The sequence below is a fragment of the Paroedura picta genome, chromosome 3 (assembly GCF_049243985.1).
Source record: "Paroedura picta isolate Pp20150507F chromosome 3, Ppicta_v3.0, whole genome shotgun sequence".
Classification (NCBI taxonomy): Eukaryota; Metazoa; Chordata; class Lepidosauria; order Squamata; family Gekkonidae; genus Paroedura; species Paroedura picta.
In genome coordinates this window covers 5,609,958-5,745,569 of record NC_135371.1, presented here as the reverse complement: position 1 = coordinate 5,745,569, position 135,612 = coordinate 5,609,958, and the positions used below count along the sequence as shown (strand labels likewise).

The window sequence follows — 135,612 nt, the reverse complement described above, 5'->3', positions numbered from 1 at the left end:
TTTTTTTAAAGGCCCGTGATTCCAAATGGTTGTAAAACACTTATTTATTGATTCCAAGTAAACCAACCATGCCAGAATTTATTACAAGCAACGGGGATGTTTGGCTCAACAAATAAAATATCATCATCATCATCATCTTAGCATGTATATCCCCCATCTACTAAGGACTATATAACTCAGGGGTGGGCAAACTGCGGCCCTCCAGATGTCCGTGGACTACAATTCCCAGGAGCCCCTGCCAGCGTTTGCTGGCAGGGGCTCCTGGGAATTGTAGTCCACGGACATCTGGAGGGCCGCAGTTTGCCCACCCCTGATATAGCTTCTCGTGTGGCCCTGATCCTGCACCTCGAGGCACAGGAAGGGTAAACTCAGGTGAAAGCTTTTCCCACCGGTCCCTGAATTGTTTTCTAACGGCATCTAGAACGCACTACGATCACAAACGTCTAAAAAAAACAAAAAAAATAAAATCAGCAGGCTCATAGTAAGTGATTTTTTTTTTTTTTTTAAGAAAAAGAAAATTTCCTAAGAAAAGGATAAAGGGGGAAGGAAGAGAGATCGCGGAGGGCGGAGAAATACTGAAGGGCATCAAGTTCCAAGAAGACGGGGAAAGTTTCAACTTGGGGTGGGGGGGGGGTTCCAGCTGACGGGAAAGGGGAAAAAGGTATTCCTTGGCCGGCTTTTGCGGTCGTGAGATGGCCGATGTTGTTTGCAGAACGGAAAGCAAGCTGTCCTGGCCTGAGACAATTACAGGAACGGGGAGACGGCTGATTGGAGACGGCAGATGGGGACGAGGAAAAGTCGTCGGCTCCCTAATTCCCTTGTAAGAAGGAAACAAATATGTGAAATACCTCTCGCTGGGGTGTGCCACAAGCTGCCCTAACACCACTGAGGCCTGTAGGACACCTGCAATGGGGTGGTTCATTCAACTCCCCTCCCTGCCATTTTTGTACAGTCAGCCTTTAATCCCTGTTGTAAACTCAGTGGACTGGAGTTCCCCCCCCCGGATTGGTGGAAAACTCTCAAAAGAACCCACATGGCTTGGGGGCGCAGGGTGGGTTGGTGTCTTATTGTGATCCATCAGCTCCCTCTCCCACATGGGATCCCGGGTGGGTCGTGGGCTGCTATTCCCACGCGTCCTGCCTCAGCCGAAACTCTCCTTTTTGAGAACAGGGAAAGATGCCCCTCCCATCCGGACCACCAGCAAGGCCCCAATGTCTGAGAAACCCTCCCCCTGGACCGAAGTGCTCCGGGGCACGGGGAAGCCAAATTCAGACAATGCGGATAGGGGCGTTCACTACAGCTGGCGAGACCAGAACTGAAGCAAAGGTCAAAGGCGTCTATCACCCGGGCACTCTCCCTCCCAGCAAAGGGGTAGTGATGACACTGAGGTAAACGTAAACAGCGGCGAACATTATCTCCCGAGCGGCCCACAAGGGCTCTGGCTTCCGCCAACCCAGGGCGCTTTCCCTTGCTCTCAGCTCAGCTGCCGAAGCGTTACAGGATCTTCAGGAATACTCCAACTTCTCAGAAGTCGAGACAAAACAAAAATAAAAAATACCCCCCAAAACCCTGTCAGCACACAAGACTCCGGGGGACAGACGAGACGGTGAGATTTCAGTAAGAAGAGAGTTTACCAAAAAAGAGCAGAGCGGGCAGCACTGCCGAAGTGCCGGATAGTTGGGAGAGGGGCAGGAGGGCCCGCCTGAGTTCGGAAGCCGACGGGACGCAGAGGCAGTTCGGACGACGCACGCGGACGTCTCCCTAGCTGGGACCCCGGCCTCTGGCTCCCCGGCGTTACTTCTTCCCTCGGTGGTTCTGCTGGTGCCTAACCCAACTCTCCTTCTGGCTAAAGCCCTGGCCGCACTCCTGGCACTCGTAGGGGTGCAGGTCCGCGTGGCTCTTCTGGTGCCGGAAGAGCTGCTCCCTCTCGCTGAACCGCCGGCCGCACTGCAAGCACTGGTAGGCGCAGGAGGAGCGGTGGGACTTGAGGTGGATGATCAAGCTGTCCTTCCGCAGGAAGGTTTTGGCGCACTCCGGGCAGGTGTAGGGCTTCACGCCGGAGTGGATTTTCCGGTGGCGGTACAGCTTGCCCTTGAAGGAGAAGGCCTTCCCGCAGTCGCTGCACACGTAGGGCTTGGCGCCCGAGTGGCTGTTCTCGTGGTCGACCAGGTAACACTTCATCGCAAACGATTTCTTGCACACTTTGCACTGGTGCTTCTTCGGGGCGGCGGGGGGCTTCCGCGGGGCCGCGAGGGCGGAAGGGTAGCGATACGCCGCCCCGCTTTTGGTATACCTGCCCGCCGGGGCCACCCCCTTCCCCGCGGCCAGCTTTTTCCCCGGCTGGTTCTTGGGCTTCCAGCGGCCGTCGTTGATCACGACCGTCACGGAAGCCACCCCGGGGGTGATTTCCGCCGAGGCGCTGCCCAATCTCCTCAGGGTGGCTCGGGCCTGCGGGGAGTTCTCCAACAGCATCTTGGTCGGCTTACTGCTGCCTGGGGGGGGGGAGAGGGACAGGGAGACATGATTGAGATGGGAGACGGCCTTTCCAGTGAAGGAACAAGCAGAAATGCAAAGAGGATGGTCAGCTTCGCCTCTAAGCCCTGGACAGCCCGCTAACGCCCCCTTCACGGTCTGCGGTTTTATTATTATTTATTCATTGGGCTTGTATACCGCCCCCTACCTCGGTCCATTCACGGCATCCAAAACAGTAAAAACTCCATAAAAGAAGAGCTGGTTTTTATACCCCGCTTTGCACAACCCGGAGAAGTCTCAAAGCGGCTTATGGCTGCCTCCCCTTCCTCTCCCCACAACAGACACCCTGCGAGGGAGGTGGGGCCGAGGGAGCTCTGAGAGAACCGCTGTGAGAATAGAACTATCGGGCCCGTGATTACCTCAAGGTCACCCAGCCGTCTGCATGCGGAGGAGCGGGGAAATCAAACCTGACGCTCCAGCCGTCCACGTTTGTGCAGGGAAGAAAAGTTCAAATGCGTTAGGGATCCATTTTCTGCACCCAGCAAGCCCCCCACCAACCCACCTGCATCCACGCCACCGATGGGCCTGTTGTGGAGCTTTCGGTGCCGGTAGAGGTTGGAGCTCCACGTGAAGCCCTGTCCGCACTCCCCGCACACAAAGGGCCTTTCCTTCTCCGGGCAGCTTCGCTTCCCTTTCGTGAGGCCGGCTAACTTCAGAGCCCTCTTCCTCCCTCTGGGGTTCTTCTCCCCTTTGCGGGCCGCCAGGTTCGCCCCGAGGCCTTTGCGGTCGCCGGCTCTGCCGATGTACAAGCACTTCCTCTGGTGAAAACGGAGCGCCGAGTTCTGCGCGAAGGCCTGGCCACACTCCTGGCACTTGTACGGCTTCTGCCGGGTGTGGATCGCCGTGTGCCGGAGCAAATCGGACAGGTAATAGGTCCTGTGTCCGCAGACGGTGCACTTGTGCTTCCGTTCTTTGGGCCGGTATTTGTTTTTCTTCAAGGCCGCGGCCGTCTTCAGGTGCTGAGGGGACACGCCCCGGGGCCGCCCGACACGCCCCCGACGCTGCCGTGGGGCGGCCCGGATCTCGCTGTTCTCGGAGCTGTCGGAGACGGCGTCTTGGGATTCTTCCGGCGGCGTCTCGATCGAGGCTTCCGATTTCGTCTCTCCCTTCTGGAAGTCCCTCTCCAGGATGTGGATCAACTCTTCTTCGTCTGCGAGGACATAAAGTTGGGGGGGGAAGAGAAATTCAGGGCTGCTGCATCTCCTCGTGCACATGCCTTGTGATTTACCCATAATCGTCTTAGGCAGGGGCAGTCAAACTGCGGCCCTCCAGATGTCCATGGACTTCAATTCCCATGAGCCCCTGCCAAATGCTGGCAGGGGCTCATGGGGAATTGTAGTCCATGGACATCTGGAGGGCCGCAGTTTGACTGCCCCTCGTCTTAGGCCAGCAAAGCAACGTAGCATAAAGATAAACATATACAGGAGTGATCAGCGATTATAAAGGCAACCTACTATAAATTAAAACAAAAACATTTATAGTTTAAATGCCCATTGTGTCCATCTGCTCCCACTCTCATCAGTAAGATAGTAAGACTGCCGGTCCTGGCTGGTCGAAGGGATAAACTAAATCAGTAGTTGCCGCCATCTTTAGCCTTAATAATTTTTAGTCATGTAATTCGGGTATTTATGGGACTTATTGTATTTTATTCTTTTATTGTGTCAACCGCTGTGAGCCCAATTGGGAACAGCGGTATATAAATCCAAACAATGAACGAACGAACGAACACTAAGTTGCCCATTGCCAACGTATTTTACAAGTGTCAGGGCAGCACTTAGTACCGTAAGTTGTGCGGAATCATTGGTGAGTAACTGACATATTCCAGATCTGGGATATTGCTGATAAGGGAGGAAACAGTCCTGGGAGGAACCGCTTGCCAGAAGGGGCAGCGGAGTAAAAGACGTGCTATGGACTCCATTTCCTCTGATCCACAGGGGGACACCCTTTCTGCGAGCACAATCTTTTTGTATCGGCTGTCGGGTGCTGCAGAGGGCAACGCCTGCCATCTAACCAGGGAGAAAACCTTGCAGTGAGGGAATGGGTATGTCCAGCCTGCGGAAACCAGAGGCAGGGGAGACATACAACCTGATTTGATCACGTGACAGGAAGTCTCACGCTCTCCCTAGCTCCGTCTGTCCCTCAATTCCATCGCTCTTTGCTTCAGGACCAATTTGGCCTGCCTTATTCTGAATCAGGCCCTTAAGGTCACCACCGGGCTTTCAGACCGGCAGAGGTCTTTCACATTGTGTCTACATCCGGATCTTTTGACTGTGAGACGCCGGGGATTGAACCTGCGACCTTCTCCATCCCGAACAGATGCCCTGCCACTGAGCCACAGCCCTTATTTCTCCTATTCACCTAACGCCCAGTCTTCTCAACTTTTTCTACCATTCAGAACCCCCAAAACATTCTTCAGGCTTTGAGAAATCTCAAAAGTGGTGCAAATGTGCAGAATAGGGCTGGGAAGCAGAGCAGCGGACACACCCACCCTGTGGCCCTCCCCTTCCCACCCACCCAAAAATCATGGTTGGCCGTTTGGGGGGGGGGGGGCACGTGTCAGTATATGGTCAAATCACCCAATAAATGTTTAACACAAAGTAACTCCCACCCATTTGGGACTCCCTTCCAGGGATGTCCAGAGAACCTGGTAGAGAAAACCCGCCCTAGATCCTTTTAACGGGAGATGCCAGGGATTGAACCTGGGACCTTCTGCACGCCAAGCAGAGGCTCTTCCACTAAGCTGCAGCCCCTTCTCCAAAGAGGGGCCCCAAACTCAAACCCAAGAAATGGCGGACAAACCAGCACGGACCCAGTTGCATGCAAGGAGAACTCAAACCTCAATCCTTGGCCCAAAATCCTTACGTTTCTACCTTCCGCGGTAATGATACAGACCGCCTACCCTCCCAAACTGGAGGGAAAGCCAGATTAGAGCTTCACCCAGTGGACTACCCGAGAACATCCCCACCTTCCAGAATCACGTCACATTCTGCCAAAACAGGGCTAGGCTCGGGTTCCTTTTTGCATCCGTGGCGGCTCTTCTGGTGCTCGGAAAGGTTCGATGCCCACCGGAAGGTCTTCCCGCAGCTCAAGCATTTGTAGGGTTTCTCCCCGGTGTGGACTCGCGTGTGGAGGAGCATGTTGGATAACCTCAGGAACTTGCGCCCGCATTCCAGGCATGGGTATCTCTTCTTTTTAGAGTAGCCTGTTGGTTTCCTGGTGGGCAAGACACCTTTGCTGGGGAAGGTGGGTGCCTCCTGTTCCCCGCCCTGATGCTCGCTGGGCTGCTCCGTCAACGGGGACGTAGCCTCAGAAGCCTCAGGGGAAGCAGCCTCTGGGTTTTCTCCGGGCCACACGCCATATTGATCTTCGGACTTGATGTCCTCCTCCTTCACGGGACAGAGCTGCTCGTCGCCTGCAGGGGAGGGGCAAAGGAGCAAATGACAACATGGCAAGCCTATCAGAGAAGGGACTGGGGGATGGCCCAGAAAGCTACTGGATGGGCTGTTAACATTCTATTGGCTGCCTTGGTACCTTATAATGCAGGGGCAGTCAACCTGTGGGTCCTCCAGATGTTCATGGACTACAATTCCCATGAATTGAGCAGGGGCTGATGGGAATTGTAGTCCGTGGACATCTGGAGGACGACTGGTTGATTACCCCTGCTTTAGGGTCTCGCAATGCCCCCGGAAGGGCTTCACCAACTGGGTGGGAGTTAACTAATTTTTAATATATTTCTAATTTAAACAATTATCAGCTGATATGGTCATGTCGACCCCCCTCAGAAAATGGCCAGTGATGGGCCTGGAGGGGGCTGGAAGGGGAGGAGACACACTTTGGATACACACTTTTCTTGGATGCTTTAGGATGCTTAGGGCTGATCCTGCGTAGAGCAGGGGGTTGGACTAGATGGCCTGTATGGCCCCTTCCAACTCTATGATTCTGATTCTACCCTGCCATACAAATCCTTGCTGGCCGTGGCTTGTCACCCGTGGTAGGGACAGAGATCCAGAGAGGGAAGTACTCTCTCATTCTAACTTGGTGGGGGAGAACAGAGGAGCACAGGACTGCCCTGATATTGGGGTGAGTACTGTGGCGACCGAGTGGCAGAGGCCTGTTCTGGCCCTGGGGAGGAAGGGGGAAGGTGATATAGCAGCTGAGGCCTGCTCCAGCCTCGGCAGGTGGACAGTGGAGTAGCTTAGACCTGCTCTGTCCTGGTTTCTGGCGTGGGGTATGTGAGGAGGTGAAGGAGAAGCGTAGGCCTGCCCAATGGAGTGGTATAGGCCTGCATCAACCGTGTTTCTGCAGGCCCCCTTTGGTGAAGAGAAAACTGGTAGCCAGCCCAGAGGGCAGGGATGGTTCTATTCGCAAATCATCAGAAAATATTTCCCGGATTAGAGGCCTCCAACTCTTAACCACTGCACCACGCTGCCCCTCGCCGCCCAGGAGGCCCCCGGGCAAGCATCAGGTCCCCAGAGGGCCCCACCGAGAAACCAAAACCAAGCCAGGGCAATGCGGAGAAACTTTGCTTCCCCCATTTGGCCGTCACACATCAGTGGCAAAAACAGGCCGAACTCACCCAACTCACCCCTTTTGATTCTTACTGCTTTCCAATCTGCTGCCCCGCAGAGGGAGGGAGGCCCTCAGCCGGTCTCTGACAAGACCAAAACCTCCCACAGGCCTAATCCGCTAGCTCTGGGACATGCGCCAGCCCCGCCTCACCCACCTGCCTGCGCGACCCGATCCTCTGCGAGAGGGGTGCTGGGAGCACATTTCTTCACGCGACACTTCCGCTGGTGCGCCAAGAAGTTCGACGACCACGTGAAAGCTTGGTCACAGTTCGGGCACTTGTAGGGCTTTTCGCCCGTGTGGATGCTCATGTGCTGGAGGACGTCTGCCAGCCTTATGTACCTCCGCCCACAATCCGGGCATTCGTGTTTCCTCCTATCTTGATTGGCCGATGGCTTCTGCTCGGACGCTTCTGGGACGCCCCCCGGCAGCTTCCTGGGCCGCAGCCTGGAGGCCGCCAGCGTTACCTTGCAAGCCCTGGGGGCCCGGGGAAAGGGGGCAGGAGGTTTCTCGAGCAATGATGTGAACCTGTCATTGGAGTCAGTCCTTCCTGGATGAGATTTGCGTCTGGCTTTTTCAAGGGCTGTGGAGGCAGATAATTGAAAGATGGGTTCATGGGGAGATCGGGGCCATGAGAAGCAAAGTAATTCTGAAACACAGTTCTGAAAGTAATTCTGAAACACCTCAGAGGAAGGTTTTTGGCCTCTGGTGCTCTTGGGAATTATAGTCCATGGGCATCTGGAGGGCCGCAGTTTGGAAAACTCTGGTGTAAGGTGATGCACAGCGGCACACACACAAAAAAATCACAGTCAAGGATAAGCTAATGGGGTCTGAATTTGCTTCCACTGTAAGGGGGGGGGGAATCTCACGGTTGTAATGGATAGTTCGATAAAAGTGTCATCAACCCAGGATGCTGTAGTGTTGGAAAAGGAAAATGGTCGATATTGTAATGCCCCTCTTTAGATCTAGGAAGGGTTCCAATAATCAGGATTTCGTGAAACTGGAGTTTTCTCAAGGCCCCGGGTTTCCTGAATAGGTGGGATTTAGTTAATCTGTACCTGTAACATAAATAAAGCGAGGCTGGGGTAGTGGGAGGAGTTGAGACCAACTCATCACCTACCTGATTGGCTGTCAGTCCAACAAACCGCCAATCAAGTAGGCTGTCCCGCCCCCACTCCAACTTCTGCCACCAGTAGAACAAAAGGAAATACTTCTCTGCACAGGGAGAGCTTCAAATGTGGGATCTGCTGCCAAAGGATATCATGAAGGCCATAGGAATAAACAGCATTCAAAGGGGATTTGATAGATTCATGGAGAAATCTATCCACAACTGCTACTCGTGGTGATGGAGGGGATCTTCCACATTCAGAGGCACTAATCCAATGAATCCTAGAGCCAAGAGGCATCCTCTGGGGAAAGCCTGGGTCTCTGTGCCCCGTTCTTGGTTGTCCACAGGAATGGGCTGGCCACTGAGTGAGACGAGATGCTGGATTTGGTGGACTACTGCTCCAATCCAGCAGGGCTCTCCTTCAGCACGGTTCGGCCACCTCGGCAATCACCGAAGCCCGAGGTGTCTAAATCCGCGGCATAGAGAGAGGGGCAGCGGTAGTGTGCCAGTCGGCAGAGCTGTGTGCAGCCACTGGCTATTGCAACGCTACCACCACCCCTCCACTCCGCGCCACTGGCCTCCTACGCGCCACTTTGGGCTTTGGTAAACCGTGGCCGAACCGAACCGCGGCCGAACCGCAATGAAGCGCTCAACCCTAATCCGGATGTTCTTAAGATGTAGCGAGTTTCCGCAAAACAGAATGAAAAGGGCCCCCCCAACCACTCCGACTTACCGCCACGCTTGAACTGACTGGGGGGATTCCTGCGGCAGCTGCGAATTCTCCAGTGCCTACACAGGCTCGACATCCACCGGAAGCTTTGGCCGCAATCCAAGCACTGGTAAGGTCTATCCTTGGAGTCGGCTTTCGCAGGCTTGGCAAGGGTAGGGGGCACAGCCCCCCTCTTCCCACGCTTGGGACCGCCACGGCCGGCCTGTTCCGGAGGACTCAAGGCTTTGCGCAGAGGCCGGAGCCGGGAGGAGGGTGTGTGGATCAACTGGTGGTTCTCGAGAGAGGACATGTCCTTGAACGTTTTCCCGCACTCCGCGCACCGGTGGGGCCTTTTACTGTTGTGGCTGTTCATGTGCCTCAGCATGTCCGACAAGTAACAGGTACGATGTCCGCAGTATTTGCACAAGTGTTTTTTCTCCTTCTGCTTTTTGGTTGTCACCGACGTGGGCGCCAGCGTGGTTTTCTCCCTGCGGAGATGCACGGTAGGTCTTTGCAGCACGGGGGCCTCCTGCTTCCGGCCTTGCGGGTCCCTCGGGCGCAGTTTCCGCTGGGGACTCTCTTCGTACGCCTCGGGGCTTGTGGAGGCTGCGTCTTGGGAGTCCTCCGTTGAGGCCTCGATCGAGCCTTCTGCCTCGGAAACGGCATCCTCGAAACTCTCGATTTTAATCTCGCTCAGAATGCGGCCCTCAGCTGAAAGGGGCAGGAAAAGATACAGAGTGTCACTTCACTACCAAGGTATAGACTTCTGGGCTGACCTCGCCTCCACCTGCCAATGCGTAGAAAGGGAAGGCGACTGAGACCCTTTTGGGTAGAGAAAAGTGGCATATAAGAACCAACTCTTCTTCTTCTTCAGTAATCTCAGGGCTCTCTCAGCCTCACCCACCTCACAGGGTGTCTGTTGTGGGGAGAGGAAAGGGAAGGTGACTGTAAGCCGCTTTGAGCCTCCTTCGGGTAGAGAAAAGCGGCATATAAGAACTAACTCTTCTTCTTCTTTAGTAATCTCGGGGCTCTCTCAGCCTCACCTCCCTCACAGGGTGTCTGTTGTAGGAAAAGGAAAGGTGACTGTAAGCCGCTTTGAGCCTCCTTCGGGTAGAGAAAAGCGGCATATAAGAACCAACTCTTCTTCTTCAGGAATCTCAGGGCTCTCTCAGCCTCACCTCCCTCACAGGGTGTCTGTTGTGGGGAGAGGAAAGGGAAGGCGATTGTAAGCCGCTTTGAGCCTCCTTTGGGTAGAGAAAAGTGGCATATGAGAACCCACTCTTCTTCTGTTGGCAGCAGTAATGGGTTTAAATTATGTGTAGAACGATATTCGCTAGATATCAGGAAATACAACTTTCAGTGAGGGTAGTTCAGCAGTGGAATGGGCTGCCTCAGGAGGTGGTGAGCTCCCCCTCACTGGCAGTCTTCAAGCAGCGGCTGGAGAGATCCTTATCCTGGATGCTTGAGGCTGATCCCGCATTGAACAGGGGGTGGGACTAGATGGCCTGTCTGGCCCCTCCCAACTCTATGGTTCTATTCTTCTTCCCACGGACGCTTGAGGCTGATCCTGCACCGAGTAGGGGGTGGGATTAGATGGCCTGTCTGGCCCCTTCCAGCTCTAGGATTCCAAGTTTCCTAATCTATTAGCCGTCGTAGCACTGAGGAAATTGGGAAGGCCGCCGTTGAGCAGGAAAGGGGCTTCTCACTCTCAATGGCAAACGCTTACCTGGAGCAATACTTGGAATAGTTTCGCCTGTCTCAGTAATGTGGGAGAAGGCCACTCCCTCCTGGTTAGGCTGAGGGGCAGCATCCGGCGTGGGAACCAAGAGCCCGTCTTGGGAACAGGAAAACAAAACAAAAAACACAATCAGGAGACGGGAGACGGGACCGTTCTTTCCTGACCTGGCTGGAAACATACTGATGGGCCCCAGCCTGAAAATTTAAGTGCCTTAAAAAACAAAGTGCAAGCAAGCTTTTGGGGGAAACGCCCATCCCGTCACAAATCCCAAAACTAGACCACTGCATGGATTGGAGCAGGAAGGCCATCTTTGAAGCTTGTACAGAAGCAAGAACAGGAAAAGGATCTCCTGCCTCTGAGAATGGGCCTCGGATCTCCTGGCTATGCTACCATTGTCCTGCATAGTGCAGGGGGTTGGACTAGATGACCCAGAAGGTCCCTCCCAACTCTATGATTCTAAGAACTTTTAATCTGAACATTGGTTCACTTATTTTGGGTTTTTTAGGCTGCCCCTCTCCAAATAGTCTTGGAGGAGCTTACAAATATTTTTAAAAATTAAAAACCAGTACAATATAGCAGCAATCGAAAAACGGGCCTTTCTAAAAATATGCACCTCCCACTCCCCCCCCCCGCCACAAACACAATATGACCCCTTTTTCCAAAGGAGAAAGAAGCTTACCTGAGCTGTTCACATTCCCACAGTTCCCTTGTGTGACTTCCCAGTGCAAGGAGGGCTTCTGATCAGCATTAACCGTAGTCCAGCCGCCCCTCTCTAAAGCTGCATTCCTATCCCTCAAATTTGCAAGCCCCTGGGGGGGAAAAAAAAGAACAGAAAACATGGCTGCTTAGACTCCACGGGCCCTGGAAGGTAAAGGTAAAGGTCTCCCCTGTGCAAGCACCGAGTCATGTCTGACCCTTGGGGTGACGCCCTCCAGCGTTTTCATGGCAGACTCAATACGGGGCGGTTTGCCAGTGCTTTCCCCAGTCAATACCGTTTACCCCCCAGCAAGCTGGGTACTCATTTTAGCGACCTTTGGAGGATGGAAGGCTGAGTCAACCTTGAGCCGGCTGCTGGGATCGAACTCCCAGCCTCATGGGCAAAGCTTTCAGACGGCTGCCTTACCACTCTGCGCCACAAGAGGCTCTTACGGGCCCTGGAAACAAGCCCCCAAATACGGATAATGTGTCTTCCGACCCATCAAACCCTATACAGTACCCTTGAGACCAGGGTACCTTAAGGACTGCCTATCCCCTTAGGAACCTACCTGACCATCACAGTCCTCTCCAGAGGCCGCGTTCTGGTTGCTATTAGAAGCTGGGGGGGGGGGCAGCAACTCAAGAAGGGAAACAGAAATGTCAACCCAACTGGTGCTGGAGCACCAAAAGAGGGAAATTCTACATTGGGGGACTAACAGGAAAGGAACTGAAAATAACAAAAAACTGGTGATACGCCCCTGCATGGAGTTACTCATTTATAGAAGGCGGCTCTAATCCACAGCAGGCAGCAAGTTAGCAAAAGAAAAATATTTGACTTCAAGTTCATATTCTGGTCTAAGCACCCTGTTTCCCCAAATGCCAGAGCACTGATCAACACGGAAACACACGCTTGTACAAACAGCCGGGGCATGTTCAGAAATTCTTATCTCAGGACAGAACCATGCACTGAGAACGGCCGGCAGAGAAACAAAAAATCTAACCTCTCTAACCTATGGCTAATTCTGCAAGTCTCTATCGCAGCCTTTCTCAACTTGTGGAGAAACCCCTGAAGCCCACTGGGGAGCAATTGGGCAGAATATGGTCAGGAAGCATAGCTGTGCACATGCTCACCCAGGGCCCCTTCTCCTTCCCACCCCCTCCAGGCCCATCAGTGGCCATTTTGGGAGGGGGGGGGCAGGTCAACATGAACAAATATGGTCATATGACCCAATATTTTTAATATATGTGGGTTTCCTAAATGAGTGGGAGTTATATATATACTAGCAACAAAGCCCGTTCTATCTAAAAATACAGCATGTGCTAGGTTCCCTGCCCCCGGGCAGGGCAGGCGATACTTTTCGGGGGCAGGGACACAGTTCCTCTCCAAGCTGCTCCAGGGAACTCTGCCAAGGCCTGGTGAGGCTGGGGCTGCTCAGAGGTGGGTGGGTGGGGGGTGAGCGCAGGCAGGGGCTCCTCCCTCCATCCCCACCCAAAGTCCCAGCCCCACTGCCTTCTCTCCCAGCCCCCTGCTGCCCTCGCTGGTTAAATGCTTAATGATATCGATACGGCTCACTCTGTCTGATCATCTGAATGCGCTGTCCTGTTTCATCCTCTCTAACACGTGTACCGATCAACGCTGTGAACTTCCGTGAGCCATACGGGAGGGGCGGCATTAAAACAAAATAAACCGAAGCAGTAAATGAACCTCACCGGCCATTCCCACATCTTGGCTGCCTGGCGGCCCATGAGGAAGTCTTCCGCCAGGGCTACCACCTCGATGCAGTCTTCCGGCGCGCTTTCCCGCACCCAGTTCTGGACGTCCGGGGGCAGCATGGCCAAGAGCTGCTCCTGGACGATCAGCTCCAGGATCTCTTCCTTGGTGCGCTGCTCCGGCTTCAGCCACTGGCGGCAGAGGTCCTGGAGTTGGCCGTAAATCCGCCGCGGCCCTTCCAGCTCCTGGGAGCAGCACTGGCGGAAGCGCTGCCGCTTGGACTCCGTCCGCACGGCGTCCCCTCGCAGGAGGGCGGACTTCACCTTCCCGTAGTCCGCCCTCTCCTGGGCGTCCAGCCGGCAATAGATCTGCTCCATCCCTCCCCTGAGCGCCGGCAGCAGCCGGCCCACCCATTCTTCCCGAGGCCACCGGCAAGCTTCGGCCACTTGCTCGAAGGCGGCCAGGAAAGCTTTGGTGTTGTCCCAGGGGGCCGTGTCCGCCAGCTGCGGGTTGCCCCATCCGGCGTGAGACTGCTGGACCGTCCTCAGAAACTGCTCCCACTGGGCCTCCCACACCTGCGGTAAACTCTGCTCCGGCTGCTGGTTGGCCGACGGCCGCGGGACTTCTTTGAAGTACATCACCTGGACGATGCGCGGGACTTTCCCGGAGGAGGCTTCAAGGCTCTTTTCCGTGTCTGTCTTCATCTCAGGACCACCGGCTAAGCAGATCCGGCTAAGCGCCTGCTGGTGCTCTGAAGTCTGCACGCTGGCCCTCGACGGGCGGGAATTTTTGTCGGCTGGCTAATCCTCCAAGCTGTGTTTCTCGGGAGGTTGGGAAAAATTAAGCCGGTGCTTTTCCCAAAAGCATCCCCACTGTCGAGGGGGTGGCTGTCCTAAAAGCTGGGATGTCCCCTGTGTGAAATGGAAAAAGGCGCATTAGAACGGAAACAGATGCAGGCATGGATTTTAAGGACTCCAATCCAAATATATAGGAATTGTCCAGGCTATTCCAAATCAATAATGGATCTTTTTGTTTCTTCTTTTTAAATCACCCGAAATCATAACAGAAATAAATCACAACCAAAACGGGTTTCTAAGTAAATAATATCCCGTTTCCCCAAACATCCGCAGTGATTGTGATCCTTCATAATATTTTTTTTAAATTTTAGGACCCCAAAGCACAATGAGCTGAGAGCCCATGTGATAATTAATATGGAGCAGCGAAAATATTAAGAAAATATTATGAAGGCTAAAAATCACTGAGGGAGTTTGGGAAAACGGGAGATTATTTACCTAGGAACCCGTTTTGGTTGTGATTTATTTCCGTTATGATTTTGGGTGATTTAAAAAGAAGAAATAAAAAGATTATTGATTTGGAATAGCCTGGACAATTCCTATATATTTTTGTTTGGACTGGAGTTACCCAAGGGAATTGATGGTTCGCTTGGGTGTTTACGAATTTTAAAGAAACAGTCCTCACGGATTTTTAACTTATTTATTTATACTTGGATTTATATCCCACCTCTCGCAACTTTTGCCGCCTCGAAGCGGCTAACAATGAAAAAACATAAACCATTACCCCATTAAAACAGTAACGGTACATATAAAGACCCACAAGATGGCGGAAACAAACTAGCCCAACACCACCTACTAAGTCCAGCCAAAAAAGTCAGCACTAGTTGTTATTATATTATAAGGATGCTCCCGCTAGGGTGGGACCCCTGACCGATCTCCGGTCAACCCACCACCACCCCGACCTCAACCAAAAGCCTGTGTAGATAAGTGTAGATTTGTACATATGTGGATGTGTAGATATGGTCCCAACAGCCCCACTATGAGCGACGGCTTTATTTACTTCTGCTCGTGTCTTGCCCTTCTTGCCGACATATTCGAATACCTTCAGGAACAGGCCTATGTGCAGAATTTCAGTGTGCTCAATTAAGCCCCACAACTTCCCTTGATGTGCCTGAAGGGTTTCACTTTTCACATTCCTCTATCTTGACTGATTTCGTGCAGTCTGCCAACATGGGGGCCTGTGAAAAGGGCCTGGCAGTTGCTATTTAGCTTTTTGTATTAAAAAAAAAACAGGTCTGTTTCTATGTTTTCCCTATAATTTATTTATTCAGTATGGGGAAATCGCTTTGCTCCTACCAATCCTGCTTTTAAAACACAAGAGCATTTGGCCAGTTCGAAAAGCTGGAGGCCAGCCTGTGATGTAGGCCGAAAAAATTTCCCAAAACTATATTTCTCCACGGGAGAAATTTCCACTCCGCACGTGAATAGATCAACAGCTACCAGGGCTATTGTGTGTTGTCTCCATCATGTTAGATGGGTTAAATAAAAGATATACACAGCCCCCCCCCCTCATGCTTGTATATTATGAAGGCTGGCGAAAATGATTTAAACTTAGAACTGAAAACCATTCCAATTTCCTGGGAAACCCGAATCGCTGACCGGCGTGTTTTTATCACTGGACTTATATGCCGCTTCTCCTGGCAAGCCAGCTCGGGGCGGCTAACAATGTAAAATGAAGTACAGGATAAAATAATTTTACAGTTATAATACATAACTTGGGGAGAAAAACAATCCCTTCACATTTTATCACCAACAGGATCTAGCAATCGATATTCATATCCAGGGGGAGATCGTAGCAGGTGGTGCGTTTCTAGTTTCTAGTCAACGGCTCCAACCGCTTGGTATGTTAAGGCAGGGGTAGTCAACCGGCGGTCCTCTAGATGTCCATGGACTACAATTCCCATGAGCCCCTGCCAGCAAATGCTGGCAGGGGCTCATGGGAATTGTAGTCCATGGACACCTGGAGGACCGCCGGTTGACTACCCCTGTGTTAAGGCCTTAAGAAACACCTTCCCCAGAAATGCAAGATGCCCAGGTCCTGGGGGGGCGTCCGACGACGGTTTCTTCGGTAATGGCCGAGCCACTGCGCCTGCACCAAGGAAAGCCAATGGAAAGCAGAGCTGAGGGCAGACAGCCAATCGGAAGCCCGAGGCCCGAATTTGAGGGGAGAGTGAAGCTAAGGGTTGCTACGTCAGGACTTTCGGCTTCTGCTGTGTTACGAGAGGGCGAGCAATGACCAAGTTGGTCATTTCAAATTTCATTTGCCCGCATTATTAATACGGGTTACGTGTTAAAGCTGCAAGCGGGACGGGGGCCATTTTGGATCCGCCTGGGTGTTGCTGGGCCCTGGCTGCTGAGCTTTTCAGAAGCGGCCCGACCCACGGAAACGCAGCGGGGAGAAAGGTTCTCCTGACACACAGAGGGGGGAAATCGCCGGCTGCATTTCCCCAAGCTCAGCTGCTTTCAAAAGACCAAGGAGAGGGCCAAGTTTTGCTTTGCTAAAGGCAATCTGGCATTCCTCATACAGGCAGCCAGGAGAGCCAATGAGAGAGGGAGCTTAAGGGAAGGCGGCCAATCACGGAGGCTTCGCCTCTAAGGCCCAGCCACCGTGCTCTGGGGAGACAACGACCTTGTGAGGTAGGTCAGGCTGAGACTATGTGACTGGCGGACTCAGCCTGATAATCCTTCTGTGAGTCCAAAAACTACAGGAGCACAGGAAAATACCATAAGCAAACAGAAAACAGGTTTCTATGGGCAGCCAACTTTATACAACCAATGCCAATAAACAATATAACACTATATATATTAAAGGTAAAAGGTAAAGGTATCCCCTGTGCAAGCACCGAGTCATGTCTGACCCTTGGGGTGACGCCCTCCAGCGTTTTCATGGCAGACTCAATACGGGGTGGTTTGCCAGTGCCTTCCCCAGTCATTACCGTTTACCCCCCAGCAAGCTGGGTTCTCATTTTACCGACCTCGGAAGGATGGAAGGCTGAGTCAACCTTGAGCCGGCTGCTGGGATCGAACTCCCAGCCTCATGGGCAGAGCTTTCAGACTGCATGTCTGCTGCCTTACCACTCTGTGCCACAAGAGGCTCTACTATATATATTAGGGGTGGCCAAACTGCAGCTCTCCAGATGTCCATGGACTACAATTCCCATGAGCCCCTGCCAGCACCTGGTAATTGAAGTCCATGGACGGTTTTGGCCACTCCTGAGTCTTTTGCATTCTACATTCAAATCTTAGCAACCTAAGAAACCGATTCAGAGGAGAAAACACCCTTTACAAACCCATTTATTTCGAGGCACCCATCTCCCAAAGCATTGGGTGTCGTCTACCATGAATCAGTTTTTCAAACAAGGAGACAGGTCTTAATTCTGCCCTTCTCCCAGACAAGGGAGACCCAAGATGGGGAGCGACAACAAAAAATCGGCCCAGTGTCATTTCACCCTGAGAACGGAATTAAAACCCCCAGAAGAAGACGAACGGGAAAACACAAAGCTTCAAATAGACTCTCTTTGAAGACAGCCACAAAGCCAAAGGTGCAAAAGAAAATATTTCTTCTCGAAGTTCCATCTCATACGTCCTCCAAAACACATGTGGATTCTCTAATCTCCTCCTATCGCACAACGTGGGAGCGCCTACGGAGAAAAAAAGCCTGCAAGATGGAACCAGCAATACATAATCCTGCCGTGGCAGAAAGGTCACGAAACGTGGCAGCCCTGAGACAAGCCGCCACGTACCCCCCCCCCCCATTATACATCAGGCAGGACAGACTACCACTCACGAAGCACCAGTTATCACAAAAACAAGGTTATCCCCCTGCAACAAAAGACATTTCACTGCTGCTTCTGGAGGGGAAATCAACCGAGAAAGCCCCTGTGTCACCTCCCTCTGGAAGACTGCTAAAAGATCAGAGCTGTAACCGGGTAAAACCCATGCCAGGGCGAAAGGAAATCCACCCACAGGGTCCTGTGAGACGGCCTGGTAGATAAGAGGCCCTGTCCAGCAAAATGCTCTCTGGCAGGCCACTAATTAAGCACCGACTGACCGTTTGACAGGAACCATTTTGAATTCATCCATTCATTCTGAGCCTGGACAGCCATTAGCTAGAGGTAAATGAAGGAGAGGCGACCCCAGTGCAAGAAGGCTGGAATTCCTCCCTCACCCTTTATTCCCTTTCTGAAAACGAAAGGGGTCACCACCCTTCCTTATCAAGCAAGTGGTCTTTGTGCATTCCTGCGGCGTTAACGCCGTCTCGGCAGAAACCTGCCCGAGAGATTACTGTGCAAACACTTTCAAGCTCATTCCAGGTGGAAGTTGGCGTTTTTTTCACATGGTCCTCCTCGTCCTGCAGCCCTCTGACGGACCCCAAAAGCAAAAGCAGAATTTTGCTATCCCTGCTACCTACCGGAGAGCGCCAGGCATTTTGGAGCACGTCGAAACGGATTTAAAACCATCTGCATTCCCAGAACACAGTGTGCAAAGCAGAAATAATTCAGATTTAAAAAAAAAAAACATACAGAGAGAACAAACCCAGATGACTTATGGCCACCTTTCTATGAATGGGGCCGAGACGCAGAAAGAAATATGCATGACAAAATCACAATCCCCAAAAAATCAGCTGCTCAGGAGGCACGGTGAGTTAAGGGCACACATACACACCAGAAAAATAAACTGCTGCTTGATAACCATTATTTAGGCCTAGTAGGAAAGTCTGATGTAAATACAGGAGAGTGTCCCAGGTCTGTTCTAGTTAGAAGGGCAAGCTACACTGAGAACCTGGAGTAAGAAATGTGAAGAAGAGTTGATTCTTATAGGCTGCTTTTCTCTACCAGAAGGAGTCTTAAAGTGGCTTACAGTCGCCTTCCCTTTCCTCTCCCCACAACAGACACCCTGTGAGGTGGGTGGGGCTGAGAGAACCCTGATATTACTGAAGAAGAAATGGTTCTTATATGCCGCTTTTCTCTACCAGAAGGAGTCTCAAAATGGATTTCAATCACCTTCCCTTTCCTCTCCCCACAACAGACACCCTGTGAGGTGGGTGAGGCTGAGAGAGCCCTGAGATTACTGAAGAAGAATATCAGGGCTCTCTCAGCCTCACCTCCCTCACAGGGTGTCTGTTGTGGGGAGAGGAAAGGGAAGGCGACTGTAAGCCGCTTTGAGACTCCTTTGGGTAGATTAAAGCGGCATATAAGTACCAACTCTTCTTCTTCTCTTCCGCTGAGCCACGGACCCTTCCCATAGCTGCTACTTTAAAGACTGCATTTAAATATGTTTCTTTTTACCATTTATCTTGCACTCACAGCTTCCCCACTCCCATGCCACCCACCCAAGAAAATTTTTCAGTCCTGAACACAGGCAAAAGAAATTCCCACGAAACATTTAACGAGTGTATTATATATTTATCTATGACACTTAAAGGCGCCATTCTACCTAAACTAGGACACTTAAGGCATAAGGCAATCAGCAATGAACGCATTAACTCAAGAACACATGAAAAAACCCATAAAACAAAACAGAAACACATGAATGGAAGGACAATTAAATAAGTGTCCCAAAATTGTGGAAAGCCCCCCCCCCCTACCCAGTGACAAATCTGAAGGAGGCAGGGCAGTATTTATCACATGAAGGGGTTTTCATTTGCATTTTACAGATGTTAAAATTTCAAGTCACTTCTTTAGAAACGATAACACTGAAGGCACTATTTCTAAAGCCAAAAAGCTTTAGTCAAGTGGACAAAAAAACTCAATATGGCAGCAGTTTGTAGCAATAAGATGCACTATTCTATTTCTTAAAAGAATATATGTTTAACGATCAGCTAAAAATTCAGCTTTGCAGACTTCTGTCCTGCTACAGGAAGTCTCCAACAGCAAAACAATTCTGTTGTGTATTGAGGCTTTGTCGTTCCCCTAACAATTTTAATATCACTATCCATGAGAATATCATTAAAGGACAGCAAGCCATTAAGGAAGTCTGGCACAAGGGGGGACCCCCTCCAGTGACGGTGATCTATCCAAATTTCTGACACAACAGTTTTGTTTTTCCTGACACAATAGTTGTGTTTTCAGAACTGACATTTCCGCATTTGCCAAACCAGAACGTATTTCAAACTGAAGTCTGTGAGCCATCAGAAGGAACAATCAAAAACGGACCCAGCCAACAACCAGGTTATACACAGGTCAAGGGGAGTAGCCGTGTTAGTCTGTCTGTCAACCTATGGTCCTCCAGATGTTCATGGACTACAATTCCCACAAGCCCCTGCCAGCAAATGCTGGCAGGGGCTCATGGGAATTGTAGTCCATGGACATCTGGAGGGCTGCAGTGTGCCCACCCCTGAGTTATATAGTCCTTAGTAGATGGGGGGGTATACATGCATACATACACTTGCATACATACATATACATATGCATATACATGGGGGGTATACATGCATACATACATACACTTTGGCCACCCTTGATTCTAGGCCATGTGTTTTCCTAATAATCTGTGCAGCTTTACCAAGTATAAAAGCAAATAATTACAGGCAGCCACAGGAAATGGCTCTTTCATTTATGTTACTTGACCTAGTAAAGTAGTGAGCTAAAATCTATGAACGGCTGGCACTGTTTGGGGGACCTCTGGAGTCCATTTCTTACATTCTTCCCATCTGAGCAAGGCTGTTAATGGGAGGCCATTTGGGGCATCATTAGCATATAGGGTCGCCTTAAGTCGGAAGCAACTTAACTGCATATAACACAATGTTTTTAGAACGGAAATATTAAGATTAACTTCAAATTTCTGAAGCCACCAAACACGACACAGGTACCCAAAGTATTTTTTGTTGCTTTTTTTAGTTGGCAATTCTTTGATAACATATTTTGGTTAGAAGCTTTTCAAAGGGTTTTGGTTTTTGTCAATTTTGGACTGAGACTCTTTTTCTACTTTAGCACGTCAGTGACCACAGGAAACATGGGGGCACTTTCGGTGAATGGTCAAACTAAACTAGGAAATGCTGTCCAGTGGCATCTTGAAGACCAACCAAGCTTTATTCTTGGTGTATAAACTGTCTTGTGCACACCCAGTGCTCCAGATACACCGAAGCAGAAGTCATGAGCTATTAGGTGTAGGTCGAGGGCAGGCAGAGTGCTCCCAGGGGCGGCTACTTGGGGTCAAGATGCAAAAGTAACTCAGCAGGAAGACCGGATTACTTGGATTAAGGCAGTTTGCAAGACCTGTGAATGGCGGCACAATAGCATGCATCATAATAGAGCATTTACAGACCAGGAACTTAAGGGCATTAACCTGTGTAGAACGGGCATAACAATAGCCTGTTCCCAGAAACTGCCAGGATAAACAGAAATCCCATTCCGTTCAGTGGGGTGCCCCACCAGCTAAGTATGCAGTGGGGTGAAGCCATAATTTTCAGGAATGTAAGAGCAAACTCACCCCCAGCTTGCCTATCTCTTAAAGAAAAACCACTACATTCAAGGCTTCAACATATAGGGTGCCATTAGCCCCAGTTGTCTGTTTCTCTAACCTGGATGCAGCCAGCAGGCTAGCCTTGGGCCCATCCCAGTTCTCTCAGAGCTCTCTCAGGCCCACCACTGACCTCACAGGGCATCTGCTGGGAAGAGGAGGGGAAGGCCACTGCAAACCGCTGAGAAACTCCTTTGGGTAGTAAAAAGCGGTGCGCCCAAAACCAGCTTCTCCTCTAATTCTTAAAGAAGTACCTATATATCAACACGATTCTGCATATGCATCTTATTTCCCCAAACCACGAGGCTAAATCCAGGGAAAGCCAAAGGCAGGATGCAGGAAGCCCCCTTCTCCCCCCACCCTCCACGATCCAAGCATCATCGCCTGTCCGGGGCTCATTCTGCACAATGCTGGATAATGTGTTTTCAGTGTGCATTTGCAGATGGATTTCCCTGCGCATCGCTGGAAAAATCTGCTTCTGAAGTGCACCGAGATCGCATTATCCCATGTGTGCAGAAAGGGCCCGGGAGACCCGCTGGCATTCCGGCGCAGCAGCAGCCCAGCCCCCTGGGAGAAAAGCGATCCGGGGGCGACCCACACCTGGGGGGGCTGGAGCGGGGCGCACCCAAACTTACTTTCCTCCCCCCCCCCCAGCACCCGGCCTACAAAATGGCTGCAGGTCGTACCTCTGCAAAGGCTCCCCCGAGCGCAGGACCGGGCGGATCGCCCCCCTTCTCGCCTCCGCCGCGGAGAGAAAGCAGCCGCAGGGCCGAGCCTCGCCGGACCCCCCAGCCGATCGCCGCCCCTGCAACGATGAAAAGCTCCCCTTTTGCAATGGCTCCCGGAAGAGGCGGCCGGGCGGGCAATGCGGGCCGTGCAAGGCGCCTCCCCCGCGCAGGCGCTTCCTCGCGAGGAGACCCGGCGAAGCGCTCCGGCCGCCGCCCGAAGGGACTGCGAAGGCGCCGCGCGCGCCAAGGTCCTCCCGGGGAAGCTGCCGCGCGCCCCTCCGCCCGCCTTTTTCTTTCTCCTCGGCGCTTCCGTCTCCAGCCGCGCGGCGTGCCGGGAAAGGTAGTTCCGGCCGGGGGCGGCTACGGGCGCCGCGGAGGGCCAAATATCTCCGTGCGCGCTGAACTGGCCTTCTCCGTGTGTTTTGGCACAGTCTGGGGCCGCCTGGTTGGAGGCAGAGATTGTGTTTAGTCCACTTGCGCCGTCGTCTAATCCAGGGGTAGCCCACCTGTGGTCCTCCAGATGTTCATGGACTACAATTCCCATGAGCCCCTGCCAGCTGGCAGGGGCTCATGGGAATTGTAGTCCATGAACATCTGGAGGACCACAGGTGGGCTACCCCTGGTCTAATCCTCCGTCAGCGCGGGGGAGAAAAATCTTTGAACAAAGTGGGAGTCCTTTAAAACAGGGGTAGTCAACCTGTGGTCCTCCAGATGTCCATGGACTACAATTCCCATGAGCCCCTGCCAGCATTTGCTGGCAGGGGCTCGTGGGAATTGTAGTCCATGGACATCTGGAGGACCACAGGTTGACTACCCCTGTTTTAAAATCAATCGCGTTTTATTCTGGCGATATAAGTTGTCCTGTGTATACAGTGAAATTGGAAGTTCCCAGGGAATACCAGTCAGCCGGCATGAGGGCAGTGGTTAGGGGCGGCAGTCTGTAATGTGGAGAATGGGTTTGCCCCACTCCTCCTCCACATGCTCTCAGTTGGGTGACCTCTGGCCTGTCACTGTTCTCCCAGAGTTCTCTCAGCTCCTCCTACGTCTCAGAGTGCAAGTTGTGGGGAGAGGAAGGAAAATATTGTTGTAAACCGCTTTGAGACTTCTTTGGGGGAGTGGAGAGCAGGGTATAAAACCCAACCCTTCTCCACATGCAGCCAACTGGGTGACCCTGAGCCAATCACAGTTCTCCCAGAGCTCTCTCAGCTCCTCCTACCTCACAGAGTGCCCATTGTGGGGAGAGAAAAGGAAAGATGATTGTAAACCATTTTCAGACTCCTTCGGGTAGCGAAAAATAACATATACATATAAGAACCAGCTCTTCTTTTTTTGATCCTCTCATTTACATACATAAGACCTTTAATGGCATATAATGTAAAGAGAGAAAGGAACATTTGCGTATAAATGGGCCATTCAGCTCACGGGATTTTATGTTTGTAAGAAGAGTGGGTTTTTTTTGTACACTGCTTTTCACTACCCGAAGGAGTCTCAAAGTAGCTTACAATTGCCTGCCTCTTCCCAGAACACACACCAGGTGGGGGTGAGAGAACTCTACGAGAACTGGGACAGGCCCAAGGTCACCCGACAGGCCTCACATGTCTCAAAGCAGCTTAAAATCACCTTCCCTTCCTCTCCCCACAACAGACACCCTGCGAGGCATGTGCTGGCAGGGGCTCATGGTAACTGTAGTCCATGGACATCCGGAGAACTCCATCCTGAAGTAGATAGTTCAATGTCAAATGACTCTGCGTTCAGTCTCCCGAAAGACCAGGGAGACTTGGTTTCATGAGCCAGCAGCCCCTTGTGTTTCTCTCGCTTGGCCCCCCACGCTTGCATTCCTTAGGTTTCCACACCCCTGGGGTTACAACCAGATGGCACACTGGCTGGTCTTCCCCCCGCCCACCCCCACTGGGAACTGGGTCTTATCAGTCGGTGTCCTTGGTTCACAGGGGAAAGACAAATGGACCGCATCTGGGGGGAGAGAGACCCAGTCCCCAAAGGCCTCTCCAGTGGGAACAAAGATTCCCGCCTGTAGTTTCAGCCCTTTATAAGCAGAATAGATCTCAGTTCTCTATCTCTGTCAGTGACGCTTTCTGCATCGTTCTTTGAGATTTCGCTTATGCATTGTGGATAACTTCGATAAAGACTTTGAGTTTCTTTTCTACTCCTTGGAGTCGTGTTGAACATAGTCAAAAAAGGGATCCCGCCTATGCAACAGAATCCTAGGTCTGTGACTTTCTATTTCTTTTTTTTTTTATGTCAGCTGAGAAATCACAGGAATGAGTAAATCGTACCAATTGAAGACCAACAAATATTACAACCCCATGAAACTGCCTTGGACTGAATCAGGCCCTTGGCACATGCTGGCAGGGGCTCATAGGAATTGTAGTCCATGGACATCTGGAGGGCTGCAGTTGGACTACCCTTGCCTTAAGGGTTTTGGGCAGATGTCTTTCCCATCCCCTCTTATCTGGCCCTTTGAACTGGAGATGCTGGGAATGAAACCTGAGACCTTCTGCATGCCAAACAGATCCTCAACCATTAAGCCACAGGACTTTCCGCTTTCCTTCCAGGCCTCCTCTGCTCTCGGGTTCTGCCTCTGTGTTCACCGGAGATTGCTGGTGCACAGAATCCCAATTTACATACAATCGAAAATGGATTTGATTGTGGGAAACCGCAGCTGATTGTGGGAAACCGCAACTGCCTGTCTTTAAAACTCAGAGCTGCGAGGGTCAGCCAGAGTTGCCCAGCCTGACCCCCCTGCAAAAAAATCACAACATCCCTGATGAGTAGGCATCCCATTGACACATGAAAACCCCCAACCCTAAAGAACCCAAAACCTCAGGAGGGAGACCGTTCCAGCATCGAAACACAGGGCACCATGATGGGGTCTCTGGTTGTTTCAATTTCAGACAGAGAGATCAATGCCTTTGGTGTCAGGACCTTTTCTAGTCCTTAAAAGAGATGACAGGGGGTGGGGAGGATGAGAGAGATTCATACAGTCAGGCATGGGCTGGAAAGAGTGGGCAAAGAGGAATTCTTCTCCAGGTTGTGAGTTTTCTGGGTTTTGTTTGGGCTCCCTCTCTGGAGAGCAGGGACGTACCTGGCTATTTTGTCGTCCAGGGGCAGGCGTAGGTGGTGCGGGTAGGTGGCAGGGCAGAGCGCGCATTTGAGCCTGCGTCCCTCGTATCCTAGCGTCCGGGAGCGCCTCAAAGCCCAACAAAACTTTTTGGGGAGGACGAAGAATTGGTTTTGATACCCTGTTTTTCACTCCAAACACATTTCCCTTCCTCTCCCCACAACAGACACCCTGCGAGGGAGGCGGGGCTGAGAGAGCTCTGAGAGAACAGCTGGCTGCGTGTGGAGGAGGAGCAGGGAATCAAACCTGCTTCTCGGGAGCAGAGTCGGCCGCTCTGGAACCACCACACCGCCCTGCCTCTCACCCCCCCGGAGATAAACCGCTCAGTGACATTTCTTATTAAATTTAATCTTCGTACACGTTAGAGAATCCCACAAGGGAGAACTGAAGAATGCCGTGAGCATGGGACAGAGAGAGAGCAGTAATTTCAGTCGAGAAAGGAGAAGAGTAAAGGGTGGGAGCGTTTACGGTGGAATCTGATTTCTCCCACAGCCCTAAGCGACAACACATAGATTACAATGTTGTGTAGAAACAGACAGACCATTCCTGGGATTAATGGCTCTTAAGTTTGAGAATAACGGCAATTATTTTATTTAAGGCCCTTGGGTATTAATTGGACAAAGGATGAGGCTGGCCCTACAGTAAATGGGATCCTGCGACATAAATTTAAGAAGCCCCTTGCCCAGAACAGCCAAATTGTGGCTCTCCAGATGTCCACGGACTACCATTCCCACTTGCCAGCATGCTGCAAGCACTGGCTCATGGGAGTTGTAGTCTGTGGACATCGGGAGAGCCACTGTGTGGCCATCCTTGCTAGCCTAACGGGACTGCAGAACAGCTTGGCAAAACGGGCCGGAAAAAAGGAATGCCATCTTTGCCAGCTCATATCAAAACAGGTGGCATGGCACCAGATTAAATAAATAGGCGTTTACTTCCCATATAAGCGTACAGATATCGTATAATGGGTGGCTAACTCTTGAGGGAAAGTAATAAGAATAATTTCTGAGGAAGATCAAATACAAAACGGGCTATGATTCTAAGAATCATAGAATAGAGTTGGAAGGGACCTCCTGGGTCATCTAGTCCAGCCCCCTGCACTATGCAGGACACTCCCAATCCTATCACCCATCCACTGTCACCTGCCACCCCCTTGAGCCTTCACAGAATCAGCCTCTCCGTCAGATAGGTATTTAGCCTCTGTTTAAAGATCTCCAAAGATGGAGAAGTCACCACCTCCCGAGGAAGCCTGTTACACTGAGAAACGACTCTAACTGTCAGGAACTTCTTCCGGATGTTTAGACGGAATTTCTTTTGCATTAATTTCCTCCCGTTGGATCTGGTCCGTCCCTCCGGGGCAAGAGAGAACAACTCTGCTCCATCCTCTACATGGCAGCTTTATAAATACTTGAAGATGGTTATCAAATCCCCTCTCAGTCATCTCCTCCTCCAGGCTAAACAGACCAAGCTTGGAGAGGAGACGACTGAGAGGGGATCTGATAACCATATTTTCAAGTCTTCTTGTCTACAAGGTTATTAGAAAACATAAGAGCCATCTATCACCGTAATTGCTTGATTGTTTCCAAGCTACAGTATGGGCCTACGTTTCCCACATGCACAGGCATGCTTTTAGGGGGCGGGGGCCCGCAGGCCAGGCCCCCCCTCCTTTTGGCCCACGTGAATCCTCTGCTGTTGCAAATCCTAGGGCAGGACTGGCTGGAAAGATGTTTCTTGCCCAGCAGTAAAGGGAGACAAACCACAGTTGGGATGAAGAGGCCAGTTCGTTCTCAGACTCACGGATATGTTTCACCCCTCTTTCCTTTACGCACGGAGCAGAGATTACTAGTTAAGGAAGTCTTCAAGGACATCTAGATTCAACCGATCGGGGTTCTTCTCACCCACAAACTAGGGCTGAAGTCTGCGGCTTAGAATCTGGGGTCTATAAAAATCATGTATGCCAAATGGCCCGGATTTCAGGCACCAGGAGCTTAAACGCGGCAAGGAAGTTCCTCGTTTTGCGAAGTCTCGGATGGGGTCTCTCCACACAAAAAGGGGGTCAAGGTGGGAGGAATTAAGGAGCCAGCAAAAGAAACAGGCTTGTTCTCTGTGCAAAGGATCTGAAGTTGATCTGTAATGTCTGAATGTGACCCCAGCGATGGAGAACGGGCAGGTCTTAGGGGAAGGGAAGCGATCATATGCTAGTGGGCAGATGTGTGGAAGAGAATGTGGGAGGGAGACCATGCAGTGGCCTGAAGCGTCTGTCTCTGTGCATGCGCATTTACTCATAACTGTCCCCTTCTTCCTTTGGCCCCAGCCCCTCCAGAACTATTTATTTATTGACTTCGTTTCTTTCTTTTTTTTTACCCCAATCTTTCTCCTCACTGGGGACGCCAAGCAGCTGACATCGATATTCTCTCCCCCTTTCCTTTTTTTCACAACAACCCTGCGAGGTAGGCTACGCTGAGCATATGCAACTGGCCCAAAGTCCCCCGGCAAGCTTCCGTGGCCGAGGCGGGATTCGAACCCGGGTCTCCCGGATCCTAGTCCGACACCGTGACCACAATGCCGTGCTGGCTCCGGTAGTTGTGGATTTCCACTTCCTCCCACTCCAGCCCTCCGGTGTGAACTTTCTGATGCGCGAGCCACTTGTTCCTCCACCGGAAGCCTTTCCCGCACTGCATGCACGTGTACGGCTTCTCCCCCGTGTGAGATCTCTGGTGGGAAAGCAGGCCGTCGCTCCGGCAGAAAGTTTTCCCGCAGTCCAAGCACTCGTAAGGCCTCTCGCCGGTGTGAATCCGCTGGTGCCTGACCAGCTTGGCCTTGAGGCGGAAACTTTTCCCGCACTCGGAGCACTCAAACAATTTCAGGTCTGTGTTATTTAGCATTTTCTGCCGGGAGGGCTGCGGGAACGGCCTTGCATGCGCTGAGCCCCCTGCAAGAGTCTCCTCCAAGTGGCGCCTCGGCGTTTGAAACGGTCCAGGTTTGTACTTGTGAATCTGTCTGTCTGCTCCCACACGTGGGTCCATCGTGGATTCCCCCGCCCTCCGGGGGTACGGCGATGGCTCCAAGGATTTGGCGGGGGTCTCCTCTGGCTCCGCCCCTCGCCGCCCCTCGGAGTCATATATCTGCTGGCAGACGGCAGCCCAGTAATCGTCCCCTCTTTGTATTCTGGAAAGCTGTCTGTGGATTGTCACCGGCTCATTCTTTTTCGGCTCAGAATTCATGCGGACTGTCTTTGGCTCCGCCACACCTGCGGCAGAGAAGAAGGAAGCCGTTGGAGGTCACTTAATATGGGTGGGGAGGCACCTGAAGAGCCAGAAGTGGCCCAACCTGGTCAGAGTTTGGAAGCTACAGGGGTGGCCAAGCTGTAGCTCTCCAGATGTCCATGGAATAAAATTCCCACGAGCCCCTGCCAGCAGCTCATAGGGATTTTATTCCACAGTTTGGTCACTCCTGGCCTAAGATAATAAGTAAAAGAAGAAGAAGAGTTGGTTCTTGTATGTCGCTTTTCTCTGCCTGAAGGAGTCTCAAAAAGGCTTACATTCACCTTCCCTTTCCTCTCCCCACAACAGACACCCTGTGTGGGAGGTGAGGGGGACAGAGCCCTGATATTACTGAAGAAGAAGAGGAGTTGGTTCTTATATGCCTCTTTTCTCTACCCGAAGGAGGGTCAAAGCGGCTTACAATCGCCCTCCCTTTCCCCTCCCCACAACAGACACCCTGTGAGGGAGGTGAGGCTGAGAGAGCCCTGAGATTACCGAAGAAGAAGAAGAGTTGGTTCTTATATGCCACTTTTCCCTACCCGAAGGAGGCTCAAAGCGGCTTACAGTCGCCTTCCCTTTCCTCTCCCCACAACAGACACCCTGTGAGGTGGGTGAGGCTGAGAGAGCCTTGATATTCCTGCTCGGTCGGAACAGCTTTATCAGTGCTGTGGTGAGCTCAAGGTCACCCAGCTGGCTCCATGTGGAGGAGTGGGGAATCACACCCGGCTTGCCAGATTAGAAGCCTCTGCTCTTAAGCACTATACCACGCTGGGTCACAATAAGATGTGAGCACCCCAGAAATCCAGTCATGATTCCCAGAAACCAAATCCCCCGCCCCCATTGAAGGTTACCTGGAAAAGGCACATCGTCTCTGAAATTCAGGACACTCTTCGGTTTCTCTTGTTCTGGCAGGGAGATGCTTTGAGGTTTGGGTATCACGAGGCCTCCTTTGGATAATCAATCATATTAATAAAAAAACAAAAACACTTGGATTATTGAAATGTGGAGGCGGGGAGTTTTATTGATTTGAAACCTTTCTGCAAACAGTGGGGTCTAAAAGGAACCTCCACATTTAGAGTCAGTAATCATACAGGGAAAGTTTCGGCCTCTCTGGACCTTATTGTGGGCCCTCCAGATAAGGGGTTGGCCGCTGGGTGAGACTAGATGCCGGACTAGATGGACCACCGGTCTGATCCAGCAGAGCTCTTTTGCAAAATAAAGAGGAAGGGTGATTTCTTGACCGCCCTCTCTCATGAGACTCTGGGTGGTTTACAATGAGAATAAAACATACTCAATTATATGATAAAAACAGATGTAAATAAATATATTAAGTTGTAATATTAAAACAGGAGTTAAATGGACTGTCTGCTCTGCTATCAAGGGGAATCTATGGCATGGTAACCCATGAAGGTCCCTGTCCTCCCCAGGCCCCCTCCCCAAAATCTCCAGGAGTTACATAACCAGGATCCGGCCACCCTGCCCCCTCTCCCCTGCCAGGGGGATCTCTCAACTCGGTTTCCAGGAAGAAATGCCTGGCCCACAAGAGAGGGTTACCTGAAGAGACGACCTCCCCCAAATTTTCTTGGGTGACTTCCCACCGCAGAGGCTTCTCGGAGAGACTTTCGACAACCTCCTCGTCCACCAGGACAGGTGCAGCTTTCGACCCCACCGCTCCCTAAAACAGCAAAGCAAGCCCCACTCAGCAGCCAGGCCGCTGGTACATTTTCAGCCAAATCTGTTAGAGTTCGGGCGCTAAGGAGGCTTGGCCATGGGGAGTGTTTGGATGGGAGGCCTCCAAGGACCGCTAGGGGTCGGGACCCGGAGGCAGGCCATGTCAAACCATCTCTGACACCTCTTGCCTGGCTGCCAGAGCATCCTGCAAGCGTAGGGTCTCCTGGCTAGGCGACACACAAACCGTACAATAAATCTGTTCCACGTGATATATTTCTGGCAAGGGCTTGGAGGAGGAGCTGGTCTCATGGCTTAAGTGCCACTCAGCGCTTAACACCCACTCAGGGCGGCTGTCCCGCCCCTGAGTGCCTCTTCCTCCTACGACCGGATTGCCTGTCTGTCCAGCGGCCAGCCAATCGCCTTCCGTCCCCCACCCCTGACCGCCCCTCCTCCTTCCACTTCCCTTCGAGGCTCGGAGGCTGCAGATCCCTGCCTTGTGAGAGCTGCCCCTGCTGGCGAGTTCCCTAACAGCGGCCTGCAGCCTTTCCAGGTTCTGAGAGGAGGGGGAGGCCATCCACAGAGTTCTTTCACCCCAACCCCCCTAATCTAGCGCTCGTAGTATTCCTGAATGCAACAGGCTTGGCTTCATAATACTAGAGGACCTCGAGGTTCCGCCTTCTGTGTTTTGTCTTCCCAAGAACCCCATGAGGTCGGTGAAGCTGAAGGAGCAGTGATGGGCCCAAGGCGGGGCAGAGTGGAGATTAAACTCGGGTCCCTCCCACGTCAGGCCTATGCCCTCATTGCCACATTTGATAGCACCCCACCCCCCCACATTTATGTGTTAGCCCGTTTGATGGAGCAGCCTCATTCTCACTGAAGAGGAGATGCGTTTCCTGCAGCACGGAGGGGCTCCCGTGATGCATCTCCCCACGCAAGTATTCTCCTCATGTAGAAAACTAGCATGTAAGGGGAAAGCCTTCCGTTCTCGCAGAGAGATCGAGCTGGCTCGCCGTGTTAGTCTGTCCGTAGCGGCAAAAAAGAGCCGGAGTCCAGGAGCGCCTTCAAGACTAGAAAACTTTCTAGCAGGGGAGGAACTCCCATGAGCTACGGCTCACTTCTTCACTTAGCCTTGGCTTCGGGAAAAGCAAGCAAGGACTCGCAAACGCTCCACCCCTGTTTGCAGACTGCGTTGGCCTTTCAGGGGGTTGGAGGTTCTTGCTCTTTTCTGCTGTTCAAGTAGAGGCAAACTGTTGCGTAGAGAAAAACAATCTACCATGTTAGTGTTTGTTGGCGTCCCAGAAGAGGACAAAGGGGGACTGAAGTCACTGACCTACACATTTTATTTTATTTATATTTGCCAACGGAGCTTCCTGTACCTCAATGGGGCCAGTGCCGGACATTTCTTGTCTTCCTGGAGAAAGGGTTGGGCCGCAGGTCTTCGGGGCCGTCATTCCCATATCTATGTAAGAGAGAGAGACACACACCACAAAGGACGATTAGCCCAGCCTAAAAGACAGAAACCCACCAGCCCCACCCTAAAATCTCCAAACGTTTCTCCTTCTCTGAACGCCAGGCTTATCAACTGATCTAATTATGTGAGAGGAAGGCCTGCCAATTCTTGTGAGCCACGCTGGTATTCTCCACTTCCTGGATGCTGCCAGATCTGAGCTGCTGTCCGAGGATAGCTTCTCTTTACTCCTCCGTTCGCCATTTTAAGATCCTTTCATTTGGTTTCTCTGTTTGCATCTGACAGGGCCCCCCAAATCCTGCTGGTCTGGGAGGGGCTACTGGTCTTATGCCATATTACAATTTATTAATTATTATTTAGAATCATAGAATAATAGAGTTGGAAGGGGTCTCATGGGTCATGCAGTCCAACCCCCTGCACTAGGCAGGACACTCACAGCCCTATTGCTCATCCACTGTCACCTGCCACCCCCTTGAGCCTTCACAGAATCAGCCTCTCCGTCAGATGGCTCTCCAGCCTCTATTTAAATATTCCCAAAGATGGAGAACCCACCACCTCCCGAGGAAGCCACTGAGAAACCACTCTGTCAGGATATATAATTTATTAATTATATATATTTGTATGCTGCCACTCCTTGGCCTGCTATTTCGCAGTGGCTGACAACACTAAAAGCATACAATTAAAGGAAACCATGCCACACAATTGCATAACCCCACAAACTCCTGACCCCCCCCTCCATTCTGCCAGACCCCCCAAGTCCCAGGGGATGATGTTACAGGTGAGAGACTCCAAACTCCAGACGAGGGGCAAGATCTTATGTCAGCCAGACCTCAACTGAAAGCTTAGCGGAAGAGCTCCATCTTACAGGCCCTGCTGAACGGAGTTATAGTCAAAGCAAGGCAAATGTCCCAAGGGCTAGGGATCTCCTGTCTATTTGTACCCACAAAGCAAAGTGCCCTGAGAGAGGCATTGGGAGAGAGACAGTCCCTCAAGTACATTGGGCCCAGACCGTGTATGGCCCTCAACCAGAACGCGAACGAGAAGACAGCTTGCGAGGGATCCCGAAATTTCAGCCTGTAAACGGGACCAAACTGCAGCCGTTTCCCCTTCTACTTCTGTTCCTTTCTGCAAAAGCCATTTGCTTCTGGGAAATCGGAGATGGGTGGAATGCGTGGCTATGGGAGCCTTATTGATAGCCCAAGGTCACCGCTGCCTGCAAAGAATAATCGCTCAGACCACTGGCAGAATACACGCGGCCCCTCCTCCCCAGATAAACCACAGTCGGCGGGAGGATAAAAGGAAAACAAGGGGCCTCAGTCCCTTATCTAGAGTTGCCAAAAAGAACAGCAGAGGCTGAGAGCCCTGACTTTGCAGGCTGTCAGGCCAGGGTCCTTCGTATCGCCTCTGACAAAATTCTTTCCATTTAGGGTTCTTCGATGTCTCCTAGTTGGCATACCGCAGTGTCCCCCCCCTCCAGTAACTCTTTCTAGCCCCCCTCCCTGGTTGTGTTGTGTAAATTCACTGGTTTTATCCAATTATATCAATATTTTTAATGTTTTAAATGTCTTTTGGGATGTCGTGGCTTTAAATGACATGTAGACTGGTACAAGATAGATATGGGGGGGGGGGATTCACAGTCAGAGTCGTTCAGTAGTGGAACTGGTTGTGTGTGTGTGTGTGGGGGCTTCCCCTCACTGCCAGTCTTCAAGCAGCAACTGGACAGATACTTACCAAGTGAGTGTCCTGCATAGTGCAGGGGGTTGGACTAGATGACCCATGAGGTCCCTTCCAACTCTATGATTCTATGATGCTGTAGCTTATAGGTTACGTCAAATGTATGTCAGTACCTGAAGCTCATTATGAATTTTGGTAATTTAACTTTTCTCTTAAACGATCCCTTTAATATTACTCGAAATTCCCTACTTTGATGACAACTTCCTGGATTATAATAATTTGTAATAGTTATAGGTTTGTTCTGGATTTTTAAGTGTCTTTGCACCCGGCTTAGTACTGTATATCAATTAATCTGAATCTGAAAGCAGTGGCTGGGCAGATGCTTAACCTGGATGCTTGAGGCTGATCCTGCATTGAGCAAAGGGTTGGCCTAGATGGCCTATCTGGCCATCCAACTCTATGATTCTACGTCTGCCACCTTAGGGACCATATTTGTGCAGAAAGGCAGCACTTTGGCACAGAGAAATTCCCATCTTGCCGTGCCCTACTTCTAAAGCAGCCAGCCACGGTTGCTGGCAAAATGTCAGGGAATCAAACTACCAGACCACGGCCACACAAACCGGAAAACCCACGGCACCCAGCAGCACAAGAAATGTTTTAGATAAAGAAAGAAAACGAAGCATTTCTTTTCCTAGTAGAGCCTTTCCTCCCCTTGGCCAAATCAGGATGGGCCATGATCAACTCCCTTCCCAGGTCTAGCAGCAGGGAGGTCTTGGGCCAGGGGCAGCCCCTCCCTTTTAGAGTCATAGAGTCACAGAATCATAGAGCTGGCCCTCTAGTCCAGGGGTAGTCAACCTGTGGTCCTCCAGATGTTCGTGAACTACAATTCCCATGAGCCCCTGCCAGCGTTTGCTGGCAGGGGCTCATGGGAATTGTAGTCCACGAACATCTGGAGGACCACAGGTTGACTACCCCTGCTCTAGTCCAACCCCCTGCTCAGTGAAGGATCAGCCTCAAGCACCCAGGATAAGGATCTGTCCAGCTGCTGCTTTAAGACCACCAGGGAGGGGGGAGCTCGCCACCTCCTTTTGCTATTGGACAGCAGGGCCTCACAAATCCGTCCTTCCTTACCCATTGAAATAATTTCCACATCATCCGTCTCATCCTGGACCTGCCTCTGGGCGGAACCCAACGGAGCGTCTTGGGCCTCCAGGGAATTTTCAGGCCTCTCTCGCAGCGGGGCCTGAAACAGGAACGAAGATCGACAGCTGTTAACCCCAACGGCTAAGTGGAACCTCCATGTTCAGAGGCAGTGTACCTTTGAACGCTTGAATTTAACTCTCTGGTCTCAGGACAAGAGACTTGCCAGCACAGCTTGTCACTCGCAGGGATAATTCCATGCTTGTGTGGAGACAGATGGGGCCAGCCACTAGTCTCTTTAAATTATTTCTTTACGCAACCGGGGAAGTGTCTGCCATTAATTACTAATTTAGACATTTTTAGTTCTCCGCTGTTTTTGTGAACTGCAGCTGAACTTAAAAGGGCGGATGAGCTGTTTTGGCAAAGAATTATCATAGTAATTTATATGTTATGACACCGTTTACTAATTGGCCACAACTGATCTCACCTTCTATCTCTACACTGATGAAGGCTGTTCATTTAGTCTGAGGAAGAGGCCCTTACGCTCGAAAGCTCACGCCTTGAATAGATCTTTGTGGGTCTTAAAGGCACTATTGGACTCAGTTTTTGTTGTGCTACTTCAGACCAACACAGCTACCCCCTTGAAGTTGTTGGGGAGCAACCCATGAGCAGGGGGCTGTGACCATCGTGCCCTTCTTTGAGGTTTCCTAGTTGCCCAAAAGGCAGAGGATAGGGAAGTCCATAGACCAGGGGTAGTCAAACGGCGGCTCTCCAGGTGTCCATGGACTACAATTCCCATGAGCCCCTGCCAGCAGGGGCTCATGGGAATTGTAGTCCATGGACATCTGGAGGGCCGCCGTTTGACTACCCCTGCCATAGACCATGGACTTTTCTTTGGACCACGTTAGGCAATTCCAGAACCACTTTGGCTTGGAGACAGAGAAGTAGGAGAATAACTAATCTGGTTACAGACTATAAGGGAACCTCATACTCAGAATTAAACTTTGTGGCTCTCAAAGATGCCGGGATGGGCCCACTTAAGCACCCACAGTAAACCTTTCCTGCCCCTGCCGGTTGTCAGGGGGGCCCGGAAACCCTTGTCCACACATCCCTGCATATCATACAATTGTCATCCCCAGACGGATTGTCCTATGCGGATAACCAGTTTCAATTGCAGATGGCAGCTGTGGGGCAACCATAGAGTAACACGAGGCTAGAAAGCCAAGTCCCCTCTGCAAAGCCGGCAACCTAATGCACATATCGCCCCCTGTTGGAAATTCCGGGGAGCAAGTATACACGGACCTGCCATATTCTTGCCTCACTCCCTTGCTGGCTCATGAGGAAGTCGTCCACCAGGGCCGCGGCTTGGGTGCAGTTCTCAGCACCGCCGGCCCTGATCCAGCTCTGCAGCTCCGGCGGCAGGATGGCCAGGAACTGCTCCAGGATCAGCAGCTCCAGGATCTGCTCCTTCGAGTGCTGCTCCGGCCTCAGCCACCGACGGCAGAGCTCCTGCAGCTGGCCGAAAATCCGCCGCGGGTCTTCCACCTCCCGGGAGCGGAACTGCCGGAAGTGCTGGCGCAGGGCTTCCATGCGGTTGGCCTCCCTACGCAAGATGGCCGCCTTCACTTTCCCATAATCCTCTCTGTCTCTGGCCTCCAGGCTTTCGAAGGCCTGCTGTGCCTCTCCTCTCAGTGCTGGCAGGAGACGGGGGACCCACTCGTCCCTGGGCCACTGGCAGGCTTGGGCCACTTGCTCGAAGGAGGCCAGGAAGGCCTTGGTGTCATCCCAAGGTTCGGGCTCCAGTGAGTTCCTCAGCCCCAAACAAGGGGGCTGGTGTGTCTTCAGGAAGTCTTGCCACTGGCCATCCCAGTGCTGTCGAAACCTCTTGCGGGGTTCCCAGTCAACCGCTTCGGACGTCGCCCATCCCGCACGGTCCACCCTCCACTCCGGCAGAACCGCCCGGAGGACGTCTCGTGAGCTCCCCAGCCTCTTTTCTAACCCTCCTGCATGCTTTCGGCCTTCCATTTTCACCCTTGCTCCTAACCCCTTCCCCTCTCGCACAAATCCGCCGGAGAGAAATTTGATCCCCCTCCGAAATCTTCACGGCGGGTGGCGAGGATCTTGTTTCTCCCTTCCCGGCTGGCTCAGATCAGTCCGAAAAGCTGGCCTTGCCCGACGTCGGCAGCGTTTCTTGTCCCGGGGACCTCCAAGGCAGGGTTTCCACCAAGACCATCCTCTGGGGAGATTCCTGCTTTATCACACGGTGGGGACGCCTTCCTGAAAACTTCAGAAAAGAAAGAGAAGAAGAAGAAGAAGAACTGGGGTTTTGTACCCTGTTTCTCACTGCCCGAAGGAGTCTCAAAGCGGCTTGCGAACGCCTTCCTTTCTCCACAACAGGCCTCTTGTGAGGTTGGTGGGGCTGAGAGAGCCCCGAGAGAACTGAGACTGGTCTAAAGTCACCCAGCTGGCTGGGCATGGAGGAGGAGCAAGGACTCAAACGCTGTTCTCAAGATTAGAGGCCCCTTGCTCTTCGGCACTACACCAAGACGGCCCTCCAAGAAAGGCCTCAAGGCATATTCGAGGCTCTCCTCTTCCTAGCTATCCTATGACAATAGCCAGGTGTTGATGGTAAAGGGAAGGGCGGATCGCCTTCTCAGATTTTACATGGCCCTCCCCAGGAAGCGACCAGGGAGACGCTGGGGGTCAAACTCTTGTTTCCCCCTTAAAAGATTACCCAGGAGGTAGTCGGGGGTTTCAAGAGGAGGGGGCATTGTGAATCTGCCAGACTGGAATTCATATGCAGATTTGATCCTATCAGTCCTGGAGGCAGCAGGAACTGGGAGCTTAGTTCAAAGAGGAGTCCGGGAGCTACTTAAAAGCCTAACAAAAGGCAGGGAGCCCTATTAAGGCTATCAAGCAGGAAAAAAGATCCAGGGCCCAGGGACAAATTCTAAGGAAATTGGTGGAGGGGGATAGCTTTCTTTCTGGCGTCCCTACTCACCTTTTCAGATACTTGTCAGGAAAGATCTTGGCCTGACACATTCTTATGGTTACCTGTGTTACAGCTATTAATGTTAATATTATTGTTGTGGTGGTTATCTATATGTTATGGAAAACGTAAGTTCCTTGTATTCTTCTGCGTTCGATGTAAACTGCGCTGAGCCTCAGGGGAAGGCGGAATATAAATATAAATAAATAAAACAAATAAACATAAAATAAAGGTTGTTAGTCTTTAAGGCGCTACTGGACTCTTGCTCTTTTTTTTCTTTTTTTTTTGCAAACATTAAACAGGAATTTAAGGCAAACCTAACAGCCCTTTACGTCCAGAGGGTAGCCATGTTTGTCTGTAGTTAAGGGAGAAGAAAGCAGCTGGAAAACTACAAGTTCAACAATTCCTTCTTTATTAGAAGAAGATGACAGACGGAATGAAGTCGGGGTTATCTCTCGTTCTCAGGGTGGCCACTTGTCTCTGTAGCTTCCAACACTTATCTCTAATCAATACATTTATATCTCACGGTCTTTCCACATTAGCATGCAAGACTTTCACGGCAATATGGCCGTCAGTTCTAAACGAAGGATCCCAAGTAACAACCGTCTCTGTGTTTGGTGGGTCATGTTGATATGTGGAAAGACATATTATGAGATCTAAATTTAAGGATTAGAAATCAAGGCTGGGGGCTACTGAGGGAATGTGAGACAATCCGGGCCTCATTCTTGGCTCTCGTCATCTCCAAATAAAGAAGGGGTTCTTGAACTTGTAGCCGTCCGCCTCAGCTTTTTCCTGTCTAGCGGCTGACGCTGTTTCTGCTTTATTTATTTGTTCTGTTTAGCCTCCAGGTAGGACCTGGGATCCCCTGGAATTACACCTCATCTCCAGACCACAGAGACGAGTCCCCCTGGAGAAAACGGATTATTTGAAAAAGAAGAAGAGTTATATGCCGCTTTTCTCTACCCAAAGGAGTCTCAAAGCGGCTTACAATCGCCTTCCCTTTCCTCTCCCCACAACAGACACCCTGTGAGGTGGGTGAGGCTGAGAGAGCCCTGATATTACTGAAGAAGAAGAAGAGGTGGTTCTTATATGCCGCTTTTGTCTACCTGCAGGAGTCTCAAAGTGGCTTACAGGCGTCTTCCCTTTCCTCTCCCCACAACAGACACCCTGTGAGGCGGGGGAGGCTGAGAGAGCCCTGAGATTACTGAAGAAGAAAAAGAGTTGGTTCTTATATGCCGCTTTTCTCTACCCGCAGGAGTCTCAAAGCGGCTTACAGTCACCTTCCCTTTCCTCTCCCCACAACAGACACCCTGTGAGGTGGGTGAGGCTGAGAGAGCCCTGATATTCCTGCTCGGTCAGAACAGCTTTATCAGTGCTGTGGGGAGCCCAAAGTCACCCAGCTGGCTGCCTGTGGGGGAGTGGGGAATCAAACCTGGCTCACCAGATTATAAATCCGCACTCCTAACCACTACACCAACCTGGCTCCCAATAAGATCTGATCACCCCAGAAATCCATGGTACCCCACTGAACGTCTCTGTTCTCCCCAGCCTCCATCTCCCAATTCTCCAGGGGTTTCCCAACATGCATCTGGCATCCCTACTCCTTCATCCCCTGCCGGTGCCCACTATCTGTAGTAGAACAAGATGGGCAGTCATGTTAGTCTGTCTGTAGCGGGAGAAAAGACCAAGAGAACAGTAGCACCTGTAGGCAGGCGCATCCTTGTTAGTGTATCTGAAAATAACAGCAACAAAAAAACCCACCATAAGCCTGTAACAACCTTTTTGAGTTCTAAAACGGAAGACTTGTGTTATAGCACGGTTTGGGTTGCCACCACCACTCTGGAAAATTCCCCGGAAATTTGGGGACAGAGTCTAGGGAGGGCAGAGTTTGGAAGGACCTCAGGAGGGTACACGGCCATTCATTTCTTTCTCTAAAGCAGCCATTTTCTCCAGGGGAACTGATCTCAGCAGTGTGGAGCTGAATGCCCGAAGACCACCAGGCTGCATTTGGGCGGTTGGCAACCCTAATGGCCCCAGCGTCTGCTCAGCACGGGTTCGATCCCCGGCATCTCTAATGAAGCAAGCATCCGCTCCCGCGGGGGATGCCAGCCTCCAGGCGGCACCTGGGGGATCCCCCACCAATTCCAGCTCATGCCCTGACCGCAGAGATCAGCTCCCCTGGAGAAAAAAAATCGATGCTTGGAACGGTGAGCTCCGTAGCCTTGCACCCCCACTGAGGCGCGGGGATGCCAGCCTCCAGGCGGGACCAGGAGATCTCCCGGAATTGCAGCTCCTTCCCAGGCTGCCGGGATCAGCCTCCCCTGGAGAAAATGGAGGCTGGGGAGGGTGGTCCCTGGGGCACTGCACCCCCTGCCCTCCCCAGATCTCCAAGAGCTCCCCCCCCTGGAGCTGGCGACCCTCCCCTCTTCCCCCGCCGGTGGGCAGGGGGGACCACGCAACCCTTGGCCAACCATGATCTCAAAGGCTTCCTCGACCAGAGCCCGGGGGTGGGGGGGGGGTGGGAGATCCGTGGGGCAGCCCCAGGAGGCAGCACTCACCTGGACGGAGCTCGGGCAGCCTCAGATCTCCAGGGAGGGGCTGCAGCGTGAGGGTCAAAAAACCCACCCCTCTCTCTCTTTTTTTTGCAAAGCTCCCCGGCCAGCCCCTGGACACCCAAGAGTTAAAGGGACCAAGCGCCGGCTCCTAGAGAGACAAAGGAAGGGGGCAAGGAAAGATGGTGCAGCCCTTCCTGTTTGGGCAGGGGGGGGAGGGAGAAAAGCTGGGGGGGTTATTTTTTTTGGGGGGGGGTGTTGCTGTTTTTGTGTGTTGTTGGCTTGCATGCAACGGGGTGAGCTGAGCAGGAGCTTTTGCACGAGGTGCGGGTGGGGAAGGAAAAGGCAAGCAGGGAGGAGCTGGCTGCAGGGGGAGGAGAAAGGGGGTCGCTGGAGAGGTGGGGCAGGGAGAGCCCCAACCCCCTCTGCTCTTGGGAGACGCAGGGCCGGTGGTTCTGGTTTGGCCCTGCTAAGGAGATCGGGGTTGAGCGCGCCTTTGGGCTGTGCGCCTGCGTTCTGGCCTCACAGCAGCCACAACAACCCTGCGAGGGAGGCCAGAGGCCGAGTGATTGCCCCCAGGGGGGGGGACAGTGGGCAATGTCTCTCAGGCTCTAGAGCAGGGGTAGTCAAACTGCGGCCCTCCAGATGTCCATGGACTACAATTCCCATGAGCCCCGCTGGCAGGGGCTCATGGGAATTGTAGTCCATGGACATCTGGAGGGCCGCAGTTTGACTACCCCTGCTCTAGAGTCTAGACCAGGGGTAGTCAAATTGCGGCCCTCCAGATGTCCATGGACTACAATTCCCAGAAGCCCCTGCCAGCGAATGCTGGCAGGGGCTTTTGGGAATTGTAGTTCATGGACATCTGGAATGCTGGCAGGGGCTCCTGGGAATTGTAGTCCATGGACATCTGGAGGGCCGCAGTTTGACTACCCCTGGTCTAGAAGCACTTTGAAGACCGACAGAGATTTCTGAAGAAGAGCGGGGTTTTATACCCTGCTTTTCACTACCTAAAGGCAACACAAAGCAGCTGACAATCGAATCCCCACATGTCCCGGAAGCCCGCTAGGTGACCTGGGGCCAGCCGCACATTCTCAATTTAATCTACCTCACAGGGTTGTTGTGAGGATTAGATGGCAAAGAGGCAAATTTGGGTCCTTTACTGAGATGGAATTTAACTGTGGAACTCCCTCCTAGGGAGTTTTGTCCGTCTTCTTCTATGGTGGTTTTCTGCCAGCAGATGAAGACTGGCTTTTCCTCACTAACTCCTCCCGATTTGTGAGGGTTTTCTGGAGTGCTCATATTTTTATGGGTTTGTATTTTAGAGACGCCGTGCGGCGTAGTGGTTAGGAGCGGCAAGATTCTGGAGAACCGGGTTTGATTCACAGGTAGCCAACTGGGTGGCCTTGGGGCTAGGCAGAATTCTCTTAGAGCTGTTCTCGCATAACAGTTCTCTCAGAGCTCTCTCAGCCTCACCTGCCCCACAGGGAGTGGAACGGAAAGGTATTTGTAAGCCACTTTGGGGCTCCTTCAGGTAGGGAAAAGCGAGGTATTAAAAAAAAAAAACAGCCCTCCTTTTATTTAATTATCTTAAATATATTTTGAATATATTTGCACTTTAAATGCTTCTGAATGCCTGGAATGTTTCCTTGCCTGGGCGAGGCCCTGACTTGGGAATGAAGGGAGCACAGAAATATTTGAAATAAAATAACTTGTATCTGTGACAATTCCCAAGGCGGAAGATTCCCCCCACCCCTTGTTCAGAGAGTGGACACTGCTGTGAGGAGGAGCTGTAAAGAGAAGACATGCAGGAGAATTTCGGGGATGTGGCATCTCTGGGTAAGGACCAGTCCCCCCCCCCCATGTTGTGAATGAATTAAGTACTTCATCTTGCCAAGTTAGTGGTTCTCATACTTAGCACTTGAGAGATATAACTGCTAGTTGATTCTTTGTTTGGATGAGCTAGATTCGACCTTAATGGCTCAATTTTTGGGGTATCCATCTTTGAGAGCCAAAACTCCCCTTGTCACCTGGTGAAGGGAGATTTGACACTTGAAACCTTAGACCCTGAAAACCTTGCTGGTCTCAAAGGAGCCTCTGAACTGCAGGTGACCCTCTATACAAGGGCCTTACAGAAATAAGAAGCTGTGTTTAATTTCCTGTACTTCTGTAAGAGCCTTATAACTTGTAGACATTTTCATTATGAAGAAGTTGATTTTTATACCCTGCTTGTCGCTTCCTGCAAGAGTCTGAAAGTAGATTACAATTGCCTTCCCTTCTTCTCCCAGCTGGGTGTAGTGGTTAGGAGTGAGGACTTCTAATCTGGCCAGCTGGGTTTGATTCCCCACTCCTCCTCCACATGCACACAGCACTGATGAAGCTGTTCTGACTCAGCAGGAATCTCAGGGCTCTCTCAGCCTCACCTCCCTCACAGGGTGTCTGTTGTGGGGAGAGGAAAGGGAAGGCGAATGTAAGCCGCTTTGAGACTCCTTCGGGTAGAGAAAAGCGGCATATAAGAACCAACTCTTCTTCAGTAATCTCAGGGCTCTCTCAGCCTCACCTCCCTCACAGGGTGTCTGCTGTAGGGAGAGGAAAGGTAAGGTGAATGTAAGCCACTTTGAGACTCTTTTGGGTTGAGAAAAGCAGCATCTAAGAACCTACTCTTCTTCTTCTTCCTCCCCACCACAGACCTCTTCCCTTCTCTTTCTGTCCTCTAAACAGATACCTCCTCCTCCTCCTCCTCCTCCTCCTCCTCCTCCTCCTCCTCCTGCCGTTCAAGTGGGACTCTGGCCAAACTCCCTAATAACTTGTTCTGGGATTTTCTTGTCTCTTAGGTGAGGGGTGTACGGTTGACTACCGAAATGAAGGCAGACATCGGGAACCCTCCACACAAGGGAAGCTGCTTGTGTCTGACGCCAGGAGGAAGAGTTCCAGAAACCCTGAAGCTGCTAGAAGTCCACGTAGGCCAAAGGACAAAGGGGAAAACAACTTAAAGAAGAGCGAGGGCGAATCTCCTCCTTGCCGGGAAAGTGGAATTGCAGCCCAGGCAGGAATGCTTGAACGTGGGACGCAGGAAGCGTTCAAACCGTGGGAGGACAGCTCAGACTTCATTTCGAACGGTGGCGCCCAAGCAGAGGAGAAAATATACCGGTGTTTATTTTGCGAAAAGTCCTTCAACGCTCGCTTTAAGCTCGTCCGACATCACCGAATCCACACAGGGGAGAAACCATACAAGTGTCCGGATTGCGGCAAGAGTTTCGACCAGAAAGGAAACCTCATTGCCCATGCAAGAATCCACACGGGGGAGAAGCCATACGCGTGCTCCGACTGCGGGAAGAGCTTCAGTCATAAAGGAAGTCTTGTGTTGCACGTGAGGATACACACTGGAGAGAAACCCTACCAGTGCCCTGATTGTGGGAAAAGCTTCAGCCGCTCAGGGTCCCTTAAGGAACACGAGAAAACCCACACCGGGGAGAGGCCGTACACGTGTTTAGATTGCGGGAGGAGCTTCCGAAAAATCTCCGAGCTCACGACGCACCGCAGATTCCACACGGGAGAGAAGCCCTACAAATGCTTGGGCTGCGAAAAGTCCTTTAGCACGAGCTCTAACCTCATCGCTCACCAGAGAACCCACACGGGGGAGAAACCCTATAAGTGTTCCGAGTGCGGGAAGCGGTTCAGCCAGGCCGGGAACCTGAAGGAACACGAGAGGACTCACACTGGCGAGAAACCCTACAAATGCCCCGAGTGCGGGAAAAGTTTCCGGCAGATCTCTTACTTCATCAAGCACCATCAGATACATCTCGCGGACGAGGGGGTGCGCATGGAAGAAAAACCACACAAGTGTGCCGATTGCGGGAAAGGGTTTGGGGAGAAAGCCAGCCTCCTCCGACACCAGAGAATCCACACGGGGGAGAAACCTTTCCAGTGCTCAGACTGTGGGAAAAGCTTCTGTTTGAAGTCCAACCTTGTTGTCCACGTGAGAATCCATACGGGGGAGAAACCATACAAATGCTCAGAGTGCGGGAAAAGCTTCAACCAGACCTCGAGCCTTCATAACCACGAGAGGACCCACAAAGGGGAGGAGCCCTATAAATGCTTTGCGTGCGAGAAAAGCTTCAACCGGCCATCGCAGCTGAAAGCCCACGAGAGAATCCACACCGGGGAGAAGCCGTACAGGTGCCCAGAGTGTGGGAAGGGCTTTATTTACAACCATCACCTTGTCAGGCATCAGAGAAATCATACCGGGGAGAAGCCATATCAATGCTCCGATTGCGGGAAAGCATTCGGTCTGAAATCGACTCTAATTAAGCACCAAGACATTCACCTGGGAGGCAAACCACAGCAGAGCTTCAGCTAGGGTTCGTGGATCCAGGGAGAAACTGTGCCAGTGTCAGGACTTGAACTCGCAGCCAGTCCAGGCTGTGGGTCATGAGGTGTCAAGGGGGGGGGTCACAGCGTGTGCTGCCTCTATTCCATTCTGTGGGGGGACCATTCAGACCGGCGCAAACGTCTCTCAACCACAATAGGCTGAAGAGGGTCAGATAGTAAATCTTGATGTATAAAAAGAAGAGTTGGTTTTTATATGCCACTTTTCTCTACCAGGAGTCTCAATGCGGCTTACAATTGCCTTCCCTTTTGTCTCCCCACAACAGACACGCTGTGAGATAGGTGGGGCTGAGAGAGCCCTGAGAGAACTGCTCAGTTAGAACAGCTCTATCGGTGCTATGATGAGTCCAAGGTTACCCAGCTGGCTGCATGTTGAGGAGGAGTGGGGAATCAAACCCAGCTTGCTGCTTTTCTTAACCAGTACACCAAGCTGGTCTGCCAGTCAAGTTAGGCAGAGGGTGAGTGGGTGGGCAGGAGGGAATGTGTCGATGTTTGGCTCCTTTGGCCCTTTTTGCATGCCCAGGGAAGTGCCAATTGCCACTTCGGGAGCAGGAGGCAAAGTTCCTCTAGGCCAGACTGGCCAGGGATTCTGGTTTGAGGGGGGGCATCATCTGGCCATGGAATTGTCACCGTGGGTGGGCAGGTAGTTGTGAATTTCCTGCATTCTACAGGGGGTTGGACTAGATGACCCTGGAGGTCCCTTCCAACTCTGTGATTCTAACTTTTCCCAGAAAGTACCATTCTGATCTGCAGAAACAGACGGAAACCTTGGCCAGTTTTTCCAATAAGCTGGTTTTTCCCTGCAAAGTGGCCAGACATGCTTAGTTAGGAGTCCCAAAGCAGCTTACAATTGCCTTCCTTTTCTCTCTCCACAGCAGGCACCCTGTGAGGTAGGTGGGCCTGAGAGAGCTCTGAGAGAACAGTTCTGTGAGAACAGCTCTAACAGAACTGACTAGCCCAAGGTTACCCAGCTGGCTGCATGTGGAGGAGTGAGAAAATCAAACTCAGTTCTCCAGATTAGAGGCTTACCATTCTTAAGAACTGGGCTTGATTCCTTACTCCTTCATGTGCAGCCAGTTGGGTGACGTTGGGCCATTCACAGTTCTCTCACAGCTCTCACGGTTCTCTCAGAGCTTACCTTACAGGGTGTCTTGTGGGGAGAGGAAGGTAAGGCGATTGTAAGCCACTTTGAGACTCCTTCAGGTAGTAAAAAATTGGGTACAAAAACCAGCTCTAAATACATTAGGGATTTAAAATTTAGATTATAAACTCCTTGGAGGGGAGGGAAACATGCCTTCTTCCTCTGGGCATGTCACTCTGTCAAATACACTGATTATGCTGTTTTAGAAATAATAAATGCTGATATTTCCTGCAAATCGTTTTGGATTCTTTGTGTGATTCTTTTTCTAGAGCAAGATGATTTCTCACAGTGGTTCTGTTCTAGCATCAGCAATGCGATCACCCTGAACCAGAAGTGTAGGGGAGACCCCCATGTACTGCCCCCTTCCCAATTCCTAGATGCTAATTTCCACAAATCCCAGGAATGCAAAGTCACAATTGGAAGCCACCCACACAAACGTCTGTGGCCGGTCACCTAGAAAAGAGGCAAGGGTCCCAGGCATGCTTTTTGAGCGGGTCCCTTTGGAATCTTAAGCACTGCCCCAAAATGGCTGCCCCAGGAGGGGGAGCCAAATGCAAAATGGCTGCCTCAGGAGGTGGAGACAAACAGGCCATGGCCTTCCGCTGAGGTAGCCTTCCAGCTCCAAAGTCTTTGTTCCTCTGAATGGGGAGGTTCCCCTTAGTCTCCATGGCTGGTAGCCACGGTTAGGCCTATCCTCCAGGAATCTCTCTCATCCCCTTTGAAAGCTAGGTGGGGGCTCCACTGAGCTCTATGGGACCTAATGGCTGAGCAGAGCAGATATTACGCTTGTGGTGGTTGTTATTCTATTTGCAACCTGCCCTCCCAGCATTTGTGGTCTTTCGACTGAACTTCCCCATATCTTTGAACCAAAGGCCAATATATATATTGCTAAAACCGAAATAGAGAATAATAGACTATATAGTTGGATCTCTATTGGAACAACAACATTTGTTTTCTCCATGCATTTAAAATAGTAATGGGAGGAAACAACCACTGATGAAAATACTACATTGAAATCGGTACAAGGCTAGAGTCCGTTTTGGCCACTACTAAAAAGAAGAGATAAGATGTACCATATTTTCATCTTTATTCATTGTTAAATTGGATAACTGTTTGTTACACACTAGGATAGGGTCTTCTCCTTTTTTTGCTGCTATATTCATTTTGAACCGTCCTCGTTTCATGGGGTACTTCCAGCACTCAGGGCAGGTAACATCAGGAAAATAACAGACAATATAAAAACTTTAATCAGAACACACAGTTGGCTCCTCTAAAAATATCCCGGACGGGGGGACCTCTAGAAGGGAGCCGATCTTCCAGTATATTATATTATGCTGCTGATTATAATAATAATGAGCCTGTTAGGGAGGAGTGGTTTATAAACCTAATAATGATGATTGATCATCATCATCAGGCCAGGATTGGGCTGCAGAAGGGTTAAACCCACCGAGCTCCCAATTCCTAGAGAGGACAGGTGAAAAGAAGCCGGGGAGGCGGGGCGCGCTTGCCAATTTCCCGGCTGCAAGCGGGAGGAGAGGAGCGCCCGGTTCTTTGCCTGCTTGCAGAGAGGTAAGCGCTCAGGGTCTAGGAAGGGGGGCATTTGAAATCTCCCGCCCTGGAGGTGGGAAAAGGGATTCGTGGCTGGAGGAGCTGCGCGCAGGGCTTTGGCCATATAACGAAACAGGCATTGAATTAGGTAGCGTTTCTTTCGGGTCACTTTGCAGGAGTTTTTCATGTTGGCTTCACCATCTGACCCCAGGGGCGGGTTGCCAACTCCAGGGTGGGGGATTCCGGGAGGGGGGGTTGGTAGGTAGAGCCTGCAGAGGGTGGGTTTTGGGGAAGGCACAAAGCAGGGTATAATGCCAGGAAGCAGGGTCACCCAGTTTTGAAAAGCAAAAAAAGAAATATTTCTCGACTGATTTTTGCAAACTAGTGACCGCTGTGATAAATCACGTTTCCAATACAATCACGTTTCTTTAAGAGCCAGCATGGTTGGGAGCGGCAATCACAGATCTGGAGAACCGGGTTTGGTCCCCCATGCAGCCAGCTGGGTGACCTTGGAGCATCCCCAGTTCTCTCAGAGCTCTCTCAGCCCCACCTTCCTCACAGGGTGTCTGCTGTGGGGAGAGGACGGTGATTGTAAGCCGCTTTGAGTCGCCTTCGGGGAGTGAAAAGTGGGGAATAAGAACCAAATCTTCCTTTAAGCAGTGACACCTGCTACTAACTAGGAATATCCCTAACCTTCCAACCCCAAAACAGGCATTTGACAGAATTAGGCAATTGTTTGAGACTTTTAACAATATTTATTGTAGTAATTTACTGTATTTTCTATTCAGAATTTCATTTTGTGTATATTTGTGTATGCATGTTTTACTATGGTGAACTCCGCCCAGAGTCTAGAGGGCTAGAAATAAGTACAGTCCCAGAAACCAAGAGATTTGGTTTCTGGGACCGTGGGATAGGCTTTCTTGAGGAAGGCCTACTAGCACCTGATGGGACTGCACTTATCGAAACTGGGGAAGAATGTGTTTGGCAGGAACCTCCCCGATTCATTCCTTTTTTGACCAAGTAACAGGTCTGCTGGATCGGGGGAATTCGGTCGATGTCATTTACTTGGATTTTAGCAAAGCTTTTGACAAGGTTCCCCATGATGTTCTGATGGATAAGTTGAAGGACTGCAATCTGGGATCTCCTCCACCAGGCATTTGGTTGAGGTCGACCTTAACCACCGCTTCCCATAGGCCCCCTAGCCCCCCTCTCTTATTCCAACGAATCTACCCAACATACTAGAACGTTGTTGTTCTAGAAATGATGTTACCTTGTTCCATGTAAACTGTCCTGAGCCCTCAGGGAGGGCGGTATATATAAATAATAAAATAAAATAAACCTGAGAGTAATTAAAAGAACAATAGTGACAAGTTCCCTTTTCATTACCCTCAGGTTCCACAATCTATCCGTGGATCTCAACTTTTTTATTTCCATGCGCTAGAGATAGAATTGATTTTTCTCTGAGATTGCACACAGCAGAGCGATTGTGTCCCTCCTCTCTGCCTGCGTTGTTTCCCTGTGGAACAGAGAACTGTGGCCTAACAATCGACATCATCATCTCTTTCTTCTAGAATTTTCTACAGCCCGCCATTCTCCGGGAAGGGGGACCGAGGATGAAAATGGAAGCAAGCGTCCTCGCGGGCCATGTGCAACGGGAAGCGTTGGAGGAAGAAGGGAAATCTTGTGTCCTTCACCAGGCTGTAGGCCTCAAGCCCTGGGTGGATTTGGCGGGAGACGTTCAACCCACGCAAGGAGTGCCGTTGGGAAGCACTTGGAGGTCCCATGGATGGGCCACCCCGCGCCGGGTGAAGGAGGAACCGGAAGACTGTTTGGCCCAGCACTGGGATGCCCAAAGGCAGGTGTACCTAAAGACAGTCACCTCCCCTCATTTAGGGGGAGAAATCTCACAGGTGCCCGAGGAGCCTGCGCCATGGAACGACGCCAAAGCTTTCCTGGCCTCCTTCGAGCAAGTGGCTGACGCTTGCCGCTGGCCCAAAGGAAAATGGGCCGCCCAGCTTTTGCCGGCGCTCAGCGGAGAAGCCGAGCGGGCTTTTAAGAGCCTCGAGGCTGGAGACAGAGAGGATTATGGGAAGGTGAAGGCGGCCATCTTGAGAAGGGAGTCCATCGCCAGGGAGAAGCAGCGACAACACTTCCGGCGCTTCTGTTACCAGGAGGCCGAGGGCCCGAGAGGGGCTTATAGCCGGCTCCAGGAGCTTTGCTGCCAGTGGCTGAGCGTGGAGAGAAACACGAAAGAGCAGATCTTGGAGCTGCTGATCTTGGAGCAATTCCTGACCGTCCTGCCCCCGGAGGTCCAGAGCTGGGTCAGGGAGCTTGGCCCGGAGTCCTGCTCTCAGGCGGTGGCCCTGGCAGAGGCTTTCTTGCTGAGGCAACCAGAGGCTGAGAGACAAGGAAATGAGGTGAGGTTGTGTTGTGTCTCTTCAATATTAGCTTGGTTAGGCCCTACGACTTATCAAAAGAAGAAGAGTTGGTACTTATATGCTGCTTTTCTCTACCCGAAGGAGTCTCAAAGTGGCTTACATTCGCCTTCCCTTTCCTCTCCCCACAACAGGCACCCTGTGAGGTGGGTGAGGCTGAGAGAGCCCTGATATTACTGAAGAAGAGTTGGTATTTATATGCCGCTTTCTCTACTCAAAGGAGTCTCAAAGCAGCTTACAATCGCCTTCCCTTTCTTCTCCCCACAACAGACCCCCTGTGAGGGAGGAGAGGCTGAGAGAGCCCTGATATTCCTGCTCGGTCAGAACAGCTTTATCAGTGCTCTGGTGAGCCCAAGGTCACCCAGCTGGTTTCATGTGTGGAATCAAACCCGGCTCGCCAAATTAGAAGTCCGCACTCCTAACCACTACACCAAATGCCAAGGGACTTTACTGGTCAGTCCATTGGCACAGAGACAGAACAACAGCCGGTAGCCCTCTGTATAATGTCAGGGACTCTTAGATATATGCCAGGTAGGGATGCCAGCCTCCAGGTGGGGCCTGGGGATCCCCCCCAGAATTGCAGGTCATCTCCAGACTACAGACTGGAGAAAATTAATGCTTTGGAGGGGTGGGCTGTATGTCATTGGACTCCACTGAAGTCCCTGTCCTCCCTAGGGTACATCCTCAAATCTCCAGGTGTCTTCCAACCTAGATCTGGTCACTCTACACCCCCATCGCCTGCTGGTGGTCAAGGGGGAACTGGGGAAACTAAAGCCAGGGCTGACAGATCTACTGATTATTGAGGCAGAAGAGAGAGTATGCATGGTGGTATTGTGTCCAAGGTAATAATGTAGGATCCCCCCCCCCCAATCTCTGTGGTTAAGACCATAGAGACTGGGAAGATTCATGGAGTGTCACCCACGACTTCTGGATTTACTTACAATTCCTCCACACACACACATCTACACACTCATTTTCTTCACCATCATGATCAGCATTGGCAGGGAGTTGGATTAGCGTGCAAATGCCCCCTTGGAGAGGGGAGATTTTGGAGATCTGACTGGCTTTGAAGATGGTGGTTTTTTTTTAAAGTTACGTGGGCAACACCTGCCACCACAACACCAGGACCTGCACTGGGCCGCTGAAAGTAACCTGGGCAGCCATTCTGTATTTGCCCCCCCCCTTCCTGCGGCCGCGCCCACCACTCTGTCATGCCCCCAAGGTGTCCACAGGCTCAAAAAAGGCTAGGGACCTGGGAACTAAATAAAGGCTAAAGGACGGTCCTAAAGCCCTTAAATATGTAAAAAGAAACTCGGCCCTGATCTTTTGCTCTCCTCCAATTCCTGAAGTCATTCAGTCTATTAAAAGGAACTCTTGTCTTGGTTTCTTGCCTGCTTCCAACCCCGCCTCCCAATACTTTCCGATTGGATCTGGATGTCATGTCGTTTTGCAGCATACGTGTATTCGGCTCTTATCCTGCCCCCTCTGTGAGTTCTTGACTATAATGAGAGCCATATAGAAAGGTGGCGGTTTTCTGGTTTGCCTGCAGCTTCCTCGGTGGTGTCATATAGAGTTTTGGGCTTGGGTACATGGGATGTGGCAGGTTAGAGTGGATGAGCGATAGGGTTGTGAGTGTCCTGCATAGTGCAGGGGGTTGGACTAGATGACCCAGGAGGTCCCTTCCAACTCTGTGATTCTGTGGATCTGGTATCAAATCTCCCATGAGCCTTTTTGGGTGAGCTAGCAAGGCCTGTCCTGTTCCTCTTCTCTCCCTGCCTCCATCGGTTACCCCTTGTACACACAGATATGCACACACCCTCCATGCCCATGGAACTGAATCAGGGTTCTGATCTTTAGAACAATTTCTCTTTTATTCTTTATGCCTGAAAGCTTTCACTGCTTCCATTCCAGGTGGAACTGGCAGCAACTGGTGTGGATTTCTGGGAAGCAGATCCGTCTCACTCTGATGCCCAGCAGAGACAGTTGTGCCAGGAACCCAAGCGGGAAGATGGCGATGATGCCAGCCTGATGGGTAAGTAAGTTGTTCCAGGAGGGCAGCGGGCAGAGGATGGTGGAGGGCTTATTAGGAGGTAATAGTAGGGGATTTCATAGAATCATAGAGTTGGAAGGGGCCATACAGGCCATCTAGTCCAACCCCCTGCTCAACGCAGGATCAGCCCAAAGCATCCTAAAGCATCCAAGAAAAGTGTGCATCCAACCTTTGCTTGAAGACTGCCAGTGAGGGGGAGCTCACCACCTCCTTAGGCAGCCTATTCCACTGCTGAACTACTCTGACTGTGAAAATTTTTTTCCTGATATCTAGCCTATATCGTTGTACTTGTAGTTTAAACCCATTACTGCGTGTCCTCTCCTCTGCAGCCAATGGAAACAGCAAGATGTCCATGGACATCTGGAGGGCCGCAGTTTGACTACCCCTGATCTACATCTAAAGGCTAAAAGCCACTGATGGGCCTCTGCTCCAGATGTTTATCCAGCCCCCCTCTTGAAGCTGGCTGTGCTTGTAGCTGCACCCACTTCCTGTGGCAGTGAATTCCATACGTTGATTTACTCTTTTCTGTGTGTTCCCTTGAATTTTAGAGTTGTGCTTCGGGCATCCCTCTGATGTCTGTCTTCAGTGAACGGGTTATTTGATGGGAATATTTTGTCTATTATTTCAATCATATTTAGGGCTCTGATTTCTCAAGCAGGACTAGAGGGGATGACTAGAGACGATGAGGAGAAATGTGCGGCAGAAGATTTGGAAGGACCAAGTGGGATATCGATGTGGAAAACCAAGGAGACCTCTTCCTGGCCTTGTGAGCAAGACAATACTTCTGTGAGCTGGGAAGGACCAGAGTTCTGCCAGGAAATCCACCCAGGAGAGGAAGAGGATGAGTCTACTCCACACGGAAGACGTTACAAGGCCTACATTGAGAACGCAGTCCAAATGGGAAGGAACCCGGGCACGAAACGAACCTCCAGCAAAGCTCATGGGCAAAGTTTGAGTCAGAACTCCAGTGTCTTGAAGAAGAGTAGCACAGGGGGGAAAACGCACAAATGCTTGGTCTGTGGGAAATACTTCCTCTCCAGTTCCAAACTCATAATCCATCAGCGAACTCACACAGGAGAGAAGCCCTACAAGTGTCCAGATTGCGGGAAAACATTCCGCTGCAGTTCCGTCCTTTACCGTCATCAGAGAATCCACACGGGAGAGAAGCCACACAAATGCCCCATCTGCGGAAGGCGATTCACCAGCAATTCAAATCTGCATCGGCACCAGAGAATCCACACAGGGGAGAAACCCTACGAGTGTTCTGACTGCGGGAAGAGCTTCATTCAGAGAGTTAGCCTTGATAAACACCATAAGGTCCACAACCATGATGGGAAAAGCAGAGACAATTTCAACATGGGCCAGAGCTGAAAGTTAGCTGGATTTTTTTTTTTTACAAATAAAGAAGAAGTTGGTTCTTGTATACTGCTTTTCTCCACTCAAAGGAGTCTCAAAGCGGCTTACATTTGCCTTCCCTTTCCTCTCCCCACAACAGGCACCCTATGAGGAAGGTGAGTCTGAGAGAACCCCGAGATTACTTGAAGAAGAAGAAGAGTTGGTTCTTATATGCCACTTTACCAGAAGGATTCTTGAAGCGGCTTACAATTCCCTTCCCTTTCCTCTTCCTACAACAGACACCCTGTGATGTGGGTGAGGCTGAGAGAGCCCAGATATTCCCGCTCCATCAAAACAGCTTTATCAGTGCTGTGATGAGCCCAAGGTCACCCAACTAGCTGCATGTGGAGGAGGAGCGGGGAATCAAACTCAGCTGCTTTCAATGGACTTCCACCAGAAGATGGGAAGTATTCCCTATAGGTACTTTCACCCACGCTGTTCTTGGATAAAATCATAGAATCGCAGAGTACAAAGTTCTCAGAGAGACAGCCAGAACAGGCATCAAACCTAGCATCACAACTGAGCATTGATATGGCTTTTCTAATTATTTTTCGAACAAAGTTTGAGTCCAGTAGCACTTTTAAGACCAACAAAGTTGTATTCAAGGTGTAAGCTTTCGTGCACATGAAAGTTTATGCCTTGAATACAACTTTGTCGGTCTTAAAGGTGCTTCTGGACTCTAGTTCTGTTCTGTTGCTTCGGACCAACACAGCTGCCTACCTGAAAATCTCATCATTATTGCAGAGAAATGATTTTTTTTTTTTATGATTGGGCTGTGTGGCTGTGGTCTGTGACTTGGCCATGGAAAGATTCCCATCTTCTTGTGTTCTACCTCCAGAGATGCCAGCACGGTTACTGGTGCAACCACTAGACCAGGGGTAGTCAACCTGTGGTCCTCCAGATGTTCATGGACTACAATTCCCATGAGCCCCTGCCAGCGAATGCTGGCAGGGGCTCATGGGAATTGTAGTCCATGGACATCTGGAGGAACGCAGGTTGACTACCCCTGCACTAGACCACAGCCTGGAAAACCCACAAAAGCCAGTAGAAGGAATGACCGCCAAGAGGGAGGGCAAACTGGCGGGTAGGGGGTGCCCTGGGAGGAATGGCCGGAGAACCCAAAGACCTTCCAGGGAAAACAGAAAGCAACATGAAGGGATTATTCTAGAAATTGAATTTTGGGCTGGGTTGTTGAATGTGAGAATAAATCTGCAGGATAGCCTTTTTAGGCCGTGTTCAGTAAATCTCAGCTTGTTTTTTTTTACTTGGGCAGTGATTCTTTGTCTTGTAATGATCCTTCGGAGGAACTGTTAAACATGCTTACTTATATTCGCGTTTAACAAACACGCATTGCTGTCTATACAGCTGACAGGCTTTTCTCCGTTGGTTAAATTGCAATAACAAATGTAGATTCAATCTTACAGGTTCTGACTGAGGTAAACTTTGTTCAGAACCGGCTTCTTTTTGCTCCAGTAACTTATTGAGATGCTGACTCTGCCTCAAACATACAAGCACAGAGAAGCACAGGCACGGGCGGACTGAGAGAGAATCAGTTAACTGGCTCCAACTGTCGCTAACTGACAAAAACGGACAAAAACGGGATTCTCCCAGCATGCACCGCTCCTCCCGCCAATATGAAGAATGCCTGGGGGCAAAATGGATGGAAAAAAGCCAACCAGAATTTCATCATTCCGAGAATGTTTATGGGACAAGAATAGGTTTCCCTTTTCTGAGGGGAAGGCTATTTTTTATGTTCAAGCTACTTACGAGCGGTTTGGCCTGGATCCCGGAGAGCCCATTACTCCAACCCCTCAACGGGTACTGGCGGGCCCTGAAAGACGAAATCGTTTCCCAGTTGAGAATCTCTTCCTGCCCCTGAGGATTCATGGAAGGAAGCAGAATCCTACCAGCCAGTCATTCGATTTTTAAAAAAGGAAAAAAGCAATACTGAAAACTAATGGAAACTACATTAGTTAGCTAATTTCAGCCTTTGAACGCTGTCTCCAGAAATATATGGAGTATATCCTAGAGATACAAGCTCAGAAAACTGCACAGGCCTGAGCTTATAGTAATGGTCAAACTGACTTCAAATTTCAATCCAATTAAATGTGTTTTTTTTATAAAAAGCTATATGCACCTGTAGATTCAGGTGTGTAGCCATGACTGTACCCATATATCTATTAGCGGCTGGCAGCCTTTTTCATTATAGTGCCCTGAAAGAGAACCATGAGTATATTTCAGAAGAATTCCTAATTTTTTTCCCTGAGAATTGGAGATCCCAACGACAAGTTTAATTATAATAAAAACAGAGTGTTTGGAGGAGGGCCCAGTTTGACCCCTGCCTCTTGTTTATTTCTGTTTCTGAGGAATTCCATGCAGTCGGCCACAACAGTAGTGATATGCAAGAGTTTCAATTTTCTCGGCTGTCCCAAAATTGCCACTGAAGGAGACCCCTGCCTCTCCCCACCTGGTTGCTTCTGTGAATGGAGGAGTCTTTCTTGCCCCCATGGCTGAGGAAAGATCTCATCTAAGGGAGAGAGCTTTTTACAGGGACAGGGTAAAAGCTGGAACAGGCAGAAATGAATAATAGTAATGCAACAAACAAAACAAATCAACCACAAAATCAGTGGGGTGTGTTAAAGGCACTCCGGAACAATATTTTGGAAATCTGAATGCAATAATCCTTTCCAGGCTAAAATAGGAAGCTGAAGTTGGTCCCCAGTTCCATACTCCCCAGTGGTTTTGGAGGAATTCAGAAATAAGTCACGGCTAGGAAACAAATAAGGAACTGGGAACCAATTTCAGCCTCCTGGCCAAAATGTCTCTAGAGCACCATAGAACGGGCTGTAAACAAACAATAGTAGTGCAAAAACATATTGGGATGCGTTAAAAGCATTCCAGGACAATGTTTTGGAAATCAGAATGCAGAAATATCACACATTGATTAGCCCTTTGCTGGCAAAAATTCTGCCTGAGCGCCATGGAATGGGCATTAAACGAATAATAGTACAGCAAAGAAAAATGAGGATGCGTTAGAGGCACTCCAGAACAATGTTTTGGAAACCGAAAGAGAAATATTGCACCCTTTCCAGGCCAAAATGCTGCTGAGACACCGTGGAACAGACCTGAACAGACATTAAATGAACAATAGTATCAGAAAAAAATGTCTTACAGATAAGAATAGTATTGTAGAAATAAAATTTAGCAATAAAAATGCTGATCTCTCACACTTTTATTAAACTTTTCCAAGCTGTTGACATATCCCATTATTTTCAGTCCCAAAATGTCAATAAAGTCCCTGTTCCCAACAATTTTGGGTGCATTTTTTTTCCTGAAAGGGGGTAAATAATATTGGGGGGGAGGGGTGTATTAGTTCATACCCCCGGGGACTTGTGGGATGAATGTCATTTTCCCTCCCCTATTATTTCTTCTACCTCGTTCCTGAATGCCCTCATAGCCTTTCCCCTTTTCCTGCTTCCTTTACTCCATGGGGTTACCAACCTCCAGACAGAGCCTGGAGATTTCCTGGAATCACAATAGATCAGTTCATCTTTATCCTGTTAGCTCCATGTTTTCCTTGAGACTTGGGGGTAGAGCCTTAAGAGGCTGAGGTGTAACTATGAGAACTCCAGCCCATATCTGGACGTTTCGCAAAACAGCAATGACGGCAAAAGAATTTACGTGGTGACGTAAACAATACGGAAAGTTTATTCACTACTATCTAATGCAAAGGTGGGCAAACAGTTGTCCATGGACTACAAGTCCCATGAGCCCCTGCCAGCATTTGCAGGGGCTCATGGGAATTGTAGCCCATGGACATCTGAAGGGCCACAGTTTGCCCACCCCTGGTCTAATGTCTTCCTATAAACCAGAATAGGTTGCCAACTCTAGGTTGCGAATTATCTGGAGACTTTGGGGGTGGAGCTGAGGGAGAGCGGGATTTGGGACTGGGACTCAGTGGAATATAATGCTATGCAGCCCTCCACCTCCGTAGTAGCCATTTCCTCCAGGAGAACTGATCTCTTAAGTCTGGAGACATAAGTTGCAATACCAGGAGATCTCCAGTCCTCAGCTGGAGGTTGGCAACCCAAGAGAGGGCTGCGGAGAACGAGAGGGGAGCAATTCAAATCAAGAAGGATCCGGGAAAAAAAGCTAATGATAAGGGAGTTGCCTTAAGCATCACAATACATCCTTGCTTTTTTTTTTTTGTTCTCGAGTTGGGAACTACATTTCCCAGGAATCCTTGCGTGCCCAAAAGAGACGCCCCGCCCACCGGCTTCTGCCCCAGTTGCGCACAGGAAATGCAGGGAAAGCAAGCAATTTTTCCTAGAGAGGCTAGGAAGGCTGAGACGGGGGGGGGGGGATGCTGGAGCTGGACCCCTTTTCTTCTCTCTTCCCGGGGGGGACCTGATGGACTTGAACATGGGCTCTCCTCTTCCCTGGCTGGAGGGAGAATTTGGCTTTTGCATGTCTGCAGGAATGGTGAGGGGCTATGGGGCGTGTGGGTAAGATTTGGGGAGGGAAGGGAGTAAGCAGAGAGAGGATGGGGCCAGGTCGAGGGAGCGCAGGTGGACAAAGTGGCCGGGTTCACAACTCCCGCTAGGGAGATTCCTGGAGGTTTGTGGTGGAAGGCTGGGTTTGAGCTCAGTGGGGTAGAATGCAATAAATTAGAGCAGGGGTAGTCAAACTGCGGCTCTCCAGATGCCCATGGACTACAATTCCCATGAGCCCCTGCCTGCTGGCAGGGGCTCATGGGAATTGTAGTCCACAGGCATCTGGAGGGCCACAGTTTGACTACCCCTGCTCCAGAGCCGCCGTCTTCCACAGGGGAATAGATCTCTTGTTGTTGAAGAAAAAGAGGAGCTGAGATTTGTACCCCCGCTTTTCAGAACCCAAAGGAGTCTCAAGCTGGCTTGCAAATGCCTACTCTTCCTTCCTTTTCCCACAACAGACGCCCTCTGAGGTAGATGGGCCGGGGAGAGCTCTGAGAGAACTGCAACTGACCCAAGCTCACCTAGCTGCACGTGGAGGAGGACTGAGGAATCAAACCCGGCTCTCCAGATTAGAGGTCGCCGCTCTTCACCGCCACGCCAAGCTGGCTCTTCTTTGTCACCACTTGAATCCCTGTTAAGGAGTCTGAACCCAAGACCAAAAGACAGACCACTGGTCTTCCTGGCCCAGGACATCTGTTAACAACTGCACTGAGTTGGAGTCCAGCATCACCTTTAAAACCAACCAAGTTTAATTCTGGGTATAAGCTTTCGTGCACCATGCACACTTCTTCAGTCTTCAAATCCATAAAAATGTATATCCAGAATTAAGCTGGGTTGGTCTTAAAAGTGCCACTGGACTCCAGCTTGGTTCTCTTGCTAGATCAACACAGCTACCCACCTGGAGGTCAGTTGTAACAGGGGGAGAGCTCCATGCCTCACCTGGAGGTTGGCAGCCCTAGGTTAGATGCTTGTTCTTTCAAGCAAACGGATGGAATTTATTCCAGTTTCTCAAAATAATCCCCCCATGTAGTTCTTTACAATTAAAATCCACACACCCAAACACTTAATATAAAAATTTGCCTGTGGTCCTTTTTAAAGAGTTGTGGGTTCAAGGTTCAAGGAAATATTCATCCCTAAGGCAGCCACTACAGAATGCCTGAATATTGAGAAGCCTCTTAAAGGTAAAGGTAAAGGTATCCCCTGTGCAAGCACCGAGTCATGTCTGACCCTTGGGGTGATGCCCTCCAGCGTTTTCATGGCAGACTCAATACGGGGTGGTTTGCCAGTGCCTTCCCCAGTCATGACCGTTTACCCCCCAGCAAGTAAGCTGGGTACTCATTTTACCGACCTCGGAAGGATGGAAGGCTGAGTCAACCTTGAGCCGGCTGCTGGGATTGAACTCCCAACCTCATGGGCAGACAGCTCCAGACAGCATATCGCTGCCTTACCACTCTGCGCCACAAGAGGCTCATAGAAGAGCTATATGAGAAGCCTCTTAGAAGAGCTATATTGTTGCTTGGTATTCTATATACATCTTTAGCACGCCTGCTGCCTTGGTATTAATAGTATTTATGCATTATTATTATTATTATTAAGGGAAATTATGGGGTTTTATTGTGGTGTAGAGTGGTAAGCAGCAGAAATGCAGTCTGAAGCTGTCTGTCCATGAGGCTGGGAGTTCGATCCCAGCAGCCAGCTCAAGGTCGACTCAGCCTTCCATCCTTCTGAGGTCGGTAAAATGAGCACCCAGCTTGCTTGCTGGGGGGTAAATGGCCATGAAAACGCTAGAGGGTGTCACCCCAAGGGTCAGAAATGACTCGGTGCTTGCACAGGGGATACCTTTACCTTATTGTATTTTTATTCTTTTATTGCTTGTAAACTACCGTGAGCCCAGTTGGGAATGGTGGTATATAAATTCAAGAAATAAAATAAATACATGCAAACCCCCCGAATCAAAGTCTAAACAGGCCTTAGGTTGCTGACGGGGGAGGGGGGGCGGGGAAGCAGGAAAAAAAACATCATGATTGCAATGAATGCAACCAGTGTTTGCCGAACAGGACGCAAAGAACTTCTGCATTGAAAGCAGCAGTGTTCCATGGAAATGTCACCTCCATAGAACTGTGTGCAGAAACAGGGAAGATCATATTTCCAGGATTTGGGGGAAAAAAACCAGCTCCAATTGTTAACACTCTTCATTGGTGGGCAGTTTTGTCAGATCGCTGGTCTGTGGGGTTCTGTCTTCTTCCCTAAAACTCAGGGATAGAAAGGCACAGTCCAATGGGATGTGTTCTCTTTTTTCAGTGGCTCCAGATGTCCTTTGGGGAGGTGGCCGTGTTCTTCACGGAGGAGGAATGGGCTCTGCTGGATCCAGACCAAAGAGTCCTCTACTGGGAAGTCATGCTGGAAAATTACCAGACGGTGGCGTCACTTGGTAAGGATCTTAGCCCTTTTTATCATGAATAGACGGAAGCGTTTAAGGAGCGTCTTCCTGAGCCCTTCGTTGATTTCAGGGTGAAGGCTCATCCAGCACCCAGGAAAGAATGGAGCTCAAACATCTCCAGATGTTTCCATGACTGACTAATGAATGTGCTAAGCTAGCTATGTAAACTCATGCTGTAAGGAGAAATCAGAAAGGTCTGGGTGGCCACTGTAGGAACATAAGAAGAGCTCTGCTGGATTAGACTAGTAGTTGACCTAATCAGTGGCCAACCAACAACAGGGTCTAGGGCAGGGGTAGTCAAACTGCGGCCCTCCAGATGTCCATGGACTACAATTCCCAGGAGCCCCTGCCAGCGTTCGCTGGCAGGGGCTCCTGGGAATTGTAGTCCATGGACATCTGGAGGGCCACAGTTTGACTACCCCTGGTCTAGGGGCTGAGGCTTTCCCCTGACGTTGCCTCCTGGCTCTGGGATTTGGAGGATTAGTGCCTCTGAATGTGGAGGTTCTAACCCTTTTAAAAGCTATATATATGCCAATGGCCATCACTATTTTTAAAGAATTTCTAACTTATATACTGTCTTCCCTTGTGGTTCAGATTGCTGCTATATCCTGTGGCAGCAAATTTCACATTCACCCAAAGTCGTATTTCCTTTGTCCTGAACCGACGGCCCATCGGCCTCTTTGGATACCCTCCTGTTCTAGTATTTAGGGAGAGGGAAGAAAAATGTCTCTTTCTCAACTCCCTCTATCTCATGCAGAATTTTATAAACCTCAGTCATGTCACTTTTACTTTTCTGAACAGAGAAGTCCCAGACTCTTTGGACTTTCCTCAAAGGGAATGGAGAAACACTGCTACAGAGGTTTTCTGCTGACTGTACAAGTCAGTTTAGCCATCTTCAATAGTTCAGTCAATTAATCAAACCAAGACTGTAGAGCTGGTATTTCAGGCAATTTCCAATTTAGGGCCAGTCCCAAGCTTGCTGCTGTTGTTGCTTAAAACAAAAAGTCAAGAGGATGAATAGCTGCTGGTTTTTGTTCCCCCTCTTTTCCCTAACCAAAAGAGTCTCAAAGCGGCTTACAATTGCCTTCCCTTCCTCTCTCGATGCCAGACACCCTGAGAGAGCTCTGACAGAACTGTTCTGTGAGAACAGCTCTGGCAGGAGAACCAAACCGTGCCCCCCAGGCCAGCAAACCAGAGCAGAACAGTACCCGAAGTTGTCAACCTACTATAATAGTACAACCGCTACCAAATTGGGAGAATGAACAACTCTTAGCTACAACTGCAGTGCCCCCCCCAGAACAAAAGACTGAAAGAAAGAACTATAAAAATCAACTTTTAAAAGGAACACAACCCCAAGAAGAAAAGGCAAACAATGCTGCCCCTCTGATAAAAGAAGAAACACTAGGAGAAAGAAACAATAAATCCCAAAGCACCCCCAACACCCACCCCACCCGCAGAAACCAAAATAATACTTTGGAAGAAACATTGCAAAAGGCAATGCAGAGATTGGCTGGCTGGAGCAGGATTTTATTTCAATTGCCGTATATATCCGCGTATAAGCTGCGGAGGGCTTTTTCAGTGTGGGAAAAAGGTGCTGAAAAACTAGGCTTATACGTGAGTATATAGGGTATATTGTTATAGTCTCCCAAGCTAAGATTGTATCTGAATCATTGAGTATCCAGTAATCTTAAAGAGAAGGATTAGTATTGTCTTATATTGCTTAAATGGCTACACCTCTTGTTGCAGGAATGGATGAGCCCATGAGGGGAGGGATTGTGGGGGGTGGAAAGTCATTTCCAAGCAGCCCTCCAGTCCCACCAAACTCCTCCTGCCCTCTACTTCAGCCCCACAGCAGGCCTGTTGGCAGATTAGAGGGTGGGCTAGTTAGATTAGATAGGGTTCTGTGAGGGGTGAAATGTCTGGAGTGTGCCCAGGGACTGAAGGTACAGAGGAGGGGCACCTCATGGGCTGGGGGTCCCGACAGTATTGGGCCAAGGAAGATATAGCAGTGGGAGGTGATTGGCCAATAGAAGGGCTGAGAGATACGGTAATACTTGTAACCGTTCTAATCTTGGTCCCATCCTGAAATACACTGGGAGAGGGCTAGGGTGACACCAACACTGATGCTATGTAAGACCAGGTCGATTGACAACAAGATCTCAACACTCTGGGAGTTTATTTAAGCATACATAGAATCATAGAATCATAGAGTTGGAAGGGGCCATACAGGCCATCTAGTCCAACCCCCTGCTCAACGCAGGATCAGCCCAGAGCATCCTAAAGCATCCAAGAAAAGTGTGTATCCAACCTTTGCTTGAAGACTGCCAGTGAGGGGGAGCTCCCCACCTCCTTAGGCAGTCTATTTCACTGCTGAACTACTCTGACTGTGAAATTTATTTTCCTGATATCTAGCCTATATCGTTGTACTTGTAGTTTAAACCCATTACTGCATGTCCTCTCTTCTGCAGCCAGCAGAAACAGCATCCTGCCATAGGTTCTTTGCTTAATATTAGTTACGCCAATAAAGGTGTCCGATATACACAGGCTTAACAAATTTTCTTTTCCAAATAAAGGCCATCCCCTCTACATGGCATCACTATTACAATGCCATTCCTTGACATCTTATTTATGATGATCGTGAATTTGCCTATTTCCTCCCCCCCCCTTCCTGTCAAACAAAAACTTGCCAATAAGACTCAAGTTAAGAAAAGCATTCTCTCTCGCCTTGCCTCAAAAATTATCACTGGTTAAACAACCTACTCTGAAAATTAAGCAGGGCAAGCCCAGACTGAACAAGAAAAGAGCTGCTGCAAAGGGCAGGGAGAATGCTCTGGACCCTCCCCATTTAAGCCCCACAACTAGAGGGATGGCCACCGGGAAAGTCCTTTGCCTGCTGTGGTGATGAGAGAGAAGATTTGTGGGATGGGAATGCTCTGTGAAAATAACTCTCCATCCACAGGAATCCCTGACTGCATTTTCTCTGAGGGCCCAGGAGCAACTTTGGATGACAGAAGTAACAAATTCCCTCCCTCCTTCTACCCTTCCGTGACCTTGTCATTTGAACCTACCTAGCTGTCCTTTTCTGAGGCCCAGATTTCATTGTACAAAGCACCATTCACTAGTCACTGGGCTTGCTTGTTTCCATTGGGTTTCCTTTCATTCTTACATGGCTTTCATCTCTCTTTTCCAGCTGCGGATCCTGCAAATGTGAAAGGGTTCTACAGATTTGGATATGAAAACGTTTTCTGTTGGAGTAGCCAGCTAACTATACGTCAAAGCATTCACACGGGGGAGAGCCGATATAAATGTGGAAAGAGCTTCTTTACTAGTAGGAGTCTAAGTGCCCATGACAGGATCCACATGGGGGAGAAGCCATATAAATGCATGGAATGTGGAAAGAGCTTCACTCAGAACGGCTCTCTGACTGCACATCGAAGGATTCATACTGGGGAGAGGCCATATAAATGTTTGGAGTGTGGAAAGAGTTTCTCTCAGAACGACTGTCTAGTTAAACATCAAAGGTTTCACACAGGGGAGAAGCCATACCAATGCTTGGAGTGTGGAAAGAGTTTCTCCCAGTCCGGCGCACTAACAATACATCGGAGGATTCACACAGGGGAGAAGCCATATAAATGCCTGGAATGTGAAAAGAGCTACCCTTCAAAAAGTCAACTAAAAATCCATCAAATCGTCCACATGGGGGAGAGCCCATATAAATGCTTGAAGTGTGGAAAGAGCTTCTCTACTAATAGGTGCCTAACTGTGCATGACAGGATTCACACAGGGGAGAAGCCATATAAATGCATGGAATGTGGGAAGTGCTTTACTCAAAATGGCTCCCTGACGGCACATGGAAGAATTCATACAGGGGAGAAGCCATATAAATGCTTGGAGTGTGGAAGGGGTTTCTCTCAGAATGACTGTCTAATTAAACATCAAAGGATTCACACAGGGGAGAAGCCATATCAATGCGTGGATTGTGGAAAAAGTTTCTCTCAGTCTGGCGCATTAATAGGACATCGAAGAATTCATACTGGGGAGAAGCCATATGAGTGCCCAGAGTGTGGAAAGAATTTCTCTCATAACACCCACCTTACTAAACATCGAAGAATTCACACAGGGGAAAGACCATATAAATGTTTGGAGTGTGGAAAGAACTTCTTTTCAAAAAGCCAACTAAATGTCCATAAAATGATTCACGCAGGGGAGAGCCCATATAAATGCCTGGACTGTGGAAAGAGCTTCTCTACTTATAGCTGCCTAAATGCGCATGACAAGATCCACACGGGGGAGAAGCCATATAAATGCACAGAATGTGGAAAGAGCTTCACTCAGAATGGCTCCCTGAACACACATCGAAGGATTCATACTGGGGAGAAGCCATTTAAATGTATAGAATGTGGAAGGGGTTTCTCTCAGAATGATTGTCTAATTAAACACCAAAGGATTCACACAGGGGAGAAGCCATATCAATGCGTGGATTGTGGAAAGAGTTTTTCTCAGTCTGGGCCACTAATAGTACATCGAAGGATTCACACAGGGGAGAAACCATATACATGCCTGGACTGTGGAAAGAGCTTCTCTCACAATAGCCACCTCACACAACATCGAAGAATTCACACAGGGGAGAGGCCGTATAAATGTTTGGAGTGTGGAAAGGGCTTCTCTTCGAGTGGCTCCCTGACAGTACATCGAAGGATTCACACAGGGGAGAAGCCATATGAGTGCCTAGAGTGTGGGAAGAGCTTCTCTTCGAAAGGCAAACTGGAAGTCCATAAAAGAATTCACACTGGGGAGAAGCCATATAAATGCTTGGAGTGCGGGAAGAATTTCAGCCAGAGCCGAAGCTGGCTCTCACACCAGAAGGTTCACACAGAAGAAGACCTCTACAGTCACAGTTTGCAGGCAGGAAACCAGTGAATACTGCTACTTTGTCTTGTGTGACCAGCGAGTGTATTTTAGTGCTTTTTCCCCAGCAGCGTATGATAACCACCTGCCCTCTTCTGGCCTGGATACTGCCATAGAATCATAGAATCATAGAGTTGGAAGGGACCTCATGGGTTATCTAGTCCAACCCCCTGCACTATACAGGATTTCTTTCCTTCTTCTCCCCAGAGCTTCTCCCTGTCTGAGTTAGCCACAATGGCTGCCCTTTCCTAAGAGCTGTTGTCTCTCCCTCACACACACTTTCTTCTGAAGGACTCACTGATTCACCCTCTTTGGTTCACCTTCTATGAACATAACAGAATATGGCAACCACCTATTCAACTGGGAACATAAAAGTTATAATTAAAATATTTTAAAGCTGGGAAATCTGGATGGCCGAGTAAATGAATTTTATTCCATCAGTAGCTCTGTATCTACTGAAATTATATTATAGACATTTATATTTGTAGATGGCAACTATATGAAAATATGAACTCTCAATGATACGCAGAACTAAGACAGTGTTAAGATTTGAGATTTGCCCAATGTCGAGATTTGCCCAAAAAGCCTTTCTAGTGGGCTGTCGGATGACAAGGAACATTAGAAGACTGATTAATTTGGCGAATCAAGAATAGATGCCGGTGACTTTTTATTTTGTAGATGCTGAGAATACATTTGATCGGGTTAATCGGAACTGCGAAAGTAACATTAAAACACCTTGGGATCAGCTTAGCATATTCATGCCTGAGAGCATAGATAATCCATTTAATGTGTTTTTCATCACAATTTCAATAGCTATGGGGGGGGGACGAGGTGGTGTTGAACCAGGCTCCCCTTTATTGCCATTTTGATCTTTATACAGGACGTTTTTATGCGATTGCCTTTTTGACTTTTCCTTGTCAGGACTTGCTAATGCAGGGGTAGGCAACCTGGGGTCCTCCAGATGTCCATGGACTACAATTCCCATTGTAGTCCAGATGTCCATGGACTACAATTCCCATGAGCCCCTGCCAGCAAACGCTGGCAGGGGCTCATGGGAGCAAACGCTGGCAGGGGCTCATGGGAATTGTAGTCCATGGACATCTGGAAGACCACAGGTTGACTACCCCTGTGCTAATGCATGCTTACTGGGATGTGTTCTGTGACTTGGGGGGAATGAATGGCTTGTTTCAATTCACTCTGTTATTAAAGCATTTAAACTTTGCTTTCCTTCTTCTAAGATCGAAGGCAGCTTTGCCTGCTTAAGATGGCTTTGGGTGCCGTCAGAAGAAGATAATTTTAACTGATGATCTACAAAGGCTTTCAACTTTTGCCGTTCTTGCTGATCTCTGTGGTAAATGATAAGAGTGATTAGTATGTGGATTCCACGGCCTGCAGGAAATGGCAGCAGGTACAAGCATGGACAGCTTCAAGAGGAGATTGGAGAGACATCTGGAGCAGAGGTCCATCATCAGCTCTTAGGGGGGAAACTCTTCTGGGGCAGGGATGCTGTGTATTCTTGGTGCTTGGAGGGCAACAATGGGAGGGCCACTGTGTGACACAGTGCTTGACTGGATGGGCCATTGGCCTGATCCAACATGGCTTCTCTTAGGTTCTTATGCCTGGGCCAGTGATGTTCTGTATTCATGGCAATTTGGGGGGGCAACCGTAGGAGGGCTTCTGGAGTTCTGGCCCTGCTGGTGGCCCTCCTGGTGGCAAGTGGTTTGGGGCCACTGTGCAACACAGTGTTTGACTGGATGGGCCATTGACCTGATCCAACAAGGCGTCTCTTATGTTCCTATGTCTGTCCCAGTAATGCTCTTGGTGTTGGGAGACAACAGTGGGGGGGGGGGCTTCTGGAGTTCTGGTCCCACTTGTGGACCTTCTGGTGGCACCGGGGTTTTGGCCACTGTGTGACACGAACACATCCACCTCCTTAAAGGATATTCAGGATCTCTGAAAGAGAAAAAGTGGCCCAGGGGATAGTCCCTGTTTCAGACTATTCATTAAAGAAAGCCACGCCTCCCCATATTAGACACTCTCATGATTTAAATAGCCTTTTAAATACTCCAAGCTCCCCCAACCTTTCCTCATACGTGTTGGTCTCCGAACCCCTTTGTCGCCCTCTTCTGGACACGCTCCTGATTGTCCAAAGGACCTTGCTCACTTCACCCTCTAAATATCTGGAACTTGCATTTGTGCAGAAGATTTCTGCTTTAAACATTTGTCTGCAGAGGTGTTCTTTGTTCGCAGGCCAGGATTTCTGTAAAAACGCCTTGGCCTAGTGAAGCCAGGATTTCTTTTATTCTGCTCCCCCCACTGCACCCCGACAACGTCTGCTCCCTCCAGGCCATTATCCTTGGAGGACTTGTGGGGGGAGAGAGGCAGGGCACCAAAAGGCCAGCTTATGCTTGCCAACTTCCAGGTGATAGCTAGAGATTTCCTGGAATTATAACACATCCCCAGATGATAGAGATCCAATTATCTGGAGAAAATGGAGGAATGGCCATTTGGTGAGCGAACCAGTTTGGTATAGTGATTAGGAGCGCGGACTTCTAATCTGAAATGCCGGGTTTGATTCTGCGCTCCCCCACATGCAGCCAGCTGGGTGGCCTTGGGCTCGCCACGGCACTGATAAAACTGTTCTGACCGAGCAGGAATCTCAGGGCTCTATCAGCCTCACCCACCCCACAGGGTGTCTGTTGTGGGGAGAGGAAAGAGAAGGCGAATGTAAGCCGCTTTGAGCCTCCTCCGGGTAGGGGAAAGCAGCATATAAGAACCAACTCTTCTTCTTCATCTTCTGTACCATAAAGCTAGAGAGGAATGGTGGGAGGAGTTGGGACTCATCATGTAACTGATGAGCCAATCAGGAAGGCCGTCCCGCTCATGGCCGCAACCCCCTCCAACGACATCATGGAAGAAGAAGTGGCAGCCTACTCTACAGTGCTGATGCCCAGAGGTGAGCCTGCTGGAAGGGAGGGATGGGGGGCCTGGGACCACAGTCCGGGAAGGGGTGTTGCCCAGCCAGCAGCTGGGGCCTGGGAGAGGGTGACAACCCTGGCCTCTACTGTGTAGGGGAACAGGATTACAGCCACCCAAGATTTCACGTTGCCCAGCAAGCTGCCAGGTTTGGCCTTTGCACCGCAGGAGGGGGGGCAATCACCACCAAGGGTCAGGGAGGAGGGTGTGGGGGGGGGCTGTGATGTGAGGCCTTCCTACAACCTGCCCGCCCATGAGCCCAACCTGCCTCCAAGCTTTGTGGTTGACCGGCTCCATGGCTGGGACAGGTGCTGGCCGGCCATGCTGAAAATAAAAGAATGTAAACTTGTCAAGAAAGAAGGAAAGAATAGACTTTGGGTAACTCACTATCAAACAGTCTCAAAATCGATAGAACAATTTATAAAAGAAGGTGGTCAGTTGAGAGAAACAGGTGATGCAATACATTTGTTCGGCAAAAATCTACAAACAGTTATATACGACTGAAACAGAACAAGTTAATGACTGTATGATAAATTGGACTCAAAACCTCAGAAAGAACATAAGTATGGACCCATGGGAGAGACTGTAGGTTAACGGGTTGATGTTTACTGAATGTCAAACAAAACATTTTAGATGGTATATTGCCCCTCAAGATAATAAGAATTACTAAGAGTTATAATGCCAAATGATGGAAATGTCAGAATATAAATGCTTTCACCGTCTTTTCCCCTTGGATTATTAGGTTAAACCCAAACTCTCCTCTTGTCAATCAAACCTTTTTATGATTTCTTAGCCGAACGTTTTTAATTCATAATCACGTTTTCTAAAAATCTTCCTCGATGAGGAATGATGGAATGGGTGATTGTGGTCTTTCTTTAAAGGTGGACATTAATTCCTGCCATGTTTACCCCTGTATTTTTGTGGTACTTTATTTTTGGTTTCCTTTGGCCTTCATTTAGGTATGCAACACTGACACAATGTGGATTCAAATGAGTAGCTGTGTTGGTCTGAAGTAGCATAATAAAATCAGAGGTGCTATTGGACTCTGATTTTATGGTGACACAATGTGGGTTCTCTGATGTGTAACAGGATTAAATGTGTCATTAAAACTTTCTTCCTCTAGAGTTTATAGTATTTGGCCTTGCTGAAAGCATTAACAGGGTTTGTCCCCTAAATGAATGATCTCACGCCTAATGAATGCCTTCTTCTGAATGAAGGTTTTCCCACACTGGAGGCATTCATAAGGTTTCTCCTCCGCATGAGTTCGTTGATGTCTGACCAAAGTGTCACTTCGAGAGAAATGTTTCCCGCACTTGGGGCATTCGTGTGGTTTTTCCCCTGTATGGGTTTTCTGGTGTTCAATCAAGTTGCACGGGTGATTGAAAGTTCTCCCACACGCGACGCGTTCATAGGGCTTCTCCCCAGTGTGGGTCCTCTGACGTTTGATCAACGTATCTCTGCGCAAGAAGTTTTTGCCGCACACAGCGCATGCATGCGGTCTCTCTCCCGTGTGGGTTTTCCTGTGTTCAATCAAGTTGCATGGATGATTGAAGCTCTTCCCACACTCGGGACACTCGTAGGGCTTCTCTCCCGTGTGCGTACGCTGGTGGTTGATCAGCGTGTCTCTCCGAGTGAAGCTCTTCCCACATTCGGAACATTGGTGAGGTTTCTCCCCGGTATGGATTTTCTGATGTCTTTTCAGATGTAGCTTCCACCGAAACCCTTTCTCACACTGATAGGGTCTCTCCCCCGTGTGGATTCTCAGGTGGCTCATTAAGTTCGTCCTCTGGCTGAAGCTTTTCCCACAGCAAGGACATTCGTGGGGTTTCTCCTCCGTGTGGATTCTCTGGTGCCTCATTAAGGTCACCCTGCAACTGAAGCCTTTCCCGCATTCGGGGCATTCGCATGATTTCTCGTCCACATCGACCCCCTGCTGTCTAACCCAGATTTCTCTCGGAGCGCACGCCGACCATTCGTACGGGTTTCCTCTTGCATGCATTCTCTCATGTTTATTAAGGAACCTCTCCCTGCACACAGGACGTGCATAATGTTTCTCCTCGGTGTGCATCTTGACAAGCTCTGATTTGTAGCAGCATTTTTGCCCAGACTTAGTGGTCAAAGGCTGCTCCAAACCAGGGTGTGTTGAACTTTTGTTCATGGGTGTTGCAGTGGGATCTCTGTGGATCTCCGTTTCTCCTGGCAGCTCTTCGGCATTGCATTTGGGATCTGGAAGGCCAGCAGCCACAGAAATGTCGCCGTGGGGGTTTGCCAGAGATACTGTCTGTGTATTTTCCATATCACCCCCTCCTGGGTGAGAATTCTCCACCTTGATCTTTCTCCCTTCCCCTGCAAAGAAAACAATGGCGATAATGTAGCGAGCACCTGCTTCCATCCTCGCCTACCTTGCAGGGGTGTTCTCAGGATAAATGGCGGACAGAATGATGGAAGCTGCTCTGCATCCCCACTTGAGGAGAAAGGGGAACGCATAAATGAATAACCAGACCAGATGACCCAGGAGGTCCCTTCCAACTCTAGGATTCTATGATTCTACTTCAGTACTGATGGCTTTTGAGTCCTACTTGTGGGCTCGGTTTGTCCATTTGTGGGAAACCTGATGCAGAACCAGGTGGATCCTTGGCCTGCCCAACTTTGGCTGTTCCGTCTTCGTAATTCTTTTCTCTGGGGCATCATTACAATACGCTCTAATAACTTCACAGTACACAGACCCTGAAATCCCCAATCACTGACTCATGTGCAAGCCACATGGGCCTCATAATTGGGGCCTCCCTTCCCAAGATACCACAAAGTCCTAGCGGAGTGACCGTATCTATAATTGCTCGTGGATTACCCTCTCCTGTACCTTGTTTACTCCAGCAAGCACCTGTTACAAACGCCCCCACACCTGAACACTCTTTCCACCTTGAGAATTCATCTAACTCCAAATGGTAATTCTTGGCTAATTTAAGAGGCGTTCCCCCGTCCTCTTCTAATTCAAGGAACCGGTGAACTTCTAATGACCGCATTTCTATCTAACAATTATGTCTTCAAGTCCGGAGAATGGTGATGACCTCCCCTTTACTCCCGGGACCTATTCCTGACAGAACGGCAAGGTGAATTTTCATACTAATCATCCCCACACACACGAGAATAGCTTCTTAAGAGTCTTCTGACTCAAACGTTTCCTTGTGCCTAACAATTACCCAGAACTTATTTCAGGCTGGTGTTATGGTGAGCACCGTTAGAACAAAATGGCAAGCCGAAGCTTTGAAACTAGAAGAAGAAGAGTTGGTTCTTATATGCCGCTTTTCCCTACCCGAAGGAGGCTCAAAGCGACTTTACATTCGCCTTCCCTTTCCTCTCCCCACAACAGACACCCTGTGAGGTGGGTGAGGCTGAGAGAGCCCTGAGATTACTGAAGAAGAAGAAGAGGTTTCTTATATGCCGCTTTTCCCTACCCGAAGGAGGCTCAAAGCGACTTTACATTTGCCTTCCCTTTCCTCTCCCCACAACAGACTCCCTGTGAGGTGGGTGAGGCTGAGAGAGCCCTGAGATTACTGAAGAAGAAGAAGAGTTGTTTCTTATATGCCGCTTTTCTCTACCCAAAGGAGGCTCAAAGCGGCTTACAGTCGCCTTCCCATTCCTCTCCCCACAACAGACACCCTGTGGGGTGGGTGAGGCTGAGAGAGCCCTGATATTCCTGCTCGGTCAGAACAGTTTTATCAGTGCCGTGGCAAGCCCAAGGTCACCCAGCTGGTTGCATGTGGGGGAGTGCAGAATCGAACCCGGCATGCCAGATTAGAAGTCCACACTCCTAACCATGACACCAAACTGGCTCTAGCCTTTCTCTGCTGTAGCCTTTCTCAACTTTTGTACTGTTGAGAAGCCCCTGAAAGATTCTTCAGACTTTGAGAAACCCCAGGAGGGTATGATCGTGCCAAAAGGTTTCGGGAGTGTAGACGCCCACCGGGGTCCCCTCCCCTTCCCACCCCCTCCAGGCGCACCATTGGCCATTTTGGGAAAGGGAGGGCAGGTCGACATGACCAGATATGGTCCTATCACCCAAGAAATGTTTAACACGTTTTAAAAAATATATAAAAAATGAATTCACTCCCATCCATTCAGGAAACCCTTCTAGGGTCACCAAGAAACTCCGGGGTTTGTGATTCTGCTGGCTGTAAGGGAAGAAGGGAGGGGAACGTTTGTGAGGCTGGAGGGCAGAAACCACACCCACAACCTCTGGCCTGCCTACAAACATACATACATAGATAGTAACATCTGCATTGAGTTATAATCCTCTCAGCACTTTATTTCCCCTCCTTCCCGCTGGAGAGATGGTGGTGTGCGCCTGGACTTGAGGGCAAATCGGTTTTAATAACTCCTAATTTAAATGTTTTAAGCGAACTGTATTTGATAAAGCCGTGAGCCAGGAAAGGGCAGCCTAGGGGAGAATTTATTTTATTTTTTTTTAATTTGACATTGTTAACATTTGTATATTCCAATTCACATTCCAGTCAGCTGTGCTCAGTGATCCGGTATAAAGGAATTGTGATATATCTACACATAACTCCAATGAATTGCCATCTTTTAATGTACTGGGCGTTTTTTTACGGGTTCGGTTGTTTTATTCTTTTATTGTAAACTGCTGCGAGCCTCTTGAGAGCGGCGGTATATAAATCAAACTATAAATAAATAAATAAATAAATAAATACATACATACATACATACATACATACATACATAGAAATTTGAAAAGTAAATAAATAAATCAACAATGTGATGCCTCTGAAAGACAAAACAAAGTGTTGGGGTTTGTTCGTAGCTCCTGCCCCTCCAGATGCCAAAAATCGTATAAAGCGGGGGTCTCCAACTGTTTCGGGCCCGTGGAATTTTGAGAGGGGATGGTGAGCGCCACCCCAAAATGGCGGCCGCAGGAGACGGAGCCAGATGCAAAATGGCTGCCTCAGGAAGCTGTGCCATATGGAATATTTCCCTTCTTACGTCTCCTAGAAAGAAGGACATTTTGATGGGGGAACGGAAACGCATGTGGACTGAGGAACGCTCAAATGCTCACCCCGCAAACCAAGGTCCCCATCGTCTTTTGGCTTTATGTCCATGGCCCCTCTCTGGGCAGAGTCTGGCAGGGGCTCTAAGGAACTCCCGGCCACCTCCTGAATCGGTACCTGAAACAGCAAAGAAGATCCAGTTTGGTGTAAAGGAACATGGCCGTAAAGTCGAATCTTGGGATTTGGATGAATGTAAGGAGCACGGGAGAAAACCTCACAGCTCCATCTAGCCTGCCAGTTGGTTTCCAGCAGTGGTTCGCTCGGTACCTAGGCATGAGGCCCCATCCCACTGTTTAATTTCCACAGTGTACACTTCAAGGTATACTGCTTACGTATAAGGAGGTTCCATTTTGCTGTGGCAGATAGTATTTCCTGATAAGCTTGGGCCCTCTACAGAGTGGCATCCCATTCGCCTGCCCCTTTTGGCTCCATTCTTTGGCTCCATTGCTTTAGGATGCTTAGGGCTGATCCTGTGTTGAGCAGGGGGTTGGACTAGATGGCCTCTATGGCCCCTTCCAACTCTATGATTCTATGATTCCCATTCCCGAAAAATTATAGCCTTCCCCAAAATCGCTTCTTCCTTTTCTTCCTGATTTTCTTATGTTCTTACGAGGGGGGGGATGACAGGGTGCTCACATAAATATCTGGAATTGACAGGACCACATTGGCATGGTACTCTTTTAAGATTCCACAAAAATCTGTGGTAAATTCATAGCATTTGGGCTGAATCTCAGGAGTGCTAAGTTGGTGAGGTGACGCCAGCGCCAGGTGTTTACTGGAAGTGATGGCCCAAGGGTGGTTTTTCATCATAATGTGCCGAGGCCTGGAAGCTCGCCTCTCTTGCTGCCTTTCCAGACCCTTAACTGGGCTGGGCCTCAACCTCCCTTGTCACCGACCCCCAGCTAGGGTTGCCAACCTCCAGGGGAGACCTGGAGATTTCCCGGAATTGCCTCTTATCTCCCGGCTACAGAAATCACTGCTGCTTGATGACTTCAAAATGGCAGCCATCTCTGATGGAGGTTGCTAACATCATTTAGAGAATAACATCCTAATAATAATAATAATAATAATAATAATATTTTTTTATTTTTAACCCATCCTTCCTTGTCGCTCAGGGTGGGCAACAACATTTTAAAAACACATACAAATTTAAAATTAAAACATTACATTTCTTTATTCCCCCCATTAACATCCCCTGACGGTGGCAATAGTAGAGAATAATATTTACGGGTTGGTTTTTACACTTTACTAATAAGGACGGCTGTATAAGATATGTACAACTGTAATACAAAATTCTCCCCTTCCCTTTTTTTCTCCTGTATCCCTTGTATTAATGGTGGGGGAAAATTCCCTGACAGGGGGCGTTTGATCAAAGAATGGATCTCCTCCTCCTCCTCTAGCAGTGAGGCCCGCCTTATTGGTGGATGTTATTTTATTTTGGGCGTCCACCGTAAACCTGGTGGAATAACTCCATTTTACAAGCCCTGTCGAACTCACAGGGCCCTGATCTCTTCCGGAAGCATTTTCCACCAGGGTGGGGCCAGGGATAAAAAGGCCCTGCTCAAGGCAATTTTCTCCAGGAATATAGGTGGTCCTGCATAGAAGCAACAGAATGCACACAAACATTTTGTTCTAGAAGAGGAAAATAGCTCAGCACTCCGACTGACCTGCCACTTCCCAGTCTCTGCCTTTTGCCCATCCATCCATCCATCCATCCATTCAATTTGAAGCCTCAGGGGAAGTTTACATCAGTTTTTACAGCAGTTTACATCAAACAGGAACAGTACAAAGAACTCCATTTATAATAATACCAGAATAACAATAACAACATTATGAACAATAGAACCTGGGGGAGAACAATAAGTAATGTCAATAAATATACAAGGTTATAGTTTGTTTGGGTTTGACTCCGGGAGGCATACACAGTAAAAGAAATTAAAATAAAATCAGGATAAATAGGGGCAGTTTTGCAAGTTCTGCATAAAACAAGAGAACAAAGTTAAAACCAACAGAATAGATCTAAGCTTTCTTGTGCATTACACACTGCTTTGGATACACCTTGAAAGCTTATATCCAGAATTAAACTTTTTTGGGCTTAAAGGTGACCCTGGGCTCAAAACTTCAGGCCAGCTTGAATACAGCTGTTTTCAGCTGTTTGGGGATTTCTGCAAAGCCCTCAAAGGGTTAAAGCAGCAAAATTGTCCTTCCTAGAGGCCCCCTGCGCTTAAATAACTTCCTGTGCCGCCCCCTCTGTCTCTCGCGCTCTATGGTTATATAGGAGTGGAAAACTGGCTTTTGAATGGCTTCAATTCCCTGGGTGAGTTGAAAGGGATTCCCCCCCTCCCCCAATTAAAATCTGGCTTCTCAAAGAAAGGGAAAACCCCAGAAATACTGATTTATTCATGAAAACCTCAGTGCATAAGAATGTCCAGGCTGGTTCTTGTCTGCAATTTATGTCCTGTTTTCTGACTAAAATGCTTTCCTTTGTTGTCTATGCCCAGCAGTTGTCATTCCAAGGTGAACTGCCCCTGCAGAGGGAGGCTCTATTCTTTGCTATCGTGGTTAATAGCCATTATAATAGACTTACCTACTATAGGTTTCTCTATATGTGTGTTTGTTAATGCCTTCTCGTTTATCATTCTGAAGGAAAGGATTAATATACAGTCATTTTTTTTTTTACATTTATCATAAAACAGATATATTTACCACGGTCCTCTTAAAATGGATTTCTCTTTACGTGGGTGGCCGTGTTAACAAAATTGGTGACAAATCTTGTGACCCGAAGAAGGGCACAGTGACTCGTGAAAGCTTAACCATTGCCACAAATGTGTTAGTCTTTTAAGGTGTTACTGGACTCTTGGTCTTTTATTTTCTTGTTTGCCATCTGTAATACAAAAGGCAGCGTTTACTTCACGTTCAAAAATGTCAGTGGGATTTAAAGCTGCCCCTGCACAGATTGATGAATTACAGCGGATATCTGGAGTATGCTGCTCTGTTACGGATTTTAATATCTACCCAGAAAAATATTCTAGTCCAGTAGTACCTTGAAAGGCCAACAGGATTCCCAGGGTAGAAACTTTCAAGCACCATCCGGTATCTGAAGATTAATCCTTCATAAAATAACTTGCAAGGCTTTCTTATAACTTTCATATGATGGAGGGTGTGTATTAAATACTTAAATTATTAAATACTTAAATATTCTTTAAGTATTTGAAAGGTTGTCACTTGGAGGAGGGCAGGAAGCTGTATTAAATACTTAAATACTCTTTAAGTATTTGAAAGGTTGTCACTTGGAGGAGGGCAGGAAGCTGTTCCCGTTGGCTGCAGAGGAAAGGACGCGCAGTAATGGGTTTAAACTTCAAGTACAACAATATAGGCTAGATATCAGGGGGAAAAATTCACAGTCAGAGTAGTTCAGCAGTGGCATAGGCTGCCTAAGGAGGTGGTGAGCTCCCCCTCACTGGCAGTCTTCAAGCAACGGTTGGATACACACTTTTCTTGGATGCTTTAGGATGCTTTGGGCTGATCCTGCATTGAGCAGGGGGTTGGACTAGACGGCCTGCATGGCCCCTTCCAACTCTAGGAGATTCTATGTGATGGCCACAGGAATAAAACAGCTTTAAAAGAGGGTTGGATAGACTCACAGAGGATATCAATGGCTACTAGCCTTTGAATCGCATAAAATGGCTACTAATATCAAGACTCTGAATTCCACAGCCAGGAGGCAATCTCAGGCCTCTCTGCCCAATGGTTGGCCCTCCAGAGGAACTGGTCAATCGCTGTGTAGGACAGGATGCTAGACTAGGTAGACCACTGGTCTGATCCAGCAGGGCTCTTCTTATGTCCTTCACTAAGAGGTACAGATTGCTTTAAAAGTGAGCTTTGGCTCTTTGAAAGCTTATACGCTCGAAATAGAGTCGACAGGTCCCCCCTGACCATCGGCAGGGGATGGGGGACTTGGGTTGCCAGATCCAGGCTGAGAAACAAATGCAAAAACTATTATCTGTTTTTCCATTCAGCAAAGCCGAATGGACCGACGATAAAGCCCCCCCATGACAGAACGACTGTGTTACCCAGGCAAGTCCCCTTCCCCTCGCAGATACAGTCTCTATTCCAAACAGGAGGGAGGAGTACCCGCCAAAGAGGCCGTGCTGGATTGGAGGCTGGCTCTGCAAATGAACATGGAGCAACAGACTCCACCGGGGGGAGCGAAAGCCGGAGAAGGTCCAGAAAAAGGGTCTCAGGCCAGCCCGTCGGACTGTGGAGATTTCCCAAGGTGCCTTGCGTCAAAATGGCTGAAGCAGGATCTTGAGGAAGGACAGGCCAAGGAATGGGAAGTCCAATGGCAGGAATTCTTGAAGGCCTTAGATTGCCCTCCGGGGTGGGGGAACCCACCGGCCAAAGACCCCGGGCCCTGGGACGATGCCAGGGCCTTCCTGGCCTCCTTCGAGCAAGTGGCCGAAGCCTGCCAGTGGCCGGGAGAAGAGTGGGCCAGCCGGCTCCTGCCAGCGCTGAACGGAGACGCCCAGCAGGCTGTTAGCATCCTGGAGGTCAAAGACAGGGGGGACTACGGGAAGGTGAAAGCCGCCATCTTGCGAGGGGATGCCATCAAGATGGAGACGCAGCGCCAGCACTTCAGGCAGTTCCGCTACCAGGATGTGGAAGACCCGCGGAGGGTTTACAGCCAGCTGCAGGAGCTGTGCTGCCTGTGGCTGAGGCCCGAGAGGCGCACCAAGGAGCAGATCCTGGAGCTGCTGATCCTGGAGCAGTTCCTGGCCATCCTGCCGCCGGAAATCCAGAGCTGGGTCCGGGAATGTGGTCCGGAAAGCTGCGTCCAGACGGCCGGCCTGGCAGAAGATTTCCTGATGAGCCAGCAGGAGAGCGAGACTTGGAAATGGCAGGTGAGGCCGTGATCCTGAGGACAGACCATCCCATGACTCCTCTGCGCTGTCTTCTACATTTGAAGAAGAAGAAGAGTTGGTTCTTATATGCCGCTTTTCTCTACCTGAAGGAGCAGTTATATCAGGGCTCTCTCAGCCTCACCCACCTCACAGGGTGTCTGTTGTGGGGAGAGGAAAGGGAAGGAGACTGTAAGCCGCTTTCAGACTCCTTTGGGTAGAGAAAAGCGGCATATGAGAACCAACTCTTCTTCTTCAGTAATATCAGGGCTCTTTCAGCCTCACCCACCTCACAGGGTGTCTGTTGTGGGGAGAGGAAAGGGAAGGCGATTGTAAGCCGCTTTGAAACTCCTTCGGGTAGGGAAAAGCGGCATATAAGAACCAACTCTTCTTCAGTAATATCAGGGCTCTTTCAGCCTCACCCACCTCACAGGGTGTCTGTTGTGGGGAGAGGAAGGGAAGGCGACTGTAAGCTGCTTTGAGACTCCCTCGGGTAGGGAAAAGCGGCATATAAGAACCAACTCTTCTTCTTCAGTAATCTCATGGCTCTCTCAGCCTCACCCACCTCACAGGGTGTCTGTTGTGGGGAGAGGAAAGGGAAGGCGACTGGAAGCCGCTTTGAGACTCCCTCGGGTAGGGAAAAGCGGCATATAAGAACCAACTCTTCTTCAGTAATCTCATGGCTCTCTCAGCCTCACCCACCTCACAGGGTGTCTGTTGTGGGGAGAGGAAAGGGAAGGCGACTGGAAGCCGCTTTGAGACTCCTTCGGGGAGGGAAAAGCGGCATATAAGAACCAACTCTTCTTCTTCAGTAATCTCATGGCTCTCTCAGCCTCACCTCCCTCACAGGGTGTCTGTTGTGGGGAGAGGAAAGGGAAGGCGACTGGAAGCCGCTTTGAGACTCCTTCGGGGAGGGAAAAGCGGCATATAAGAACCAACTCTTCTTCTTCTTCAGTAATCTCAGGGCTCTCTCAGCCTCACCTCCCTCACAGGGTGTCTGTTGGGAGGAGAGGATTGGAAGCCATTTTGAGACTCCTTCCGGTAGAGAAAAGCGCCATATAAAAACCACTCTTCTTCTTGTATTGAGTGAGCCCCCTTGCACCTCAGTGAGAAAGGCAGACTATAAAGAAAGAAATAACCCGTTCCCAGCATAGTGTAGTGGTTAAGAGCGGGTGTTTCTAACATGGCGAGCCAGATTTGATTGCCTGCTCCTCCACATGCAGCTAGCTGGGTGACTTTGAGCTGGTCACAGTCCTGATAGTGCTGTTCTCACAGAGCTCTCTCGGGTCCACCTACCTCCCGGGGTCTGTCGTGGGAAAAGGAAGCGGCTTTGAGACTCCTTTGGGCAGCAAAAAGTTGGGTATAGAAACCAACTCTTCTTCTTCTTCTTTGTAATCTCTCTGTGGCCATGTCTTCCGACTTAGGTCTTGGTGCCCTCAAAAGATGTGATCCCGAGTATGCCAGGCTCTGAGAAGAGGGATCTGTACGTGGACCCCAAGCCAGGAGGTGGCATGGATGCCAGTCTGTCAGGTAGGTTTGTTACTGGTGTCCGCCTTTCCCCCCTCCCTGATGGAAAGAAGGAGAAATAAATGCAGCTGTGAAGTAAATCCTGACACACACACACATGTGCTTATGTGTATGCGCATGTGTGCATGCACGGACGCGCGCACACACAATTGTGTGGATGTTGTGCTGAACTACACACCCTGAATTAGATCTCATTGAGGTCCTTACTTTTTTACACACACCGGGTGATTAAAATGCAGAACTTGTTGCCAGAGGACTGGGACGGCGCCAGGAATAAAAAGCTTTCGACGGGGGGTTAGTTTCATGGAGGATAAATCTATCCATGGTTACTAGCCTTTGGTGGCTGATGGGAACCTCCATGCTCAGAGGCACTAATCCTCTGGATCCCAGAGCCAGGAGGCCACCTCAGGCCTCTCTGCCCTGTCGTTGGCCCTCCAGAGGAGCTGGTTAGCCACTGGGTGAGACAGGAGGCTGGACTAGGTGGGCCCCTGGTCTGAGCAAGCAGGGCTCTTCCGATGCTCTTCTAAAGTGGCAAAGCCTGTTTCTGCATTGTACCACCTCAGGCTCAATGTGGAATTCATCTCTGTTTCTTTTTTTTTTAATTGAAATCCCCTGCTCATAAAATATTTAGTTCATTATCACGTGCTACTTCTCTTGAGAGGGAATATTTTGTCCCGTGTATATATATATATATATATATTTTAGAGCCTCTTGTGGCGCAGAGTGGTAAGGCAGCAGACATGCAGTCTGAAGCTGTCTGCCCATGAGGCTGGGAGTTCGATCCCAGCAGCCGGCTCAAGGTTGACTCAGCCTTCCATCCTTCCGAGGTCAGTAAAATGAGTACCCAGCTTGATGCTGGGGGGTAAACGGTAATGACTGGGGAAGGCACTGGCAAACCACCCCGGATTGAGTCTGCCATGAAAACGCTGGAGGGCGTCACCCCAAGGGTCAGACATATCTCAGTGCTTGCACAGGGGATACCTTTACCTTTACCTATATATTTTTTATTTATTTATTTTTGGATTTATACCCCGCTTCTCTTGACAATGTCACCTCGAGGCAGCATGCCGGCAGGGGCTCGCGGGAATTGTAGTCCACGGACATCTGGAGAGCCACAGTTTGGCCACCCCTGCTCTGAATTCTCTTTTCTCGCTTTACCTTTTGCAGATGGTGGCACGATGGCCCCCAGTCACCCCCCATCGCTGCGTCCTCCTGAGGCCTGGGAATCTGCCAAAACGGGACCCGCTGAGGTACGTACATGCAGGGTGGGTTTACTCAGGTCTAGAGCATGTGGGAGGAAGGGGTAGCTGGCATGCAGCAGGCCCCCAAATTTGATCCCCGGTCCCTCCTGTTTCAAATACCCAGGCAGGAAGTGATGTGAAAGACATGTGACTCTGGGCAGCTACCGCCCATCTCAACAGGCAGTACCATCCCTGAGGGACTGACTCAGCATAAGATAGCTTTATACATTTCTATCCCAATCCCCCCAAATGCTGAAATGAGAAGGAATTCTTCAGGACAGAAATCACTGAAGGGAAGAACCATTATGGGTATCAACTTTCAAAGCAAAAATAGAGTCCAAGAGCACCTTTAAGACTAAACACAGATTGATTCAAGGCGTGAGCTTTCGAGTGCACGCGCTCATTTAGAAGAAGAAGAAGAAGAAGAGTTGGTTCTTATATGCCGCTTTTCCCTACCCGAAGGAGGCTCAAAGCGGCTTACATTCGCCTTCCCTTTCCTCTCCCCACAACAGACACCCTGTGAGGTGGGTGAGGCTGAGAGAGCTCTGATATCACTGCTTGGTCAGAACAGTTTTATCAGTGCCGTGGCGAGCCCAAGGTCACCCAGCTGGTTGCATGTGGGGGAGCGCAGAATTGAACCTGGCATGCCAGATTAGAAGTCTGCACTCCTAACCACTACACCAAACTGGCTCTCATTGTCATTTAGTCTGAGGAAGAGGGCCTGCACTCAAAAGCTCCCGCCTTGAATCAATCTTTGTTGGTCTTAAAGGTGCCACGGGACTCTGATTTTGTTGTGCTGCTTCAGACCAGCATGGCCACCCACTCGAAACTTTCAAAGCACAAGTCTCAGCGTCTACGGTTCCGCCCTCCGCCGTTTTCCCCCTCCCCAGTTATTCTCCCCAAATCCCCAGAAATCCCCCCACTCAAAATTGACAACGCTGCCTGGAGGTGCTGAGGACTGAACCTGGGATTTTGTGCAAACCAAGCAGGAAATAACCTTCCCGCAGTCCAAGTCCGCTGTCTCAGGTCCTATGTTTGGACCGATGCTCTGCGAATGGCTTTATTTCCAGGGTGTTTCTTCTTGTTCCAGGGCTCAGTGGACGTTGAACTCGCCGTCCATTTCACCGAGGGCGAATGGGCCCTGCTGGATCCGGGCCAGAGAGCTGTGTACAGAGAAGCACGGCAAGAGAATTATGGGAACGTGATCTCCCTGGGTGAGTAAGGATTCTTTCACGGATTCCCTGTTATCGCCAGGAAGAGAATGATGTCACTTCTGGTCATCTGGCTGGAAGTGACATCATGAGACATAGCATTCTGCTTAGCCCCATCTCCCGCAATGTTTGAATTGGGAATGTTCCTCAGGCTGGCTACATATGTTAAATCCGAGCTTTCCTCAGTGAAACATCAGGGGCTAAGTGTACCGGACCACAGTCACATGGCCCGGAAAACTCCAGCCGTGTGAGCCTTTGATAATTAACCAATAATATTTGTTTCGACACGAGCCTTCACAAAAGCTCAGTGTAATAACTCCACAGCACCTAAACATAACTGAGGTGCAAAAAAACTTCAAATTATGGCTGTGGACATCTCATCCCTTAGCATGCAAGACGAAAGGACGATACTAAAGTTAATATCACAGAGACTAGAAGATCAGGATACACAGATTCTGGGCTCCTCTAACAACAGTGTATGTTCTCCCCGCTTCTGGGATATTCCGTCATCTTACAAATCCATGCCCATGTATCTCCAAATTTTGGAAACACACCAGTTAAGAAGAGCATTTCTAGTAGCTCGCTTAAACATCTTTCCTTCAAATGTCACCCGAGGTAGATTTTTGAAGATCCCTCCTCAGGAGAGATACTGTTTACATGGATGTAGTGTCCCTGACACGTTGCATCATATACTTCTGGTGTGTCCTAAGTTTGAAATATTTCGTCGCCCGTTAGCTAATCATCTGAAGAAATTGAAATTCAGCTGTGTTAATGAGAAACACTATATTAAAATGATATTAAATGTGAGGGACAGAGCAACTATTATAAAAGTAGCAAAGTTTTTACTGGCAATTTTAAATGAAAATCTTTTACGATAGATTTTACATCTGAAACTGTTTGAAAATTTCATTTTATGCTTTACAATTTTATGCCAATAAAGGTATTCTGATTCTGAACTGAGGGACTGCTTATCCCCCTGTTCCATCTTCTCTTCGGTTGAGATTAGTAAATTCGACTTGATTTTTCTGCTTCCGGAATTCTTTTTCTTCCCGCGCTTGTGTTCTCTCTCCCCTTACTCCCCTACCCCTTCTTCCGTATTCAATCCGGACCCCACCCCTGTTTCCACAGACAACAGGACCCCGGCTGAGATCAAAGTGGAGCATTTCCAGTGGAACGGTCCTGAGACGGCCGGATCGCCGGAGGTCTTCCCAGAGAGATCCCCTGGACGCCTGAAACCGGAGACCCGCAAGGAAGGAGGGGATCCGGAGAGGCTTCAAGGCCGGCGGGCCGTACAGAGGTGGCGAGGGCCCGTTCAGTTCGTGGAAGGCTTGCGGTCCTTCAACAAACGCGCGTCCCAAGAGGCCGAGAAAAAACACCCATGCCCTGAATGCGGGAAAAGATTTCATTACCGGTCCCAGCTGGCGAAACATCAGATGATCCATACAGGTTTAAAACCTTTCAAGTGCGTCGTCTGCGGGAAGAGCTTCCAACGGAAAGACAACCTCTTTGCGCACCAGAAAATCCACACGGGGAACAAGCCGCACACCTGCCCAGAGTGCGGGAAAAGCTTCTACGACCGAGGGAAGCTGCTTCGGCACCAGAAGGTCCACACGGGGGAGAAACCTTTTGAGTGCCCCGGGTGCGAGAAAAGCTTCCCCCACAAAGGGAACCTCCTGGCGCACCAGGCGGTCCATACGGGCGAGCGGCCGTACGAGTGTCCGGATTGCGGGAGGTGCTTCTGCGAGAGGGTCCACCTGAGCAGGCACCAAAGGGTCCACACTGGCGACAAACCGTACGACTGCCCGTGGTGTGGGAAGCGGTTCCGGAGGAAAGGGAACCTGGCAGCGCACCAGAAAATCCACACGGGCGAGAGGCCGTACTCCTGTCCCGAGTGCGGGAAGAGCTTTAGCGAGAAAGCCAAACTGATCCGTCACCAGAGAGTTCACACGGGGGAGAAGCCGTACTCGTGCCCCATGTGTGGAAAGAGCTTCAACCAGAGGGAGACCCTGATGAGGCACTGGAGGGTCCATACAGGGGAGAAACCCTACGAATGCCTGGAGTGCGGGGAAAGCTTTGGTCAGAGAGAGACTCTTCTAAGACATCAGAGAATTCACACGGGGGAAAATGTTATTCGTGTTCTGTGAGGAAACGGGGAAGGGGGGGGGGGATGTCCTCATCACGAACATAAGCGTCCCTGACTGTTTTCAGTGTATGTGTAAAGGGGGGGGGGATCTGATGAGGAATGGGAGTCATTTGTGCCAAATGAGACAGGAGAATGTTGCTCTTCTAACAAATTCCGATAGCAGATTCTTTTGATATGAGAAACACTTTGCGCACTTAGAAGTCTAGCTCCTCAGGGAGAAAGCACGGGCATAAAGAACTAACTCACCGAGAAAAAGGATTTAAGAGAGTCGTCCCAAGGAAGTCTGTTGGGTAGTAAGACCTGTTTCTTCAAGGGGCTTTCTTTCCTGAGAGAAAACTACATGAATAAAATGAGACATAATACCGAATGTGCTAACATTTAGGTCTAAGAGTGGTTTAATATAATTATTTTCTGGATGTGCTGCGAATTTCTTTTTTTTTTTTCAAGTTGGTACACAGGATTAGCATATCAGCAAACAAAATTTTTTGTCCAGTCCTTCTGGAGAATTAGACTTTTATTTATTAATTATTATTATTATTATTATTATTGTGTTTAATAAAGCGCCTTGAGAGTAGAGATTTCATGTGAGGAACTAGCCCAGGAGAACTCAGGCTAAACTTTTCCATGTCCAAAGTGTTTCATATATTAGAAAGGTGTGTTTAAAAAAAAAGCCCCTTATTATTATTATTTTACAGCATCCTTCTGAAGACAACTTTGTATTAAATCTCAGCTGTGTCAGCAATTTTTTTTGAGGGGGATGGCACATTCTGGGGGGGGAAATATTTAGACATGAAAGGGAGGGGGGAATCGTTGCCTCTGACACAAGAGTCAGATATAGGCAAGCGGATCTCTTCTTTTCCAGCTATTCCCCCAAAAATGTGTTTTTGGAGCTGGTTGTTTTTCATCTAGGATGGAGGTGGAGATTCACATGGAAAGGAAGATCATCGTGCGCCTCATACCCAGGCTGTAGGGGATGGAGTTCTGTACCTGTATTGTCAGGCCTTAAAATGGAAGTGACAGAGTAAAAATTTTGCTGCTCTGAAAATCAAATAAGGGCAGCACAGAACCAGGCGTTGGGAATGTTCTGGGCTGTTTGGCTTTGGTCCGCTAATTTTAGCCCCTGACGGTTTGCCGGCCACTGTGGCTGGCCTCTTCAGAGGTAGGACACGGCAAGATGAGAACCTCTCCAGCCCATCTTGCCATGTCCCACCTCTGAAAGGGCTAGCCACAGTGGCTGGCAAAACGTCAGGGTCTACAGCAGGGGTAGTCAAACTGCGGCCCTCCAGATGTCCATGGACTACAATTCCCAGGAGCCCCCTGCCAGCGAATGCTGGCAGGGGGCTCCTGGGAATTGTAGTCCATGGACATCTGGAGGACCGCAGTTTGACTACCCCTGGTCTACAGCCACACAGCCCGGAAAACTCACAACAGCTGGTTGACTCCGGCCGTGAAAGCCTTCGACAATCCAATGCAGAACTGATAAAACGTCAGCCGTTTCTAACGAATAGGCAAAAAATGAGTTGCGTTGTGTTTGAGAGACACAGGTGTTATTTTGCTGCAAGAAAAAAACATTTGGGGACGAGGGGCGGAATGCATAGCTATTGTCTGTGTTGACAATCACGTTTCTGTTTCGGAAGGCAAGCGTGCCAACTCTGTTCATTCCTATGGCGATCAATAAAATAGCAAACTCCGAGAGCCGAGTTCCTTTTGTCATGAGCATGGCAGCGACGGGGCAGCCGCCTCCCTCTCCCTGGGAGTGGTTTCTTTGTCGGCTTTCCCGTTTACTTAAGTGGCAGCTCCTGTCTTGGATGCTGCCAAGCGAGGCTGAGAAGGTTGCTCCTTCTGCACTCCAGTGCGGGTGTACGGCAGGCCTTTCTGCAGAAACAGTGAACACTCTGTGTGTACAAGAAGAGTTACTAGATCTCTACCCGCAGGGAGGTGGACATTTCTACATCTCTGCCTCTCTTTCAGATGCGGTAGCTGTAGGTGCAGGATTATCAGGTTTCCAACTGGCAATTTTGCCCTGCTAAACATGGACAGGGACGAGTTAGAATGAGTCATACCCCTTTCCACTGTGGGATGTCCTCCTGCCCCCCAGTCTGCCATTCCCACCACAACTGTAGGGCCCCCCCAAATCCCTAAGCTGGCTTTGGGGCTGCAGGCCCTGTGAATCCTTAAACCACTCCTAAAGGAGCCTCAAAGGCCATCTAGTCCCACCACCTGCTCAGTGCCGGATCAGCCTCAAGCTTCCAAGATAAGCATCTGTCCAGCCACCACTTGAAGACCAGCAGTGAGGGGGAGCTCCCCACCTCCTGAGGCAGCCCATTCTGCTGCTGACCGACTCTGGAGCTGAATACTTTTTCCTGATAGACAATATCGTTCTCGATGTCGTTTAAACCCCTTACTGCAGGTCCTCTCTTCAGCGGCCCACAGGACCTGCCCCCTGCCCTCCTCTAAGTGACCACCTTTCAAATCCTTACAGAGAGCCATCCTGTCCCCTCTTAAGCTCCTCTTCTCCAGGCTGAACCTTCCCAAGGCCCTCAACCTTTCCTCCCAGGGACCCAGATCCCCCTCATTGCTCTCCTCTGCACCCTTTCCCTTTTGCCCACATCCTTTTGGAAGCGAGACCTCCGGAATTGCACGCCACAGGATCTCGGGTTTCCTCTTGACTTTGGCCTGGGGTGGATCGCTTTTCCACTTATTCCTGGCCACCAGATGGCTCTGGGCCAGGGGTAGTCAAACTGCGGCCCTCCAGATGTCCATGGACTACAATTCCCATGAGCCCCTGCAAGCAATGCTGGCAGGGGCTCATGGGAATTGTAGTCCACGGACATCTGGAAGGCCGCAGTTTGACTACCCCTGTCTGGCCCTTTGCGACACCGGATTTCCTAACTGGGCACTGCCCAATGTGAACGGTGAGCCCTCCTTCTCCTCCCCCCCCCAAAAAAAAACAATTATGCACCCGGGGAATGTGAGGGATTTTGGAAAGACGGGAGGAGGGAGGGAGGCAAAACCCAAATGTGGCGTGTTTACACAGCACAACCATTGCAAACCGGTTTCAAACCGGATCACACCCCCACCCACTTCTCAGAATCGCAGTCCCACAATTGCAGACGGGTCTGAATCGGCCGCAGGCGGGATATATAACCCACCCAAGCCCCCTTCTGCGGTTCCTTGTTTCAATCCGGTTTCTGCAGCGCAAAAGGAGACCGCTTTGAGAGGCATGCTTTGCAAGGCCTGCTGGGAAATGTAGTTCGGCGTGCGCGCGCCGGCGAGCCCGCTAGGGGTCCCCCTCGCCCGCCCGCCGGCCTCGCAGGACTGCAATTCCCAGAGTTCCCCGGGAGGGGAAGCCAGTGGGCGTCTAACCGGTTTAAGTTTGCAATTTAGACATTCCTCCTCAACGCTAGAGAGGCTGGACCCGGGAGCTGACCCTGCAAGGTTGCATTTATTATTATTTTATATTTTTTATTATTTTTAAAAGAGAGAGGAGCGAGCGCCCGACCTGACGCCTGTTTGGAAAGCCTATTCGGAGGTGGGGGGAAATGTACTTTGCACATGATCAGAGGAAATGGATTGTGCCACCTTTTCTCTTACATGGCGGGGAGGGAGGAGGAGTTGTGCGCCGATCAGGCGATCGGGAAGCTGGGGGTGCACTCTGCACATGCTCAGAAGGATCTGATCTCACTGGATCAGCTCTGAAAGGCCTTTCTAGTCCAGATTTGGGGGGGGGGGCGCCTTGCACATGCTCAGAAGCCTCAACTGTGATTGCATCATTCTTTTGCTTGCTATCCCGGAGGCTGGAGGAAGGCGCTGGGCTAATTCGTAGGTGGGCATTCTGCACATGCTCAGAAGGATTGATTTCAGCAATCCCCATTTTATCTTTATTTCCCCTGATGATGAAGAGGGGAGCACTTGGGGGTGGGTTGTGTTTTTGTGTGCGTAAAAGGGAGAATGTACTCTGTGTATGTTCAGAGGAGCCCTTTTTCCTGTCTCAGTAACATCTCCTGTGCTGCTGAGCATACTAAATTTCTGTTCCAGGTGAGCTTGCGATATAAATGTTATCCTTGCAGGCTTTGGGGGGGCTTCTCACTCTCCTGTCCCTTTCCCCCCCACCTTGCTGAGAAAGCCTTAGCTATTTTTCTTCTCCTTTTCTCTCCCCCCAAGCCCAGTCCCATAAAACCGAAAAAGACTCCCTTCTTCCCCCACCCACACCCCTTTTGTCCTTTCGTTTTTCTTCCGGCAGGGACGAAGCAATCTGATTTTGGAGATCGGCCCAGCTTAACCATGGACGGCGAAAACGGAACAGCGCACGAGGCGATCATGCAGGTATGCGTCTAGCAAGGTGCAGGAGGTATTTTTTTGTTCTTTGGTATCCAGCTTTTCTCTCCGGTCAGAACCTTGACGGAGCTTATGTTATTCTCTATTTTATCCTCACAACAACCCTGTGAGGTAGGTCAGTTAAGAGTGTGTGTCTGCCCCAACGTCAGCCAGGAAGATTCCATGGCGGAGTGGAATTTTGGACCTGGATTTCCCAGATCTGAGTCTGATGCCCTAGCCCAGCCTTTCTCAAATTTTAACCATTGAGAAACCCCTGAAACATTCTTCAGGATTCAAGAAACCCCAGAAGTGGCACAAACATGCAGAATGTGGTTGTGTAACTGCCCACCTGGGGACCCTCCTCTTCTCACCCCCTCCAGGCCCATCATTGGCCATTTGGGGTTGGGTGGGTCAGCAGGTTACAGTGGGTGAGCGATAGGGATGTGAGTGTCCTGAATAGTGCACGGGGTTGGACTAGATGACCCAGGAGGTCCCTTCCAATTCTGTTATTCTGTGATTCTATGACATCACCGTATATGCCAGGGTGTCCAAACTGTGGCTCCCCAGATGTTCATGGATTATGATTACCATGAGCCTCTGCAGCATGGCTGATTGGCAAGGGCTCATGGGAATTGTAGTCCATGATAATCTGGAAGGGTCACAGTTTGGCCATCCTGCTATATGGTCCTATCACCCAGGGCCTGCAAGGCGGAGCTCTTCCGCCAGGTTTTTGGTTGAGGGCGGGGTCAGCGAACTAGTGCCAGCATTCCCCCCCCCCCCCCCCCGGACCTAGTAAGTTAGATCTCCCCACCCTCCCTGCCGCTCTGATAGCAGGGGTGGGAATAATGAGAGCTTCCGCCATTTTAGGATTGTTTTTAAAGTCTTTTAATGGGTATTTTAATGGGGATAGGACTGTTGTGACCCGCCACGAGCCTACGGGGAGTGGCGGGAAATAAATCCAATTAATAATAATAATATTAATAATTTTAAAAATATATTTTTAAAAATTAATTAACTCCCACCCATTCAGCAAACCCTCCCAGGGCCGTCATGGAACCCTGGTTGAGAAAGCCAGCTGTCTTAGAATCAGAGTTGGAAGGGACCTCCAGGGTCATCTAGTCCAACCCCCTGCATTTATTTATTTATTTATTTATTTATTTAGATTTATATACCGCCCTCCCCGAAGGCTCAGGTAGGGAACTCACGACTATCTGCCCACCCACAGTAACCTCAATTTAGTGATATTTATTTATTACAGTTTCATGCCGCCCTTCCCCAAGGTCTCAGGGCAGCTCACAAATGTGTCCGTACAATAAAATCAACATTTAAACATTTAAATCTTAAAATCCAGGGGTGCTCGGTGCCTTTTCTCTGATGGAAGGAAGGGGGAGTAAAGTGGTATGACATTTTCAGCTAAGTGGCGTGCAGATGTTGCGGTCTGTGTAGACAGGCCAGTCTGCTGGTGTGATTCTGTCAGCCTTAACCATAGGCCTGGTGGAACAGTGTTGGGATTTAAAACACTGGCGGAAGTGTTTTAAATCCCAGAGAGCCCTGATCGCATTTCGGGGACTGTTCCACCAGGACAGAAAAAACCCTGGCTCGGATTGCGGCCACTTTGTGTAGAGATAAACGGGTTTGAAAGGTGGGGACATGGGAGAACTCTACCTCACACTCTGACCGTGACCTTGGACCAATCTCTTGTGTCCATCTAGGCCAATGTTTCAAACATGGACTACCCCTCCGGTGTTCAGGGGATATACTGCCTTGGAATGTGGAGGTTCCTTTTTCCTATCATGGATTTTACCAGGGGAGTGGGGTTGAGCACATGGAAGGAGTTTTGAATGGGTACAGCTGAAGTAAGGTGTGGTGGAAGTAGACAGGTTTGTAGACAGATTGTGAGTGGGTGGGCAGGGAGGGGTGGGCGTGTCAGCGCTTGGCTCACATGCCCAGGGAAATACCAATCACCACATTGGGGCCGGAAGGCAAATTTCCACCAGGCCACACTGCCCAGGGATTCTGGGGTATTTGTTTTTTTTGGGGGGGGGGGATCATCCGGGCATGGAATTGGTGTCACTGTGGAAGATCAGGTGGTTGTGGGTTTCCTGCACTGTGCAGCGGGTTGGACTAGATGACCCTTGAGTTCCCTTCCGACTCTATGATTCTAGGGGGGAGAGGGCTTATAGGAACCGCCTGGCCTCTTGGGGTCGCCGGCTGCCACTGCTGTGTGAAGCATGCATGAGCAGAATATGAAGGCCGGGCCACTCTGTGTTTCATTGTCTTCAGTGACAAACGTTCATCAGGTTTACTGCCTCGGAACATGGAGGCTCCATTGAGCTATCGAGTCTGAAGGTCTTGGTTGAATGGACTTCTCATTGTCTTGTTAAAGATCGTAAGAGAGCGGCCATGAGTCGAAAATACAGACATTGACGGACCAATATAATACAGGAGAAAGCAGCTTTGCATGTTTATTTAGAAGAAGACTTGGTTCTTATATGCCGCTTTTCTCTCCTCGAAGGAGTCTCCCAAGTGGCTTACATTCGCCTTCCCTTTCCTCTCCTGAGGTGTAAGCCTGAGGCCACGGATGGAAGTAAACCTGACTCTGTTGGTTGGAGGGGATTGTGAGGAATGCGTCCCACTCTGCTGGGTTGATTTTCCCTCTCGAATGCACCCCTGTCCAGGGCTCATGCTTCTGACTGAAGGGGTTATTCAGTCCAGGTCTCTGGCGAAAACCTTGTCTGGCCAACCATTAATCACACTGTGTTCTAGCTTTGCTTTAAAGTTAGCTAAACGAGGAAGAAATTAGATAAGGAACTGAGGGTATTCAAACCTCCCAGGGACAAGCAAAAACGTTTACATATTTATTCCTTTACTTTAATTATGGTCCACTTTTCTCACCAAGATGGCTTACATGGTGTAAAAATCTCACGAGCGATCTAAGGATGACGCAGAAGAACCGGGATTGCAAAAATTAGAAGCAGAAAGGGTGTATTTCTGATATGGGATCTATTTGATGAGATTCCTCTGAGCATGGGAAGGATATTTTGAAGGAGATATCTGAAAGATGCCTTCTGAGCCCTGCTCACAGCGTCAGAGGCCGTTTTCCTGGGGATTTGTGCTTGGCAGGCGACGAGCTATTCATAAGCCTCTGGAACAAACAACCAGACTCGTTCAGCCTGGCCCAGTGGCTTTTTCTGAAGGACGTTGTTATCTGTACACTGGAACAGCCAGTGAAAAATGCCCTGATTCATGGCTTTGACAGGAAGCAGATTTCAGGCCTAACAGTGTTCCCGAAACTCAGATATATATAAAAAAATATACATTCTGTCTCCCGTGAAAGATGGAATTCCGGGATAAAGAGAAGAGCCAGGCCCACAGTCCTTCCCTGCAGGGAAGGTGTTCCTGCATAATGACCAATTTGATTGCTCTTTTCGGCATTCTTTTCCAAATCTACATTGTTCTTTTTTGAGGCGGAGTAATGAGGGATGCATATATCTCCTTTGATATCTGGTAGCCCCCTGAGTTATCCGTTTGATTCCCCGCTCCTCCGTGGGAAGCCTGCTGGGTGACCTTGGGTTCAGTCTCAGTTCTCTCAGAGCTCTCTCGGCCCCACCTGCCTCACAGGGTGTCTGCTGTGGGGAAAGGAAGGTGATTGTAAACCACTCCTTCAAAGAGTGAGAAGCGGGGTATAAAAACCAACTCTTCTTCTAAAATGACAGATTGGCTGAAGTATAAAGTTGTTTATCAGTGTGAACGACCAGTTTGTGAGGGGATATGACCAAAAATGCACACCCAAATATAGGGAAACTAAAGACCGCCCTTTGGTTGAATTTTAGCAATGCTCTTGGGTAGTCAAACTGCGGCCCTCCAGATGTCCATGGACTACAATTCCCATGAGCCCCTGCCAGCGAATGCTGGCAGGGGCTCATGGGAATTGTAGTCCATGGACATCTGGAGGGCCGCAGTTTGATTACCCCTGCTCTAACCAATAAGTTGCACATTGGTGCCCCATTGGGGAGAAAGGCAGCATTCTGAGTGAATTTTCCTCTCTGGATTTCTTTTTCCAGGATCTAGTCTTGCAACTTCAAGGGAGTACGGGTTTATTCATTTATTCCATGTCCCTTATGAAAAGAATACCTTGTTTATCCTAGTCGGTACTCACTACGCCATGAAAAAACGCGAAGCACAAAATAGCCATAGGTACACAGATCACAGAGGCATAAGCAAAAGGTATTAAAAATGAAAGCACAAACACGACTCTCCTACCCAGTTTAAATTGAATTAAATGAATTAAAGTACTCAGTCGCCGTGCCCAAGAATTTCTGGGAAACAGAGCAAGCTCCCTGAATCAAGGTCTGAGGAGCTTAGTACATCACAAGGCACTAAGAACTTAAATATCCAAAGGCACTGAGGACACGCAAAAATAAGTTCATCTTTATGTTGCGGTCTAATTTATGCTCTCTCTCTCCGACTGTATGAAATGTATTTATTTGGATATATTGGGGATCTATATTCCACCCTGTCTTTGAAAACTTAGAGTGGAGGAAACATTTCCAGAATGCACAAAATCCCTGCATAAAAGTTAGGAAAACGGTAAAGGTGTCCCCTGTGCAAGCACCGAGTCATGCCTGACTCTTGAGGTGACGCCCTCTAGCGTTTTCATGGCAGACTCAATACGGGGTGGTTTGCCAGTGCCTTCCCCAGTCATGACCGTTTACCCCCCAGCAAGCTGGGTACTCATTTTACCGACCTCGGAAGGATGGACGGCTGAGTCAACCTTGAGCCGGCTGCTGGGATCGAACTCCCAGCCTCATGGGCAGAGCTTTCAGACTGCATGTCTGCTGCCTTACCACTCTGCCTTACCACAAGAGGCTCTATGCATAAAAGTTAATAGCCATTAAAATAAATTCTGTAATATGTTAAGATCTTACATATTAAAATAATAGCATAACAATATTACAATATTAAAACGGGCCATTGTGCTTTCTTTCATAGGGGGCATTCAGAAATTCAGTGCAGGTTTTTAGCCTGCCAGGGTTGGATAGAGAGGCCCACAGTATTAGATCTTACTTTCGGCCTCAACCACAACAACTTTGTCCGCCAGGCCAGTGCCAAAGCCGAAAAGGCCCTGTCTCTGGCCGAGGCCCGTTTAATTTCCTCAGGGGCGGGGACTTTTATGAGAAACTGTAGGCCCCTTTCTGTTTGCTACTCACAGTGTCACTGTTCTGTTGGCTGAGATTTTGAGGCGTGACATTTGAGGCTCAGTGGCGGGCCATTTGCTTTACACACCCGAGGTCCCGGGTTCAATCCTCGGCATCTCCAGTTAAGAAGATCGGGCTGTAGATCAGCGGTCCCCAACCTTCATCCGGGGGTGGGGGAGAGCCAGCGGCCCGGCTGCCGCAGTTGCTCATAAATGCGCATGCCCAATTGCTGAGCATGCGCGTTTTGGCCACCAGGTGGCGCTAACACGCATGCGCAGAGTTGCCGCGCATGCTCGTTTTGGCCACCAGGGGCGCAAACGCACATGCGCGGCAGTCCCGCGTGTGCGCGTTAGCGTCGCCGGCGCGCCAGCTGCCATGCCGGCCTCTTTCCCCCCTCTCGCTGCAGGGGGGGGGAGGCAGGCATGGCCGCTGGCGGCCCGGTATGATGGCCTTTGCGGCCCGGTATCGGGCCGTAGACCGGGGGTTGGGGACCCCTGCTGTAGATAAAGTGAAAGACTTCTGAGCCAGCCTGAGCAGTCAGTTCTGACCTTGATGGACCAAGGGCCCGCTCCAGTATAAAACAGCTTTGTGGGTGTTTTCATGCGGGAAGATGACCAGCCATTCATAAAACGTTCCTGCGCAGCTGCCTGCTGCTAGCGGGATAATGTTAGAACAATGGGAACGGGGAGATTCAGTGAGCCGTAACTACGCTGTAACTTTGGATTCAGTGAGCCGTAACTACGCAGGCTAACTTCACCAGGCAAGGCCTGTCAAAATTACATCACAACATAACCGGGAGACACAGTTATGAAATAATCATATACGAAGAAAAATTTGCCTGACTGTATTTATGAATAAAGAAACAAAACTTCTGGCTCATAGTCTTTTACATTTTTATTTTGCTTGAAGTCAAGGCAAAATGATTTAGTGTGGATTCACTCCAAAGCAAATGGACTGTTCTCATGTGACCTGTTGCTGTAAGCAGTTGTTACTTATAGGATTTCTGTAGCCCAAAGATACACTTTGTAGGCTTTTTGAGGGGAAAGTGTTACATATAAGGCTTCCATTGCCCATAGATGCACTCATATGGTTTTAGGTGAAACCAGGTAACATAAAGATGGACTTTTTAATTTTAAAACAGAGGCTGGAGAGCCATCTGATGGAGAGGCTGATTCTGTGAAGGCTCAAGGGGGTGGCAGGTGACAGTGGGTGAGCAATAGGGTTGTGAATGTCCTGCATAGTGCAGGGGGTTGGACTAGATGACCCAGGAGGTCCCTTCCAACTCTATGATTCTGTGACTTTATGCTTCTTTATTGATAAATTCAGCCAGGCAGTTTTCTTTGTATAAAGTTAAAGGTAAAGGTATCCCCTGTGCAAGCACTGGGTCATGTGTGACCCTTGGGGTGATACCCTCCAGCGTTTTCATGGCAGACTCAATACGGGGTGGTTTGCCAGTGCCTTCCCCAGTCATTACCGTTTACCCCCCAGCAGCAAGCTGGGTACTCATTTTACCGACCTCAGAAGGATGGAAGGCTGAGTCAACCTTGAGCCGGCTGCTGGGATTGAACTCCCAGCTTCATGGGCAGAGCTTTCAGACTGCATGTCTGCTGCCTTACCACTCTACGCCACAAGAGTCTCTTTCTTTGTATATTATTGTTTATTTCTCTCAAAATTTTATACATTCTACATAACATACGAGATTTATATTTCATGACATTCTGGCCTCATCATCATTGGTTTAAGGCAATTTTATTATTTTAGAACAGCCTTTCTCAACCTTTTTTTCACTTGAGAATCCCCTGAAACATTCTTCAGGCTCCGAGATGTGGCCCAATCGTGCAGAATACGGCTGGGAAGCATCACTGTGGACACGCCCACCCGGGGCCCTTCCCCTCCCACCCCCTCCAGGCCCATCATTGGCCATTTTGGGAGGGGGTGCAGGTCAACATGACCATATATGGTCATAAGGTAAAGGTAAAGGTATCCCCTGTGCAAGCACCGAGTCATGTCTGACTCTTGGGATGACGTCCTCCAGCATTTTCATGGCAGACTCAATACGGGGTGGTTTGCCAGTGCCTTCCCCAGTCATTACCGTTTACCCCCCAGCAAGCTGGGTACTCATTTTACCGACCTCGGAAGGATGGAAGGCTGAGTCGACCTTGAGCCGGCTGCTGGGATCGAACTCCCAGCCTCATGGGCAGAGCTTTCAGACAACATTTCTGCTGCCTTACCACCCTGCGCCACAAGAGGCTCTATTATATGGTCATATCACCCAATAAATGTTCAATACTTTAAAAAAATATATTAAAAAATTAACTCCCACTGGATCTCCACGGGCAACTTGTTCCACCAGGCGGGGGCCAAGCCCAAGAAGGCCAGCCATATCTCTGGGGATCACCAGCATGTCAGTATTTAACATGACCTTCCCTCTTCTTATTATTTCCCCCCCATCTTTTCCTCTCCTTCCCTCAGGAAGTGCTAGAGGAGCATCTGACTGGCCTTACAAAAGAGAGAGCGCATGAAGGAAGGCCCGAGGAGCTGATGGGTAGCAAGAAGGCCCTGCTGAAAGAGGAAAAGGCGACCACGAACAGCGGAGTCTTATCAGTACAAGAGGAAAAGGAGGGCCCGACCAGCGCTGAGTTGGTGGTATGCATTTCAGTGGCCTTTCCTAGAAGAGAAGGAGAATTGGTTTTTATACCCCACCTTTCTCCACTCTAAGGCGGGGGTCAGCAACCCCCAGTACGTGGCCCGTTACCAGGCCGTCGGCAGCCGCACCTGCCTGCCCCCCCCCAGCGAGAACGAAGGGAAAAAGTAGGCGCGGCCGCCGGCATGCCGGCGACGCAAACACGCATGCTCGCAGTTGCCGCTCATGCGTGTTTGCACCGCCTGGTGGCGAAAACGTGCAGGCGCAGCAATCGCGCGCATGTGCGTTAGCGCCACCTGGTGGCAAAAACGTGCATGCGTGGCAATTGTGCACATGTGCGTTAGCGCCACCTGGTGGCAAAAACGTGCGTGCGCGGCAACTGCGCTCATGTGCGTTAGCGCCACCTGGTGGCAAAAACGCGCATGCGCGGCAACTGTGCACATGTGCGTTAGCGCCACCTGGTGGCAAAAACGTGCGTGCGCGGCAACTGCGCTCATGTGCGTTAGCGCCACCTGGTGGCAAAAACGCGCATGCGCGGCAACTGTGCACATGTGCGTTAGCGCCACCTGGTGGCAAAAACGTGCATGTGCGCCAACTGTGCACATGTGCGTTTGCGTGCAGCTGCCGCGTGCGTGGCACCCGGGCCGTCGGCTCTCCCCTCACCCCCGGAGGCGGTCCTGGGCCTCAGAAAGGTTGGGGACCTCTGCTCTAAGGTGTCTTAAAGCGGTTCACAATCGCATTTCCCCAGCAGGTTTCGTGTGGAGGAGGACAAGTGGGGGATCAAATCTGACTCTCTGACAAATCTGACAAATGAGGCCGATTCCCGCCCTGCCGACAAGGAAGGAACTGCGAGCCGCGCGGCCTGACGCGGCGAGAGGCTCCCTTGCCTAGCGCCTGTTGTATTTTTATTGCAGCAGGCTTGATTACTAGTTTTGGAATATTTACAGCGTTTAGATAGAAAAAGAAAACCCACAGAGCAAACAAAGAGATGGGGCAGGAGGCTGTGTGGTCGTTCTTCCAGCTGTGCTGATTTTCTGCTTGTATGGTGGTGTGTGTCTGTGTGTGTGTCTGTGTAAAGCAGGGATGGCCAAACTGGCTCTCCAGATGTCCGTGGGCTACAGGGACTCATGGGAAGTGTAGTTCGTGAACATCTGGAAAACCGCAGTTTGGCCACCTGTGATGTAAAGGCCCTTCCAAAGCTGGGATCTCCCATACTCCCCCGCAGTCCGAAGTGAATTTGACCTCCTCCATCTTTTGCCCAAATGAAAAGCAAGTACACATCCAGACCTGGCTAACATCGTGCTTGTGTTGCTCTCCCCTCACAGGAGAAGCTGACCACCTTGCCCGAAAAGAGAGGAGACCTGCCTGACACAGAGGAAGAAGAGAGCAGCAGCGAGGAATTACTGATAGACGAGAAAGAGGAGGAAATCGGAAATGACAGTGAGGCCTTGGTGGGTTCTTCAGAGAGCACTACTGCCAGATTTTGCTAGCCCTGCCTGCCCTCAGGTGTGCCCCCATGGTCCTTCAAAGCCGGGGTGGCCCCACTGTGGCCTTCCAGATGTCCTCCACGGACTGCAATTCCCTGCCAGCACAAGCAGCTTCCTCCCAGGCAAACACATCTCAGCGACATGCCTTCAGCTTGGCCACGCACAGATTTTCATTCGTCTCTGGATTGGCAGCTTCTCGCTGTATCTACAGAGGGAGGGAGCCCTGCCTTTCTTATGAAAGAGATGCCTCTTCTCCCCAGTGCCTGGGCTTTCCTGGGCTTCCTCCGAGAAGGAGGTACTTCAGGGGAGAGCGCAAGGGCCACGGCCTTCCTGTGTGATCAGCGCATCCGTTTATAGAATCATAGAATCATAGAATCATAGAGTTGGAAGGGGCCATACAGGCCATCTAGTCATAGAATCATAGAATCATAGAGTTGGAAGGGGCCATACAGGCCATCTAGTCATAGAATCATAGAGTTGGAAGGGGCCATACAGGCCATCTAGTCATAGAATCATAGAATCATAGAGTTGGAAGGGGCCATACAGGCCATCTAGTCATAGAATCATAGAATCATAGAGTTGGAAGGGGCCATACAGGCCATCTAGTCATAGAATCATAGAGTTGGAAGGGGCCATACAGGCCATCTAGTCCAACCCCCTGCTCAACGCAGGATCAGCCCAAAGCATCCTAAAGCATCCAAGAAATGTGTGTATCCAACCTTTGCTTGAAGACTGCCAGTTTGGAAGCGTCTGCCCATGTTCTTGGAGGCCTCTTGGCTTGAGGCCTCCCAATGTGGTGTAGAGCCTCCCCTCCATTCTGAGGTTGGCCGGGGAGCAGCCATTTCACAATTGCCCCATCCACCGACTCCTTGGCAGCCATTTTGTGGTGGCACCGGAGAGCCAGCATGGTGTGATGAAGAGGGGCCGCCTCTAATCAGGAGCATCGGGGGGTTGATTCCGTGCTCCCCCTCCATGTGCAGCCAGTTGAGTGACCTTGGACCAGTCCCAGTTCTCTCGGGGCTCTCTCATCCCCACCGACCTCACAAGGTGTCTGTTGTAGGGAGAGAAAGGGAAAATGATTGTTAGCCATTTTGAGACTCATTTAGGTAGTGAAAGGCAGGGTACTAAGAACTAGCTGTTCTCCTCTTCCTTCCTTAGAATTCCCTAGAGCTTAGCAATGTTGGGGGTTTCTTGTCTTAGAATGTGAAGTACGTGTTTTAAGAAGCCTTTTTTTTTAAAAGAGACACACACTGGTGTTATTAATGTCAGTGATGTCTTCATTCAAAGGGGTCACTGGATTCAGAAGGGACAGCTTTGGAAATCCAAAGTGCAGAAAAGGAGGCTGCTGATGAAGAGAGTAGCAGTGAGGAGATAACGGTAAGTTTTCCCTCTCGGCCGTTTCCGGGAATCCAGGTAGCTCAAGTAAGCAAGCCACGCTGTCTATTACTCCCAAAACAGTAACGTTGACAAACAAGGCAGTATTTAAACTGATTTTCTGTTACCTCCTTCTTTTTTGATCCCGATTACAGAGTTAGGCCTGCTGTTCTGTTTACCACGTAACATATGAACTGACTTTCTGAGTCAGATCATTGGTCCATCTTGTTCCATGTTACTTCACTTTGACTCTCAGCTCGTTGGTATCCTTCAGGCTGCCCCTCAAAGCCTTTTCCCTTTTGGGTGCCCTGAATTCACTTGGTAAATATTGTTCAGGCAAGATCTGAAGTGTGTTATAATATCTATACCTTTTTGAAATATAGAATCATAGAATCCTAGAGTTGGAAGGGACCTCCTGGGTCATCTAGTCCAACCCCCTGCACTATGCAGGACACTCACATCCCTCTCGCTCACCCACTGTCACCTGCCACCCCCTTGAGCCTTCACAGAAGCAGCCTCTCCGTCAGATGGCTCTCCAGCCTCTGCTTAAAAATCTCCATAGATGGAGAACCCACCACCTCCCGAGGAAGCCTGTCCCACTGAGGAACCGCTCTGACTGTCAGGAACTTCTTCCGGATGTTTAGAATATCTATAGCCTTCGGGGGAGGACGGTATATAAATATAAATAAATAAATATTTTTGCTGTTGTCAGTCACAACATCCAATGGCAGTGAGCTTCACAGTTAAGGACATAAGAAGAGCATTGCAGAGTCAGACCAATAGGACTTGACGTTGGGGCAAGAAAATCTGCTTTGGGTCTCCAGCCGCAGGGAAACCAAGCTGGCCTCAGCCAGAGCCAGGGCCTTCTTGGTTGTGGCTCCAGACTCATGAGATGCTCTGTCTGAGGTCGGAGCCCTGCAGGACTTCCATCAGTACTGCAGGGTCTGCCGACAGAGCTGTTCCACCAGGCCTGTGGCTGAGGTCAGAAGCAACATCAGACAACTCGGAAACCACCTGCCTCTCTGTCCAACCCCACCAGACTGAAAATAGACACTGTAGCTTTGAGTTGTCTCCCCACCTCCTCTTATGAAGAAAGCACAATGGTCAATTTTACCTATTTCATAGTGTATTTATTATTGTAACATTTTAAAATTTCCATTGGAGTACAGAATTCTTTTTAATTGTAGTTAATGTTGTGAGACTTACAAGGATCTGTTGTTACAATAAATATATGTAAAACAGCCGCCGCCACGCCGAGGTTCCAAATACCGGGCAGAATCTAAATCCCATAATAAATAAATATACAGTCCATCCAGTCTAGCATCCTGTTTCACACAGTGGCCGACCAGTTCCTCTGGAAGGCCAACGACAGGGCAGAGAGGCATGAGGTGGCCTCCCCTGAGGTTGCCCCCTTGCTTTTGGATTTGGAGGATTACTGCCTCTGAACATGGAGGATCTCCTCAGCCACCATGGCTGGTCACCACTGATAGATGTCCTCCATGAATCTTAGCCAATTCACTTCTCAAAACGGTTTACACCTCTAAGTTATGTTCACCTCCCTTGGCATGTGTTTTAACCTGCTGTCTTGCCATTCTCTACCCCCTCCTCCCCCATCAAACCTCTGTGTTTTGTGGAAGTGCTTAATTTCCCCTTATTTGTGAATGATTAATTTTCCCTTTTTCTCCTTTCCCTCCCTTTTTCCCCTGAAGGAGGCTGGAGGCATCGGGAACAGGTAAGTCCTGGACGTTCTCCGATCTCCTGGCCAGGACCCCTCTTTTATTTGCCTGCAGCCAATTCTAACCCTCTGGAAGGATAGGGATCCTTTCCCTTTTAAACCACTGGCAGTAAAATGAATCCTTTTGCTAGTGAAAGCCCATTATCCTCCTTTATTTTGCAAAACTCCCTAATATGCCAGGGTGGAATGTTAACAAAGCCCCCGGGGGAATCATAGAGTTGGAAGGGGCCACACAGGCCATCTAGTCCAACCCCCTGCTCAGTGCAGGATCAGCCTCAAGCATCCCTGAGAAGAATCATAGAACCATAGAGTTGGAAGGGGCCATACAGGCCATCAAGTCCAATCCCCTGCTCAATGCAGGATCAGCCTCAAGCATCCAAGGTAAGGCTCTGTAAACTCGTGGCGGCTTACACTCACGATAAAAATTAACAAACATCCAATACTAATAGCCCGCCTCTAAAACCCCACAATATAACCTCCATAAACTGGATCGTGGACACCAACTAATAGATGTTTATTTATTTATGTGATTTATATCCCGCCACTCTCATACAATGGCTCAGTGTGGGTCACATGGTCTCATTAAAACCTCCATTAAAAGAACATAGAATCATAGAATCCTAGAGTTGGAAGGGACCTCCTGGGTCATCTAGTCCAACCCCCTGCACTATGCAGGACATTCACAACCCTATTGCTCACCCACTGTCACCTGCCACCCCCTTGAGCCTTCACAGAATCAGCTTCTCTGCCAGATAGCTATCCAGCCTCTGATTAAAAATTTCCAAAGATAGAGAACCCACCACCTCCCGAGGAAGCCTGTTCCACTGAGGAACCACTCTGGCTGTCAGGAACTTCTTCCTGATATTTAGACAGAATTTCTTTTGAATTAATTTCATCCCATTGGTTCTGGTCCGTCCCTCCGGGGTAACATACCGATACAATATACATTTCTCTCCCCACCCAGGGAGGACGACAGTCTCCCGGCTCTGGGAATCGAGGACATACGGAAGCGATACGGCGACTTGTGCCACAGCAGTACAGCCTTCCACGAGATGATGCTGAGTCTCAAAGGTGATGCTTCTCCCGTCTATAGGGGGTATCAGAATGGTGGGTGGTGGAAAATACCGTCAGGATACCGCTGAGTTAGGCAGCCCTGTTGAGGTTACAAGGTAAGAGAACAGCAAGGATCTCTTTATAGGAGCCTTCGACTTCCTTGGTGGGCTCCCATCCACATGCAAACAGGGCCCAACTCTACTTGGCTTCTGAAAATCTGACAAGATTTGTCTAGCCTAGATCACGTAGGCCAGGGCCTGAAGAACAGATTCCAACAACAGATCATCATAAAGGCTAGAACGGACTGCACCACTACAGGGGACAAGTGAAGAATCGCCCTTTTAAAACTTTCACTCAGTCAGGAAGCTCCCTGGAAGCTTGAAAGCTAGCATAACATGGTTATAATACTGTGTGAGATTTCAAGTGCAAGCACTCTTCCTCAGATTAAGAACGACCATCATGACAGTGGGAACATGTCCTGATGGTAGTTCTTAGTCTGAGGAAGAGGGCTTGCACTCGAAAGCTCACGCATTGAATAAATCTTTCTTGGCCTTAAAGATGCCACTGGACTCTGATTTTGTTTTGTTGTTGTGTTCAGGCCAACATGGCTACCCACTTGAATCTATGGTTATAATGGGTTAATTTGCTTTGTGCAAGCAACGTCTTTTTAAAAGACGCCTCAGGGGAGCATTCCGAAAGGGGAGGATTGCCTCTCCGCCTGAAGTGGTAACACCTCTGGATTCTGCTTTATCGCCTTGCCTGATAGCAACTAGAAACTGTGGAGCAGCCTTTTCATCCTGGGGGAGCCCCTGAAATAATTTCTCAGGCTTCAAAGAACGCTGGAAGGGGTCAGCTGACCTCGCCTCCCTGCCACGCCCCCCCGGAAGTGACATCACCACTCACGTTAATATGCAGGCTCAAAGAAGATTGGGAGAGTAGAGACTGGAGGCATTTAAGGCAGGAGTAGCTGTGTAGGCCCGTCCCCCTCCCAGATGCAGAAGCCACAAGAAAACTCATTCGGGAGGGGGAAGGGGAAGCAGTGGAAGTCCTCAGTTTCCTATCTGGTGGCTGAGACCATTAAGTTAGGAGAGAAAAGGCCATGGACCTGATCCGGAGCTCTCGAGGAACACTGGTAAACCGGTTGGGAATCCATGATGTACAGCATTTCTTTGTTTGCTATTGCTGTTTTGGCAATCTAGAACAGAGGTAGTCAACCTGTGGTCCTCCAGATGTCCATGGACTACAATTCCCATGATCCCGTCAGCAAACGCTGGCAGGGGTTCATGGGCATTGCAGTCCATGGACATCTGGAGGACCATAGGTTGACTACCCCTGATCCTAGAATACATGTGATGTTCGCAGTCCCACCATTTTGAACGACCTCTAGTTTCCTTGTCTTTCTTCCTGCAGCTGGCTGGCTCGGGGAGAACAAGGAGGGGGAGCCTTCCTTAGGCAGCGCCGATCGCCTGCAGCTGAACCGGATGATGTGGGGGGGAGACGAAGTCAGCTTCCCCCGCGGCGAAGGACAGGCCGGCGCCTCTGAGGACGGCCTGCTGGAGAGCAGAGGGCCCATCTCGATTCCTTTCGGCGGCGGCTTCTTCGACTTCAACGAGTTTGCGGTCCAGCAGAGCTTCCTCCAGAAGAAGAGCCAGGAGATCTCCAAGAGCTTTGGGGCGAGCCTGAGCCAGAGCTCCCAGCTGGGGACGCCGGAGAAAGGCCCGACGGTCGAGAAGCCGTACCAGTGCAACGAATGCGGGAAGTGCTTCGGCAAGCGGTCGACCCTGAACACGCACGTGAGGACCCACACGGGAGAGAAGCCCTACAAGTGCTCGCATTGCGATAAGCGCTTCTGCCAGAACTCCCACCTCCAGCTGCACGAGAGGACCCACACGGGCGAGAAGCCCTACAAATGCCTGCTGTGCGAGAAGAGCTACAACCAGCGGTCGAGCCTCATCATCCACGAGCGTAGCCACACGGGCGAGAAGCCGTACACTTGCACCGAGTGTGGGAAGAGCTTCAGCCAGAAGGCCACCCTCGTCCTGCACGAGAAGAGCCACCGGGGGGAGAAGCCCTACAAATGCCTCGAGTGCGGGAAAGGCTTCAGCTTGAGCGCGGACCTCATCAGGCACCAGAGCATCCACACGGGAGAGAAGCCGTACACGTGCTCCGAGTGCGGGAAAAGCTTCAGCCAGAACTCCCACCTCATGGCCCACATCCGGACGCACACGGGCGAGAAGCCGCATAAATGCCTGGAGTGCGGGAAGGGCTTCAACTGGAGCTCGGAGCTGATCGCCCACGAGCGGATTCACACGGGCGAGAAGCCGTACCAGTGCATGTACTGCGAGAAGAGCTTCAGCGTCCGATCGAGCCTTAGCAAGCACGAGCGAACCCACACGGGAGAGAAGCCGTACATTTGCCTCCAGTGCGGGAAGGGTTTCATCCAGCGGTCCAGCCTGGTAGCGCACGAGAGGTCCCACACGGGCGAGCGGCCCTATATGTGTTTGGACTGCGGGAAGTGTTTCCGGGAGAGCTCCCAGCTGATTGCTCACGAGCGGACGCACACCAGCGAGAAGCCGTACGTGTGCCCCGAGTGCGGGAGCTGCTTCAAGGCCAAGGCCGCCCTCATTCGCCACCAGCGGAGCCACCTGGGCGTCAACTCCTTTATATGCGCGGACTGCGGGAAGATCTTCTCGTCGGGCGGTGAGAATCCCGAGAAATGTCCCGAGTGTGTGAATCTGAGCCTGATGTCGGGCCTCCTGCAGGGGTCGGAAGAGACCTATCCGGAGGCAATGGAAGACGAGGACAGTGGAATCAAGAATTGAGAAAAAGCTTTCCGACCGCATCAGAACTCACACATTTTTCCATAAAGGAAGTGGGGGTCTTGCTGACATCGGACTTCTTGACTGAAGAGGAAACGGCTGCAGTAGCTACTTGGAGGAATCGACGGTTTGGCTACTAGCAGATACCTAATCAGCAGCTGATCTTGAGGCGGCAGCTAAGGCCGGGGGCAGAGTTCTCCTCCTCTTGCTATCGTCCATTTCCTCCCTGCATTCTTAATTTCCTACCCCGTTTTCTTCCCCACTCCTCCGGGCTGCTTTTGAGCAGGGAAGGGGGAGAAGGGAGTTGTTGCATAGGAGCAACACAGTGTGATGAGCACTTCCTCCACTTTTCCCAAAATGGGAAAGAGGTTTCAGGAGAAGAGGAAAGGAACTTCCTTGAAAGAACGGAGGTTAGCAAAAAGAAATCCCGTCGGGCGAGGAGACCCATATCGTATCTCCACCTCGGCCCGGAATATTTGTTTCTGCAGGGTGGCGGAAGCAGAAAGTGGGGGCTGCATTTGAGCTATCAAGCGGAACCTCGGGGAGGGGGGGTGGCTTGTTTAGTCCAGGTAGCAAACCCCCCCTCCAGTTGCTGACCTCTATTTATGTACCCTGAGGGTTTTTAAAAAAACGAATTCTCTGGAATGAGTCCAAAAGACACTGGTTGCTAGGGACGTTCCTGAGGTAGACACATTTAACTGACCAGCGCTCCAAGAAGTCTGGGGGACGGTCAACGGGACATTTACCGGTTTGTGACAGAAATTCAATTCCACGCCACTGATTTTTTATTATTATTTTTTGCAGGGGGAGGCGATCAGAGGGCTGTTTTTGAGGGCTAAAGTCAGCCCTGAGAGATGGCCCAGCCTGACCTGACCTGGGCAGGAGGGGCCTGGTTTAGATAAATCCCCTCCCACTTTGGGAAATTAACACCTTCTCTTCTCCTGCTAGCGTTTTGGCTTGGGTGAGCAGGCTTGGCTTTCAGCATGGACTATTTATTTTGTAGATACTGTGATCGCTCTCTTTGTCAGAATGAGGGCGGACATGTTTGGGGCACCGTGCTTGGCCCTGCTGCCGCCTACAAGGGGTCCCCCTCTCCTCTTTTGTCCAGCTTTGAACCTGAATCAGCGGCACCCGCTGAGAAATTTGGTTTAGGTCTGTTGATGCCACAATATGAGGTTGTGAAGTCCTTAAACAGCGGGGGAGGAATTTGGGAACTTGAGGGAAAAGAAAACAGCACTTCAGAACGTAGCTCCAATTTTTTAAAAAGAGAAAAGCCCTCCATGCAAGTAGAAAAGTAGCATATCATTGAATGATCTGGGTCCTCTCCTTCGTATGCTACCTTTCTTCTTCAAAGGAATGTACTTTCTTTTTTTTTTTTTTTGATAACCAGGGGTTCTCAAAAGAATTTGGAATTAATTCTCCCTGCGGTACTACTGACCTTGTATGGAGGTTTTTCTCACGGGTGCAAAAAAACCAAGTATTTTGCCCATTGGTGGTTTGAAGGATAAAATCCATTCGACCACTTCAAGGACCGCCCCTTCCCTGTGTGGCCATCTCTGTATGTCAATCTGCAATTGCACGGATCGTCTGGGTCTTCAAGTCAGAGGGCCGTTCCCATCACCAAGAGCTGAAAAATAAGGCCAAGGCCTGTGGTCCTGGATATTCTGCAGGGGAGTCTCTTAATCTTTCAGTGTTCCTTCAGCAAAGTACAAGACCAGTAGATGAGTAACAAAGCACTTATTTCAGCTGTACTTTCACTGGCCTTGGCCTTATTTCTTCATCCGAGCATTCCCCCCATATTTAAAAAAAAGTTAAAAAGAAAACAGAAAATGTATCTGCAGATAGAAAAGAGCTATACCGTGCCTCCCTTTCATGAAGCTGGCGGTTTTGTTACGATCTGGGAAGTGTGTTTTCTCTCCCCCATCCTGGGCTGTATGTTTTCTCCCAGAATGCCTCCTGCCCCATTTCGTTTGCCCACCGTGGCCAAAGGAGAACCACGTTCCTGGGATAAGCCGCCGTGAACGAAACGAGAATTGCTCCCAAATGAGACCTGTTTAGTATCGCTCTCTACGATATAATCCTGTTTTTTGTTAAAGTAAGCTCCCTCACAACATGTAGAGAAGCAGTTGTAGAGTGCAGGACGGAACTGGCTAGAAGCTTTTTCTCTGACAAGCTACTTTCAGCTGGCATTTTAAAGGAAGTGCTCTCAAAACGGCTTCCCCAGCCCGTAGCCGTCCTTCTCCGCCTCCATCACCTCACACTTTGGCCACCATCTCCTGGCCCTTGTGGGGACACAGGTTGGCCACACTCCTTGGTGCCTCGTCGCTTGCTGTGGCCCACTTCTTTCCGCTGCAGGATTTGGGAACAGGTGGGAAGGCTTGTCCGGGGGCCCAAAGAAGGATTCGTGGGAGTTTTTATAAAGCGTTGACGGGGACTGGCCTCCCAAAGAACTGTCAACCCTCTTGTGGTGGAACTGCATTTCCCAGAGTTCTTTGCAGGAATGGCAGAGACGGAATAGTCTGGCACAGTCCTCTTGTAATGCCAAACCAGCCTGGGGTGGCATCCTTTGCTTGAAATGCCAGAATCTTGTACCTGATGAGATTAACAATCGGGGGGTCTAGAATTCACAGGAGGTCTGTTTTCGAAGAAGCAGTCCCCTCCTGGTAAAATTTGCGGTCCCAAGCCGTCTGTGCCGCAGGAATGGTGCCCAAGCTGGTAAATGAATTGCAAAAGTTAGACATAATTTGCAGTACGATCCCAGGCAGAGTTCGTTGACTTGGATGGCTTTAGAAGCCCAGGTAAAAGAAACACCTGTCTTTTCTTGGTAGGTCCATAAACGGTCTCAACCCCGTAGCCCTTGCCACTGTGATCCGATTTTTACATTGCAGAGCATCAAAAGTTTTTGGGTGTATGCTTTTGAGCAGAGGTAGTCAAACTGTGGCCCTCCAGATGTCCATGGACTACAATTCCCATGAGCCCCTGCCAGCATTTGCTGGCAGGGGCTCATGGGAATTGTAGTCCATGGACATCTGGAGGGCCGCAGTTTGACTACCCCTGCTTTTGAGTGTCAAAGGTTTACGTCGGAGGAAAGCTCACACCCTGAAATGCTGGCTCCCAGGCTCGAATTTAACTTTTCTACTGCAGACCCAAAAGGCGGGAAACAGTCGCATTTCAGGGTTCATTTTGCATTCCAGGCAAGACCCCTTCCCCTTTAAATCAAGTCTTGGAAGGAAAGGCATCTCCGGACTTTTAAAAATAATTTTCCAGTGTCCAAATCTGGCTTGATGTCGACGGTTTTATTCTCCCTCTCCCCTTTGCTGATTTTGTTTTCCATTTTATGATTGTTTTGTCTTTCCTTCTCTCAATTTTCCTCTGTATGGATATGCTTCGTTTGGAAATGCCCTTCAGGCTCCCACCCCCAAATTCTTGAGCTCAATAAAATGAAATCTAGGAACCAGATTTCCGGCATTGTCCTCTCAAAAGAAGCTGAAGACCTGACTCTTGGGGGAAGAGATCTCTTCCGTACCTCTCCTCTTCCCTCCCAATCCCCCAGAAATGTGACACATGAAGTGCAAAACGCAGGACCATGAAATTCTGTATGCCGGGCTTTCCTTCCATTTTGCTAAGGAAGCAAATGGCCAAACATTGACCCTCTTTTCATAACCAAGCCCTCTGAGGAAAGGCTGAGGGACTTGGGGATATTCAGCCTGGAGAAGAGGAGGTGGAGAGGGGACAGGATGGCTCTCTTGAAGTATCTGAAATGCTGTCATTTGGACTAGTCCTTACTGGCAGCAAAGGAGAGGACCCACAGTAATGGGTTTAAACTATATGTTGACCAGCACCGGCTAGATATCAAAGAAAAAATATTCACAGAGTAATTCAGCAGCCTTAGGAGGTGGTGAACTCTCCCTAACTGGTTATCTTCAAGCAGCAGCTGGGTAGATTCTTATCCTGGATGCTTGAGGCTGATCCTGCATTGAGCAGGGGGTCAGACTAGATGACCTCTCCGGCCCCCATCCCAAATCTAGGATTCTGTAATTTTGATTGCTTCAGCCTCACCAACTGGAAATTCATGCTGTTTCAAATCCATCAAGGCAGGGTTCCCCAAACCTTCCCAGGTTTTTGGGAGGCCCTCGGGTTTCTCGACGGCCCTGGAAGGGGTTTCCCAAAAGGGTGGGCGTGAAATTAATGTTTAATATCTTTTTGAAACTTGTTAAACATTTATTGGGTGGTATGCTCATGTCGGCCCTGCCAAATGGCCAGTGATGGGCTCAGAGGGGGCGGGAAGGGCAGGGGCATGTACACAGCCGTGCTTCTCAACCACATGCAACAAAGGAGAGAAAGAATCTGTCCAGTGGCTTAATTAAAAATCAAAAGTTTAAGAGTCTCCGTTATCTCTTTAATTGATCCTTCAATGACAGCCTTGACTCTCCATAACAGAAGAGCATTAGCCTTATTATATATTTTCAAACGATTAACAATTAACACTGGCAGTCTTCAAGCAAAGGTTGGATACACACTTTTCTTGGATGCTTTAGGATGCTTTGGGCTGATCCTGCGTTGAGCAGGGGGTTGGACTAGATGGCCTCTATGGACCCTTCCAACTCTATGATTCTGTGATTCTATAACAATAACGGACTCGTTGCCAATGTCTAAAGCATTGAAAACGGAATACAATCTAGAGACCGTTCCGGCAGAGTCCAAGTAAATAAAAAAGATAACAGAGACTCTTAAAGTTTTGATTTTTAATTAAGCCACTGGACAGATTCGTTCTCTCCTTCGTTGTATTTCTGGAATCGTCCACTTTTTCCCTGCATCTCTCAACCACATGCTGCATGATCCGACTATTTCGGGGGTTTCTCGAAGCCTGGAGAATGTTTCAGGAGTTTCTCAGCAGTAAAAATGTGGAGAAGGGCCGCATTAAGGACTAGAAACTTGAAGGATCAAAATAACAAAAGTGCCTTCAAGACCGTCTGTGAAACAGCCAAAGCTATGGTTGAGGCCTACAGTGACGTCCGGCCATTAACTACTCCGCCTGTAGCGGCCAGGCTGTGCCCCTCCATGAGGGTTATATTAAGTGGAGCAATAGGGTTGAGAGTGTCCTGCAAAGTGCAGGGGGTTGGACTAGATGACTCAGGAGGTCCCTTCCAACTCTGATTCTATGAACTTTACCCACCTCCCTTCCCATATAAGAACACGCCAAAAGGCAATAGTAGCTGTGTCATTTTAAAACGTTTTAACTGTATTTAACTAATTTTGAATTTTGTACATTTTTAGAATATGTGTTTCACTGACACTGTAATCCGCCCTGGGTCTCTCTGAAAAAGGACAGAATAAAAGTTGGAATATAAATACATAAATTTTCCCTTTCCTCCTAAATTCTCAGGGGAACACACGTGGCAATCGCCACCTATATTTTATCTTCACAACGATCCTGCGAGGAAGGCTGGCCAAAAAAAGGGCAGCGGGACTAAAGTGACTCGGCAAACCCAAATGTTTCAGATTTGGTTCTGAGGGAGCACTAGAGTGTAGGTTGTCTTTTCGGTGGGTGAGTTCTGTTCCGTGAGGCTGTAGTTTGAGATGAAAGTAAAAAAAAACGGAGGTGATTCGTTATCACGTTCTCTTTGCATTTGGCCCTAGCCTGATCCAGTTTGGCTCACGTTCCTTTGCACCACAAAGCACTTTGTGGAATCTGGCCCTCTAAGAATAGGGGCTGAAATCAACATCTCTTGATTTGTGGAAAAACCCCACAGAGGTCTGCTGCACTGTAGCAGGCAAGTTTTCCTTGCATAGATGGAGGGTAAAAGGTACGAGGGAGAATGAGGATGCCAGCCCCTTTGAGTCTTCCTTGGGTAGAGAATAGGATAGAAATATCTCTAAAGAAGAAGAAGGAGAGTTGTTTTTTATGCCCCAGTTTTCTCTATCAGAAGGAGGCTCAAAGCAGCCTTCCCTTCCTCTCCCCACAAAAGCCACCCTGTAAGGGAGGGAAGGCTGAAAGAGCCCTGATATTACTGACGAAGAAGAAGAATTGGTTCTTATATGCCGCTTTTTCGCTATCTGAAGGAGTTTCAAAGCAGCATACAATTGCCTTGCCTTCCTCTTCCCCACAACAAGCACCCTGTGAGGTAGAAAGGGCTGAGAGAGCTCTGACAAGGCTGTTCTCAGGACTGTGACTAGCCCAAGGTCACCCAGCTGGCTGAAAGTGAAGGAGCCGGAAATTAAATCCGGCTTGCCAGATTAGAAGCTGCTGGTCTTAACCACTTCACCCCACTGGAATATTCAACACCCTGACTTGGCCTGCCCAGGCAAGCCCAATCTTGTCAAATCTTGGTCAGTATTTGGATGGGAGACCACTGGGAAAATTCAGGGTCACTACGCAGGAATGCCAACATTCCCATTATAGTCTATGGCACCATTATAGTCTATGGTACCATTAACTTCTATGGGCGCCAAAGCTGAATCGGGCCCTTTGTACACAACCCTACTCGTGATCCCATAAGGGGTGGCACCCAAAAAGCACTATCCCTCTATAATTCCATGCATAGGCATTGCAATGGAGAAGTATGATTAAAAAAAAAAAATTAGCAGGCATTGTGGGACCTTTAAACTGCGTCAGAATATGAAGGAAGGGGATTGGTTGCCTGAATTGATTGACAGGCGGAAGCGTGATGCGTATAAGCCGCGTTGTTTTCTTCTGCCTCTCCCAGCAGCAGGTGAGGAGGGTAAGACGCGCAAAAAGGTGAAACAGCAAAAAGGTGAGGAGGACCAAGGGGGTGATATAATGTTGAGCTTTGCATTTCTGCAAGCGTGACTATATTGTTAATGATGTGCGGAAATGCTGATGTCTGTAGTCCAGGCATGAGCTGTAATTCCGGGGATTCTCCGGGTCCCGCCTAGAGGTTGGCACCCCGATGCAAACAAGCTCAGGCATCTGTGCCTTGCGTGCCATATGCTTATTTTCTTTATTTTTATTTGGATTTATATAACCACCTCTCCCAGATATCGGCTCGGAGCGGTTTACAACATAATACATTCAAACATTCGTCATGAAACAGTAACATAATTCTAAGTTGGCTGGAGTGCCAGTTATCAGCACAGCCTGCTGGCAAATATGTCCCAAGGGGGAGCTCTTCTAGGGTTTTATAGGAGGAGGCCAATAAGATATTGATCTTTCATCGGCCCCAACCAAATGCCTGGCAGAAGAACTCAGAACGAAGCATCTTGAAGAAAGCTAAACCAGAGGCTAATGGGGAAGAAACCTATCTTGCCCAGTTTCCCACCAGCAAGGGATGGGAAGGGGGAGATAAGGTATCCACCTCGAGGTTGGGGAATCCCTGGCGACTTTTGGGGTGGAGATGGATCTCAGTGGAGTAAAATGCTCTGGAGTCCACCCTCTGAAAATGTCAGATGAGGATCCAGGGTTCCCCATGGGACCTGGCATCCCTAGACAGGAACCTCAGTGGGATACAAGGCCACAGACTCCACCCTCCTAAGCAGGGCTAGTCAAACTGCGGCCCTCCAGATGTCCATGGACTACAATCCCCATGAGCCCCTGCCAGCAGGCAGGGGCTCATGGGAATTGTAGTCCATGGACATCTGGAAGGACGCAGTTTGACTACTCCAGCTCCAAAGCATCCATTTCCTCCCACCTGGAGCCTGGCATCCCTATTCCCAAATCTTCAGGTTTTATCAGGGTGGGTTTTGGGTCCATGAACTACAACTCCCAGAGTCCCCTGCGAGTCCCCAAGCCCTCCACCGAGGATTTTCCTGGCATAGGCTTTTTAAATCTTGGGGAGGGGTGCGGGAAGGCGCCCACTGCAAGGCGTGATCCTTCCCCCGATTTCGTGGGGGGGGGGGCAAGATGCGATGAGATGGAGACTGCTTGCCCTCTTTACCCCTGTCTGGCGGCAGAATTTGGCTTTTGTGCACCTGCAGGAAAGGTGGGTTTAAAGAGTCCGGAAAGAAATCTTGGGCAAGGATAGGGAGGGTGGGATGGGGTGGGAGACAGGCAGACAGACGAGCCTGCCTGAAATCCAAATCAATCCAAATCAATCAATAAATCCAAATAAATAAAATAAAATCCAAATAAATGAATGAATGAACGCAGATTCCAGAGGAGGTGGCTGGAAAGAGCACGTGGGGAGGAAGATGCAGAGGTTTGCAGCTGGCTGGCTGGCGTTCAGCAGCTGGAGTGTATTCGTGCAACTGCTAACAATAAGAAGGATTTATTCCCCCACCCCACCCCTGTTGTGACAACTCGAAACCCCCCTGGTGATCGCCCTTCTATAACAGAAGGGGTTTTCTGCAGGGGTCCTGGTGGTCACTTGCTAAGGGCTTGAGAGGTTTTTTCCTTCCTTGCATCTAGACAGCTGTCACTGCAAAATGCATCAGTAGGTAGAAACATCTAAGAAAGGTGGGTGGGTGTGGTTTTATATAAGTGTTTCCCAATCAGGGTTACACCAGAGCCTCTATTTTTTAAAAATGTATATATTTTACATTTACCTGGGATCTTCCTTCCTTCCTTCCTTCCTTCCTTCCTTCCCTCCCTCCCTCCCTCCCTCCTTCCTTCCTTCCTTCCTTCCCTCCCTCCTTCCTTCCTTCCTTCTCTCTCTCCCTCCTTCCTTCCTTCCTTCCTTCCTTCCTTCCCTCCCTCCCTCCCTCCCTCCTTCCTTCCTTCCTTTCCACCTTCCTTCCTTCCTTCCTTCCCTCCCTCCTTCCCTCCTTCCCTCCTTCCTTCCTTCCCACCTTCCTTCCTTCCTTCCTTCCTTCCTTCCTTCCTTCCCAAGAAATAGAGTTGGTTCTTATACCCCACTTTTCAGTACCCCAAAGGAATCTCAAAGCAGCTTACAATCGCCTTCCCTTCCTCTCCCCACAGTGGGCACCCTGTGAGGGAGGTGGCGCTGAGAGAGCTCGGAGAAAACAGCTCTGTGAGAACAGTGCGATCAGGACTGTGGCTGGCCCAAGGCCACCCAGCGGGCTGCATGTGGAGGAGTGGCGAATATACCACAATAAGAATCTCTAATCCCCCCCTCCATATTTTTCACATTTAAAATAATGTAAAAAAAAATGTGAACCTCTCATTTTTCCAAACTATGACTTCAATTCTTCCCTAGGCCTAAATGTATAAATCGAATGACTGTAATTCTTTCTAGCCCGAACGCTCCCTGTATTTCTCGCTTTCCGTGTATTTCTCAAGTGAACCTCAGCAGATAATATTTTCAAGGTGTGAAAATGCACATTTCCTGTTTATTGCTATTATCTGGTCAGCTCCCCTTTCTATCCAATTTTTATTTATTTGTTTGTTTATTTATTTATTTAGATTTTTATATTACTGTTCTAGGGCAGGGGTAGTCAACCTGTGGTCCTCCAGATGTCCATGGACTACAATTCCCATGAGCCCCTGCCAGCGAATGCTGGCAGGGGCTCATGGGAATTGTAATCCATGGACATCTGGAGGACCACAGGTTGACTACCCCTGGTCTAGGGGATTCTGTCGTCTTCGCAAAATAATCAGCTATCAAAAGACATGTTTCAACGGGAATATTTCCGTCTTGCAGAGGCCGCCCGTGTCCTTCGAAGAGGTGGCCGTGTTCTTCACGGAGGAGGAATGGATTCTGCTGGATCCCTCCCAAAGAGCTCTCTACTGGGACGTCATGCAGGAGAATTACGAGACGGCAGCCTATCTGGGTAAGGATCTTTCCACTTTTATCACTACTGAGGGAGAGAAAGCACAGGGGAGCACCTTCCTGGGCCCCTGTTTGACTTCTGGACAAGTTCTCCCCTGTCCCAGAGCAAGCCATATAACTTTCCTGTCCCTAATTGTTTGTGTAACTCCAAATGAAGGCTCTAAAGCAGGGGTAGCCAAACTGCGGCCCTCCAGATGTCCATGGACTACAATTCCCTTGAGCCCCTGCCAGCAAATGCTGGCAGGGGCTCATGGGAATTGTAGTCCATGGACATCTGGAGGACCTCAGTTTGGCTACCCCTGCTCTAAAGAAACAAGTAAAACCATGCTCTGAGGAGAGATCGGTCAGCAGAGGCGGCTTTGGATGGAAGAAACAGATTGCGCCCCAAGTGATGGAGCGGCTCTCTTATTCTCCAACCCAGGTCCCCTCAAATTTTTATGGGCACCCTTGGCGCTCTGGCACCGTGTGAGGAGCGCAACTACAAAATGGCTGCCACAAGAAGCAGAGCCAGCCCTAAAATGGCTGCCAGAGTCACACTGTGAAGATTCTTGTGTTGCTTGCACGGCCAATCAATTCTCTAGGGGTCAGTCAGAAGCCTTTGGGTGTCCCTTCTGCCCCCCTGTGCTTTCTAGGTGCCAGGAATGTTGTTCTCAGGTGCCACATTGGGGACGCAAGCTATTTAGGCATAGGGCGGCTCTCCCAGAATCCTTTGCGTTTGGAGCTGAGACTGATGGGAAAACATGTTGTAGCCTTATACTGAATCAGAACATCACTTACCTCACAGGGTGTCTCTTTGGGGAGAGGAAGGAAATATGCTTGTAACCTGCTTTGAGACTCCTTCAGGTTAGTAAAAAGTGGGGTACCCAAAAAAGCTATTCTCCCTCTTTTTCCCGTGGCAGCCATCTTGTGTTTGGCTCCGCCTCCTACGGCAGCCATTTCTTGCATGTGCGTTCTCTCCTTCAGAATGGCCCGTATCTCAGTTTTCTTTATTCCTGCAGCTGGCTGGCTAGAGGAGGACGAAGAAGGGGAGCCTACCTTGGGAAGCTTGAGTCATCTGCAGCTGAATCGGATCGTGTGGGGGAGCGATGAAGTCAGCTTCCCCAGAGGCGAAGGCCAGGGGCATGTCTCCGAGAGTGACCCGTTAGAGAACAGAGCGGCAATCCCATTTCCTTTCGCGGGAGGCTTCTTCGACTTTCCGGACTTTGCAGTCCAGCAGAGGTTTCTTGAGAAGCAGGAGACCGCCAAGAAATTTGTGGGGAATCTGAGTGAGAGCTTCCAGCTTGGCGGACCAGAGAAACGCCTGTCGGCTGAGAGACCATACAGGTGTAATGAATGCGGGAAGTGCTTCGGGAAGCGGTCGACCCTGAACACGCACGAGAGGACCCACACGGGAGAGAAACCCTACAGATGCTCGTATTGCGACATGCGGTTTCGCCAGAACTCCCACCTCCAGCTGCACGAGAGGACCCACACGGGCGAGAAGCCCTACAAATGCCTGTTGTGCGAGAAGAGCTACAACCAGCGGTCGAGCCTCCTCATCCATGAGGGAAGCCACACGGGCGAGAAACCATATGCGTGCTCAGAGTGCGGGAAACGCCTGAGCCAGAAGAGCACCCTCGTCCTGCACGAGAAGAGCCACCGGGGGGAGAAGCCCTACAAATGCCTCGAGTGCGGGAAAGGCTTCACCTTGAGCGCGGACCTCATCAGGCACCAGATCATCCACACGGGAGAGAAGCCGTACACTTGCTCCGAGTGCGCTAAAAGCTTCAGCCAGAACTCCCACCTCATGGCCCACATCCGGACGCACACGGGCGAGAAGCCGCATAAATGCCTGGAGTGCGGGAAGGGCTTCAACTGGAGCTCGGAGCTCATCGCCCACGCGCGGATTCACACGGGCGAGAAGCCGTACCAGTGCATGTACTGCGAGAAGAGCTTCAGCGTCCGTTCGAGTCTGAACAAGCACGAGCGAACCCACACGGGAGAGAAGCCGCACGTTTGCCTCCAGTGCGGGAAGGGTTTCATCCAGCGGTCCAGTCTGGTAGCACACGAGAGGTCCCACACAGGCGAGAGACCTTATGAGTGTTTGACGTGTGGGAAGTGCTACCGGGAGAGAGCCCAGCTCGTTGCTCACGAGCGATTGCACGCCATCGAAAAGCCATATGTCTGTCCCGAGTGTGGGAGCTGCTTCAAGGCTAAATTGGCCCTGATTCGCCACCAGCGAAGCCACCTAGGCCTGAAATCTTTATACGCGCCAAGTGCTGGAAGATTTTCTCATTGAGTACAGAGGATCCAAGAAAAGTGTCCCGAGGATGCATATCATGAGACTGGACTTTTTGTCCAGAGGCAGAGGGAGAAGAGCGGCTGGAGAACGAAGCAGAGTTGTTTTCTGTCGCCACAGAGGATCAGACCGGAACTAGTGGGTTGAGATTAATTCAAAAGAACTTTCAGCTAAACATCCGGAAAAAGTTCCTGACACTGAGAGCACTTCCTCAGTGGAACAGGAGCAGGTGGGTTCTCCTCCTCTGGAAGTCTTAAAGCAGAGGCTAGATAGCCACTAGACAGAAATGCAGATTCTGGGGACTTAGGCAGATGGTGAGTGGGTGGGCAGAAGGGGTTGTGTCAGTGCTTGGCTCCCGTGGCCCTTTCTTGCATGCCCAAGGAAAACGTTGGGATTGGGAAGCAAATTTCTTCCAGAAGAAGAAGAAGAAGAAGAATTGGTTCTTATATGCCGCTTTTCCCTACCCGAAGGAGGCTCAAAGCGGCTTACAGTCGCCTTCCCATTCCTCTCCCCGCAACAGACACCCTGTGGGGTGGGTGAGGCTGAGAGAGTCCTGATATCACTGCTCAGTCAGAACAGTTTTATCAGTGCTGTGGCGAGCCCAAGGTCACCCAGATGGTTGCATGTGGGGGAGTGCAGAATCGAACCTGGCATGCCAGATTAGAAGTCCGCACTCCTAACCACTACACCAAACTGGCCAGGGATCTGGGTTGTTTTGTTGTTTGTTCGTTTTGGGGAAATGGGTGTCATCTGGGCATGGAATTGGGGTCACTGTGGGTGGGCAGTTACTTGTGAGTTCCCTGCATTCTGCAGGGGGGTTGGACTAGATGACCACGGAGGTCCCTTCCAACTCTATGATTCTAAGAACAAAGGAATTAAAATGTGGGAAAGCAGTTCCTCCCTCCCAGATAGAATAAAGGGAATGAGGCCCAGCTTATGTTAGTCCTCTTTTGCTAAGGAAACCGAAGCCGTGGCAACCTCATAGCAACTACTATTGAGGAGGCAACAAGAATCGTCTCTTGACCCTGAAGGCTCAGGCTAGCTTGGTCTCATCAGATCTTGGAATCTAAGAAGGGTCGGCCTTGCTTAGTACTTGGATGGGGGACCACTGAGGATGTCAGGTTTGCTACGCAGAAGCAAGCCACCACCTCTGAACATCTCTTGCCTTGAAAAGCCCGTGTTGTTGGCTGTGGTGTAACCACAAAAAAAGAAAGAGAAAAGAGGATATGAGGAGAGCCTCCACTTCCTGTATTTCTCCTCCCAGTTCCTCCCCTTTTCTTATCTTCTGGGTCTCTTTCTTAGCCCGCTGTAGAGATGAAAAAATTCTGGAAATTTGGAAGCCAGAAGAAAAATGGAAATTGAGGGGGATGAACCCTAAAATATATGCAATACTTACTTTCCTATTTAATCTAAATGTGTTCTTTTACTGGTTGGACAACACAAAATCTATCACGTGTGACTTAGCCTATAAGATTGTGGCATTTGACATATTTATGGGATTTGACCTTCATTTTCTGTAAGAAAAGATGGCAGGTTTCCCCCCTGAGCCTCTATAACTGTAGCCATCCTCCATGTTGATCATGGCAGCAGAAAGGAAGTGGTAGTTTCTTAGCTACGGGCCAACATCTACCATTCCCAGTATCCCGTTGCCTAGCAACAGCCCTGTGAAATTACTTCCATCTTTGCCAATATATAAGAATTTTTCAGGCTTCCAGGAGGGGAGAAGGATATGCTTGAAAGGTTTGAGGATAGCAAAACAAAGCCTGTCATGGTTATTCGCCTTTGCCAGAAATATTTGCTTCAACATTAAATTGTAATTTAATGTCCAATCTTGGCTTCTGTGTAGCTCACTAATCCTCCCCCCCCCCTTTATTCTTATTTTTCTCTCTTAATTTTTCTTTCACTATATTCTTTGTTTGTTTTTTCATTTCCTAAACTCAATAAAATGTTTTCTGAAAGCTAGGTTTCTTGAATTATTACATACACGTGTGAAACTGCCTTATATTGAATCAGACCCTCAAAATCAGTATTGACTACACAGGCTGGTAGCATCTCAACAGGGGTCTGTCTCATAATCTGCTGGCAGATTCTTTTAACTAGAGATGCCAGGGATTGAACCTGCGACATTCTGCAGGTAAAGCAGAAGCTCTTCTACCAAGCCACAGCCTTTCCCCAGGATGCTCCAAATGCTAAGACCTGGTGTAGAAATATAAATCAAATCAAATCTATGCTTACCCCCACTTCCTTTTTGTTTCCCCTTCCCAAAGAATTCAATACAAAAGCAAAAATATTGTACTGTGAAAATCTAAATTGCTATCTAGATTTAATGTGCATGTATTTTATAGAAGTCACAGTATTATAGTATGAAAAGCTCTATTTGTAAATAAAAATTGAAGGAGAGCACAAATAGAGCAGAGTTGAGGACCCACAGTAATGGGTTTAAGCTATGTGTAGAATGATACAGGTTGGATACCAGGAAACCTGACTCAATCCTGCTGTCACACCAATATCTGAAGCCATCTGAAGCAATATCTGTGAGGGAGGTGAGGCTGAGAGAGCCCTGAAATTCCTGAAGAAGAGTCGGTTCTTAGATGCTGCTTTTCTCTCCCTGAAGGAGTCTCAGAGTAGCTTCCAGTCGCCTTCCCTTTCCTCTCCCCACAACAGACACCCTGTGAGGTGGGTGAGGCTGAGAGAGCCCTGAGATTACTGAAGAAGAAGAAGAGCTGGTTCTTATATGCCGCTTTTCTCTCCCTGAAGGCGTCTCAGAGTGGCTTACATTTGCCTTCCCTTCCTCTCCCCACAACAGACACCCTGTGAGGTGGGTGAGGCTGAGAGAGCCCTGAGATTCCTGCTCGGTCAGAACAGCTTTATCAGTGCCGTGGGGAGCCCAAATTAACATAGCTGGCCGCACGTGGGGGAGCAGCGGGGAATCAAACCCGGCTCCCCATATTAGAGAAGCCCGCACTCCTAACCCAGCTGCTTAGCGATGAACGGCAGCTCAGTGGGAGAAAGACCAGCCATTCATCGCTAGCCTCAACATTTGCATTTGCCCTCTCCTTGTATTGGCACTCTCCCTGTTCATTGCGAGCACATTGCTAGAACCAAACTGGGTCGGCCTCAAAAGGGGACAGCAGACCCTGCCCCAAACATGGTTTCCATGCTCATTCTCTACATCAGGGGTAGGCAAACTGCGGCCCTCCAGATGTCCATGGACTACAATTCCCATGAGCCACTGCCAGCTGGCAGTGGCTCATGGGAACTGTAGTCCATGGACATCTGGAGGGCCGCAGTTTGACTACCCCTGCTCTACATGGAGATAAACACTTTGGGGGCTTGGAGCAGGGGTAGTCAAACTGCGGCCCTCCAGATGTCCATGGACTACAATTCCCATGAGCCCCTGCAACATTTGCATTTGCTGGCAGGGGCTCATGGGAACTGTAGTCCACGGACATCTGGAGTTTGACTACCTCTGGAGTTTCAGCGCCCGTGGGGAGGGAGCGCCCCTTCCCCGCCCTCCTTGCAACGGGGAGCCTCGACCTCGCGCTCCCAAAGCCTCCTCTCCGGCCCCCTGGGGAGGGTTACGGCGAACGAGACGCGCTTCCTAGAGCGGCCCTGGGTCGCCCCCCGGAAGTCCCGCTCTCTCTCATCCCCCCCAAGCCCTCCCTTCGGCGTCTCTATGGTGCTAGCGGAGGATCGTGTCGCCTGCCAACGCGGGGAGTCTTGGGGTGAGTCGGGGGGGGGGGGCGGGGGGAGCATCAGGAAGACGCGGCTGGGGATGAAGAGGGGGGTGGGGGGGTCTCTGGGAGGGTCGAGCAAAAAGGGGGGATTGCAAAAGGGCTGGTTGGGAGAAGAGCCCGTGCAGGAGCAGGGCTGGGAGCAGCCCCAGGGTCCGCCGGGTCTGGTAGCCCCTTTGCAGCTGCAGGAATCCATAAAGCTTCCCCATAAAGTCCAAATTTCCGCATTGTTCCCCCCCCCTTCCCCCGCGATAGCAGCTGGTTGTTAGAGATATACTGCCCCTGAACATGGAGGTTCCATTTTTCTGCCATGGCTAGTAGCATTCTGCTGTGTGCTGGTTTCGTTTTCCCCTGTTAAGGCCGCCTAAGAGAGCACCGGGTTTGATTCCCGGCTTCCCCTCCACGTGCAACCTGGGAGCAGTTCTGTTAGAGCTCTCTCAGCCCCACCTGCCTTCCAGGGGACCTGTGGTGGGGAGAGGGAGGGAAGGCGAAGGGAAGCGTCGCTGAGACATGTGAGGTATACTTGGTGACCTTGGGCCTGTCAAAGTTTTGCCAGAGCTCTCTGAACCTCACCTACCCTGCAGGGTGTCTGTTGTGGGGAGAGGAAGGGGAGGCGGTTGCAAGCCGCTTTGAGACAACCTTTGGGATGTGAAAAAGGAAGGTCTTATAAAGAGAAGCTCTTCTTGTAATATAGGATGGTATATTTTGTTTGTAAGAACAATCATTTGGTTATATAAAATAATTATTTGTAAGAAATTCAGTGAAGCAGACACCAGCGTGTATGTTGTCTCAGACAGAACATTCAATACAACTATGATTTGGGTTTTTAAATATCTCTGCATACATTGGATCCCAGGACTTCCTGGCTCCTTTTTGTTTTCTGCTTAATCTATGAGATTAAGCAGTCGATATCTAATAAAGACCACCTATGAGAGCCAGTTTGGTGTAGCGGTTAGGAGTGCAGACTTCTAATCTGGCATGCCGGGTTCGATTCTGCACTCCCCCACATGCATCCAGCTGGGTGACCTTGGGCTAGTCACAGCACTGATAAAGCTGTTTTGACCGAGCAGTAATATCAGGGCTCTCTCAGCCTCCCCTCCCTCTCAGGGTGTCTGTTGTGGGGAGAGGAAAGGGAAGGCAACTGTAAGCCGCTTTGAGACTCCTTCGGGTAGAGAAAAGCGGACTATGGACTTTCTCCTACTTGTTGCATGTTCTTAGAAGACAATATCATCAGCTGCTCTTTGTAAATCCAGTCCTTTGCTAAAAATCAGAGGAGCAGGTCAGGTTGGGGTTTCTTGGTCAGTTGCCATCCCTTCTCGTAACATTCTCTCTAATAATTAATTCTCTCCTTCAGGCAGAACTCAGACAACAGAGCGTTTGCAAATGTGAAGAAGAAGGTGAGAGGGTTTTTATACTCTAATTATCACCACCATTTGTTGTTGTTAGGCGCGAAGTCGTGTCCGACCCATCGCGACCCCATGGACAATGATCCTCCAGGCCTTCCTGTCCTCTACCATTCCCCGGAGTCCATTTAAGTTTGCACCTACTGCTTCAGTGACTCCATCCAGCCACCTCATTCTCTGTCGTCCCCTTCTTCTTTTGCCCTCAATCACTCCCAGCATTAGGCTCTTCTCCAGGGAGTCCTTCCTTCTCATGAGGTGGCCAAAGTATTTAAGTTTCATCTTCAGGATCTGGCCTTCTAAGGAGCAGTCAGGGCTGATCTCCTCTAGGACTGACCGGTTTGTTCGCCTTGCAGTCCAAGGGACTCGCAAGAGCCTTCTCCAGCACCAGAGTTCAAAAGCCTCAATTCTTTGACACTCGGCCTTCCTTATGGTCCAACTTTCACAGCTATACATTGCAACTGGGAAGACCATAGCCTTGACTAGACGCACTTTTGTTGGCAGGGTGATGTCTCTGCTTTTTAGGATGCTGTCTAGATTTGCCATAGCTTTCCTCAACAGGAGCAAGCGTCTTTTCACTACCATAAGGAGTCTCAAATAGGTCTTCCTTCCCTTCCTCTTCCTATACCAGGCACGTTGTGAGGCAGATGGGGCTTATAGAGAGAACTGGGAGTAGCCCAAGGCCACCCAGCAGGCTGGCTGTGGAGAAGGAGCTCAAACCTGCTTTTTCAGATTAGAGACTGCTGCTCTTAACCAAACCACACTGGCTCTCCAGGTAAAAAAGAGGGGTATGTAAATGATGTAAACATGAATGTCACCAGCCAGAAAGAAAGCAGAAAAAACAACCCCCCCCCCATGAAAAGCTTTTATCAAGAACCCAAAGGTTAAAGAAATAGAAGTGTACGGCCTAATAAATCAATGTCTCCACGCAGAAAATTAAAAGTACTCAATTGAATGAAAAAAGTCATTATTACCAAATAATTAAAAAGAGTTTTGGGCTCAAATTTTACTCACATATAGAGTAAAATTAGTCGATATCTAATATCTAATAAAGAGCCTCTTGTGGCGCAGAGTGGTAAGGCAGCCGTCTGAAAGCTTTGCCCATGAGGCTGGGAGTTCAATCCCAGCAGCCGGCTCAAGGTTGACTCAGCCTTCCATCCTTCCGAGGTCGGTAAAATGAATACCCAGCTTGCTGGGGGGTAAACGGTAATGACTGGGGAAGGCACTGGCAAACCACCCCGTATTGAGTCTGCCATGAAAACGCTAGAGGGCGTCACCCCAAGGGTCAGACATGACTCGGTGCTTGCACAGGGGATACCTTTACGACCTTTACCTTTAATAAAGACCATCTGTGACCATCTGTGGTCCTTATTTGATATTGCTGAATAACTTTACTCTGTATGTGAGATTTGGGCCTAAAATTATTTTTTTATTATTTTGTAATACATGCAGATATTCTTCCTATAATTGGGCATTTTTAACTTTCTCCATGTAGAAAATGAATTATTAGGCCATACACTTGTAATTTTTTTTTTAACCCGCCCGTTCTCAGCTTTTTTACCATTGAGACCCTGAAACATTTTTCTGCTTTTGAGAAACCCCAGGATTGGCACTTTACTCTGTATGTGAGACTCTCATTTGGGCCTAAAATTGGTTTTATTATTATTATTTTGTAATAATTGGAGATATTCTTCATATAATTGGGCATTTTAAGTTTTCTATGTGTATTAGGCCATATTCTTGTATCTCCCGAATCCAGCCTGGCCTGGAGGAAATTCACCTACCATCCCACAGATTAGATTAGAATTTAGAACGATGAGAAGAATTTCCATAGAAGAGGTTTGTGGGGAGAGCTGCCCCATGGAAACGGGGGGGTGGCCGTCTTCTGGACTGAGGTATCCATTCTGTGTGGTGATTGTGAGCGAACATGGCTTCTCGGTGACCCTGAGGAAAAGTGACTAAGAGACTTTGCTGATATCTGACTGAGCAGTGATATCAGGGCTCTCTCAGCCTCACCCACCTCACAGGGTGTCTGTTGTGGGGAGAGGAAAGGGAAGGCGACTGGAAGCCGCTTTGAGACTCCTTTAGGGAGAGAAAAGTGACATATAAAAACCAACTCTTCAGTAATCTCAGGGCTCTCTCAGCCTCACCCACCTCACAGGGTGTCTGTTGTGGGGAGAGGAAAGGGAAGGCGAGTGTAAGCCGCTTTGAGGCTCCTTTGGGTAGAAAAAAGCGGCATATTTGAACCAACTCTTCTTCTCTTCTCTTTTGCCCTACATTTCAGACTGCTGTGACAACTTTGGCTCATGCCCTTTGTTAAGCCTCCCTGATTGGCCTTGCTTTCCCTCACCTTTCAACAATTGTTTTTTTCATGTTCAGGTCTTCAAGGGGGCATTTCCAACTCTGTGGCCAACAACCGGGTCTTTCTCAGGCCAAAAAGAAAGAAAGAAAGAAAGAAAGAAAGAAAGAAAGAAAGAAAGAAAGAAAGAAAGAAAGAAAGAAAGAAAGAAAGAAAGAAAGAAAGAAAGAAAGAAAGAAAGAAAGAAAGAAAGAAAGAAAGAAAGAAAGAAAGAAAGTAAAGAGGATCATGCCAAGAACGAGCTGTTGAGATTGCCCAAACCAAAGGGCCCATTCCATCCAACTCTTGATGTCGGGAACGATGGCCACACGTTGCAAAACCACAGCTATCTGGTACCCCCCGGTGGAGCCGAGGAAGAAGAAGAAGAAGCTAAATGCCTTGGACTCACAGTGTAAGGAGGCTACGGGGAAAGACCCTGGGGGTCTGGAGGAATCCTGGGAGGAGGCTATCACTGAACCGGTTAAAGGGGGGCCAGAGGCAGGGCCGCCTGAGGATTGGCAGCAATTTGTAAAAACGGTTGAGACTCCTCGGTCCGGACAGAGGGCCGCACAGCCACCGGGCCTCGGATCGAGGAATGATATTCCAGGCGAGAAAGTGTCCAGTATTAGGGTTCCCGGAGAGAAGGAGAGATGGCTCGTATTGAGCTTCAGTCGGGAAACCGAAGTTCCTGCCAGCAGCCAATTGGTGAACGAGGAAGTCAACTGCCGGGACGTGAAGGAAGAGATTCTGGACACCAGCTGGAATTCGGAACGCCTCTGCTTCCGCCAGTTCTGCTACGAGAAGGGCGAGGGGCAGCAATTTGTAAAAACGGTTGAGACTCCTCAGTCCGGACGGAGGGCTGCACAGCCGCCGGGCCTCGGATTTAGGGATGATTTTCCGGACGAGAAAACGTCCGATACTGTGCTTCCTGGAGAGAAGGAGAGAAGGCTGAGCTTCAGTTGTGAAACCGAAGTTCCTGCAAGCAGCCTCCTGGTGAAAGAGGAAGTCTACTGCCGGGACATGAAGGAAGAGGTTCTGGACACCAGCTGGAATTCGGAACGCCTCTGTGTCCGCCAGTTCTGCGATGAGGAGGGCGAGGGGCAGCAATTTGTAAAAACGGCTGAGACTCCTGCCCAGCTGCCGGGCTTCGGACCGAGGGATGATCTTCCGGATGAGAAAGCGTCCGATACAGGGCTTCCCGGAGACAAGGAGAGATGGATCCTGTTAAGCATCGGTGGGGAAACCCAAGGTCCTTCCAGCACGCTCCTAGTGAAACAGCAAGTCGACTGCCGGGAGATGAAGGAAGAGGGTCTGACCGCCAGCTGGAATTCGGAACGCCTCTGCTTCCGCCAGCCCTGCTACGAGGAGGCCGAGGGGCCCCGGGAGCTCTGCGAAATGCTGTGGGAGACGGCCACGCGTTGCAAAACCACGTCTATCTGGTACCCCCCGGTGGAGCCGAGGAAGAAGAAAAAGAAGAAGAAGATAAACGCCTTGGGCTCACAGCGTGAGAAGGCTACGGGGAAACGCCCTGGGGGTCCAGAGGAATCCTGGGAGGGAGCCATCCCCGAGCCGGTTAAAGGGGGGCCAGCGGCACGGCCCCACGAGCATTGGCAAACGGTTGGGACTCCTCAGTCCGGACAGAGGGCTGCCCAGAAAGAGTTTCTGGCCTCCAGCTGGAATTCGGAACGCCTCTGCTTCCGCCAGTTCTGCTACGAGGAGGCCGAGGGGCCCCGGGAGCTCTGCGAAATGCTGCGGGATCTTTGCCGCCGCTGGCTGCAGCCGGAAAGGAAGACGAAAGGGCAGCTCCTGGAACTGGTGATTCTGGAGCAGTTCCTGAACGTCCTGCCCCCGGAGATGCAGAGCTGGGTCCAGGAAGGCCGCCCGGAGACCTGCTTTCAGGCGGTCACCCTCGCCGAAGATTTCCTGCTGAGGCAAGGAAACCACGACAGGCAGGAGCAAGTGGTGAGTGATCTGAACGTCAGGTTCACTGCCAGGAGGAGGGAGTGATGCCGACAGGCGTAGATGAGACCGATTCATTGGGGGATAAGTCTATCCATGGCTGCAGGCCACAATGATTGAGGGGAAACCTCCAACTTCAGAGGCACTCAACCTCTGAATCCGAGAGCCAGGAAGAAACATTTTATTTATTTATTTATTTATTTATCATACTTCCATACCGCCCTCCCCGGAGGCTCAGGGCGGTTTACATCGTAACAGAGAACAATACATAAAACAGTCTGCAAAACATGTATAACTGATAACTAATAATTGCAACCAAATAACAGCACAGTATAACAGTAAAACAATCTAGTAATACAAACAGGTCCAGGGCTTGTTGATGGGATTCTGAGGGGGGGGGGGAGCAGGGGCCCTTGGTCGCTGTTGATTACGTCTGGTCTCGGCCAAATGCCTGGTGGAGGAGCTCCTTTTTGCAGGCCCTGCGGAACTGTTTAAGCTCCGTCAGGGCCCTGATCTCCTCTGGGAGCTCGTTCCACCAGGTAGGGGTCAGGACGGAGAATGCTCTGGCCCTGGTCGAGACCAGGCGGACTTCTTTAGGGCCAGGGATCCTTAGCTGATTGGAGGCAGTAGAGTGCAGAGCTCTTTTGGGGGCATAGGTGGGGAGGCGGTCCCTCAGGTACATTGGGCCTTGACCGCATACATCAGGGATCGGCCTCTCTGCCTTGTTATTGGCCATCCAGAGGAACTGGCTGGCTGCTGTGCGGGGCAAGGTGCTGGACTAGATACCCCGCTGGTATGATCCAGCAGGGCTCATCTTAGGAGATAGAACCAAACCCAAAATGGCTGCCGCAGGAGATAGAACCAAACCCAAAATGGCTGCCGCAGGAGGTAGAACCAAACCCAAAATGGCTGCCGCAGGAGATAGAACCAAACCCAAAATGGCTGCCGCGGGACATAGAACCAAACCCAAAATGGCTGCCATGGGCTGTAGAATCAAAAACAAAATGGCTGCCACGTGAGGTAGAATCAAATGCAGTACTTCCCTCCTCACTTTCCAAAAGAATTGCAGAAGGGGAATAAGAATAATGAAATCCTGAGTGGTAATGTTAAAAAGAAGGGAGAATTGAGGAAAGAACGTATGCCCCCGTGCGGGGCTCTTCGCTCTGCGGGAGTGAAACTACTGGTAGCCCTGGCCCTTTGGGATGCTCGCCTGGCCTCGACCCGGGCCAGGGCCTTTTCGCTCCTGGCCCCAACCTGGTGGAATGAGCTCCTGGAAGAGCTAAGGGCCCTGTTGGCGTTGTCAGCTTTCCGCAGGGCCTGCAAGACGGAGCTCTTTCCCCAGGCATATGGTTGAGGCCAGGGTGGGGTCCCGATATTCGATCTAAGTTATCCCCTATAGTAACATCTGATCTGGTAGTTTGCTCCCACTGGTAGAACAGTAGGAAGGTTGGCCTCTGGCCGGACGAGGGCGTGAGCCATTTAGTGTATTTTTCGCCTGGCAGCAAGTAATAGTACTTGTTGGTTATAATAAGGGAAGTTTTATGGGGTCTTAATGTGCTTTATTCTTTTACTCTTGTAAACCGCCGTGAGCCCAACAGGGATCGGCGGTATATAAATCCAAATATAAATAAATATAAATAATAAATAATGCTTGAACAGATCATGGAAACACACAGAGGCGAAAAGGGAGCTCAAGTGCTTACCAGTCCTGACCTTTCAGTAGCTGCTGCAGATCTTGCAGCCGGGGAATACCCATTTCTTTGAATGGCGGCCGCCTGTGATGAGCCCTGCTTTCCAGTAGCCCCACCTACGTCCTGAAACGTTTTGTAGGCCTCAGGGCAGCACTCTGAGGAACTGGCGGGTACCGGAGGGTTTGGTTATAAGATGCATCTTGAATTGTTCTTGGGAAATACCAAACAAATGTCGGTCGTGTGCACTGTTTTGATCTAACGTATTTGCCAACTCCGGAAGCTTCCGAGCCATTTCTAAGGTTCCGGGTTAAGGATTTAGGGTGTGGTGCTGCTGCCCTGGCTGAATCTTGGCACTTCTGCAACTTCCATGCAGATTTGTTTCCCCACTGCCTTTTCAGGTGTCTTGGCGGTTGAAGGAGGAAGGGGCTGAAGAGACGGAGGGGGCTCCCTCGGAGTCAGGCGAGTGGCCGCTCTTCCGGGAGATCAAGCAAGAGGACGATGGGGACACCCCCATGCCGGGTAAGGCGGTCGTATTTATTTAGCGGCTGTGACTTCCTGAAGTTTTAAGTGGTTGAATGTATTACTTTGATTGTATATTGCTTTAGTGATTCTGCACACCACCCTGAACTGGTATACCGGGGAGGGTGGTATCTAATTATATCGGAATTAAAACAATCCATGGGGCCTGTAGAACAGATCTCTTCCTCCAGGCTTTTGGTTGGCACCCAAGCTAACGCCGATCTTCCCTACCTATTTATGGCCCCACCGGCCCATCTGTTTATGTACTGCTTCACTCCCAGACCAGCCTGAATTTTGGGAGAATTCCGATAATTCTAATAGACTGTGGAAGTATTGCTGCTATTTTAACCTGCTGTCACTTATTTAAAATTAATTTTAAAATTCAATCTTATCTGTTTGAATTTTATATAATTTTGTACACCGCCCGGAGCCAGTTGGCCGATCTAAAAACCAAATGCATAAATGAATGGAATAAATAAACACAACTTGGTTTTTATTCATTTATATTTATAGAAGGCCCTCCCTTTTGGCTCGGGGTGGTTTACATTATAGCGATACAGTGCAGTGAAACATTCAAATAAAAAAATATAGAAACTTTCTTAACAGTGAAAAACTTGGCTCAACAGTGCAATCACAACAGCAACCAGCAAATAACATTTTTTGTGCACTTTAGGGGGTTTCTGGCTGATGGTTGAGGGCTTATTCAACTGCAGGGGTAGTCAAATTGCGGCCCTCCAGATATCTATGGACTACAATTCCCAGGAGCCCCTGCCAGCAAATGCTGGCAGGGGCTCCTGGGAATTGTAGTCCATGGACATCTGGAGGGCCGCAGTTTGACTACCCCTGTTCAACTGTCTTGACCAAAGGCCTGATGGCTCTAGTTGTTGATAGATGTTGATAGACAATACCACACTCTCTCTTTCCTTGGGCATGTCCCTCATGTTCTCCTTATTTCCACAGGAAATGAGAAGGTATTCTGGGAGGAGAGTAATCAACTGGAAGGTTCTGGAGACCTTGAGCTTCCCTGGGCGCTGGCAGGCCGAGCAGAGCAGAATTTCCCCCATTATTCTGATCCGGGAGAGGCATCGGAGGACCAGCAAGAGACTGTCCCTGACTCAGACAACTCCCTTTATTTCCCAGCAAGTTTAGAACAGCTCCACAACCTTCCCGCTGACCAGCAACATATCCTCAAGGGCGAGATCTGCCCAGATTGTGGGAAATGCTTCCGATGCAAGGCGGAACTAACTGAGCACCAGCGCTTGCATTCGGGAGAAAAACCATTCGCGTGCCCGGATTGTGGGAAGAGCTTCTACCGAAGAAACGTTCTCCTTGCCCACCAGGGGATCCACACGGAAGACAAACCTTTTAACTGCCAGTACTGTGGGAAAAGCTTCTATAATCGGTCACAGCTCATAGCGCATGAGCGGACGCACGGCCAAGAGAAACCGTTTGCTTGTCCGGACTGCGGGCAGAGATTTAGCAGAAGGAAAGTGCTCGCGGTGCATCAGAGAATCCACACTGGGGGAAAACCATACGACTAGCCCCGACAGCTGAGAGACCGTGCAGGTGTAATGAATGCGGGAAGTGCCTTGGGAAGTGGTCGTCCCTGAACACGCACGAGAGAACCCACACGGGAGAGAAGCCGCACGTTTGCCTCCAGTGTGGGAAGGGTTTCATCCAGCGGTCCAGTCCGGTAGCGCACGAGAGGTCCCACACAGGCGAGAGACCTTATGAGTGTTTAAGGTGTGAGAAGTGCTACTGGGAGAGAGCCCAGTTCGTTACTCACGAGCAGTTCCATGCCATCGCAAATCCATATGTCTGTCCCGAGTGTGGAAGCTATGTCAAGGCTAAATTGGCCCTGATTCGCCATCAGCGAAACCACCTGGGCCTCAAATCTTTATACGCGTGAAGTGCTGGAAGATTTTCTCATTGAGTACAGAGGATCCGGGAAAAATGTCTCGAGGATACTTATCATGGGACTGGACTTTTTGTAGGACTGTCCAGAGGCAGAGGGAGAAGAGTGGCTGGAGAATAATAGAACAGAGTTGTTTTCTGTTGCCGTAGAGCAGGGGTAGTCAAACTGCGGCCCTCCAGATGTCCATGAACTACAATTCCCAGAAGCCCCTGCCAGAAGCCCCTGGCAGGGGCTTCTGGGAATTGTAGTTCATGGACATCTGGAGGGCCGCAGTTTGACTACCCCTGCCGTAGAGGGTCAGACCAGAACCAGTGGGATGAGATTAATTCAAAAGAACTTTCAGCTAAACATCCGGAAAAACTCCCTGATAGAGCGGTTCCTCAGTGGAACAGGCTTCCTTGGGAGCGGGTGGGTTCTCCTCCTCTGGAAGTCTTAAAGCAGAGGCTCGATAGCCACTAGGAAGAAATGCAGATGCTGGGGATTTAGGCAGATGGTGAGTGGGCGGGCAGAAGTGGTTGTGTCAGTGCTTGGCTCTCGTGGCCCTTTCTTGCATGCCCAGGGAAATGCCGATCAGCACTTTGGGACCGGGAAGCGAATTTCTTTCGGGCCAAACTGGCTACGGATCTGGGTTGGTTTTTGTTTGTTTGTTGGGGGGGCATGTCATCTGGACATGGAATCGGGGACACTGTGGATGGGCAGTTAGTTGTGAGTTCCCTGCATTCTGTAGGGGGTTGGACCAGATGACCCCTGGAGGTCCCTTCCATCTCTATGATTCTAAGAACAAAGGAATTAAAATGTGGGAAAGCACTTCCTCCCTCCCAGATAGAATAAAGGGAACGAGGCCCAGCTGATGTCGGTCCTCTTTTGCTAAGGAAAACAAAGTCGTGGCACCCTAGCAGCAACTACTATTGAGGAGGCAAGAGGAATCATCTCTTGACCCTGAAGGCCCAGGTGTCAAGAATCAGGAAGAAGTCAGTTAGCAAAGTGTGATAAAGGAGCTCCCAAGATCTCAGGCGAAGTGAAGATCGAAAAGGAAGTCTTTATTAAACGGAGCGAAACTAAGACTAATCGGAACACTGGCTCCCCCCAGGAAGGTTCTTCCCCTCATTCTCCTTCCAGCCGTTTCAATCAGTGAATCCGCAGACACACGGATCGAGGTGCAAGTCTACGTAGATTCTGGATGCTCCCCCTGGGAGTGGGGCTAGGGCCCCTGGATCGCTCGATAATCATGAGGCAGTGGGAGGCGGTTCGATCACCCATGCCACGAAAGCCCTGGCCCTGAACATTGGCCGCCACTGGGAGTGCATGTTGCACACCATTGCCCCGGTGGCGCATTTCTCCATCCTCCTGGGAACTGACTGGATGGAAGGCTAAACCGTACAACATGAGCCCTACGGAGTTGGCCGACCTCCCGAAATTCATTGACAAAAATTTACAGAGGAGCTTCATCTGACCCGTAACTTCCCCAACGGCTGCCCCCGTCCTCTTTGCCAAGATGAAAGATGGAACTTTGAGGTTGTGCACGGACTATCGAGCAATCAATGCTGTGTCCAAAACGAATGGCCCCTGATCAAAGACTTGCTGGGACGGTTGGGAGAGGGGAGGATTTTCACCAAACTGGACTTGAGGGAGGCTTACTACCGGGTAAGAATTGCTGAGGGGGATGAGTGGAAGACTGCCTTTAACATCCCCCTGGGCCAGTTTGAGTAGCTCGGGATGCCGTTCGGTTTGAGCAGCTCGCCCGGTATTTTCATGAATGTACTCAATGACATGTTGCATGACCTACTCTACCAGGGGGTGGTTGATTACGTTGATTACGTGTTGATCTATTGATAAGAAGGGGAACATGTGAAATGGGTGAGGGAGGTGCTCATGACGTTGGCCAAACACAAACTACGCCAAGCTGTCCAAATGCAAGTTTCACCGCCCACAGGTGGACTTCCTCAGCTATCGTGTCTCCATGGTGGGGATACAAATAAAATGTTTTCTGAAAGCTAGGTTTCCTGAATTATTTCATACTCACATGAACATGCCTTATATTAAATCAGTCCCCCAAGATCAGTATTGACTATTCAGGCTGACAACAGCTGAACAGTCAGACAGAGATCTTTCTCATCTGCTGGCAGATTCCTTTAATTAGAGATGCCAGGGATTGAACCTGTGACATTCTGTATGTAAAGCCACAGCCTTTCCCCAGGATACTGCAAGATGCTAAGACCTGATATAGAAATAGAAATAAAATAAAAAATGTACTAACCCCCAGTTCCTTTTTGTTTCCCCTTCCCAAAGAATTCAACACAAAAGTCAAAATATTGTACTATGAAAATCTATATTACTATATAGATTTAATGTGCACATATATTATATAGTTCACAGTATTATATTTGTGCTTCCCTTCCATTTTTATTTATTTACAAAGTTGATATCCCACTTTTCTTCTCTTTCTTGTATTCCCCCACAAGGGTTTCCAGGTGACCCAATTATCATACATCTGCATCTCTGGCATCATTTAGTCAACAGAAGGTATGCAGGGCTTCCAGTTAGAATTACTGCTCAGTCCCATTGCTTGTTTCTTTGGGTTTGGCAGACTGTTAGCTAAATATGAGCAGACAGATGCGACAGTAAAGAAGGCAGGTGCATCACATCAAAATCCCAAGATGCTGTAGTCCCTACACTGTATGCCACATTGGTCAGAGCCCACCTGGAGTCCTGTGTGCAGTTCTGGAGGCCTCACTTCAAAAAGAACATGGATCAAATGAAGAGGGGACAGAGGAGGGCAACAAGGATGATCCGGAGCCTGGGGACCAAGCCCTGTGAGGAAAGGCTGAGGGATTTGGGGACGTTCAGCCTGGATAAAAGGCTGAGATGGGACATGATTGCTGTCTTTTAAGTCTTTGAAAGTGTGTCACTTGGGAGGGCAGGGAATGGTTCCTGTTGGCAACAGAGTTGAGGACCCACAGTAATGGGTTTAAACTATGTGTAGAATGATACTGGTTGGATACCAGGAAACATCACTCAATTCCACTGTCACACCAATATCTGAAGTAATCTGAAGCAATATCTGGCCAGGGATTCTCGTCTGAGAGGGGAGCATCATCTGGGCATGGAAATGAGGTCACTATGAGTAGACTGGGAGTTGCGACTTTCCTTTATTCTGCACGGGGACAGACTAGACGACCCTGGAGGTTCCTTCCAACTCTATGATCCTGATTCCATTGTCTGGAGATGTTTCTCATGTACCCCAAGGGGAGGGCTTGTCTTAGGAGGGGACCAACTCAATGGTGTTACGGGTTATGGGCCCCAACCCAATGCCTGGTGGAAGAGCTGTCTTACAGGCCCTTCAATCCTGAGCCAGATCTTGAAGGCCATTAACAAAGGTGATAACCCTGCACAATCTTTGGTTGCCAACAGGTGTAAATCAGCAATGTTTAACAGATGGAAAAAACAATGACAACTCTTGATTGAGTCAGGAGTGCAGCCATGTTGGTCTGAAGCAGCAGAACAAAACTGGCATCCAACATAACCTTCAAGTCCACCAGGGTTTTATTCTAGGTGTGAGCTTTCGTGTGCAGACACACTTCCTCAGGCAATGGAGTAGGAATAATTAGAGAAGCTACAAAGACAGAACCAATTAGCAGGAAATCAGTCAACAGTCCCATGAAGCTATCCCGAAATACACAGCATAATATCCTGCTAGAACAAAGAGTTCCTTTGGGTTCAGTTTCTGTCCACAAAAGCACAAGGGTAATACAAATGTTCAGGTTAGTGATGAATGGGAAAAAGCATCTGCTATTTATCGCTAGCTTTAATACTTGCATAGATTCAACTGGGTAGCAGTGTTGGTCTGAAGTTGTTGTTGTTAAGTGCGAAGTCGTGTCTGACCCATCACAACCCTATGGACCAGGGGTAGTCAAACTGCGGCCCTCCAGACGTCCGTGGACTACAATTCCCAGGAGCCCCTGCCAGCATTTGCTGGCAGGGGCTCCTGGGAGTTGTAGTCCACGGACATCTGGAGGGCCGCAGTTTGACTACCCCTGCTATGGACAATGATCCTCCTGGCCTTCCTGTCCTCTACCACAGGGGTAGTCTCCCTGTGGTCCTCCAGATGTTCATGGACTACAATTCCCATGAGCTCATTGTAGTCCATGGACATCTGGAGGACCACAGGTTGAGTACCCCTGCTCTACCAGGTCTGAAGTAGCACAACAAAAAAGTCCAATAGCACCTTTAAGACCAACAAAGATTTATTAAAGGCAGGAGACTAAATGAACAATCATCATAACTGCAGGGAAATCAGGCAAAAGCAAATGGCGGCAAATCGGTAAACTAGATATTATGACACAGTTTACCAATCTGGATATTATGATAGTTCAGTAAACTGTGTCATAATATCTAGTTTACCGATAGTTTACTAACGATAGTTTACTAATCTGATACGATAGTTTACTAATCTGGATATTGTGACGCGGTTTACTAATCAGCCACCATCTGCTTTTGCCTTATATCCCCGCCATTATGATGGCTGTTCTGAGGAAGAGGGCCTGCAATCGAAAGCTCCTTGAATAAATCTTGGTCTCCAAGGTGCTCTAGGACTCCCATCTTAACATTTGTATTCACGATGCTGTTGAAGAAGAAGAAGAGTTGGATCTTATATGCCGCTTTTCTCTACCCGAAGGAGGCTCAAAGTGGCTTACAGTCGCCTTCCCATTCCTCTCCCCACAACAGACACCCTGTGGGGTGGGTGAGGCTGAGAGAGCCCTGATATCACTGCCCGGTCAGAACAGTTTTATCAGTGCCGTGGGGAGCCCAAGGTCGCCCAGCTGGCTGCATGTGGGGGAGCGCAGAATCGAACCCGGCATGCCAGATTAGAAGTCCACACTCCTAGCCACTACACCAAGCTGGCTCTCTGTTGACCAATATCCTGCTGATTCACCTTCTCCTTGCATTGGCACTCTGAGGGCAACCATTTCATTGCGGCCTAGAACCAAACTGGGTTGGCCTCAAAGGAAGCCACTGGACCCCCCCCCCACACACACAACATGGTTTCCATGCTAATTCTCTACATCAGGGGTAGTCAAACTGCGGCCCTCCAGAGGTCCATGAACCTCCAGAGGTCTTTTGGTTAGGGAAAAGAGGGGGAACAAAAACCAGCAGCTATTCATCCTCTTGACTTTTTGTTTTAATCAACAACAGCAGCAAGCTTGGGACTGGCCCTAAATTGGAAATTGCCTGAAATACCAGCTCTACAGTCTTGGTTTGATTAATTGACTGAACTATTGAAGATGGCTAAACTGACTTGTACAGTCAGCAGAAAACCTCCAGAGCAGTAGTTCTCCATTCTCTTTGAGGAAAGTCCAAAGAGTCTGGGACTTCTCTGTTTAGAAAAGAGATGACGAAAAAGTGACGTGACAGAGGTTTATAAAATTCTGCATGAAATAGAGGGAGTTGAGAAAGAGACATTTTTCTTCCCTCTCCCCAAATACTAGAACAGGAGGGTATCCAAAGAGGCCGATGGGCCGTCGGTTCAGGACAAAGGAAATACGACTTTGTGTCAATGTGAAATTTGCTGCCACAGGATATAGCAGCAATCTGAACCACAAGGGAGGACAGT

At 49.7% G+C, this 135,612-nt stretch overlaps 7 protein-coding genes across 14 annotated transcripts; 5 read left to right on the top strand and 2 right to left on the bottom strand.

Annotated features, from left to right (window-relative positions):
- Positions 1 to 486: 486 nt before the first annotated feature.
- Positions 487 to 22,413, bottom strand: LOC143833881 (uncharacterized). Its single transcript, XM_077330113.1, has 9 exons — positions 22,062 to 22,413; positions 13,060 to 13,971; positions 11,333 to 11,462; positions 10,642 to 10,749; positions 8,940 to 9,626; positions 7,256 to 7,681; positions 5,498 to 5,944; positions 3,035 to 3,682; positions 487 to 2,492 (listed from the first exon to the last, which is right to left on the bottom strand). Exons 2-9 carry the CDS (start codon positions 13,762 to 13,764, stop codon positions 1,795 to 1,797), a joined length of 3,849 nt encoding a protein of 1,282 aa, XP_077186228.1. The 5' UTR covers positions 13,765 to 13,971; positions 22,062 to 22,413; the 3' UTR covers positions 487 to 1,794.
- Positions 22,414 to 25,569: 3,156 nt separating this feature from the next.
- On the bottom strand, positions 25,570 to 40,180 carry LOC143834015 (zinc finger protein 18-like). Of its 2 annotated transcripts, none has more exons than XM_077330503.1 (7): positions 40,003 to 40,180; positions 35,758 to 36,739; positions 34,447 to 34,558; positions 31,550 to 31,632; positions 30,057 to 30,177; positions 29,354 to 29,449; positions 25,570 to 28,489 (listed from the first exon to the last, which is right to left on the bottom strand). In XM_077330503.1, exons 2-7 carry the CDS (start codon positions 36,478 to 36,480, stop codon positions 27,780 to 27,782), a joined length of 1,845 nt encoding a protein of 614 aa, XP_077186618.1. In that variant the 5' UTR covers positions 36,481 to 36,739; positions 40,003 to 40,180; the 3' UTR covers positions 25,570 to 27,779. The 2 variants fall into 2 exon arrangements, with proteins under 2 accessions (XP_077186618.1, XP_077186619.1); XM_077330504.1 differs by having other exon boundaries at positions 35,758 to 36,732; positions 40,003 to 40,147.
- LOC143834053 (uncharacterized) lies at positions 39,408 to 45,751 on the top strand. Of its 5 annotated transcripts, none has more exons than XM_077330602.1 (3): positions 39,408 to 39,651; positions 41,732 to 41,835; positions 42,831 to 45,751. In XM_077330602.1, exons 2-3 carry the CDS (start codon positions 41,802 to 41,804, stop codon positions 44,354 to 44,356), a joined length of 1,560 nt encoding a protein of 519 aa, XP_077186717.1. In that variant the 5' UTR covers positions 39,408 to 39,651; positions 41,732 to 41,801; the 3' UTR covers positions 44,357 to 45,751. The 5 variants fall into 5 exon arrangements, with proteins under 5 accessions (XP_077186717.1, XP_077186716.1, XP_077186718.1 ...); XM_077330601.1 differs by lacking the exon at positions 39,408 to 39,651 and adding an exon at positions 40,254 to 40,292; XM_077330603.1 differs by lacking the exon at positions 39,408 to 39,651 and adding an exon at positions 40,296 to 40,320.
- A 1,216-nt stretch (positions 45,752 to 46,967) lies between these two features.
- LOC143834044 (uncharacterized) lies at positions 46,968 to 54,216 on the top strand. 2 transcript variants are annotated; one of them, XM_077330579.1, is made up of 4 exons: positions 46,968 to 47,095; positions 48,646 to 49,491; positions 51,421 to 51,541; positions 52,218 to 54,216. In XM_077330579.1, the coding sequence occupies exons 2-4, from the start codon at positions 48,688 to 48,690 to the stop codon at positions 52,928 to 52,930; spliced, it is 1,638 nt and encodes a 545-aa protein (XP_077186694.1). In that variant the 5' UTR covers positions 46,968 to 47,095; positions 48,646 to 48,687; the 3' UTR covers positions 52,931 to 54,216. The 2 variants fall into 2 exon arrangements, with proteins under 2 accessions (XP_077186694.1, XP_077186693.1); XM_077330578.1 differs by having other exon boundaries at positions 52,215 to 54,216.
- A 3,082-nt stretch (positions 54,217 to 57,298) lies between these two features.
- Positions 57,299 to 109,841, top strand: LOC143833876 (uncharacterized). The gene is made up of 20 exons (XM_077330101.1): positions 57,299 to 57,436; positions 57,906 to 58,022; positions 59,749 to 59,878; positions 63,078 to 64,804; positions 69,352 to 69,431; positions 69,537 to 69,746; positions 76,880 to 77,735; positions 79,157 to 79,262; positions 80,427 to 80,509; positions 81,591 to 81,714; positions 82,840 to 83,851; positions 84,764 to 84,820; positions 87,286 to 87,386; positions 88,098 to 88,180; positions 95,842 to 96,015; positions 97,339 to 97,464; positions 98,788 to 98,877; positions 100,584 to 100,606; positions 101,574 to 101,680; positions 103,073 to 109,841. The coding sequence occupies exons 1-20, from the start codon at positions 57,365 to 57,367 to the stop codon at positions 104,482 to 104,484; spliced, it is 6,690 nt and encodes a 2,229-aa protein (XP_077186216.1). The 5' UTR covers positions 57,299 to 57,364; the 3' UTR covers positions 104,485 to 109,841.
- A 2,426-nt stretch (positions 109,842 to 112,267) lies between these two features.
- On the top strand, positions 112,268 to 118,307 carry LOC143834060 (uncharacterized). Its single transcript, XM_077330618.1, is given in 4 exon segments — positions 112,268 to 112,421; positions 114,039 to 114,168; positions 115,166 to 116,404; positions 116,407 to 118,307. Coding segments are annotated over 4 exon segments (1,521 nt in total). The 5' UTR covers positions 112,268 to 112,352; the 3' UTR covers positions 116,490 to 118,307.
- Positions 118,308 to 119,902: 1,595 nt separating this feature from the next.
- LOC143833952 (uncharacterized) lies at positions 119,903 to 130,178 on the top strand. Of its 2 annotated transcripts, none has more exons than XM_077330325.1 (5): positions 119,903 to 120,170; positions 121,538 to 121,576; positions 123,959 to 125,879; positions 127,966 to 128,086; positions 129,047 to 130,178. In XM_077330325.1, the coding sequence occupies exons 3-5, from the start codon at positions 124,227 to 124,229 to the stop codon at positions 129,625 to 129,627; spliced, it is 2,355 nt and encodes a 784-aa protein (XP_077186440.1). In that variant the 5' UTR covers positions 119,903 to 120,170; positions 121,538 to 121,576; positions 123,959 to 124,226; the 3' UTR covers positions 129,628 to 130,178. The 2 variants fall into 2 exon arrangements, with proteins under 2 accessions (XP_077186440.1, XP_077186439.1); XM_077330324.1 differs by having other exon boundaries at positions 121,534 to 121,576.
- The last annotated feature ends 5,434 nt before the right edge of the window (positions 130,179 to 135,612 follow it).

Excerpts from the sequence above, each read along its gene's own strand:
- LOC143833876 (XM_077330101.1), top strand. The coding sequence starts at position 57,365 with ATGGACTTGAACATGGGCTCTCCTCTTCCCTGGCTGGAGGGAGAATTT. Across the intron at positions 69,432-69,536 it reads TTCCCACATTCGGAACATTG|GTGGCTCATTAAGTTCGTCC; the intron begins GTGAGGTTTCTC and ends GTGGATTCTCAG. Across the intron at positions 81,715-82,839 it reads TGGGAACGTGATCTCCCTGG|ACAACAGGACCCCGGCTGAG; the intron begins GTGAGTAAGGAT and ends CTGTTTCCACAG.
- LOC143833952 (XM_077330325.1), top strand. The coding sequence starts at position 124,227 with ATGTCGGGAACGATGGCCACACGTTGCAAAACCACAGCTATCTGGTAC. Across the intron at positions 125,880-127,965 it reads ACGACAGGCAGGAGCAAGTG|GTGTCTTGGCGGTTGAAGGA; the intron begins GTGAGTGATCTG and ends CTGCCTTTTCAG. Across the intron at positions 128,087-129,046 it reads TGGGGACACCCCCATGCCGG|GAAATGAGAAGGTATTCTGG; the intron begins GTAAGGCGGTCG and ends TTATTTCCACAG.
- LOC143833881 (XM_077330113.1), bottom strand. The coding sequence starts at position 13,764 with ATGAAGACAGACACGGAAAAGAGCCTTGAAGCCTCCTCCGGGAAAGTC. Across the intron at positions 11,463-13,059 it reads CCAAGATGTGGGAATGGCCG|GGGCTTGCAAATTTGAGGGA; the intron begins GTGAGGTTCATT and ends TTTCCCCCCCAG. Across the intron at positions 3,683-5,497 it reads ATGTGACGTGATTCTGGAAG|ACGAAGAAGAGTTGATCCAC; the intron begins GTGGGGATGTTC and ends ATGTCCTCGCAG.
- LOC143834044 (XM_077330578.1), top strand. The coding sequence starts at position 48,688 with ATGAAAATGGAAGCAAGCGTCCTCGCGGGCCATGTGCAACGGGAAGCG. Across the intron at positions 49,492-51,420 it reads CTGAGAGACAAGGAAATGAG|GTGGAACTGGCAGCAACTGG; the intron begins GTGAGGTTGTGT and ends CTTCCATTCCAG. Across the intron at positions 51,542-52,214 it reads CGATGATGCCAGCCTGATGG|CAGGACTAGAGGGGATGACT; the intron begins GTAAGTAAGTTG and ends TGATTTCTCAAG.
- LOC143834015 (XM_077330503.1), bottom strand. The coding sequence starts at position 36,480 with ATGGAAGGCCGAAAGCATGCAGGAGGGTTAGAAAAGAGGCTGGGGAGC. Across the intron at positions 34,559-35,757 it reads GTGAGGCAAGAATATGGCAG|GCCCCGCTGCGAGAGAGGCC; the intron begins GTCCGTGTATAC and ends TTCCTGTTTCAG. Across the intron at positions 31,633-34,446 it reads TGTGGAAATTATTTCAATGG|ATATGGGAATGACGGCCCCG; the intron begins GTAAGGAAGGAC and ends TCTCTTACATAG.
- LOC143834053 (XM_077330602.1), top strand. The coding sequence starts at position 41,802 with ATGCAGGAGAATTTCGGGGATGTGGCATCTCTGG. Across the intron at positions 41,836-42,830 it reads CGGGGATGTGGCATCTCTGG|GTGAGGGGTGTACGGTTGAC; the intron begins GTAAGGACCAGT and ends CTTGTCTCTTAG.